General features: G+C 33.9%; 9 protein-coding genes across 10 annotated transcripts; 2 read left to right on the forward strand and 7 right to left on the reverse strand.

Moving 5' to 3' along the window:
* Positions 1–8,839: 8,839 nt before the first annotated feature.
* On the reverse strand, positions 8,840–35,930 carry Cyp304a1 (Probable cytochrome P450 304a1). Its single transcript, XM_090106036.1, has 9 exons — positions 35,778–35,930; positions 35,012–35,260; positions 30,652–30,824; positions 25,086–25,358; positions 24,399–24,516; positions 23,860–24,040; positions 14,080–14,197; positions 12,034–12,175; positions 8,840–9,116 (listed from the first exon to the last, which is right to left on the reverse strand). Exons 1-9 carry the CDS (start codon positions 35,869–35,871, stop codon positions 8,932–8,934), a joined length of 1,533 nt encoding a protein of 510 aa, XP_089962162.1. The 5' UTR covers positions 35,872–35,930; the 3' UTR covers positions 8,840–8,931.
* A 5,522-nt stretch (positions 35,931–41,452) lies between these two features.
* Positions 41,453–45,199, reverse strand: LOC149905419 (uncharacterized protein C15orf61 homolog). Of its 2 annotated transcripts, none has more exons than XM_090106538.1 (3): positions 44,969–45,199; positions 44,215–44,398; positions 41,453–42,117 (listed from the first exon to the last, which is right to left on the reverse strand). In XM_090106538.1, the coding sequence occupies exons 1-3, from the start codon at positions 45,113–45,115 to the stop codon at positions 41,990–41,992; spliced, it is 459 nt and encodes a 152-aa protein (XP_089962664.1). In that variant the 5' UTR covers positions 45,116–45,199; the 3' UTR covers positions 41,453–41,989. The 2 variants fall into 2 exon arrangements, with proteins under 2 accessions (XP_089962664.1, XP_089962665.1); XM_090106539.1 differs by having other exon boundaries at positions 44,215–44,393; positions 44,969–45,108.
* A 2,402-nt stretch (positions 45,200–47,601) lies between these two features.
* Positions 47,602–72,933, reverse strand: Rel (nuclear factor NF-kappa-B family member relish). Its single transcript, XM_090106181.1, has 22 exons — positions 72,579–72,933; positions 71,739–71,881; positions 70,719–70,864; positions 68,223–68,325; positions 64,750–64,882; positions 61,496–61,600; positions 60,874–60,985; positions 60,100–60,281; positions 58,740–58,792; positions 58,564–58,623; positions 57,824–58,052; positions 57,125–57,162; positions 56,912–56,968; positions 55,259–55,390; positions 54,422–54,531; positions 53,191–53,366; positions 51,974–52,111; positions 51,363–51,538; positions 49,909–50,019; positions 49,001–49,162; positions 48,397–48,564; positions 47,602–47,983 (listed from the first exon to the last, which is right to left on the reverse strand). The coding sequence occupies exons 1-22, from the start codon at positions 72,724–72,726 to the stop codon at positions 47,879–47,881; spliced, it is 2,787 nt and encodes a 928-aa protein (XP_089962307.1). The 5' UTR covers positions 72,727–72,933; the 3' UTR covers positions 47,602–47,878.
* Positions 72,934–74,510: 1,577 nt separating this feature from the next.
* Positions 74,511–83,288, reverse strand: LOC149905421 (bifunctional purine biosynthesis protein ATIC). The gene is made up of 11 exons (XM_090106174.1): positions 83,194–83,288; positions 81,640–81,742; positions 80,663–80,879; positions 79,993–80,268; positions 79,541–79,653; positions 78,678–78,901; positions 78,149–78,397; positions 77,652–77,873; positions 76,349–76,526; positions 75,871–76,034; positions 74,511–75,034 (listed from the first exon to the last, which is right to left on the reverse strand). Exons 2-11 carry the CDS (start codon positions 81,659–81,661, stop codon positions 74,915–74,917), a joined length of 1,785 nt encoding a protein of 594 aa, XP_089962300.1. The 5' UTR covers positions 81,662–81,742; positions 83,194–83,288; the 3' UTR covers positions 74,511–74,914.
* A 318-nt stretch (positions 83,289–83,606) lies between these two features.
* On the forward strand, positions 83,607–85,385 carry LOC149905422 (28S rRNA (uridine-N(3))-methyltransferase). Its single transcript, XM_090106496.1, has 3 exons — positions 83,607–84,273; positions 84,370–84,642; positions 84,952–85,385. Exons 1-3 carry the CDS (start codon positions 83,720–83,722, stop codon positions 85,340–85,342), a joined length of 1,218 nt encoding a protein of 405 aa, XP_089962622.1. The 5' UTR covers positions 83,607–83,719; the 3' UTR covers positions 85,343–85,385.
* On the reverse strand, positions 85,361–87,293 carry Rpe (ribulose-phosphate 3-epimerase). The gene is made up of 4 exons (XM_090106497.1): positions 86,918–87,293; positions 86,488–86,595; positions 86,089–86,310; positions 85,361–85,585 (listed from the first exon to the last, which is right to left on the reverse strand). The coding sequence occupies exons 1-4, from the start codon at positions 87,152–87,154 to the stop codon at positions 85,478–85,480; spliced, it is 675 nt and encodes a 224-aa protein (XP_089962623.1). The 5' UTR covers positions 87,155–87,293; the 3' UTR covers positions 85,361–85,477.
* Positions 87,294–89,270: 1,977 nt separating this feature from the next.
* On the reverse strand, positions 89,271–90,581 carry LOC149905424 (uncharacterized). The gene is made up of 2 exons (XM_090106243.1): positions 90,470–90,581; positions 89,271–90,367 (listed from the first exon to the last, which is right to left on the reverse strand). The coding sequence occupies exons 1-2, from the start codon at positions 90,579–90,581 to the stop codon at positions 89,271–89,273; spliced, it is 1,209 nt and encodes a 402-aa protein (XP_089962369.1).
* A 138-nt stretch (positions 90,582–90,719) lies between these two features.
* On the forward strand, positions 90,720–101,354 carry LOC149905425 (uncharacterized). Its single transcript, XM_090106507.1, has 9 exons — positions 90,720–90,821; positions 91,074–91,229; positions 92,247–92,343; positions 94,012–94,141; positions 97,297–97,381; positions 98,895–99,054; positions 99,270–99,431; positions 99,502–100,240; positions 100,319–101,354. Exons 1-9 carry the CDS (start codon positions 90,720–90,722, stop codon positions 101,352–101,354), a joined length of 2,667 nt encoding a protein of 888 aa, XP_089962633.1.
* Positions 101,355–101,492: 138 nt separating this feature from the next.
* LOC149905426 (uncharacterized) lies at positions 101,493–112,748 on the reverse strand. The gene is made up of 10 exons (XM_090106508.1): positions 112,623–112,748; positions 111,654–111,809; positions 109,312–109,402; positions 108,675–108,807; positions 108,062–108,155; positions 107,278–107,443; positions 106,697–107,194; positions 106,262–106,600; positions 105,930–106,027; positions 101,493–101,498 (listed from the first exon to the last, which is right to left on the reverse strand). The coding sequence occupies exons 1-10, from the start codon at positions 112,746–112,748 to the stop codon at positions 101,493–101,495; spliced, it is 1,707 nt and encodes a 568-aa protein (XP_089962634.1).
* Positions 112,749–116,839: the final 4,091 nt, after the last annotated feature.

Below are 116,839 nucleotides of genomic sequence, written 5' to 3' on the forward strand. Positions count from 1 at the left end.
CCATGATTTGCACCATCGTTCACGGTATCTTCGTTTATATTTCTTTTTCTTCAATAAAATAAATAATAAATCAATTAAAGCTACTGCGTCGATATCAAGCGCCGCGGCCGAGGGCATGGTTTCAAATGAGAGTTTGTGCAGGTTTACCGCTGCGTGTATGTCCTCTTCTCAACTCAACTTTACCTGACAGGCGTAACTGCACAGGCAAACCTATCAGGTACACCCTAGCGTGTATGGCCAGCTTTAGGTTTGAAGTGGAAGCGAGAGCGTGGAACGAGAGACAAAGAAGCACAATCGGACGTTGTCACGTTCAACTATCGTCAGTAAACCGACTTTACAGGCAACCATTTTTTTTTATAAATTACTAGCTTGCCACCCGCGGCTTCGCCCGCTTTGTCTAAAACCTAATAAATTATATTCCTCTTTAATCACTCTATCTATTAAAAAAAACCGCAACAAAATCCGTTGTGTAGTTTTAAAGATTTAAGCATACAAAGGGACATAGGGAAATAGGGACAGTGCAGAAAGCGACTTTGTTTTATACTATGTAGTGAAGGGCCGATTTTTCAATCCATAGTTAAAACTTATCCGCCCAATAAAGTAAGTATTACACAATAATATTAAAATGTCACCCGTAAACTGTCAAATACGGCCAAAGAATACATTTTTGAAATGGTAGTTAAGTACGTTCGCGTTACTCGACGAATAAGTTTTAACCAAACTTATAAAATAATCGAAACAAAATAACAAAATAATAAAAGCCCACACTTTATCTATCAATTTGAAGAAAGGAAGGATTAATCGATATAAATCTCCATCTTTACAAAAATTACAATTGAAATATATACTTCAAGGCCACTTTCATTGCAAACAATATCATTGCACTTAGGATAAGATAGCCGTATCGCAATAATGATAAATCTTATCAAGAGTTTGAGAATGTAATTAAAGATAAATTTCATCTCTAATTACAGTCTAATAATACGCAAATCACACATTACGCAAATCAAACAAATTATGTACCTACTAGCTAATTTTTGGGCTACATTAATAGTATTTTATTACGACTACAGCCATTAATCAGGTAAAATAATGCTGTGTTTCAGAATGTCATAATGGTACCTACAAATAGATCAAACTCCGTCGAAAAGTTTTATATTAGCGAGTTCAAATAAGCAAACTCTTCGAGCATGAATTGTACAGAAATGGGATAGATGACACGCGTTTTGATATTTGCATAGTAAAATTAATATGACATTTGTCTAGGCCTTTTTGGAAGATTTCCCCACTTAAAAGAAAAGGCCTGTAAATAATAGAGTTACTTTTCTGCGTCATATTTAATATGCCATTTGTCTTGGCCTGTAAATAATAGATTATAATAATAGATTTAACCTACCTATTTTTGTACTACACTAGTAATTACATAACTAAGTAGATATGATAATATGTAACAAGGACATACAAAATATTTAAAGGAAAACCTTCAAAGACTTGCGTAACTACATACTTACATAGGGTCGTGTCACTCGTGAGTCGTGACAACTATTCTGTTCAACCTTAAATATTATACACAACATAAAATACATAATAGGTAATGTTAGAAAATTCGGTTGTTTATTTGCGTCAAGGATTATGTTATTAAGGTAACAAGTCAAGAATTCTTACATACAAACTTTGAAAAAAAAATACAATTTTTCAATCTATTTTCATATATTTGTTTTTCGAATATTTGAGTCAGAGTAATCATTTTCGTCAAGGATTTTAAAAAATAATTAATGGTCATCAAAAAGTTCGTTACCGTCAGAACTTTCAACTGGACGAACCGATTTTGATGATTAATAATCATCGATTTTTATTTGAAAACAAGCCTTCTGTCGCCAAAATTTCGTCCTGGTTGTAATGTAAGTTCGGATTAAATAAAATTAGTTCGGTTGTTTCCTATATATACGTTTCTGCAAGGTGCCAAAGTTGTTATAACTATGTTAGTTTAATTTTACGACAGTCCTTGATTCTATAAACTTTAAAGTAATATCACACAACGTCACCATACATTAATTCAATGGAAAAAATTCAGAAACGACTCATTAATGCTAAATATAAGATGTAAATTATAAAACTTGTAAATGTTTTATTTTTTACCTTGGGTAACGAGAGGATATTAGATATAGTGTCACGTGTAAGATAATCTGCCAATAAATATAATCAACTTGATTTCCGCCCGCAGCTTCGGCCGCGTTTTCAAAGAAAAACCCGTATTGTTCCCGTTCCTGTGGGATTTCGGTGATAAAAAATTATTTTAAATGTATTATCTGCAAGTTTTTAAAGGTATTATTATTATTTATTTAAAACTTTTCAAATAAAAAAGTTACCGAAGCTCCAGGGTAAGTTCCCACACTACACTTTAGGTAATAAGTGTTATATTGTAATGTTGGCGTTTTGTAAACATAGATATTATTATCTCTAAAGCAGTGGCAAATTAAGGAACCTAAGGAATACTTAATTCGTGGCTTTAGCTCAAATTTCAAGTCCATTAAATTTTATAAACTGTTTTAACATCGCTTTTATAGAAACTGTCAAAATAGAACAATGTTTAAATAAAGAAATATATATGAAAACCTTAATGAAAACTCAGTTCCTAAATAAATAAATACTAACATATTTCTTAATGTCTATATCTTAATTGTTAAAATAGCTAAAAAGGTTGCATGATGGTTTTAACTAAGATTATTTCACTCTATTAATAATTAATAGCATGATTTAATATTTATATATGACTTCAAATTGGGATTTGTTATCTTTGCAATATATTAAAATCTACCGGATATTTACCTACCTATACAAAAAAGAACATCAAAATAGTTGGTTAATGGTTATGTCGTTTCTTTAAATGTCATATCGATATCCGAATGGCGAATATTTTAATTGGAAAATAAATGAATTTACACACTTTTTTAATGATTATAGGTATCGAGTTACTGGCCGTTTCTTCTTTATACCTAGTAGTAGTAGCAGTTTGGAAGTGGTTTAATAAAATCTATCCATTCCTTAGTACTAAATACATAAACAAAAAAATTTAAGTGTGAGTTTGCTAAGTGGGTAAGTATTTAAAGTATCAAAATATATGTATCTTTAAAATTAATGAATGAAAATATTTGAAGTTTGTAACAAACGATTTGAAAATCGAAGAAGATTCTCAATTCATACCTTTTTTTTCTATTTTCATATGTCTTTAATATAGAGGTAATATCAATTATCCAGTTAAAAATGTACAGAATGCATTTAAATATGTTTGTGTGATAGCTAAATTAAAATTCTTGTTCATGGTTATAAGAAATAATTAAATAATTCAATATGAATTATCATCATAAATAACTTTTCCTTTGGCGTTGCATTGTTATTACCTATATAAATCAATAAACATATTATGCAGCTGTAGGCATGATGTAAAAATTATGCGTAAACATATTCCTGACTTCATCATCATCAGCCCTTATATGTTTCCACTGAAATGACACATCGCTTCGAGGGTTCAGCCTTCAGGTCATAATTCAGTGCAAATTGGTCATTCATACATTCCTCCAGACGACGTTTACCTTCACGTGAAGAAATTAACGTACTTACATATAAAAAAAAATGTTGTGTGGTTTTATGAAACCACCGTAAAAGTGAAACTGTTCGAACGGTTCCGAACACTGCTTTGTGTAGCGCATGTCGCGTGACGGTCGGCTGCCGAGTAGGTATACCTACTCGGCAGCCGCGATACACGCGTGCGCTACACAGACCATAAAGTTTGAGACGATGTACCTAATAAAAGTTTCACTTTAAAAAGACGTGTGGCACTCGGGGACTGCCGCGGTAAAGCTATTGCATAGCATCAGCCATCAAGCATGCCTTCAAGCCACACTTCCGAGCCCGTCGGAGTGGGGAGGGTTTTTTCGTTACGGAATTTCTCGATTCGGTCCCCGCGCTCAATGCCCGCGATTGAAGCTATACAATCAATTAAATTTTTCCACGCTCGTTTAATTTCGAACCTTTTGAATCCCGAGGCCAACCACGAGTCACAAAAAAAGGTTACGAATTTCGACTCATCAGACAACAATGATACATGACCTATTAACCTTAATTCTTAAGATAACTTGTAAGAAAATGGCGATCATAATTATGTTTGCCATTTAAGCCATAATATATTGCAAACATGATAATTTTATGCCCTTTATCGTTATTGCTGTTATAATTTTATGAGCATACGGCATTCTTTTTATTTTAGACTGCTATTTGGTCATGGTTATTGCCTATATAATCGTCGGAAACCGCAGCCTCATTTCGACTGTTGTAATTAGAGAATTACAACTTGTAATTATAGGTAATATGTTCAGATGACACTAAGAAAAGGCATTGATAAAGTACCTATCTATACTAATATTATAAAGCTGAAGAGTTTGTTTGTTTTCTTAAACGCGCTTATATCAGGAACCACTTATCCGTTTTGACAAATTATTTCACTGTTATATAGTACATTTATCGAAGAAAGCTATAGGCTATGTATTATCACGCTAAGATCAATCGGAGATGATCAATCAAATAGTCAATGAGAATAAAGCCCCGGGGCACAGCTAGTAATAAAACCTTTTACAAATCCGGTCATAGTTATTGGAGAATTGTATGGAAAATTACTTGTAAGCTAAGATAAAGGTATATGACCCGTTAAACGTGTATTTATTTGAAGGTCCACAGCCCTGAGAGATAAAAATCTTCACTAATCTAGTTTACTAGTTATAATAGGTATAGAGTAGAATTCATTAACTCATAATGAGTAGGTGACTTGAAAAAATAAACGTTAGGTAGGTGCGTAATGATATAGCTTTGTGACCATTTATAAAAAAAAGAATTAATGAAAACGCTTTACACCTTAGAAATAGGAAAAAACGTATATGTTTTTACAAATTTTCCAAAAACTTAACATACCCAAAAAGCTGTTTCCGTCAACCATATTAGATTAAAACAAAACATAACTGAAGGTGGTGGTACGCTCGAATATTGTTTTGATAAATGCTTATAAAACACAATCAAATAACATTTTAAACACATTAGTTACATAGGTACTAGTTATCTATAACGGCCTTTAACGGTCACAATACCTTTAATAAAACCGCTATAAAATGCAATGTAACGGTAAGGTGAAAGAACAATAATTACTACAAAACGAAGGTTTTACAATAACCGTTAGAAAGATGTACCGTAAATAGAAGAGATTGCGGTTAAGATTAGGTACGCATCGAAAATTTGGTGGTACAACCATGAACCATTATGGTCATCACGAATATTTGTGACTAGATGTGCCCTGCGGTCTTACCCGCAGTGCTCCACTCCTGTTGGTCTTAGCGTGATGATATAAAGCCTATAGCCTTCCTCGATAAATGGTCTATCTTACACCGAAATAATTTTTCAAATCGAGCCAGTAGTTCCTGAGATTAGCGCGTTCAAACAAACAAAGAAACTCTTCAGCTTTATAATATTTAGTATATATATATTAAAAATATATATGTATATGTATATTTGAAATGCGACTATTACCGGCGTGCAGTTTGCTTCTTAAATCTTAGTGCTTCACTTTACTCATTAATTAAACTATGCTTTACATTTATTTTCTCCCTCCGGACCGCCTCGACCTTGGTACAGTGAGCGTAGCACCGAGGGATCCTGGGTTCGATTCAAAAAATGTCTTGGTCTGGTAGGACACAGAACTCAGAAGGCTGATCACCTACTTGTCCCAAAAGAAAATCGATCAGTGAAACAGACGTATAATGCATCTGCCCCTTACCCCACTCGGGGACATGGGACTTCACTTTTTTTTACCTCAAAGGAATACTTGTATTCTTTTATAATTGTTCGAATCGAAAAGAAACAATATGTTCATTGCAATAACAGGGAGTGATATTCGTTTCTTAAAAATAATAATAGATGTGAAAATACTCTCTATACAGGTGTCCCACTGTTGGTATACTAAGCTGAAAGGAGGTTATAGTTTTGCATACGCTAAGTACGTAAAAAATACTTATAAAATTCCAGACGCATTTTTTTTTCAATTAGATGAATAATTAAAACTCTATGTGTACACCCATAACAAGCAACCCGCCCAGATTTGCTACCAGCTCGTGACCTATCGTTTAAGATTATGTTTTCATAGACAAAATGCTCACATTAGCGAAGCGGTATATGCCGGCTGCGCGTAGTTAGAGAAGAAAACATGGATTTTCAGGAAAAATTTAGCAAAAATTTTTTGGTGTAATTTTGTTGTTTAAGTATTTTTTACGTGATCAGTATATGCAAAACTACAAGTCCCTTCGCGCTTAGTATACCAATAGTGGGACACCCTGTATAAGCGATCAAAAGTCGAAGAAATATCAACGCCAAGTAATAAGTAAATATCTCTGCATGTTTTCACTCCTTGATTATTCATGTTGTATTCTACGTAATCATTTTAGTATTTTAGACTTTAGTGTTAAGTTACATGTGTACAAACAAAAAATGGAAGATGCTTAGTCAATTAAGGTTAAAGTTTGAAACGACACACAGAAACAAGCATTATCTAAGACAGTTACATCTATTTTCCTAATTTTCTATATATGTGTCGAAAATCTATCGTGAAAAAGTATGGCAAGCTTTTAGTTGTTAACCATTTTATCATCATCATCATCCTCAGCCCATATATGTTCCCACTGCTGGGACACGGGCCTCCTATGAGGGTACAGGCCCTATTCCATCCACCACGCTGGCCAAGTGCGGGTATATTATATTTTAGTACAAATTTTGCTATCTCTCCATGATTTTACTTTGACGTCATTAATCACAATATTATCTTTTATATCGCATAATTATGTAATAGAATTTTACTTATCTTTATGATTTCTATTACCTGATAATGCGTGAAAATAATTAGCGAATGATATTAGTGGATTAACTGGATATAACGAGCAATAGGCAATTATTTTTTAAGAATCTAAAAATGTTAAAATTTTGAATTTTTAAAAAAATTAAAATTTAAAACAATTCGATCTCGAGGCGGGAATCGAACTCTCGTCTTTCGCCTTGCCGGGGTGGCCTGACATCTTGAAGCCACTCTTGATCCCGCCAGAGCAATCGAATTTACATTATTTTATTCAAACTCCTATTAAATATGTATGAATGAAAACAACTGAAGATTTAAATATCATTATTTTTTGTTAGACACTAGTTTCACGATTGTCCAAACCATTCTAATAGATAATTAGGAGGTACAGGATACCTATATTTGATAAATTCAAAATACGCTCAAACCCAAGTAACTATAAGTAGTACAAGAGACGAAATTAATAATTCAGCTCTTTTTAAATAAACAACAAAAAACTATGACTCAAAATAAGAATTTAAAAAAATTCTCTCATGACATTTAAAAAATATATATCCATTCTTTTTTGTTTATGTGTATTAGATAGACCATAGATAAATAAATAATGTAATTAAATAAAACTGCTTGGAATATAATTTATTTTTATTTAATATGTAAAATAACCTTACAATTATAATAATAAACATGCAATTTATACAAATTAAGTATGTTTAGGTGGAAGTAATTGTCATAGTTGTCATATCATGACATTATTTATCTTTACCTAATCTAGCTGTAGCCCGCGGTTTCAGTCATCATTTTATATCTATACTAATATTGTAAAGCTGAAGAGTTTGTTTGTTTGAACGCACTAATCTCGTGAACTACTGATCCGATTTGAAAAATTCTTTCGGTGTTAGATAGCCCATTTATCGAGGAAGGTAATAGCCTTATAGGCTATATTTCATCACGCTACGGGCAACAGGAGTGGAGCCACGGGGGTGAACACAGGGGGTGAAACACGGGGAAATGCTGTAATTAGCATTGAAATACAAAACAAAAGACGTGTGTCACTCGGGGACTGCCGCGGTAAAGCTATTACATGCTATGCCTTCAAACCACACCTACGCGCCCGTCGGAGTGGGAAGCGTGAGGTTTTTCGTTACTAAATTTCTGGATTCGGTCCCCGCGCTCAAGGCCCGCGATAGAAGCTATGCAATAGCTTAAAAACACAAAAAGGCATAACCTTTGATCCTTACACAATCTTTTTGATTTTCTTGTTGAATATAAAATTCTTAGCTGATTTAAAAGCACATCACGTAAGATTAAGGACTTATGAACAAGATTAACTTAAAAGTCTAAAATATAAGCATTTTGAGCATCACGTACGAAGGTATATTATACAGGGTGTCCCACCGTCGGTATACTAAGCTCAAAATAGTATATAATTTTGCATATGGTGAGTACCTAAAAAATACTTATAAAATTCCAGATGCACAATGCATTTTTTTTCAAATAGATGAATTCTTAAAACTTTATGTGTACACCCCTAACAAGCAACCCGCCCTATTTTGCCACCCGCACGTGAGCTATCGTTTAAGATTATGTTTTCATAGACAAAATGCTCAACATTACATAGCGAAGCCGTATATGCGGGCTGGCAAAACTAAAGAAGAAAACATGGTTTTGTAGGAAAAAAAAATTTTTTTGTTGCACAAACATTATCTTCCGTAAATAATTGTATTTAATTGCCAATTAGATATATAGGTACTATATACAATGTATATTATACATAGTTAAGCTCTTATATACACACTGTGATGTTAGATAACAAAAAAATACACATCTTTTATTTAAATATTATTGTAAGCTGGCAAGTTGCCTTAGCATACAATTTTGTAAGTATTTCTTGAGGTTTCCCATTTTTTTATTACAATATTTTTCTAAAAAAAAACGTTTTACAAAATATTTACATTAAATATTACAACATATTTTCTAATCAAGAATTGGATCATGTTCGTAGCCACTATTCAACAACATACATCATTTCTGGCATCCTATTATCAAATCCGTGACGTCACACGGACCCAGAACTCCGGTATCGTGGTGATGATGCCCTGGATCCTTTTGGCTGGTTTCTTCAAGGGTCTACCATCAGCTGTGGACACGTGGAACGCTTGCATGAACGAAGTGAACACCAGAAACATGCCTTGTCTAGCGTAAGTTTCACCCGCGCAGAGCCTTCTTCCTAGAATTTTAAAACGACTAATTTTTAGATTTAGAGAAAAAATGGTAAGTATTTAATTTTTAGATTTGTAGCATTCAAATTCTCGTTTTAAAAACATTGTAAAATGATTTTTTTAAATAAAAAATAAAGTTCGATTACGAGACGGAAATTAAAAAAATCTCAAGGAAAATTGTGATTTATGATCTATCCTTTACTTATTAAGAAGAACGTTGTAAGAAGTTTCTTATAATTTAAGTTTACATTTTTTCATAAGCCTGGTTTTTTCCATGACAGTTTTCTTGCGACAAAGCTGATACTAATTGAATCATGCCTATCTTTATTTTTTTGAACCAACAAGTCCGCTATTTGTTTATCAGTCATTAACACAACCATCGAGCTTCTTTTGTTCTTTCATTAGGAGTTGGAATTTAGACTCTTGAACAAAGACCAACTTATACCTACTGGGTCAAGAGTAGGTACAATTATTATGTCTCAGTACTGACTGACTCTGATGGTTGAACTGTTTTGCGTGAAATATAGTAACAAATATCCGTTTATTTATTTATTTCTTTCTAAAGATATTACAAATTGGAGACAAGGGGAAGGACTTACAACATTTTTCATGAAGACTAAATCATTGTTTGTAGTTAAGTCCTACTAATATTATAAATGCGAAAGTTTGTGAGGATGTGTATGTGTGTTTGTTACTCTTTCACGCAAATACCACTGAACCGATTACAATGAAATTTAGCACTCATATAGAGGGTAACTTGGATTAACACATAGGATTGGTTTTATCCCGGAAATCCCACGGGAACGGGAACTATGCGGGTTTTTCTTTGAAAACGCGGATGAAGCCGCGGGCGGAAATCTAGTATTTTATATAAATTGAACGAATACTATTTTACAGATTTTTAATTCAATGATGACTCACGCCAACTCCCAATAAAAAATAAACAAATAAAAGAAAAAGTTGTTAGGCTTGTCCGATATACAATGACGGACATTGACCTTTTATAAAGCGAACCCGGTCACTAAAGCATTAGCGGCCTTTACACGCAAACTCTATCGCGCGTTCTGTGGATCGTACAGGATTACGCGCGGGAAAGCCTGCACGCTCAATCGCTCGCGATTACCTTTGTATGTCTTAACTGCGACACTTGTTCTTTCGCGCGCGATTATTCGTGTTTGCTTTCCTTAGCGGAATGAGCGGCCGTGTAAAGACTAATCGCCTGTGATAGACCGCGTGAAAGAGGCGCGTGTTGGAGTGTGTGCAATGCACACGGTTTTATCGACAACCGCGCGTGATTGAAGTGAAAAATGGAGACAAGATATCGGGTGGCGCAAGTTATCATGGTTGCTGGTTTAATTGAACTCAAAAAACTTTCCATTTTTTGTACAACTAAATCACGATTAGCGTCAATAAAACATTTTTCTTTACAAAAGTCGATAAGTTTTTTATATGCTTGGTCTTTTAAATTCTTGTTTTTGTACTCCTCCGATTTTCCAAAGACATGGGAAATGTTTGGAAAAAGTAATAAGCTCCAATAATAATTCCTTGCTCCACATGCGTATGTCCGCCATCTTATTCGTGCGCGAAAGAATTTATGTATAAAGGCAACCTGTGTACAATCGTGAGTGCGCGATTGCACGCACGACTGATGAGCGCGGCATGTGGTCTTTCCTTCCGCGCCCTACACCCTTTATACGCACGCTCTTTCACGCACGATTGCTGTTTCATGCGCGATAGAGTTTGCGTGTAAAGGCCGCTATTGTTATCTCCAATAGCCTTCCTCTAAAGGTTTCGACTTTCGAGTAATATTCCTTTTTGTTAATACTATTTTTTGACTTATAAACCCTTTTCTATTGCACTGTAAGTATTAGGCACTAATCTCACAGTTTCAAAATACATATAACGAAAGTTTGTAATTATGGATGGATGATGTTTGTTACTCTTTCACGTGAAAATTTCTTTACGTAGCTATCTATCACCGAAAGAATTTATCAAATCGGACCAGTAGTTCCTGAGATTAGCGCGTTCAAACAAACAAAGATAGATCAGCTTTATAATAAGTTATTTAGTATAGATTTAATAATGATTAACTCTGCTGAAAGAACGAGGCTTATTCCTCTGCAAGGTCATTCCAAAATGTATTGTTTTTGTTTTAGTTTTTATATTCTACGTTTGTGTATGAATAAAAAAAGTATCTACTTGAAAACTATCATTGTATATTAATCTAACATAACTACAGATCGAGAATAAAATTTTCAAGGATCATTCATTTTTTCTGTAGTCGTTTGTGAAAAAAAATTATGAACAAAAACAAAAAAAATATATATTTTTTTTTATTTCATTTTATTGAATAAGCTAGAGAGGTAGACGTCATATTATTGCATTTTTGGTGAAATAATATAAATGTACCTATATTTTTTGCTCAGATTAACTATCTGAGCAAAAAATATACATTTAAAAAATACATTGGGTATCTCTCTTTTTCTTTCAATGTAATCTATCATCTAACGTGTTTCGCATGGCAATAGATTAGTTAATAGGCGTTACTAGATACACATAGCTTTCAATTTAACTTGAAGAACCTATAAACTCAGATAATGCATATGTAACAAACGAATTACTTCTGTACTATATACTTATGTACTATAATACAACTTATGTAAATAAAAATTGAAAAGTATGTTCGTCAAACACAATCATACGTCTGTATAAACAAACAATACTAATTATATAGAAAGTAAGAATTATTTATTTGTACCTTATGGTTTTGTAAGTCCGTCCGTACAGTCTTAATCGATCTATTAAAAAAACCCGCATCAAAATCCGTTGCGTAGTTTTAAAGATTTAAGCATACATAGGGACATATAGGGACATAGGGACAGAGAAAGCGACTTTGTTTTATGTAGTGATTATAATGATACATACCCGCTCCAAAAGGCAGTGCCTTATCGGAGTTTACTTGCAGTTTTCCATCAACGATATACCTCTCTGGTCTAAAGTTTTCCGGGTCGCCCCAAATTTTTTTATCCATATGTAGACTTAGAAGATTAACAGACACTGAAGTATCCTGAAACATAAACAATTATTTTTAACAAAAAAAACGAGTGTGCCGAGCCATGCGTCAGAAGTGAAACTTCTTTAGCAAGAATCAAAGATACCAAAATCGTCGCCTTACTTCACGAGACGGTATTGCCATGACGCGACCTTGAAATTTAAATTTCATTTAATTTTAATGTAAAAACTAAAAATTTGAATCCATCATAATATTTTTTAAGCGACTTCAAAAAAGGAGGAGGTTCTCAATTCGACTGTATTTTTTTTTAAAGATCATGTTATGTTATATTGCCACTGTCTAAATATTAAATTGTTCTTAGAGTTCCTAAACTTTAATGTGTCGCAAAGAGGCTTTGACACTAAAATAGTACTTGACATCAAGTAGTTTCAGTTTTTATGAGGTTTCTGTGCTAAGTGCGATCAAGAGTCTTGGATTACTGGAAATTCAGTTATATGAGTATATAGTATTAATAGTATTAATATGGTCGTCGTCGTTGGCCTATGCGTCTATTACAGACGGTTTATGGTGCTATGCCTGAGCAATGCTTTAGGTGTCCAAACAATCCAATGCGGGGTCGACATACTTTTCCGCAGGTCGGACACGGGTTTACGCAGGAGCACGGTGACGTTTCATCCTTTTGTTTGCGAGTACTCCGTCCGTAAATATGGTATAAAGTAGGTCTACAAAACCTATATATTTAACTGTTTATGACTCGATTCTTCCGCATGTCAAGTACATTCGAAATCGCAAGGTTTATTTAAAGGTTAACAAAAACAAAAAGACGTGATCGTTTTACAAAGCTTGAAGATCGCTGACAACCTTTTGGCATTTAATGGAGATGCAATCATGAGCCGTGCAGCCACTCAGGCGCATGCGAAAGATAAAACTGTCGCTAAAAAACCGGCCAAGTGCGAGTCGGACTCACGCACGAGTACCGTACTCTGGGGACCCCCTTAATATTTTTTTTTTAATTTTTAGTATTTTCAGCTTTCTAGCTATCACTGTTTATGAGATACGGCCTGGAGACAGAAAGAGATGAGAGAGTGGAGACTTAGTAATTACAAAGAATAACTGGACCAATTGGTCCAATTATTCTTTGGGTACGGAACCCTAAAAAGGAACGACATTTAATCACGTATTTAAACAAGTTAAACTTTTGTAGGAATCAACGCTTTTCGACATAATATTGTCAAGGCTAGGTTATTGACTTGTGGAATAAAACCGTAATTGTAACGGAATTGTTCAATTTATCATTTATTCATTTATTGTTCCATTGTTATAATAAAATAAATAATATTATTTATGCACGTGTATACTTAATTTATACATTCATAGTTATATCCTGAGATTTGGTATATCGTTACTTAAAAGTTAAAACATTTCTATGCGAAAAAAACATCGCCTCATTATGAACATAAAGTCAGTAAAAAAAAAATTGGTTGTCTGTAAAGTCGGTTTACTGACGATAGTTGAACGTGACAACGGCCGATTGTGCTTCTTTGTCGCTCGTTCCGCCTCGCTTGCACTTCAAGCCTTACATGGAACGCCTCAGAGCGAGGTAACGCCGCATGAGTCATATTTTTTCGTGCGTGCAACCGGCTATCTATATAAGACGTTGTCACGTCAGTAAGCATTAAAATAAAAAATACGTGTGGCAACTGGCACTCGAGGGCTGTCTCGGTAAAGCTATTGCAATATGCATAGCATCGCATCGCTGTGCCGCGCCGGTTGGAGGGGGGGTGTTAGGTTTTTTCGTTACGGAATTTTTACATTCGGTCGCCGCGCTCAAGGCCCGCGATAGAAGGTATGCAATAGCTTAAAATGCAGGACTTTGACTATGTAAGTTAAGTATACCATTCATAGAATATAAATTTGTGATTTAATACATTAAATAAAAGTAGGTGTAGGTCGTTTACCTTTGGTATATCAAAGCCCTCTAGTTTTGTATCGACCATGGCTCTGTGGGCCACTCCTAGCGGGACCAATGTTTCGAACCGCAGCATCTCACGAATACACGCCTCTGTGTATGGCATTCTAGAAACAAATTTATTGCAATACGAATAAGGTCTTAAATTGCTCTGTCGTTTATTGTTCACAAAACTTCAGTAACAAAATAAGGTTCGAGCATGGAAATTAAATATCTCACATCAGTTAAAAATGTAAACATTAAAATAATCAATGCAAGTGCATTATCAATTCTCCAACTTACTAAACGTGGTAATAAAAGTCTTTTTTAAAAACAGTTCTGAGTCAAGAACACTTGACCTTATTGGATATATGAAATGGTAAGTACACTAAAATAAGGAAGCGAAATCAGAAAGCAAATCGAAGTGCGATATCTAAGTATATACCTATCAAATATGAATTCAATGCATTTATGTAAATAAGTGTGAAAGACCTTTTGATCATTCAACTTTACTTCAATGCCGTATTATTGCTCTTTGCAAAATAACTATGAAACAATTACTTTATCAGAGTAGGACGTGGAAACTGTTGATACTATAATGATAATTATTCGAGTAAATACTAAAGTTTATTGTTATAGCTCACGGTAAACTCCTATATGTAAATTAAATTGAAACTTAAACGAACTAAACTACAAAACACCTATGGTACTGGTAGTAGGTATTTTGTAGTTAAGTTCGTATATGTTTATGTATCTATTATCCTATTATATATTTATGGAATAACCGTATGTGCAGATACAATGGACTTTAGCTGTTTTACCACAAAAAACTTTAGACAGGGTTTAACTTTCTCTTTAAGTATTTCACATAGACAACTATTAAAGCATTGACTATTGAGATACAATATGTACTAGTACATATTAACTCAATGTATTAAAGTGACAGATCCCTGGTTTAAAGTGAGACTGTGTTTAAACTAGGGAATGCAATCCCGATCCCGCGGGATCCCGATCTCGCGAGATCTCGTGTAATTTTTCGGGATCAATCCCGACGCATCATATGACGAGATCCCGTTCGAGATTGACGGGATTGGGCGGCAGTGGTCAGCGACGCAACACACAACCACTCGGGGGGCATGCTTTTCAATTTTTCCTAATTCCCTTGAAATAAGCTTATTGTTTTGATTACCTAATTTACCTACGTTAATTTCCTTACAACCTGATTATTATTTAGTTGGTAAGATTAAAGAATAAAGGTTTTTATTTTCTTTCGAGTATCATATTATTATTTTCTTCTTCTTTTTTCAAGTGGCAACTCCCGATCCCAGTGAGGACGGATTCTGCCTCATATTATTTTAGTTAACCTCACTAGGGGCCATCCATAAATTACGTCACACGTTAATAGGGGGGGAGGGTATCATCTTTATGTGACATAATTTGACAAGGGGCAGGGGGGATCAAAAGCTTTGTGACGTGACATAATAAAACGAAACGAAATTTGTACTTACGTGAACAAAAAACTTTGAACAGAAATTTTTTTATCTACCTACCTTTATTTGTATTTATTAATAATTTCGCACTCTCGCTATAAGATTATCTCTTACGCAACAACATTTAATTCCTAGAGTCATGTTGTAATGCAAGTGGGACACTAAAATTTACGATTTTTAAAATTCTCGATATTTAAGATTATTTAATAAGTAAAAAATGAAAAAAAAAGTGTGTGCGTGTAACCTTTACGCGCGATTGAAGTAAAACTTCTTTGGCGTTGACGACATATATCACTGAAATGATTAAATATTAACTTAAATAAATAAATATTATATTATAATTTAATTATATTTATTATTCATGTGCTTTACAAAGATTATTTAAATGTTATATTAATATTATTCATTCGAAACAGGTAATTGAATGTCATCATAATTTCTTACGTACGAAATTATAGGTTTGTGGTAACTATAATGTGAAACATAAATTTTACTCTCTAAATTTGCTACTTTTCTTGAAAATACAGCATCTATCGTTGTACCGAAACGCGTTGTTGAATGAAGTCGAGAAGTATTCATAGATAAATCAAATTTTTCTTCTAAAAAATCAATTAACGGCTGAGATTCCTGAGAGCGAAAATTAACATTAAAATCTCCAGTTAGAATCATCGGTAATTCATGATATTATTATTAATTACTATTTAAAAGTCGAGAACCTTCAATTGTGAAGTGAAGTAATTGCTGATGAATAAATTTTATGATATTTGTCAGGCTAGTATTTGTAGAAATATAAATAACAACGATAATCACAGGTTGGTCATTCGTATTAACACATCGAACCAAGGCGATGTCACCAATTTGTGAAACCTCATCGGAAATTTGTGATAATATCGTTTGTGAAATATTTTGAATTGGTGTTACATTGTTCAGTGTATCTGTAGATGAATGATATACAGCTACTCCACCAGCAGTTGAGTTGGGTCGTTTGTATTGGGTAACGCAATAAAAATTTTCAATAAGAATTTGTTCGTCATTTTTCATCCAAGTTTCGGAAAATAACAGCAATGTGGACCTTTTTAATACTTTATCATTCAGATCAGAAACATGAGCACGTAAACTTTGGCAGTTGAAGGAAAATAGTGTAATGTTACTCTCATTTACAAGGTTATATAATTCTTCCTGTTGTGTTATTAGGCGAGAATTTGAAAGTCTTTCAAATTCACACTGTAAATCAACTATTCCCCTGGACGCTTTCTTCCATGATAAAATTTGTTGTTATCGGTGTTTGAGACAATGAACAATCCATTTATATCAGTTACTCGTGATAATGCTACATATAACAGCTGCTGACTGTGACTTTTATTGTATTCATAAACGATTTGATCAAAAGTACCACCTTGAGACTTATGTATTGTAAGCGCACAAGCAGATACTAATGGAAAGTGATTTCTCTTTGCAAATATTGTCTTATTTCTATTCATTGGTACAGATGACGATCTTCATAAAATTGGGACTGCTGTTCTACTAATGTTTAGAGTTTGAATATGATGGGCAGCTTTTTTCCTAATTTTCTCTCCTATCTTACCAGGAAACTCAAGCCATAAGCGTATGATGTTATCACTGTCATCACGTTCAATATACACTAACTTTCCAACACAACCGTTGGCTAAGCCATCAGATACATCAATATTGGTTGTAATAATGTAAAATTTGTTAAGAACTAATATGATTTCATAAGGCGATCCTCCTGTATCAATAACTGACATTTTATGAAATTGTTGGCGTACATATGCTTCTTGTTCAACTGAATGACAACCTATATACATATCTGTTGCTATGGATACTACTTTGTCTTCAGCAATATTTAAAATAGATTGATTATAATCCGCAACATGTTTATTTTTATTTTTAATTTACTTATTTTAAAAGTAATAAATAAACAAGTATATTTAGAGATTTTCAAAAAATTTTGCAATTTAAAATAATGTTTTTAAAACTGTTGAATTTTTCATTCACTTTGCTATTCACAATTGATCCGTTTGAAAATTTGAAAATAAATAATCCTAAGAGCGAGCGCCCACGAGCAACTTAGTTGCCCGGCAACTATTTTGTCTCTGTCGCTGTCTCCTCGCAAAGTTTTGAACGATGCGCTCACGAAAGCGACAGCAACGCAACTTTTTCTTTAAAATTTTCTTCATTTATCAACATGGTTTTCGAAGAGACGGTTGTGGTCTGTGCTCTTGTCCCGCATAGTTCCCATTCCCGTGAGATTTCCGGGATAAAACTTATCCTATGTGTTAATCCAAGTTACTCTCTATATGTGTGCTAAATTTCATTGTAATCGGTTCAGTAGTTTATGCGTGAAAACTGAAAACCATACATACCTACAAACCTTTCCTCTTTATAATATTAGTATAGATATGTAATCGTAATTGTAAACATTTTAAGTTTGAAAAATCAGATGTTTTGCGCGAAGTGACAGTAGTACCCACCTCAACGCTTCGCTTATGAGGCGTGCAAAAGTAAATTAGTTTTTATATAATACTTTTTAGTGTATTTTTCAACATGAATCAAACGAGCCCAAACTCGATAAAGTTGAGTCAATATATTACTAAGTTCCTATGACCACCTTCCGACTCCATCATCAAATCAGCTCTATGTCATAATAATGTTTCATCGTTATCCAATTTACATGCGTATACAAAATTTCAGCTCAATCGGTTACCTGGAAATGAATCAAAGTTACTTGCTACATTTCAATTAAGTCATCGAGACCAGACAAAAATGCTCATAAAATAAAAACTACTGGGCTTATCCGAATAAAATTTATGGGACCAATTCCACACCATTCCGCATCAAAAAAAAAAAAGAATCACGTAAACCGGTTCAGAAACCTCGGAGTAATCGGTGTCCATACATAAAAAAATATACCGGCCGAATTGATAACCTCCTCCTTTTTTTTAAGTCGGTTAAAACTACTGTGTACGAGAATAAATACGTTGACATAAATAGGTATTATCGCTACGCCGGTTACGCGGCAACTGGCCGGCGGCCGTCGCCTGGCAACATTTTTGTCGCCGTGCGCGCACTTGCATTGAAACCAATAGATAGGGCGACAGTTGCGTCGCGGGCTTGTCTCCGAACCCGCGGACAAAAAAGTCTCCCGGGAGTTGCGTCGCTACGTACGCGCACTTTCATACTAGCCCATGGCTGGAGAGACAAAATAGTTGCGGAGACAAAATTGTTGCGGAGACAAAGTTGCTCGTGGGCGCTCGCTCTAATTGATTATGATATTTGCCACTAGCTGGCGTATAAGTCAAGAAGCGTGTAGTATATGACATATACTTACAACCAATCAGAATTATTATTTTTAAATGGCGGAAACTACACAGACTATAGTAAGCGTTACTTCCGTCAGAAAAAAAATCTGAGTTACTCCCTAGTCGCGCCTAAAGAAGTTTTACTTCAATAACTGTTTTCTTTTGATTATTTTTAGATACTTGCATAAGTTTGAAAAATGTGTGACGTCACATTAGGGGGGACGGCGTACTAAAAATGTGACAACCTGTGACAAGGGAGGGGTTGAAAAGTTCTAAAATTCGCGTGACGTAATTTATGGATGGCCTCCTATCACAAACAAGGAGTTATTAGCTTTTTCAGTCATCGGAATTCAACATTTTTTTTTAATTAGACGGGATCCCGAAAATTCCGGGATCCCGCGGGATTGATATTTCTAATCCCGCGGGATCCCGAATTTGCAATCTCGAGTCGGGATTGCATTCCCTAGACTTTAAACTTCAAAAAAGGACGAGGGTCTATAACAGTTCCCACAATTCGACTGTGATTTTTTGGGTTTGAATCAGAACTTTTGTTTTGATATTTTTTTAATTGTTAGGTGCTTCTTTCCCATTTACATTTTGTCTGGTGCTGACTTCTGATAATTCGAAAGCGATTTAAATTTTTGCCAAGAAATAATATAAACAAATCCAAAATAAATTATTTCTGGTTGATATTTTCTTTGAGATTTTAATGACTTATTTACTGACGTAATATCTATAGGTGAATAAACATTTTCCAGTATATAATGCGACCTTCTTCAGGCACTTGAAACTAAGAATGTTGTAAATAAGCACAAGGATTAAACACTTGATATGAAGTGCAAATAAAATACAGCGCAAATAAAATAGTTTATTCACGCTTTTGTTCATTTCACTAAGAGCGTATACGCACTATGCGGGTAGCCGCATTGCGGGTAGCCGTCCGGCTGACCGCAAGCACAATAATGTACGTAATATTCATTTCTATGCGCACTGCGATGCGGCTACCGCAGACCGCACAGTGCGCATAGAAATGAATATTACGTACATAATTGTGCGTGCGGTCAGCCGGACGGCTACCCGCAATGCGGCTACCCGCATAGTACGTATACGCTCTTAGGGCTGATATTTCAATGCTTGGATAAAACTTATCCGTCCAATAAAGTATTACACGATAATATTAAAATGTCACGTAAACTGTCAAATACGGGCAATTAGAATACGTTTTTAAAATGGTAGTTTTATACGTTATTCGACGAATAAGTTTTATCCATAAGCATTGAAAAATCGGCCCTTACTTGCTCCACTTGTATATGTTTGTATCACAGGTTTGTATGTAACCAGCTTCACACTTTTGTATGTTACAGATTTAATTGAAACTTTGTACTTTTTCAACTTATCAAGAATCGGTGCCATTACAATAATTCCATGTGTTCAAGTCATTTCCTATAGTAACCATCCTTTATCACGCAATGAAAATAAATGGACAATCACAAGTTTTATAAGTTTACTAGCGATCCGCCCCGGCTTCGCCCGTGGTACATATTTACGTTTTCTCTACATAAGAACCATCCTCGTACTTCAAGGAATATGATAAAAAAAGAATTATCGAAATCGGTCCACCCGTTCACGCGTGATACCGTGACCAAGGAAAACGGGTTTCATTTTTAATTTTTTATATAGGTATATAGATTAGATATTAATTGAGATCTGACTGTAATCAGAAATATCATCTTCGTTTATCAATTTAAATTTTTACCTCTGCAGACTAGCATATTAAATTTCAGTTAAAATTATCCAAAACTTTTAAACAGAACTACCTATTTTTGAGTCGACTTCGAAAACATGACGTCATATATTATTAGTGTTTTATCGCTCAAATCCTTGCCTACTCAACGCGTGGTAATAAAGTTGTAAATAATGAATTAAAATGTCATATCGATCGACCTTTATAATTGGTATAATATCGAGGTCAATTATTGTACAGCATAACACTTGATTACTTATATCGTTAAATCACTGTTTTATTGCCATAAGCCATCGATTAAAACATTGTTTAAGAATTAGACTAAAACAATAATTTTAGGTCATTTTGATAATAACTATGCTATAAGTATCTGATAATAAATAATAGTATGATTTAGTTATTATCAATTTGACCTAACGTAATTCTTAAGTCGGTCAAGTCCTCAACATCTTAAAAAACACTTGATTAATTTTTTAACGATACAATTACATATTATGTACCTATGTAGTTCATTTATTTTAGAATAGAAATCTATGTACAAACAATCAAATGCTTCGATATATTTTCATACTAGCTTTCCGCCCGCAGCTTCGCCCACGTTTTCAAAGAAAAACCCGCATAGTTCCCGTTCCCGTGGGATTTCCGTGATAAAACCTATTCTATGTGTTAATCTAAGTTACCATCTATATGTGTGCTAAATTTCATAGTAATCGGTTAAGTAGATAGTATTTGCGAAAAAGAGTAACAAACATACAAATACAATACACATCCATCCTTCATTAATAGTAGGATAGGATAGGATGGGATAGGATAGGATATGTTTATTATGAAAAAGTAACTAGGAACTCATTTGTTTATCTCTCAAAACTTTCAATATTCAATAGAACAATCTATGCACTTTGTGTTTTAATCCGTTTAAATGTAAGCCAGTATTTTAATCAGTTAAATTATTTGAAATTAAACGAAAACAGCAACTATAGTGAATAATATGCAGTAGATTTTGAAATAATAAATATTCCACTAGTGACCGAATTCAATATCACGGTGATTATTCAAAAATCACGCATGTTCCGAGTAATTAATTTAAAACATTGACGGTACTAAATCTGATTAAGATAATGTGATATTCTAGCTACCTATAAGCCTATGTAGAGATTATTCATACCGAGAGGAAGACAAGGAGAGTTGGACATTGTCTGTTTAGCCATTGCGATAGGAGGGTATGTTTTTCAGGTGTACCGTTTATGTATGTACATATTTCTTTGGAACGCTCTAGAGCCTGACTTCTAGTCGTTGTGGCGTGATGATAGGAGATAGAATTGAATTAATGGATATATATAGTTACTAAATTACCACTGTTTTTTAATAATGGTTGATAATGAGTTCAATAAAGATGGAATATTTACCATCAAACCATTTCAAGGATGGTTGTTGTTTATTTTATTTGGTAAGCAAGAACTTAAAGAAAATTTCAATAGAAAAGTTGATTTCTTTATTTTCATGACAAAATCTTTAAGATGTCAATTGCTTTCCGTTTCTTTTGCCTTATTCTGACGTTATTTCAATTTGCCGAGTCTCCCCTTAAGTTCACCTTTTAGGTAATAAATCATAGGCTTAAATGATCAATTATGATTTAATATGATAATTTAAAAACGCACATTTAAGATTACCACAATGTGCGTTGAAATGAATAACATCAATAATTTCTCATCTGTTTATCTGTTGAAAATGTCGGAAAATCGAGTTTGCGCAATGTTTGCGCATAATAAAATTTATATTATTATTTATTTATTTTAGGATTAATATAAGCTAAACGAAAACAATATTTCAAAAAACATTAAAAAATATATGATTAAATAATAATAATATTACTTTTAAATCTATGCTTAGTTATTCTTCTTCTTCTTCTTCTTCTCAGTCCCTATGTCCCTATGTCCCTATGTACGCTTAAATCTTTAATACAACGCAACGGATTTGGATGGCGTTTTATTTATTAGATAGAGTGATTCAAGAGGAAAGTTTTAGTATATAATTTATTAGGTTTTAGACAAATAGGGCGAAGCCGCGGGCGGAAAGCTAGTTATATATAACATAATAGTTAATATATGTTAATATATATAATAAGTATATAAAATAAGTTATATATAACATTCTATTATATAACTAGCCTTATCTAGGCACTACAGTACCTACTTATAAGTTACCTATAACAATATCAAAGGTAGAAACTATAAAAATTTATAATGGAAGTAAATTGGTAAGAATTCCAGATCCAATTAACTACTTAGAAATATTATATAATTATTAATTATAAAATTATCACACAAATTTCATAAAATGCAAATAAATGCGATGAATCTTATAGCCTTTACAGTTATGACGGACGAAGTCACGCGCTAAGATTCAATCTTGATACTTATATCTATAAAAAAATAATTAATTGTACCTTGTACGTATTAAATAATATCTTTAATATTAATTCCTTTGCCTATTTATTGTTTTTATTATAGAATAGCTAAAACAATTACATAGATTAAAATAATTAATGCAAGATAATTAGGTACTATCGTATTCGCGTAGTTTTCCTATAAATTTCATCATAATAATCTTTAGTCTATTATGTTTCTCTGATCGTATCGAAAAATAATCCTTCTAAACTTAAATAGATAATATAAAATATTATCATGAATGCGAATGAAAATTTGTTATGTGTTATAACGAATAGAATATTGATGTATAGTAGGTAAGTTTCTTTATTATCTGCAGGAATATAGATGTAAGTTTCTCTCATGCGAAAATCACTTAACAAATTTTTATTATATTTGACAGAGATCTTAATGTACCAAAATAAAACACAGCTATAGAAATAATTGCTGTTGAGCAAGCGTAGAGTGAACAGGTACCTTCTAGGGAAGCGCGTTCCATCTTAGACCACATCTCAGCTTAACATCAGGCGAGATTGTGGTCAAGCGCTTCCCTATTACCAATAAAAAAAAAAAAAAAATTGCTGTTGAGCACCATCCGCATGCGAAACCGCGCGGCACGGCTAGTAAATATTATTATCGTCGGAGTCGTTAGACGTCCACTGTTGGTCATACTAGGCCTCTCCGGCTTTCCCATATTATATTATTATGAAATGAACTAACATATTATTTGGGAACTCTCTAAAATGTAAGTGTGTATGTGTGTGCCATCGAGTGTATGCACAGCTGCACACATACACGCACACTACCTACTTGGCTCTATCATCCAGTGTTGGTATGCGGTCCCTCCCCACGACCCGGTCTATCTCCTCGTGTATCCCCTCCTGGATCTCCGGCTGCAGCAGCATCCGTTCCACGAGGAACGTGAGCGTCATCTCGACGGCACTCGCAGCGGGGAACATGTAGTCCGTGCAGATCAAAGCCAGCTGTTCCACTGGAATAGGGAATTGTGTGGATCTTTGTAAACAGGTTTTTTGCAGAAATGAAATCTGAATTTTTGGTAGTTTGTGCTTCATAACATGCTAGCTGTGCTTCGCGGTTTCACCCGCGTAACTCCACTCCTGTTGGTCTTAGCGTAATGATAGTCTTCCTCGACAAATGGGCTATCTAACACCAAAAGAATTTATCAAATCGGACCAGTAGTTCCTGAGATTAGCGCGTTCAAACAAACAAACATTCTCTTCAGCTATATAATACATATTACAATTTATAGTATAGATTAATTTTTAAAGAAACGTGTACCACTGAATAGATTTTTTATTATTGGCTTTTCTTCTAAGTTACATAATTACCTGAATATGTAGTCCGGTTGCTTGTCCGTTTTTCCTCCTTCATTTTCGTGAGATACGCATCAATGAAGTGTCTATCGTAAGACTCATCGTGTGTCTCCTGTACTTCTTCTATGAGAGTCTAAAAAGTTAAAAACATATCAAAATAATCATAATTTATACATCCATTTATAATAATAAAAATATTTATAATTTACCATATCACATACATTTATTTCTAACGTTTCTGGATGTTACTATGCAATCAGGTCAAATTTATACTTATCAAGTCATACTATAAAACTATAATCTAGTATATTATTAAATACTAGCTTCCGCCCGCGACTCCGTCCGCGCGGAAAAATTAAGATTTATTTATTTCTACGTATTTTTCCGGGATAAAAAGTATCCTATTTTATGCCCAGGATAATAAGGTATAATTATACCAAGTTTCATCAAAATCGAACCGTTAGGTTTTACGTGATGCCTTCACATACAGACAGACAGACAGACAAAAATTTTTTTAATCACATATTTGGGTTTGGTATCGATCCAGTAACACCCCCTGCTATTTATTTTTTCAATATTTTCAATGTACAGAATTGACCCTTCTACAGATTTATTATATGTATAGATTACTTAATATATTATCTGTGCCACAATATTGTATTGCATTAAATATATTGCAGTAGGTATATAGAAATTACCTACCTCAAAAAACTTGACCAGCGCGCCGTTCCCCTTCCTCAAGTCGCTGTATCCACTCAAACTTGGGAAGACATCCTTCAACCAGGGTGTAATGACCAGCGCGCCACCAAGGTCGTTGGAACTCCTCTGGAAGAGCAGGGCCTTGCTCGCCAACTCCCAGAGATCAGCATACTTTTCCCGGGGCAATGTGGACCGGACGAATACGTGGAGTAGCCCATTGATGAAAGGCACGGCGAAGAAATGTGGCAGGTAGATGAGGTTGCCGTTGACTATATTCTGGAATTTTAGTACAATGGTAAGGAATATGGAAAGTGGAATTCAGGTTTTTAATCATCACTACATAGTATAAAACAAATGAATGAATGAATGAATGAAATACTCTTTATTGTACATATACACAGTGATAAAGTTACATAGTTAAGATAGCTTATAGTAGAGATGTACAAAGAGCGGCTTTATCGCTCGTGAGCGATTTCTTCCAAGCAACTCGATGTAGATAAAGATACAGTGAGCAAGAATTAAAGAGTAGAGTAAGACAAGGAAAGAAGAAAGAATAAACATAGAAAAGTATTATACATAATGAAGGACACATAAGTTGATACATTAATATTACAATAAGATTAAAATTATATAGAAGGAAAAACTTAAATTTAGATTTATTTTAACGATTTGTCAGTGATCGTGCGAAGGTAGTAGTTCTTCAATTGACTTTTAAAGGAGTGAAGGGTCTGTGCTTTTCTTATCGTGACTGGTAAGGAGTTCCACAACCGGATTGCTTGAACGGAAAAGGAAGAATGAAAGAAATTGGAAGAATGGGAAGGTATATGAAGGGTAAGATTTTCAGCTGATCGTAAGTTCGTATTCCTAGTGCCGAGGAATTCAAAATTAGCTTTTAAGTAGGAAGGTGATGTGGGATTAAAGATAATGGAATAAAGAGAGGCAAGGATATGTGTATTCCGGCGGAGGCGGATGGGGAGCCACTGAAGTCTTGACCGAAATTCCGAAACATGGTCATACTTGCGCAGACCATAAATGAACCGCACAGCAAAATTTTGTAACCGCTCAAGTTTATTAAGTTGTTCTTGAGTTAGATTAGTAAGACATACGTCAGCGTAGTCAAGGATTGGCAGAAGTAAGGATTGGGCCAGCAAAATTTTGGTGGGAATGGGAAGCAAATTACGCATTCGACGCAAACTAGAGGCGGCAGCAAATACTTTGGAACTTATGTTTTTAATCTGATGAGACCATGACAAAGTTTCATCTAGTATGATACCGAGATCTTTAACAAATTTACTGTAAGGAACAGTAGTACCATCGAGTGCAATCGGTGGCAGAGTCGTCCAATTAATCCTAGAAAGGAGACTTTGACTGCCAAATATAATTGCTTGAGATTTTAAAGGATTTAAACTCAGTCCAAAAGATTTACTCCAATCGGATATGTGTGAGAGGTTACGATTTATACAGTACACAGCTTCAGGTAAATCAGTCAAAGTGGCTTGTGAATAAATTTGGAGATCATCAGCGTATAGGTGATAATGTGAGGTCAGTCTTGTGGTAACACAATTTATAAAAATCGCAAATAAGAGAGGTGATAGAACGCCCCCTTGTGGTACACCAGCACTTACGTCACACCAGGAAGAAAAAGTATTTTCAACCTTAACGCGTTGTCGACGGCCGTGCAAGTAGGAACGAAACCATTCTATTGCCACAGGGGATATATTGACGGAAAGCAGTACACTCAACAATACATCATAATCAACTGTATTGAACGCATTGCTAAAATCCAACAGTGTCAAAATTGTAAGCTCTTTGTTATCCATTCCTCTACGTATGTCATCAGTAATTTTCAGAAGGGCTGTAGTCGTACTATGACCGGGGCGGAAACCAGATTGATAGGGATCAAGGAGACAATTGGCATGAAGAAACTGGGATAGTTGTTGGTGGATAAGACGTTCAAGGAGCTTTGACAGGAAGGGTAAAATTGAGATAGGACGAAAATCGGATAGGGATGAAGGATTTCTTTTCTTAGGAATGGGAATGATACTAGCCTTTTTCCAGATATTAGGAAATACTCCAGTATCGAGGGAACAGTTTAGGATATGAGTTATGACAGGGACAATAATATCAAGGATGGGAACGATCATACTACGACTGACACCATCATCTCCAACTGCTTTAGAGGTAATCGATAAAATACTCTTCTCAACATCACTGCTAGCGATTTGCTTAAAAACGAACGGCGGGAAGCTAAAAGATGATGTGTTTGAAATAATATGAGATATTGTTGAGTGTTTATTGCCGTCTTTAAAAGTAGGTGCAGAAGAAGAGAAATGTTTATTTAAAGCGTCTATGCAAATGTTATTATTTAAAGGAGAGTCATTATTTTTACCTATGCCTAGAGTTTTGAGAAATTTCCAAATTTTTGAACTGTCCCCATTTTCAACAGATTGATGGATGTGTCGTCGCTGAGCGTCTCTACATACCACATTGCAACGATTCCTTGCTCTTTTGAAAGTTTCCCAGTCAGAATCAGACTGTGTATGCTTATATTTAGCTTTTGCTTTGTTTTTGGCATCAATCTGGATTTTTATTTCACTAGAGAGCCAAGGGGCAGGAAGGTGTCTTACTTTAATTGGTCTTACAGGAGCATGTTTATCAAATAAGTTTAAGATCTCAGCATTAAACTTTTCAATTTTTTGATCCACTGAATCAGCTGACATAAGTAGGGTCCAATCTGTATTTTTAGCGTCTTGCCGGAGACGTTCTACATCCATACCACCAAAATTTCGCTGCATGAGGATTTTGTGTTTGAATTTAGGGGGACGGGTTTTGTAAGAGAGGTAGATTAGATCATGACACGAGAAAGAATCTGCAGGGCATTGACCGTGCTTCGAGACATGATCTAGGGAAGAAACAAGGATAAGGTCTAGAAGGGAAGGGGAACAATTTGGAATTTTATGAGTAGCGGAGAGTGGAAGTATGTGTATATTGCATGCATTTACTAAGGAAATAAGTTTTTTGCTGCGGTGATCGTCTTTTAAAAGGCATGTATTAAAATCTCCCATTATAATAACATGCTTAAAGAGTGGAAGAAAGTTTTCAAGAAGAGTCTCAAAAGAAGAAAAGTAATTGACATGAAGAGAAGGACTGTATACTACTCCAAGCAGAAGCTTTGTGCAATTTAAGGATATTTCAATGAGTAAATATTCAGGTGTGTTCGGCGGGGGAGGCTGGAGAGACTGACTCAGTATCGTAAAAGGAATGTCGGAGCGCAAATAAATAGCCACTCCACCTCCTCCTCTTCCAATTCGGTCGTTCCGGATTAAGTTAAATCCAGGTAATGAGTAGGAGGCACTCGGTAAAATCGGTTTTAAAAAAAAACAAAGTCGCTTTCTCTGTCCCTATGTCCCTATGTCCCTATGTCCTTATGTCTCTATGTCCCTATGTCCCTATGTATGCTTAAATCTTTAAAACTACGCAACGGATTTTGATGCGGTTTTTTTAATAGATAGAGACTAGAGTGATTCAAGAGGAAGGTTTTAGTATATAATTTATTATGTTTTAGACAAAGCGGGCGAAGCCGCGGGCGGAAAGCTAGTTATATAATATAGTGTATGTTATATATGGTTTATATTTTTATTCTTTATTACGATTAAGATAAAACAGGAAACAAGCCTGTCCACTTCATCATTTTTGAGTTTTAGTTTTATTGGTTTAAAATGAGTAAAATTTTCATTCATGCAATCACGATATTTTTAACTCCTCAAAATACAAGTTATTTCGTACCCTGGGTAGGTTTTTAAGTATTCATATAAAATTTTATCAATTCTACTCGCTAATGTGTTATTTATAAATAAAATGCTGATTTTAAGTGGTTCACCTACTTAAAAAATGGTTACAAGCATGGACCAAAATAAACATAAGAATTTACTTAAAATAAATATCGCCCGCCCGTTGTGCGTTGTTTATAAGTTTTATAACCTCCAATTCAATATTTAGATTTTTTGTCACAGTTGGTCAAAATAGCTGTCTGACTGCTTTACATTCATAAAAAGAAGAAAAAATGTTTAGGTGTTTATATGTTATAACATAACCAATATAATGTAAATAAGAAAGGCACAGTTAATGCCTTTTAGGCTTTAATATTTATATATTATGATACAAATTAAAAACCGATAAGAACACGCTTTTTGCTCCACGACATTAGCTTTAGATCCACATATTCTTGGCCTACTGATAAATGAGGAATATTGTAAAACCGAAGGAGCAGAAGAAATCTAAGTATCTTTAGGCGGTAGGACACGGTGAGGGAAAATTCACAGATTTGAATCCTGTACAAAACTTATTTTTTCCCCATTTTGTACCAAAGCTTCGTAGAACCGTGTAATTTTAAGCCAAATGAAGTCAATTTAGTCGATAGCATTTATATGAAATTTAAATTGTTAATTATTATTAAAGATTAAAATATAACCTTCTCTAATTAACCTTTCTGATAGTAAATTACTTTTTTTGGGTCAACTTCGATGCTGATAAGAAATACAAGTAATTGTTTGATTTTGAAAATACAACTAGATATAACCAATTTGAAAACTAAGTAAATATGATAGTTACCTCGATAAAGAAGACTCATTAAAAATGATTATTGACATTTCAGTTTTAAAGTAAGATAACGATCCCTACTAGTCCCTACTAATATTATAAATACGAAAGTAACTCTGTCTGTCTGCCTGTTACGCTTTCCCGCTTAAACCTCTCAACCGATTTTGATGGAATGTGGCACGGACAATCTATAGATTAGACTCTGAGAAAGAACATAGGCTACCTTTAATTGCGAAAAAACACCATGCAGGCGAAGCCGCGGGCGGAAGCTAGTAATTAATCAAAGCAATTTCAAGCACGAGGATTTCATATATATTTTTTTTTATTAAAGATAGCCAGGCATTTGACTGCATCCTACCTGATGGTAAGTAGTGATGCAGTCTATGAATGAGCATGCCTGTCTAGAAAGAGCCTATTCACTTTTACCCTGAACAGATCCGGATTATAGGTTTCTGGAAAGACAGACGCGGGCAAGGCGTTCCAGTCCCTCGCTGTTCGGTTTATAAAAGAGTTCTGAAACCGTTTTGTGCGCAAAAAAGGTACATCAACTACGAAGGGATGGAAGCCAAGCGCGCGTCGAGATGTTCTGTGGTGGAAAGGGGAGGGTGGAATGAGATTATGCAGCTCCGTTGCACATTCCCCGAAGTGCAAGCGGTAAAAAACTGATAGGCATGCGACTTTACGTCTATGTTCAAGACTAAGCAGTCTACTCTTGGTCAGATTCTGGTCATCTATAATCCTTACAGCACGTCTCTCAATCGAATCCAATGCTCCTAGATGTGTTTTTGCAGCTCCAGCCCATAAATGGCTGCAGTACTCCACACACGAACGAATTTGTGCTTGATATATATTTAGAAGCTGTTTTGGTGTGAAGTACTGCCTGACCAAAAGGTTCTATTGAAGTGTTATTTTTAATTATTCACCAACCATATAATAACTAGGTAAGCTTTTTTACGGGGGTAATTAATACCTTCTCAGCAGGATATTTAGTGCCGTTCAAGACCATTTCAATCATGTTCTTGGTGTCGTGGACTATCGCTGCCTCCAGGGTTTCGTCGCGACGTCCGAAGCCAGAATCCCGCATGTAACGCAGGGAATACCGACGCTGTACGTGCCAGAAGTAGCCATCGGTGAAAAATATTCCTTGAAAAAGATAAAATATTATGTGAAAACAAAAAGAATAAGTTGACTAGCTGTGCCGCGCGCATTCAAAGGCGCGGACAAACTTGCAGGCAAAAGTATTTCTATGTGCAGTTAGTTAAGGTACATACATATTATTCAGGTACATAATATTATGGTTACAATTTTATCGACGCCTCGATCGTCGTAATAAATAAATAAAATCGATCTAAGCTGAGTTTAAATAAATGGATGTTAAATTAAGTATAATTGTCTTGTTTCCTGCTATGTTTATTGTTTATGTATTTCAATATCTATAATAGAAAAATAAAATTAATTAAAAATTAATACTATCAAAGAGCTGCGGTCATAATTTGCATGTCTTTAGATAGCTAATGTGGTCATATAGTTTTTATGCACACTTTATGATCATCCAATTTATCTTAATTATATTACTTTAAATACATATTATGTTTAACCAGTTTATATTAAATAAAATAAAATTTTGTAATGTTATTAAGTAAATAAATTTTAAAATTTTAAGATAACTTATTACTTACAAACAACCTCAAAAAAGCCAGATTGATTATATGACATCATTGATTAAGAAAAAAAAAAGTAAAGTCCCATATCCGCTAGTGGGGTAAGGGGCAGATGCATTATACATATCTGTTTCACTGATGATTTTCTTTAGGGACAAGTAGATGACCAGCCTTCTTGTCCTACCAGACCGAGATATTTTTTTTTCTTCGTCTCCGCCGGGAATCGAACCCAGGACCCCTCGGTGTTACGCTTACGCGTCAACCACTGTACCAAGGAGGCGGTCAATTTGATTAAGAAGAGTTGCCTTAAATCGTGCATTTTTTGTATACCTACCAAATACAGGTGAGTATATGTCATATTTTAACCCAGTTTTTGCATCCTTGAATGGTGAATTAGAAATTCATTTCAAGCCTCAATTAACGGCCAGCAAATTATATGGTAATTTTTATATATTTTAGCTAGAAACATGTAATTGCTAGAAGTGTATAATTATTATTAAAGTCGTTTAAATAATAATATTGGTTAGGTATTTGTTATAAGGTTATATAATTATTTTAATAATTTTAATAAATTGTAATTAAGGCGAAGTATATTTAAAAAATATTTGAAATTTTACTAATCGGTGTATGGTTTCACAACTTAAGATTCTAGAAGAAATAGATTAATATTTTATACTAGATATTTCCGCACGCGGCTTCACCCGCGTTTGCAAAGGAAAACCCGCATAGTTCCCGTTCCCGTGGGATTTCCGGGATAAAACCTATCCTATTTCCCGGGGTAATAAGTAGCCTATGTCCTTTCTCGGGTATCAAAATATCACTATACCAAATTTCATGCAAATTGGTTCAGTAGTTAAGGCGTGATTGAGTAACAGACAGACAGACAGAGTTACTTTCGCATTTATAATATTAGTATGGATGTATTAATAAAGAGGAAGACGCAATAAGGACAAAAATATTGGCCGTCATCTAATCATAAACAGTTCAAGCAAAACATATCATTATAACTATTATTATAAATTATTGTTTATTTATCAGAATTACAACTATATTCGTATAAACAGATAAGACAGAAATACTGTTAGAGAAAATGATTATTTCATATATTCTTAACTAGCTTTGCTCAGCGGTTTTACCCGCATTACTCCGCTCCTATTGGTCTTTGCGTGATTATAATTTATATGTATACCCTGCCTCGATAACTTTATAAACCTAATACTGAAATATTTTTCAAATCAGGCCTGTGGTTCCTGAGATTAGCGCGTTAAACAAAATTTTCAGCTTTAAAAAAATATTATAAATAAGGTGATTATTTCCTTGCAAACCTCAAATCTAGTACCTAAATAATTTACATTTGCGTATTTTTCTACATTGATAATTTATTCACGGGAATAAATTCAATAATATGTAACTCCAATGTCTTAGAGTAGGTACCTATAATAATGTTTTCTTATGAGTAACCCTAATAAATATTTTATTTGTTTGTTTTTAATAAAATGCAGATATTGTAAAAGCTAAGGAACCATAATCATACTAATATTATAAATGTGAAAGTAACTCTGTCTGTCTGTCTGTTACTCAATCACGCCTTAACACGAAGTAACTATTCTCTAATCTGTGCCTTAACCAATTTGTATGAACTTTGGTATAGAGATATTTTGATACTCGAGAAAGGGCATAGGATAAGTTTTATCCCGGAAATCCTACGGGAACGGGTTTTTCTTTGAAAACGCGGGCGAAGCCGCGGGCGGAAAGCTAGTTTTTAATACTTACTTATCAATATTGTGTTTGCACACTTGTTTATTAATGACGGCAATATAAATATTACGCAATCATAAAATGGCAATACATATTTGCTTACGGATCGCAAATGTCAGTATTTACGAGATGCAAGGATCCCAAAGCAAAAATTTATTAGCTTATTATCACCCCATTAAAATAATTTGTAATTATTTAGTGTAAAAACAAGTTCATAATATTATTATGACATTTGAAAAGTTTTAAATTTTAATTTTTAATACCTCCTGCTGCGATTATTTGTTTCCTAAAAAATGTCATCAAAAATGTTTGCAATAATGCGAAAAGGAATCATATTTCAAAATTGGTGTAATCTTACATTAAAATTCGTGTTTTTGTATTACCTATTTCAAAGTGCACGATAAACTATAAATCGGCTATTCTAAAAATACAGTTTCGTGGAGTTCTGTTATTATTTTAATAGATAAAGCAAAAAAGAAAGTAACCTTTTTAAGCAACAGACTTTAGAACAAAAGTATACAATTTTATTGGTACCTATACTAATAAATTTATTAACAAGATCATGTAGGTACATAAAAAAATAAAAATAAAAGGCTTTCAAAAGGGATAACGAACTAATGAATATAGAGTCATCGTCCGTTCTTATTTTTTATTGTTTTTGTCACTGGCCTGTTTTATTTTAACTTCAAACACATCAACATCTTTTGGATTAAACGCCTATCTATATATAGACGGATCAAGGATACTTTTCATTGGAAGAATAACATAAGGCCGCCAATTGTATACAAAATCTTTTGCACTAAGGTTTTGTGTTTTATACCTATCACTCTGTATACAAGAGCCGTAGTCTATCAAAGGCCCAGGGGCGGGTGGAGTAGCATGAGTGCGGCAGTAGCTCTAGGCGCCAGATAATAAAGGGCGCCAAAATCAACATCGCGTAATAAATATAACTCTTTATAAATATATTCCTAAATAGTGACCATGCAAATAAAACGTTAGTTGTTTTATTTAACAAGATAAATGTTGTTCATATGGATATTTGATATAGATTTTGTTAGAAGTTTGCAAAAATTAAAAATATGGTAAATAATATTTATGATACGAATACCTATATGGGCTATATGTATCAAAGGGCGTTATTTATAGAACATTCGGCTCTACCATCAAATATAATATTATATGTTCTACTCTACGATACAAGCTACCTCCTAAAAACAACGGAAGTTCTCAGTTTGTAATTTATTAAAATAATATTTATAAAAAATCGATTAGGGAAATATTAAATGAATTTGTAAAACGGTTAAAATTTCCAAATTTTAACCTTAAACCGAGAGGATCCTCATTATAAAGGTGGCGTGACAACCAGTAAGATTAAAAATGTACCTTCCTAATTAGGTATCATAACTACTAAGTGTAAGAGTCGAATTCGACTCGACTATGACTTATAAAGTAACCTAAGGTAACATGCTAAATATGTAGTTATCGAAAGCGTAATAAAAAATCGTGTGACTCATTTTTATCAGTAGGTGGATGATTAAGATCTTTTAATTTAAAATGAATCGCCAAATATGCTAAGCACTTAACTCGAAAATGACTACATCGAATCGGCTCTATTTTTTAAATATTTTTGTGAAGGGAATGCAAAACGCTAATAGATAAAAACTTAGAATGACGAGAAAAATACTCATAACAACAGTTTTTTCCACATAAATACTCAACTAACAGGTGTTAAACGATAAAACGACATATTAAACAAAACTGAAATTATCTTGAACTATAAATATAACACAAACTAGGTCAAAAACTTACAAAAGAAATATTTTTCTGTATATTGACGAGTAAAAGCGCTTCTAAGCGATGTCTAGTTGAATAAATAAATGTATGAGTTTGAGTTTGAAAAGTATTACTTACCCAACTTCTTCCAATAAGACCGAGCGCGTGCTAGGACCGTATCAAGACGACCGTCAAATTCCTCCCTCGAAAGCACCTCTTTGATAGTCGCGGGGTCGTTGACCAGGATCTGTGGTAGCTTCCCCAAGTACAAGCCCACAACCTTAGTGTTATACTCTTCAGCAAGTTTGATGGTTGCCAAGCCGAGGTTGTTGATAACTTTGGCTGCGACTATCCAGTAACCGCCATAAATTGGAAGACGTATGGGACCTGTTTTGAATTTTTTGTTTGTCAAATAAATTAACTTTAAGTAATTATAATGTATTAGGCCTCTTTATTGGGTCTGTTATTCGAAATAATTTCAATAATTATAGTCGTTTAAAATTGTACTAACGCAAAACAATAATTTGAGTTGAATTGGTAGGTATAATTTCGAAGTGACCTAAAAATATTGTTATGTACCGATTTAATTGAACTTTGCTCTGCTAGATAGATTAAAGCTAGGAATACAATTATGTACATGCTAGTTATATTTGATTGTCACGCTAATTTATGTAGATATGAAGGGCAGATACAGGGAATTTTAGTTGACGATCCAACATTACGTACTTTCGTTAATCTAATCAAAATTATCATAATATTATTTTTCTAAAAGATAGAAACCTCATACATTGTCTTAGCTATTTTCCATAAAAATAACTAAATTCCATAAAAACCAAGAATTTATTTATTTATTTTATTTAATCGAAAAAAATTCTTACTAATATTAACAAAAAAAATTACCAACCTGGCGGAAAATTGTGATCTCTCTCGTACGCTTTGCTATACCAATACTTTAACAAGAAAGCTATCATAAATAATAATATTAGCAATCCGACCATCTTCGACACAGACAACTACGTCAATTATATCTCTGACAATAACTGGCCACAAGCCTCTTGGTTTATTATTGAAATATAGTGTTATATCAATTAATAAAGTAAACATTTTATCGTTCCCATTCGCTATCTTTTTGACCGGCAATTTGTACTAAGATTTGTAATATGACATTATACTCTAATAGGATATAATCGACTACGATTAACTGTTTGATATTGTTTTAATTTTTTGTGCGTTTGATAAACAACATGTTTAATTACATGGTTGCAAGGAAATTTCCTTTGACAGCGCGGGCGAAAAGCTTTAAAAGCTTTAAGTCGTTAGTCTTTAAATTTACTGCTTTTCATGGTAAAATTATATTTTTCATGTATCTGAGAATACATGAAAATATTATGCACATTGCGATTTGAAACAAATAAAAGCCAAGTTTGAGCATCTTAATTTGTATTAAATTTATTCTGCGCAGCAAATTATAATTATTATTATTCTATGTTGAACCTTCTTTATCTAGTCTCGTGACCCATTAAAGTACATTCCATGATCCCTGATCGATTTTATATATTGAAGCAGGTATGTCTATGTCTTGTTCACAATGATAGATTTATGAATAAAAATGCTGCATCAAATGAAAGTACGTAATTAGACCTATCTTATATTTTATGTCAAAATGTATAGCCTCTTCTGCCGATAAGTCTGATTTTCCTGTATGATACTTAAGCTGGGACTTACCCTGTAAATTGAATGTATAAGTAATAAATAATAATCTATAAATCTACACATAACGCTTATTGCTATTGCAGATATTTAAAATTAATTGTGAGAGTATACAGTACCAGCCGTATTTAGCATTGAGAGTAGAGCCGAAAGTTCAAAGAGCCCTTTGACCAAGGTTTTCAATATTAGGTATTTAAAAATTAACAAATAATATTAACAATCTTTTTTAATTCATTTTTCTAAGTTGGTAATTTTAATTTCATGCCTTTTTGCTATTCAATCCAACTATTATATTGTGTTATGTGTATTGCGATTTGCGTTATGCATTTCGGCGCCATCTGGCGCCTATAGAACCGCGCTAACCTCACTATCCCAGAGGCGGCACTGTTCGTATGAAATAATCAAAACTTACTAACATAAATTGTTAACTCATTTACTATTATTAATGACTCTCTAATCGTTACAAATACAAATATAATTTATTTAATTTATTTAATTATTTATTGCACACACAAAGGAAGTAGAGACACATAAAGTACAGGTAAGAGGAAAACAAAGTGTACAAACGGTGGCCTTATCGCTAGGTAGCGATCTCTTCCAGGCCACCGTAAGTAATATGTAAGGAGAGACGTTAAAAGGAGGTGGGTGAGCAAAAAAATAAGGCGTTAGGGAGAAAGAAAGAATAATTATAAATATTCAATGTATATAATATATATCACATACAACAAATACATAGAAGTATATAATAAGAGAAAATATAATTATAACTATTAAATAAATATAACATATAGAACAAGTATATAGTAGTATATATATAACAAAGAAGAAAATAAGATAACAGTAAGGAAATAGAGGAAGAAGCTAAGCAAGAGAAAGATAGTGTGATTTAAGAAGGTGTTTAAAACTCCTTAAGGATTGCGCTTGACGTACTTCTAGTGGAAGTTCATTCCAGAGTTTGGCAGCACGAACAGCAAAGGAATGACCATAAAATTTGGTGTTCGTGACAGGGACACGCAAAAGTAAAGTTTTGGAAGGACGAGGGAAAGGAGAGGTAAAGAAATCAAATTTATCTTTGAGATAGTGAGGAGCCTAAAGCTCCTCAAAATCAAACAGGACAGAGAAAAGAAGATGAAGGATGTGGGAGTTACGGCGGAAGCGGATGGGAAGCCAGTTGAGTTTTATGCGATAGTCTGACACGTGGTCAAACTTACGCAAGCCAAATCTATATAATATCGTTAAAAATAAATAGGTAACTATACATAACTATTTCTCCGCCCGTTACTTCACTTCGCGTGTCTGCGTAGGTATAGAAATTTCCATCCCCTATTTGGATAGATCCGATTTCAAACTCCAACTCAAACATTTATTTATTCTAGAAGCCCTTTTGAATCGTCATAGTGTAGTTTTGTCCATTTACCACCATGCTTCTTTTGTAATAAAGTCATAAGTAATAAAGGGAAGCAACTTTATAAATTTTATGATCTTATATATAAAAATGAATCGCAAAATGTGTTTGTAAGCGCATAACTCGAGAACGGCTGAACCGATTTCGATAATTCTTTTTTTATTATATTCCTTGAAGTACGAGGATGGTTTTTATGTAGAGAAAACGTAAATATGTACCACGGGCGAAGCCGGGGCGGACCGCTAGTTTATTATATAAATAAGAGGTTATTTACGTAATAATTGCATCCTCATATCCACTTATTACCTAACATTCTTAATATTTCTTTAATCTGATTATCCAAATAATAAACCTAAAAGAAGGAAAAGAGTTATATTAAACTAGCTTTCCACTCGCAGCTTCGCCCGCGCAGTCAAAGAAAAACCCGCATAATTCCTGTTCCTGTGGGATTTCCGGGATAAAACCTATCCTATTTCCCGGGATAAAAAGTACATAGGCTACCTTTCTCGGATATCAAAATATCTCTATACCAAATTTCATGCAAATTGGTTCAGTAGCTAAGGCGTGATTGAGTAACAGACATGAGACAGACAGACGGAGTTACTTTCGCATTTATAATATTAGCACAGACTAATAATAATATACTACGATATTAGTATGGATTATTCATTATGTACATATAGACAATATGCTTGTCTGTAATAATACTAAAATTATTCATAGATTTATAAATATTAAATAATATGTATAATGTAGATTATAAACAATTTGTTTTTTATTTTGAATTAATTGTCTTGTAACTTTATCCACTTAATTAATAATGCCTTTTATAATTATAAAATAATAAAATACTTTAACCATTTTTGAGCCAAGAATATGTAGAAATTTAATGTATTTTTTATTTAGTTGATATATCTTTTGGATAAGAAGGAAATAGCTCCAAAAAACAGTACAAAAAACGGCTAGAGCTGGGTTTTACTCTATTCCTATTTCATACTTCTTAAAATTATATCGCTAGGTATACAAAATTGATTGTTTTTGTCTCTATGATAGTTGCCATAATTTATTATCTATGGTAGTCGACGTAGTACAATTCGGAAACGGCTTGACCAATTTTTAATAAATTATATTCGGCAGGTCTGATAATAGTTCTAAAACTAAGTTTATTTTTTACATAGGTACGGTCTACACCTAAATGATAAGCTTGTCTTGGCAGATCAACGTTTGCGGATTCAGCAAAAAAGAAAAAAAAAGAAGAAATGCTGTGGTACCACATAGTTTTAAGTTTGTGATATTTGTCTCGGCTTATATAAATATAATAACTGTTGCAATTTAGCGATCATTTCACGAAATGGTCGCATTTCATGAAATGGCCAACATAGTTTGATAAGATCGTTAAATCGTCAACGTTTCACGATTTGGTCATCCACATTTGGCCAGATCGTATAAAATATAGAGAGTCCATAGAATATTAAAAAAATTCAGAAAATTATAAGAACTTGTTTATTGTCATTTGAGTTAGTGCCGCGGCTGCGGCAGCGGCCGGCGAATGCCAGAAGCTAATGGTTTTTGCAATAGAAAACAGGTTAGGTTAGATTAGACTTTGACAAACAACGCACGAGCCGAGCGTGCATAAACCATCAAAAATCTGTGTGTGTTATGTGCACCTAATAATTATTATATCTATTCTAGTAATTTAAAGCTGAAGAGTTTGTTTAGTGTGAGTTTGTTTGTTTGTTTAAAGACAAAACAAAGTCAGGTGGACAAGCACTGGAATCTACCTCTTTTTCGAATTACATTTTTTTCATTTTACAGAATAAAGACTTTATGACGTTTATTTAATTAAAGATAATAATGTTTAGTAAACACAATTACAAGCCAATTTTTATCGTTGTTTCAAATTAAAGATATTTTATTGAGATAAAATTAAGTGTTTAATTATCACAAGTTTAAACACGTATGTGACGTGCCCCTGCATCTCAGTCTGTAGTCAAGCATGCTGCGTTTGTCCATAGGTTTGGTAACAGAGTATTTTTGCATTTTGTCCTAGAGAGTATGTTTTGGCACGATTTGCCTCTTGCGGTGTTCCCGAACCACTACGACATTGGGGCCTACAAGAAAAGAGTTTATAATTTATTTGTCCTTAAAAGTCCGGCAAAGCGACACTTTGTTACAAGTGTTTATGGGCGGTGGAGACCTGGCCCACCTGCCCCTTTGCTTGCTCTGACATAAAAAAAGTAAAACCTGTCTAAATGAAGGTGATCCATGGACCATGGTATATGTTGGTGCAAAAACATATTATATATTAGGTACTTGATAATAATCTATCGTTTGCACTAAGTTGCTTGTATGTATAGAGCCTTGGCCTAATAAGCTTTGGTAGTTTGGTACCCAAGATTGAGTCAGAAAAATTATTACTTACTAGCGGTCCGCCCCGGCTTCGCCCGTGGTACATATTATTATTTCGCAATAAAAGGTAGCCTATGTCCTTTCTCGGGTATCAAAATATCTCCATACCAAATTTCATGCAAATTGGTTCAGTAGTTTAGGCGTGATTGAGTAACAGACAGACAGACAGAGTTACTTTCGCATTTATAATATTAGTATGGATTATGATCATTATACACGTGCGCAAACAAAGAACATAAATAATACCGTATCTAGTGTTATAAATAAAAGGTTAGAAGGTCTATTTTTAAAGACTATGATGAAAACATTTAACGATATTTGGATAGATTAGCAAATTAATAATATGTAACTAACTATACAGTTGATATTTTTTTACAAATATATTGAGGGAAATTTACAATGTTTACTTAAAATTTAACTAAGTATAATAATATGGCGTATTATTATTTACTAATTAATAAATTATGGTTTGTACACGAGGGTATCGCGAGATGAAAACAGACACGCCAAATCTATTTATTGGAATAACATTTGTCATATTTTATTCTTATTAAAATTTAGGTAAGTTAGTAGTTAAGTACAGGTTTAATTTATTAAGATAACAATAAATTTTGTATTGTATGATTTGTAATTTGTATGAAATGTACTTTTCTATTTAGTAAAAGATCTTTTCGCTAGCGTTCCAAATACGAGATAGTTGGAAACCTATTCATTCTTAAATTAGGTTGTATAACTACGTAGTATATTATTATTAGTCTGTGATTAGGTATTGTTATAAAGGGTGGAATGTGGAAGGAATGTATTCAGAACGTGGAAAAAAAGAAAACGTACCTACCTGTGCATACTATTATTATTTATTACTAACTAGTAACTAGTAAAGTATATCTGTGCTATTATGTAAGCCATTTTATATTAATATACGTTACGGTAGGTACTTATAATATTATGCTTATGCGAAATTATTATTAATTTTAGTTTTATTACTTTCGAGGTACCTTATAGCGTTCATAATTTTCAGTTATGATAAGAGTAGGTAGAGTGAAATAAAACGCCAATTAATGATAAATATTTTTTATTTGACTAGAATAACTTACTCTTAAAATTAAACACTAGCTTAGGTATAGGATTCCAATATTATTGTGCATGTTCACTTTCTTCATTTTTACAGAATTTGAAAGATCTTCGTCTTAGCGAAGTCTTAGCTGCCCCCCTAGACAAGTGGCTTTCTATTAGCGTAAAGTTCAATAGAATAGATTATGAATGTATGAGATTGACGTTTGATTACGACGACGACGACGATTGATTACGTCCATCTCATACATTCATAATCTATTCTATTGAACTTTACGCTAATAGAAAGCCACTTGTCTAGGGGGGCTGTTATACACTCGATGTACAATGTACATACCTATTATTAGTATGAATGAACCAATAAAACGCTTTATTGTTATTGTACACAATAACAAATAGAAAACCCAACAAAAAAAGATGACATTCACAAATGGCGGCTTTGTTTGACTAAGCCATCTCTTCCAGACAACCTTGTTCCCAAAAACGACTGAAGTTTCATTCGTAGCGTGTTTCTTGCAATGTCAATGTAAAGATCCTTTATGTTCAGGCAGTAAGAAATATATAGTCACTGGTCCCTTACTAGTGTGTACTATCTCTTGGTGTCGTATCAATTGTGTTGCAGCAAGTCCGTATAATAAACATGGTATACCTGTAAAAATAATATCAAGTTTACTGTTTATAGCTTACAAGACTCTACAAGAAGACAGAAGTTGGTAAATTTAAGGGGCAACCATTTTTGTGGCGGGTCGCGGACGAACTCTACCAATACCCGAAGTGGCCTCGTCCTAGAAGCGGCAGGACGGAACACAGTGGGGTTTTGGTCGGTATGAATCCGACATAACCCGCGGCTCTTCACGGAAGGGCAAGATTTCCCCATTTAAAAAAAGGGGCAACAATTTTGTGATTTCGGAATTTATCTGCTTAGTTCTGTAGGTTTTAGACTATAATAAAATAATTTTAGTACCTACTGAACACATTTTTTTATTTATACCTACTTTCAAAAACGGTGATTTTTTTACTATAATAATATACAGAACAAATTCTAATGCTCGTCGCAGATGCCAGATATGGCGGAGCGCAGCGCAGTGAATTTTTCATGACAAACTATTATCGCTGTTATAAAAGGAGACAATGATAATAATATTGTGATATTATTAAAAGTCGAGTGCATATTATAAAATATAACACAATGAGACATCTTATCAATGTGCAGTGATAAACCCGCTCAGACAACATAACCTTTAAATATGTAATTGCAATTACTAATTATTTGTATCCTCCCTTTTAGGGTTCCGTGCCGAAAAAGTAAAGTGGGACGTCCTATTAATGAGACTTCAATATACATGTATATTTTTTGCAGTTGCTCTGTAGCTTATATGTACGGAATCCTTCGAGTCATGAGTCCGATTCGAACTTGACCGATTATTTAAATTCTTGTGAAGACCCGTTTCCCTGTATGACGCACTATATATTATACAAATTTTATTACAAACATTATACATCAAAATAAACATTTTGCCACTACTTATTAGTAAATTATACATTAGCAAATAGCAGTGACACTATCAATGTTGAAATAAATCAGTTGCAAGTTGCAACCTAAATCGAAATAGGAAGATGCGTCGTTTCGACGACATATTGAACATCGCAATTTATTCTGACAATCTTATCGCAGAATTTACACCTACTAATTAAGTGCATATTATAATACATAAAATAAATAATTATATCTATACTAATATTATAAAGCTGAAGAATTTGTTTGAACGCGCTAATCTCGGGAACTACTTGGTCCAATTTGAAAAAATCTTTCGGTGTTAGATAGCCCATTTATCGAGGAAGGCTATATATCATCTCGCTAAGCACAACAGGAGTGGAGCACTGCGGGTAAAACCACGGAGCACAGCTATTAATATATATTTTATAGGATAGAGATGGAGAGCCAAGTAAATGAAAGAATCCGTGTGTGGAGGAGTGAACGAAAGAATGTTTGTATAAGGTTAATAAAAATAAAAATAGAAGACTATTTTAAATGAAATTTAGTTTTTTTTTTAATACATTTCAAAATCATATAGGTGCAAAAGAAAATTACAAATTCCCTTACACATAGATAACCATTTTAAAAGTTCTTTTTGCTTCAATAGATAAGCACTACACTATATAAAACAAAGTCGCTTTTTCAGTCCCTATGTCCCTATGTATGCTTAAATCTTTATAACTAGATTATTAACTACGCAACGGATTTTGATACGGGGTTTTTTTATAGATAGAGTGATTCAAGAGGAAGGTTGTAGTATATAATTTATTAGGTTTTAGACAAAGCGGGCAAAGCCGCGGGCGGAAAGCTAGTAAGATATAAGTAGATGTATCTTCTTATGTTTTTAAACCAACTTATAGACTTGGTTTTAAATAGATAAGTTACAATTTATATAATCTATGACCTTTTTGTTAATAACAATGTTTAGCATAATAATTATGTAATTAATGTATATTTTTTTGTCATATTATCATCCGATTTGTTTACTAGTTTTCTGTCCATACTTAGGTTTGAGCTTAGGAGGCTTGGGTAAATTTTTATTTTACTACATAAGTTTACAATGCAGATAAATTATAGTTTTGTTAAAATAAGGAATAAATCTCCCAAGGAAATCTATCATTCTGTCATTTCCATTTTTCATCAAAATGTGTCAAGCAAAAGGTTGAAACAAGATAGTATAAAACACTAAACATACTTCTTAGTTCTTACCTAAATTGGCTATTTTTATGAATCTCATAAATTTATCTGAAGAATTCAAATCTTCAGCTATTCGTTTTGAACAATGGTACTTTATGTATGGAAAGCATCCCGTTCTTAATATTTGATAATTTGAGTCCCCAACTTTCCAATTGAAGTTGGACATTCCAAATTGGTCATCTTTCACACTACTGTACTGAAACATGTGTAAAACACAAACTTTATTAATATACTTGTTGCTTGCTCTTGCTTTACTTGCCTTATATTATAACATACTAGCTGTAACCTATGGTTTCATCCCCTTTACAATCCTCTTCAGTTCATATTTGCCAAAAACTAGCTATCTCACAAAAATTAAAAAAAAAACGGTGCTGTAGTAAAAATAAAAGAGTGTAACAGACAGACAGTCTTATACATTCGTAATATTAGTATAGCTATAGTAAATTTTAGTGAATACCATCCAGTTATTTAGGGTGATAGTAGAAATAAACACTTCAAATGCCAACTACCTATTCACTAACTCAGGCCCCGGAACCACAGACACAATAGAAAATCTATTGTGTCTGGGACCGATCGGGCCGCTTGAGGCTCAATGGGTTAATAACATAAGCATGTTTCAACATAATATTAAATACCAAGACCAAGACCCTTTAAGGTAATTTTTTAATTTTCAAATATTTATAAGTACCTATGTGTAAGAGTAAGAATTAAATTTAGCTAGTAATTATGAAGATGTTTCCAAGTGTAAGCTATAAGTAAACATTACCTTTACAAAATATGAGGTCCAAGGAGGTTCGTTACATTGTAATAAATATGCAGTTAGAACTTCTGAAGCGCCCGGTCTAGATAAAAAAGATCTCGTAGGTATAATAAATAACAGTTTTATTTTCTTCAACATTAAACTTGAATTCATTTTTCCTAAATATTCATTCACGTTTTAATTTTAACGTAAGTTTTTAGGAAGTTAAAAACTGAAATCGGATAGGAAATAAATACATTTTAGGTTATATAATTTATTTTGACGATATGTCAACAAATAAACAGCTATATGATTATGACACTTTCGTTCAAGAACCGTTTGACGTTCATATATTTAATTTATTAGGAATAGTTCATCACGTATTTTATTTTCATGTTCAAATTCATGCATTTTGTTTTTTTACGAAGGTTTTTCTTCAATGTGTGACAAAATATGTGCATTTCGTTCAATATTTAATTCGCTTCGTTTTCTCAGCAAGGAGTTTCTCATGTCATTCTCCATCGCCATGATATAGTACACCCACAGTATAGGTAAACCAGAATCTGATGGCAATTAGGGAAATCAAAATTTTGAGTGTGCAACCCTAGGGAAAATGGACTGAACGATTTTGATACTGCGTATTTTTTATTTTGTCCTCAATATCATTAGTCACATTAAACAAGTGGATAATACTGTATTTAATAATGAGATATCCACGTAATATTATGTAGGCACTTATTACATGTATAATATACATATTACTTTTCTAAAGGTAATACATAATATTATGTATAATTACACATACCTATATTTGAAATTTGAATATATGTATATCATTATGGCATGTGAAAATATGGATGTAATGATAATGCAGATCAAAACTTATTTACTATATTAATTAACGATTGTTTATAATTTTTTATAAAATAAAACAATAATAAAATAAAATCATGTTTATTTTCGTAAGTATTAACACATTATAAAATTGATTTGTACACCTGGGACTTGACAAATAGCCGAATTGGAAACTCCGATAATAAGTTTTGATAAAATTATATTTTAATCAACAAACAATATTATAGTTACCTATTTATAACATTTTTAATTTAAAGTATCAAAACGGGTAAGTCCAACTAAGCAATAAAATCTTTCACGCGCTTTAAAATCGAAAATTGTGATGTGTTTGACCCTTCTTCATCGAATATTTTTCTATACACATTGTAAACAACACCTCTTGCTTGTGATCGCAGCGGTTTTATCGACATTTCGAAGATTTTGAAGACAAAATCCTAAAAATTAATCATCAACACAAATAATTTGACAACCAATTTGATAGTTGTCAAATAAAGTTGCCACATGAAAATCTTTTATTTTTAAAATATAAATATGCCATCAGATTCTGGTAGACCTATACACCAAAATATCTGTGACAAATCCATACGAAATCAGTTTAAACGTTCCATGCACGTTATCACTTTATATTATTTTTTATTAATGTATGATGTTGGAATATTAGGTAGTATTCCAACATCATACTATTGTAGTAGTAAGTGGAATATTAGGTAGTAGTAGGAAGAGGATTTCTATACTTATAAATATTTTATTTTAAAAAAAACAACTTTGTTTAAAAAAGTCTTTATTATAATAAAATGCTATTGGCCATGTACTTATACATAAATATACTCGTAATATTTGTACGTAACGTTCATAAAATCCAATAGCTATTTTTATATCACAGAAACAACATTAAAAACCATAATCCAATTAAAATTTAAAAAACAATTTGTCAATCTTTTTGTCACAACTTAAATATCAACATATAGGTACCTACTAAATTATATTTACATGAATTCCACATAACGATAACAGCAATAAGATAAAATTTCAAAATTATTAGTGTTGTTTCTTATGTCTTTCATTTCTGCAAGCCATTGTGAATATTTTTATTACATATTTCATAAATTAAATTGAAACAAACGATTTTTAAAAAATCCACAAAAATTCTACCAAATTAATATGTTCAAACATGTACTACAGTTAATTAGATTAATCATTACACTTTATAAGGCACTATTTATTTGGATTACATTCCTTCATAATAACACTGTACATATAAGTAATGTACAAAGTATATATACAATAAGTATTCATTTTCAAGAACCAACTAGAAACATACACTTTCTTTTATCTTTGACTAACAATTATTCGATTTCAGAACACGCAATCGATTTTCAACATTGGAGCCAAATACCGACCTGTCATCATGTAATCTATGACAGATTCTGTCAAAGTGACGTTTCTCCCATTATTTTTGAATCAAACATAAAAATATTATATTATAACAAAAAATACAGACTAACTATTTAACTTACATTTCTATTCGACATTTCTTATACTTATTTATAAAAATAACAATGCGACGTTTCTTTGGCGCCATAACCACACATTCATTCTTATAGGTATTTATTTATTTTACCAAGCACCGTCAGTCTTTACACAAATTTTAGTTCACAGATACCAAAATTAGAACTAATACAATTTTGTCTTTTATTGTAATTTATTAAAAAACATTAAGTAAATGAAATTGATATAATATGTAAAATTGGTAATTTCATATTGCCAATTAATAAGTGTATGGATCTATAATATCTGACGAAACTGTTTAAATTTAATTTAATTCTATGTACTTTCTGGAAACAAGGATTTATAAATTAATAACATATAATAGGAAATAAAATAGAGTTATCAGAAATCAGAACAAATTTTATGGCATATGGCACAGAAAGAAAACAATATATAAAAGGAAGAGGATAGAAACAGTCCGCAGCTATGAATATGCGAAAATATTTTTTTTTGTATGAACTTTAATAAAAAAATGCAACAAAAATGCTATTGATTCGTCCATTTATAATAATTAAAAACTATAATATGTTATAGCTACAAGTCATTTATACATTTCCTTATAATATTAGCTGCTTCCCTTTCACCCATGTCGTCTAGTAGGAGAGCTAATGATTTGGACGTGACGTCATCATTCAATTCCTAGAAAAAATGATCAATAATTTTCGTTAAATAAGATGACATCAGAATAGATATGTAGATAATGTTCTTATAAATATATTTTATTCGTACGCATATCACTTCAAGATTTAAAAAATGCTTGAGTTTAATGTTTGCAAAAAAAATCGCCACCTATTACATCCCAAAAGGTAAGTAATATAAAAAAAAATATCATTTTTTATATTCTTTAAAAATCCTAAAATATAAACTTGAACTATGAATTGGTGCTAAATAATGAAATTTTGAATAATTTTTTTTCTTTCAACTATTCTGTGTGTATATACAATTATTTAGTTGGCATTTACCGCAACATTATGTTCTATGTAAATTTGTGTATGATCATTCAAAATTGACAGCTGTAATGTGCACTTTTTTCAAGAAATAAACTTATATACCTTAATATGCTTCAACAGCGTGGCAGTAGGGCTAGCAGTACTCCCGTACCAAGATACCAAAGAATCGCGTTGTAATCGCTTCGCTAGCTCACGCCACGCTCCGCTTGTATCTAGTATCGAAGAGACTTCTTGTATGTAGTGGGATAATTCCGATAGTTCTGAGCTTTCCTGAAAATTATAAAAAGCTATAATATAATACTGAACGTCCCGGTTCCGTCATTTTTTTCATATTTTTAGCAACGGAGACAAATGCAACAAACACCAAAATATATAATTTGTACTCTTGAACTTGTTCTTAATTTCAAAAAATATAGCATATTACAGGATGTTTGAAAATTAAATCTGTAATAGGGTGAATAGCGGGATTCTTGGGAACGAAGAGACAAACAGAAATTATTTTACACAAAATCCTAGTCCAATATTTATATATTTATTTTGAGCCTTATTTCCCATACTAAGAGGTTATTTTTGCAGACAAGATTTAAGTAATTTTATTATTTAAAAAAAATCATGTTGGGCGACTAATCATAGCCCATGCGACGCCACAGTTTATATAATATTAAATTACCTTAACATTATAAAAACTAATATAATTTTAACTTACTTCTTCATCAGGCGATTCAAAGTCGTCCTCTGGCTCGGATTTAATATCCAGATCATCGAAATGTATATTGGAGTACATTTTGAGCAGTTCCAATAATTCTGGCTTATCCAACGCAAGCTTCCACGGTGGACGCGTGTGCGGTTCGTGTTTTTCTGGATCCGCCTGTTTTTTTTGGATTTTTTTTTATTAATAATAATGCATATGAAATAATAGAATACAAGCGCTTTTTGACATCTGTCTAATAGTTGCCGAGAATAGCGCATTCAAACAAACAAAAACATAGACAAATAATAAACGAACTAGCAAATTCGTCTTTAAATTCTCGTTTTTATTATAACACACTTAAGTAGGTATATTATTTCCAAAGATATAAAATGTTATTAATTATTAATTGGAAATTAATTAATTAATTGGAATTAGAAAGAAAAGAAGAAAGAAAGAAACATTTATTTATCAAGGACAGCACAACACACACACACATAAAACATAAAGAACCGTAAGAGATAAATAAGAAAGCACCACGACAAGAAAATAGCAACAATAACACTAAAATTAATAACATAAAAAAAAGCACGTAGAGAAAATAAAATTGACAATCGGTATTTTTATTAAGGTGTGTCATACGATCCTGACAAAAAGGAGACAGCTCAGCATATGCTGCAACGTTCTGGAACATTGCCAGCGCTGTTTTTCAGTGCCCCCCTTTATAATCATGAAGGCTTCGAGTTGGGAATTATTAATTATTAATTGGAATTGTAATACAATGTTAAGTAAGTTTATTAACTTTTATACTAACTTTATTATTATTACAATAATTGAAATGTTATTGTTTTTTTTTTGTAGGATAAAAATAGTTATATCCGGACTAGTAGCCAAAAATAATTTTAAAATAATCAATAAATGCTCACTTTTTTCTCCAACAATAATTTGGCGATTTCCAAAGTATTCGGTCGAAGCGGCTCCTCACAAACTATTTGCAGTGCTGTGTACCCTCTGCCGTCAACTTCGTCTACTTCACTCTGAAATAAAAAATAACAAAAATATGTTACCTTATGTATTTATTTATTCATAATTATTTAAGATTATGCTTTTGTGTGTGCAATCCTTCATATTTTTCATGTTTTTTCAAACAACTGTTATTTTTGTTATGTACTTGAATACTTACTAAATCTATACTGAATATTATAAAGCTGAAGAGTTTGTTTGTTTGAACTCGCTTATCTCAGGAACTACTGGTCCGATTTTAAAAATTTTTTCGATGTTAGATAGCCCATTTATCGAAGAAGATTATATATAGGCTTTATGTCATCACGCTAAGACCAACAGGAGCGAAGCCACGCGGGTGAAACCGCGAAGTGCAGCTAGTTGTTAATAATATCAAAAAAGTCCCAAATTCCATTCACTCCACGAAATAATTATTTTATTTCCCTAAAAAAGTAAAAACTGCCCCATGTCCCACCAGTCCACCTATACCACACCGCCCAGCAACGAGCGACCTACACCCAGCCAACCGTACCGCACTAATACACTTATCTATAAAAAAAATTGGTTGTCTGTAAAGTCGGTTTACTGACGATAGTTGAACGTGACAACGTCCGATTGTGCTTCTTTGTCGCTCGTTCCGCGCTCTCGCTCGCACTTCAAGCCTTACATGGAACGCCTCAGAGCGAGGTAACGCCGCATGAGTCATGTTTTTGACGTGACAACGTCTTATAATTCGATAGCGCCGGCTACACGCATGAAAAAACATGACTCATGCGGCGTTACCTCGCTCTGAGGCTTATATAAGGCTTGAAGTGCAAGCGAGAGCGCGGAACGAGCGACAAAGAAGCACAATCGGACGTTGTCACGTTCAACTATCGTCAGTAAACTGACTTTACAGACAACCAATTTTTTTTTCGTGCGTGCAGCCGGCTCTATCGAATTATAAGACGTTGTCACGTCAAAATGCCCCCGCTGTCCCCCAAGCCCCAAGCCCCATGCCCCACGCCCCATGCCCCACCTGTCCCGCGCGCTCGAGCAGCGCCCGCAGCACGCGCACGCAGTCGTCCCGCGCGGCGAGGTGCAGCGGCGCTCGGCCCTCGCTGTCCCGCAGCCCCATGCCCCATGCCCCATGCCCCACCTGTCCCGCGCGCTCGAGCAGCGCCCGCAGCACGCGCACGCAGTCGTCCCGCGCGGCGAGGTGCAGCGGCGCTCGGCCCTCGCTGTCCCGCAGCCCCATGCCCCATGCCCCATGCCCCACCTGTCCCGCGCGCTCGAGCAGCGCCCGCAGCACGCGCACGCAGTCGTCCCGCGCGGCGAGGTGCAGCGGCGCTCGGCCCTCGCTGTCCCGCAGCCCCATGCCCCATGCCCCATGCCCCACCTGTCCCGCGCGCTCGAGCAGCGCCCGCAGCACGCGCACGCAGTCGTCCCGCGCGGCGAGGTGCAGCGGCGCTCGGCCCTCGCTGTCCCGCAGCCGCTGTGCCCCAAACCCCAGTAGCAAGCGGGCACTAGACTCGCTGCCGTATATAGCGCTCAAGTGCAGAGCCGTTTGTTTCTCTGTTAAAAACAGAAATAAAAAAAAAAATATTAAAAAAAAGCCATTTAAATATCAAAAACCCAATACAATAAAGAGAGATGCAAACACATTTGACAGTTCAACAAAATTCAACAACGTAGGTTACGTTGTAACGACGTCAAAAAAATAATATATGTATTTCATTTTGTTGGAACTGCACATTTGCTAAACTTTTTTAATTACGATTACATATTAGTAATAGTGACCGATACGAGTAATTTTAAGATTTGATTAAACTACATAATAAACCATTCTAAACATAATAAACAATTTCTGATTTTTAAGAACTGACGTCGTTCCAATGTTGTGTAATTTGAGATGTTGCCCTATTAATACTATATTATGTATTTTCTTAGTAACCCGTTCTGCTACACTTAAAAAACACACAAAATAAATAAAAAATAAAAATAACTTACTATAATTAGTAGCATCAATATCACAGGGGACATCATTTTCCTTGATAGCCTTCAACAGCGGCTCGAGGCAAGTCCCGCAAATAACCGCGTAGTGTATCACGTTGTTACCGTCTTCGTCTATCAGCATGGGGTTGCAACCTGTGAATGAATAATTTGAATAATGTGAATAATTATTTTTGTTATAAAGTTGAGATGTACATCTTATCTTAATCTTATCTTAATACTATTATAAAGGCGAAAGTTTGTAGGGATGTATGGATGTTTGTTACTCTTTCACGTAAAAACTTCTGAATCGATTACAATGAAATTTAGCACACACAGTAACTTGGAGTAACACATAGGATAGGTTTTATCCCGGAAATCCCACGGGAACAGGAACTATGCGGGTTTTCCTTTGAAAACGCGGGCGAAGCCGCGGGCGGAAATCTAGTACTTAATAAATTGCGATTCAAAAGGGTCATTTATAAAACTTGCTTATTTGAAAGGAACCCTAAGTGTCGTGAATCCGACTCGCACTAAACTGATTTTTTATTATGATAAGTTTACAAAAAATATACGATTATTTATGTCAAAAATGTTATATAACTAAATACATTATCAGCTAATGAAGAAACCGCCTCTAAGTCTTGCAATAAGTAAATTCAACATAAAAACCATTTTGTAAATACGGGCTTTCGAATTTTCACCATTTTGTAAATCTTTGATCGATTTTCATCAACATCTTATCGTTTAGCGTCTGATTAATAAACGCTACAAGACTTCACTATCACTATCACTACATAGTATAAAACAAAGCGCTTTCTCTGTCCTTATGTCCCATTCTATGCTTAAATCTTCAAAACTACGCAACGGATTTTGATGCGGTTTTTTTAAATAGATTAAGTGATTGAAGAGAAAGGTTTTAGTATACAATTTATTAGGTTTTAGACAAAGCGGGCGAAGCCGCGGGCGGTAAGCTAGTGAAAAAATAAAATTAATAAATATCACAAAAAAGTAACCTAATATTTTTGAAGTGAAAACTTCTTTAGCGGCGTTGAGCACTTTTTCTGTAATGGGTATAAAATCTTAAACTCGCGTCAGGACACGTGACCAGATCGAAAAAGCGTAAGACGGATACCATTCCAAAATATCAAACATGCTCAACGTTAATAATCAAGTTTTCACTTCTGCCGGCACTCCCGGAGTGCAACCCGTCTTTTTTTGTCTGTTTCTCTTACCTTTAGCGACCAAAAACGGTATCAAGCTGGCCTGATCGTTGATAACCGCCAAGTGGAGGATGCTCCTCATCTGATGGTTCTGCAGGTTCAGTAGACCGATCAGCCCTGAGTTGTGCACCAACTTCACTATGAACTGCAGACTCGGCTGGTTGCTGCATAGCGTCATGTGGAGGAATCTGTCAAAAATTATTCACAATGAAACTTATTTATTGCACTAAGGGCCGATTTTTCAATGCTTGGATAAAACTTATCCGTCCAATAAAGTATTACACGATAATATTAAAATGTCACGTCAATGTGTCAAATACGGGCACTTAGAATACGTTTTTAAAATGGTAGTTTTATACATTATTCGAATAAGTTTTATCGAAGCATTGAAAAATCGGCCCTAAACCACAGAGAAATAATTTTTTTTTAAATAAAGTCATAAAGAAGTTTCACTTCTTACGTGTGTACACTAGTACACGCACACATTTTTTATTATGATGAAAATGTTAAATCTGACTACAAAACTAAGTAGCCTATGTCACTACCACAATTTTGATGATTCTAACGACACCTCATAAGTCAAAATTGGCCCAGCAGTTTGGGCTGTAGGACGTATGAAATAAATATACATACATACGCTCAAAATACATAAGCCCCTTCTTTTCAGTCGGGTAATAAAATAATCTTAATAGTTTAATTTTTAATAACAACTAGATATACACGACCAAAAACATCCTGACTAAAAGTCCACCGTAGAGATCAGAGCATTGCAAGTCCAACTAAAAATCAAGGGAACAAGGTTGAATTTATGTTGTGTATATTTACGAGTTAGGAGAGAAAGAAAACATTTGAAAATAACTGCGTTTCATCAAAAGGTAGCACATTCTTGGGCTATGCGAAATCCGAAGAGAGGGGGAGGATACCATAACCCTAGAGTCCGGCCATTTAAAGCTAGTTTATATTTGTCCATACTAATATTATAAATATAAATGCGAAAGTAACTCTGCCTGTCTGTCTGTTACTCAATCACGTCTTAACTACTGAACCAATTTGCATGAAATTTGGTATAGAGATATTTTGATACCCGAGAAAGTACATAGGCTACTTTTTACCCCGGGACATAGGTTTTATCCCGGAAATCCCACGGGAACGGGAACTATGCGGGTTTTTCTTTGACTGTGCGGGCGAAGCCGTGGAAGCGGGTGGAAAGCTAGTATTTGTATAAATAAAGTAAATAACTTACGTATCACCATTAGACAGTCGCATATCAAACAGTCGATTCAACTTTTCGGTCAATTGTTTGTTATTACACAAAGCTTTATTCCTTATTAATTCACACAACTCCTTCACCAACTGAAAATGAATATTTCTTTATTAACTGACAAGAAATCCATATATTATATTTATTAATGAGTGTACCAATAAATTTAAGACAATCAGCATTTAATAAATACTTTTCAACTATTCAATCTACCTTTCTATAGTTACATATAAATGTAACATATAATATGTAAAATTACCTTAATGTGCTGCCATAAATTATGTTTAAGGGGGGGGAGAGGGTTGAATGAAAACACACATCTCACCGGGGGGGAGGGGGGTGATCAGAAAATTAAAAAAAAACACCACTTAATTTATGGACATCCCCTTATAATCCTACTACTATTATAAAGGCGAAAGTTTGTAAGTATGGATGTATGGATGTTTGTTACTCTTTCACGTAAAAACTACTGAACCGATTACAATGAAATTTAGCACACATATAGAGGGTAACTTGGATTAACACATAGGATAGGTTTTATCCCGGAAATCCCACGGGAACGGGAACTATGCGGGTTATCCTTTGAAAACGCGGGCGAAGCCGCGGGCGGAAATCTAGTATAAAATAAAAAAGACGTGTGTCACTCGGGGACTGCCACGGTAAAGCTATTGCATGCTATGCCTTCAAGCCACACCTCCGCGCCCGTCGGAGTGGGGAGCGTGAGGTTTTTCGTTACGGAATTTCTGGATTCGGTCCCAACGCTCAAGGCCCGCGAATCCTAGAAGCTATGCAATAGCTTAATAAAAAATTATACTTCACCTTTTTCACCTCCGTACCATCTTCAGCGGTATACACGGCGGAGTATTCGCTCTTTATTCTTATATTCTCGTGTGGTTTAGCCTCCGGTACCTCTTTTTTTATTTCAAATTTACACTCTATTGGTCCTTGCGGCTGTAAAGTGTACATATTTATATACATATAGGGTCAACCGGGGCAAATGCAACTAAAAAATAACAAGTTTCAAGTTTGATCGGTTGCAGTTATCTCCTTTTATATTTGGTCATTTATTTGACCCATTTATTGTTTTTTGTATTTATTCAAGATTATTTTAAACCGATCAAGCAATACAGTAGTCTTATAAATAACTGGTAGTGAGAATATTTCCTAAAATTGGTAGAAAAAGTTACATTAACCCCTAGTCGGGGGTAAATGCAACTAACTGCCATAGCTCTTCTTCTATTTCATATAAAACAACGAATATACATAGAATATATTTATGAGATTTCATAGGATTTTGAACTGTATTACCGCGTAGCAAGGACTAGTTTTCAGAAAAAAACTTATTTTTCTGATTGTGGGGCAAATGCAACTATTTGTTAGAGAATTAGTGTGGGGAATGCAAAAAACTTATTCATCGATATTTTTTTATTATTCTGCGTGTGATTTGTATCGTACTATTGTGTATTAGATACGTATATATTATTATTAGTCTGTGGTATTAGGGAACTATTGCTACAATAACGTTGCGATCGTAGATGGCGCCGCATTATTTAGAGGAAAAACTCATGTACTTTGATTTACAGAACAAATAATAATCAGAACAAATAATATTCTTTGTGTTAAATATTGTTAAAAACGTAAACCAAACAAAATACGTTTATTAGTTAATCAACCGTTTACTAAAAATTACTTGAACAATCACAGAACTATCCTACCTATCGTTTTTAGTTATATTCTTTAAATTTGAATTTTACTTATGAACCCGTCTCTGGGTATAATATCGAAGAAATAATCGATGGTTCTTCTTTAATTAATCATAAAGAAAGTATATTTTGACCACCAAGAAGGACATAATAAATTAAAAATATCGACACTGTCACATCACTAGTGTTTTTAGTTTCATACAAAAATATAAGGGGCTATTGTAACTAACCTCACAGTTGCAATAACCTCACAGTTAAATTTTCATGAGGCAAATGTAACTGCATCAATAACACAAAATAGAGTCAACTAACGCATTAAAAATATAAATGAAATATGCTTAACGGCTTGTGATAATCGTGTCCAATCAAAAACACCTGCAAAAAATCACTCCTAAACAATTTTTTTGTCTGTAAAACTCGACACCTGTTTTTACGCACACCAACTTCAAAATAGCGGTTTGACACAATGGCCTATCAATCAAATAGTTTTCATCGTAGTTGCACCATCTATTACTTGTAAGATTTATTAGTCGTTGAGTTATTGAATCATAGGTGGCGATTTATTACAACAACTCTAATAAATTAGTTATGATAACTAGTTGCCATAGCCCCATAGTTGCATTTGCCCCGGTTGACCCTATATTAATTCATATTTTTTTATTATTTTTAATTTATTCAATATTTTTAATGATAAAACATTATTTGGAGAGCAGAGTTACATGAATAATCTAATTATAAATTAAATACAGATTAATTTCAGGTTTCTTACCTCAACGACACCGGAATCCTCGACCAAGAGCGAATTCTTCAAAAATGACATTGGATGCTAAAACAAAAAGGTTTTTTTTAACTTACTGTAGATTTCATAGAAATAATTAATTGTTTAAACAGTAGAATAATTTGACACATTTCTTAATACAATTATAATATCTTGATCTTTTCATTATAAAACACAAGGAAAAATAAATATCAGGTAACTTACATCAGATTTGAGATTTTCGTTGAACGATTGGAAATATTCTGCAACAAAAAGAACGCATTTTAAGTTTAAAGTAAATAAATAAGAATTAAATTAATAATGAAAAAGGATCATCAAAATGGGTTCAATAGTTTTGAAACGATTTACGAGATTTATTCCTCACTTATAAGTAAAAGGGACTTATAAGTAAAATAATAAAATATTATTATTCTCACAAACAGCTTGAGTTAATAAATAATAATACATAATTATCATGACGATAGGCACGTTTAGATTGCATATTGGCTTGTGTATGCGCGCGTGTTTATACGGCCAACATGGCCCATGATCAATAGGCCAGTGGCAATGCGGCCCGTACCACTACGAGCCTTAGTTTCTTTACTTTCTTTAGCGAAACGATCGTTCGTGCCGTTTATCTAAGTAACATTTTGACCCGGCTGATGTTTCCGTGTCACTTTGACCCTTGCAAATTGACAGGATTTAGGTGTATGGGACACCTAAATCATGTCCCGCTCACATGTTCCATGACATTTTAACCAGACCAGTGTGTGTCGCTATGCCCCATGGCCCATGGCCCATGCTACATCTGCCAACAAACTGTTTTACAGCTTGGCAGAGTATTATGATATTATGTATATGTGTCTTTGGTTCTGAAATGAAAAATAAAATAAATAAATAAAATAAATAATGCCCCCAACTCACCGCTCAGATCCGTCTCATAGCAGAACCGTCGCCTCTCATCGCTCGGTATACTCGTATTAGGCTCCAATAATCTCTCCATTTCTGACGACGTGAACTGCAGTACTGGTGGCGCGGGCACGTGGGGTTGGCCCAACATTGGGCTGGTGTATACTTGCGTATTGGTGGATTGGCCCATGTTTAGTAGTAACGCATCCGCCATAGGATCGGAGCTTGGCGGTGTTGGTGGTGTCTGTGGATTTTAACGAACTTTTATTAGCTTCATCTGTATAATTTGTATGTAAACGGTTTTAGAATCTACTAGATTTCCGCCCGCGGCTTCGCCCGCGTTTTCAAAGGAAAACCCGCATAGTTCCTGTTCCCGTGGGATTTCCGGGATAAAACCTATCCTATGTGTTAATCCAAGTTACCCTCTATATGTGTGCTAAATTTCATTGTAATCGGTTCAGTAGTTTTTACGTGAAAGAGTAACAAACATCCATACATCCATACATCCATACTTACAAACTTTCGCCTTTATAATAGTATTAAGATTTTGATCCATTTTAAACAGACAGATTTAATTCAAACTTGAACACGTTTCAAGGATCGGTGACAATACAATAATTTCATGAACATAAGCGGGTTTTTGAGTTTTTAAAACTGTATTATTATTTAATGCATCCAATTTCATTATATATTGTACCTTGGTTTCCAAAAAATATTTTCATTCACATATAAAATATAGTGAAAATATTACTTACATAATTTGGTATACGTGGTATATCACTGACATCCATATTTTCAACTTTATTCGGGATGGGCTGTAAAAAAATACCAATAAGTTTATAAAAAAAACGTACATAATTTAGTAAAGAAATGTTACCAATAAAAAAAAATTGTCATAAAATACATCCCAAATATTATTTTTCCTACTTACATTAAAAAAGTCCAATGTAACGGGTAGATCACTGTAACTCTTCACAGATCCACCTGCAAAATAAAAACAATTAAACCATTTTTTTATTGAATAACGTCTCCTACAAACAAAATCAAGTACCTATTTATGAGTCAAGAAAAAAAACTACTAACATAATTTATGAAATTATTGCTAATGTTAAAGATAACTTAAAATCTTGATCATAGTCCGGGATACATCGCCCATTTTTGCAAGTGATTACTATCAAGCTAATTTTTCGTGAGTAGCTTTATTTTGATGAGATGCCCAATAATTTCATGTACGAAACTCTCGATTGTGGTAGCTTACAGAGGTAACAAGGATAAAAATTTTTGATTTGACGGTTCTCAAATATTTATTACGCAATTTGTAGGACAATATGTCTGTTGAATTATATAAGTATTAAATAAGTGAAAATAAAAAAATCAGCTGGTTAGTAATCATTTATGGTGACTTCGTTATCGATACACATTGGAAAGGGGGACTCTTTGATCAAACCATAGATTTTGTAGGACAAATATTTTTTCGAATAATTTAGATAATTATCTTGAGATTGAACAAAAAAAAAAAACATTCAGTTAGTAATTAATATTTGAGAACCATCAAATCAAAATATTATATCCTTGTTTCCTCTGGTAGCTACCACAATCGAGAGTTTTGTACATGAAATTATTGGGCATCTCATCAAAATAAAGCTACTCACGAAAAATTAGCTTGATAGTAATCACTTGCAAAAATGGGCGATGTATCCCGGACTATCAAGGAATATAATAAAAAAAGAATTATCGAAATCGGTCCACCCGTTCACGCGTGATGCCGTGACAACGCGAAACGGGTTTCATTTTTATATACAATAGATAAAAATTTGCTGTGTTACCACAAAAAACTTGAGACAGGGTTTAACTTCGCGCGGGTTCTCTTTAATCTGGTTTTGTCGTATTTCACATAGACAAATACTAAAGTGACAGATCCCTGGTTTAAAGTTAGACTGTGTTGAAGTTGTTTTGAGGTATGACCATTGAATTTTATGCGAATTTTTTTTTTTTCAACAATTTTGGTAACTCTTTTTCAAAGGCGCAAAATACATTTTTACTCCAAGAAATCACTTCTTTATCGGGGTTGGAAAAAAATGTAGTGTAACATTTTTTCGTTACGCGTGACATTTTTCCGTTACGCGCCATCTTTTTCCTATCCCTACCACGCGTGATTCAACGTATTTCTGTAAAGTTGCATGTATAGTAAATTATTTTTTGAAATAATAAGGTCTTAAAGAGGTTTCACTTCTTACGTGTGTACACTAGTACATGTACACATTTTTTTTTTCTATACTTTGTATAATCACCTGAATTGCTATTAATAGACGAGTAAGAATTATCAGCTTTCCGCTTCTTATTCTGTCTGTTCACAAACTCCGCTTTATATGTGTACTCCCTGGGCTCGCTGGTCTTCCCGTCGGAAGGTCGCACGAGCTCGAAGTAGACCTTCACGTTCGACGTTATCTTCTTATCTACGTATGGAGGTGTTCTGGAAACATTGTATTTATCTAAATTCTTACTCATTTAATGTTCACGCTCATTGTTTATCTGATAGATGTGATTGTTAATGCTTGGCCTGGTGACCCGTAACACAAGTATTTTATACTTATCGCGGGCACCAGTCTCTCACAAATGTTAGTGTTATGATATATAGATTAACAATGTATTTGTTGATTGTACATTTGTGATGAGAAAAAAAAATTTAATTTAATTTAAATTTAATCTAAAAAACTTGCAAATTTATGTAGCATTTGAATGCTATAAAATATAATTAAAAAAATGAATTTTACTTATATTTTTGAAGTGAGACTTCTTTAGGCGTGTTGAGAGTAAATTTTCAAGATCGCGTTATGGCAATACAGTCACGTCATAGAGTAAGGCTATGATTTTGGTATCTTTGAAACTTGCCAAAGAAGTTTCACTTCTGACACGTGAACTCGGCACACACGCTCTTTTTTAAATAGGCAGAGTGATATGAATAGGCAGATTTTTTTAGTTAATTTATTCGGTTTTAGACAAAGCGGTCGAGGCCGAAGGCGGAAAGCTAGTTATATGCTAAAAATATTATTTTGCTTAATTACCTGAAAACTATAGCATACTGATGGTGTACGTCACTTTGCACGAAGCTAGCGTTCGCCGTCCAAGTGCGTTCGCCATTTTCGCCCAATTCAAAGAATCGAACCATTATATTCTCTGAAAATATTATTGTTATTGTGTTTATGGAAATATAAGCTGCGCTAAATTAGAATTTAAGTACTAAATTAGACACGCAACAATGTCTATAAGTTTACAAACTATTTTACTCACATTCAAGACATAATAATAATATGAACTAACCATGTTATTGATTACAAAAAAAGATACTATTTTCAATTATAAATCTTCCACCTAGATTTAAGAATGTTCTCGTCAAATAGTATACAAATACTGCGAAAGGTTACAAGGTACAATGTTATTTAAAAATTTTTACTTTAAAAAATCTCTAGATAACATTTTTTTTATCCAACTAAATAAAAAGCGTTTTGGGCTGTTTTTGATAATGTTTACAGTAAGTCTCGTGATAAAAGTATTTTTGTCAAATGAAGTGCAACTTTATTTTTTATCAAATCGAAATTAAAAAGGCGTGAAAAAGTAACCTATGGTAAAATTTTCATTAGTGTTTGTTGTTATTATAATAATTGATCTTTTTATTAAAGTACTTACTCTTATTAACTTTTTCGACCAGGATAAAAACGTCCTCCCCTCCATTTGCGCTCCCGTAGCAACTACTGCTACGGCATATTTTTAAATCATTGGTGGCTGCGCTTTCTGAAAAAAAAATGCATTTATTATATACATAATATATCGTGGTTTTTACCCCCGACGAAAAAATAGGGGTCTGTGTGCATGTCTGTGGCATCGTAGCTCCTAAACGGGTGAACCGATTTTGATTATTTTTTTTTGTTAAGTAGAAAGGTGACTCAATCGAGAGTGCTATGTTTAACCTTAGCTATGTTTTATGAAAATCTGTGCAGCAGGTCATCAGCTGTTTTCCGAGATGATGACATAGTCGCGGATATTTTTAATTTTGCATTAATTTAAAAGCGCTTTAAAAGCATATACTTTGAAAGGGAAAGCTTTTAAAGTGGATAAACAAAAAGTCTCACTGATCGGCATGAAATTTTGCATAGCGATGGATTATTACAAAAATAAAATGAAAACAAAAAGATACATAATTAGTAATTACATATAACAAAATGTATTCAAAGTAAAAAAAAATGTGTGTGTGTACTAGTGTACACACGTAAGAAGTGAAACTTCTTTATGACCTTATTATTCAAAAAATAATTTACTATATGCAACTTTACAGAAATACGTCGAATCACGCGTGGTAGGGATAAGAAAAAGATGGCGCGTAACGGAAAAATGTCACGCGTAACGAAAAAAATATTACACTAAATCTTTTTCCAACCCCGATAAAGAAGTTTCACTTCAAAAATACTTTTGAAACCCAAAAGTCGCATATCATGTGCATGATAAAATTATATTAAACTAGTGGTCCGCCCCGGCTTCGCCCGTGGTACATATTTCGCAATAAAAGGTAGCCTATTAGACCGGGAGATACTGACACAAAATTTCGAGTCATTTGTAACAGGATGGCGGTTCTACAGGGTTCTTAGTACGCAATGACAAAAAGAAAAATGATGGTGTGAACGCTGGTACCGGCGGCTTAGTCGCGTGGGCGTTAGTCGAACTCGTCGGAAAATAGCGAAAGTCAAACGATTTGTAACAGTATGGCACTTATTTTTCCTGTAAGTTTGAGGATCAACGAATATAAATACAAAATTTCAAAGATCTAGGTGTTGGAAATCTTCACTTATATAAATTAATAATAAATTTATTTTTCAAGTATGACAGCACTTTTTCCCCCTACTAGAAGTATGGCAAATATAATAATGGTCACATTTTATCAAATACTCTCCAAAAAGCCAAATGCAATACTGGTACAAAAAGATAGGCGAAATAAAAAATTTTTGCAGATTTTCGGTGGTATGGCGACCATTTGGAATCGTCCGAAAAGTATGGCATGGCGATTTTCGTAAATGGCTGCACGACGATGGTTACCTGTGCAAAAGTTAGCATGACACAAATGGTTGAATAATTGTTTTTTTTAAATCAACACATTCGCGTCGGTATGGCGGGCTGTAAGTCATACCGGAAAAGTATGGCATGACACTACCGCCTACTTCTTTTTTATGGGCTATCGGTAAATTCTAAAATTTTTGTGTTACAAATCGTTTGACTTTCGCTATTTTTCCGACGAGTTCGACTAACGCCCACGCGACTAACCCACCAGTACCAGCGTTCACACCATCATTTTTCTTTTTGTCATTGCGTACTAAGACCCCTGTAGAACCGCCATCCTGTTACAAATGACTCGAAATTTTGTGTCAGTATCTCCCGGTCTATATGTCCTTTCTCGGGTATCAAAATATCTCCACACCAAATTTCATGCAAATTGGTTCAGTAGTTTAGGCGTGATTGAGTAACAGACAGACAGACAGAGTTACTTTCGCATTTATAATATTATAGTATGGATAACATTATCGACGCCGCAATTCGCAGATATTTTTATTTATAATTATTAAACACAGTGGTCATTGAGACACACAGGACTTCCTGTGTGTGTGCTGTGATAACAGTAATACAATTGACAAACTATCTTCACTGTAGCTAAGCTAATGTGCATTTAGATAAACCCTATGTAATGCAAAATAGACTTTAAAATCATAGCATTTGAATTCATTATTAAATGAGCTTAACGTAACAACTTCATAATTAGTCGTAAAAAATTGTTGTCACGATATGTTTATAAAAGGCGGTTTGTAAAACTATACCGTACACGGACTGCAGCGGTTGGTCGTTGACTGCTCGAGCAGTCCGTGTACGGCAGTGAATGGATGTCTATAGTTCACCGCGCAGTCGCGGTTTCAAGCCGTCAGTCTCAACTGCTTGAAGCGGTCCGTGTACGGCCGCCCTAAATATTGTTTAATTGTTTAAATAGAAAACATTCTTTTGTAGCCATAGTGAACCTCGAAAACTACAAGCTCACATATTATACGCACATGTATAATTATGTAATCGATATGGTAATAAAGATTTTTCTCGACTTATCTATACTAATATTATAAAGCTAAAGAGTTTGTTTGAACTTTGAACGCGCTAATATCAGGAACGACTGGTCCGATTTGAAGAATTCTTTCGGTGTTAGATAGCCAATTTATCGAGGGAGGCTATAGGTTATATCATCACGCTAAGACCAACAGGAGCTGAGCAATGCGGGTGATACCGCGGAGCACAGCTAGTGAAAGATACAAGACCTTCGCATTTGCTGTCCTTATTACAAAAAAAAATATTATTGTTCTAGAACAGTTCCATTATTTTCTTATAAGAATTATTACATGGTCGTAACGTACGGATCGATAAACTTTACTAGTACTACGAGGCAATGCTTTTACAAAATTAAGGAATGTTAATTATGGGTCATAGTGGTCGAGTATCTTTTATTCAAGAAGTTGGATATTTCGGGTATTTTTATTTTCTTTATTTATTCACTAGCTTTCCGCCTGCGGCTTCGCCCGCGTTTTCAAAAAAAAACCCGCATAGTTCCCGTTCCCGTGGGATTTCCGGGATAAAACCTAGCCTATGTCACTCAGAAATGATGTAGCTTTCCAACAGTGAAAGAATTTTTCAAATCTGCCAAGTAGTTTCGGAGCCTATTCAATTCATACAAACAAACAAACAAACAAAAAATCAAACCTTTCCTCTTTATAATATTTGTATAGATGTATAGATTATTATTTATTATCACATGTAACTACATATAATTATCACGGTTAGATGTATTCGACGCATTAAAAAACTATAAAAAAATAGACATTTCCATTAAAAACTATAAAGAATAAAACAATACTTACTAATATTATGAATAGGTTCAGAAAACACGGGGCCACATATCAATTTGCCGGTTTGTACATCATGCGCTGTAAACTTCAACCGTACTATATTCAGATTGATACTCTTCGACTCGTTCTCGCATTTTAGACGTAGCTAGAAAAAATAAATAAATACAAATATACATACGACACCTGCAGAGGAACATTGGGAGTTGGGACACGTCCGGAGCGTGTGGCGTCTGGTTATAGACTGATGTTTTAGCAGCCAATGTAGGGCTTTCAAAAACGGTTCTTTAAAATTGAATTTGCGGATAAGATAAATCTTCTCAGACTAATTTACGGATATTGTTGATTCAGTTACTTTTTTGAAGTTGATTGATAGATATTTTCAAATACATATTACCATTAAAACGAACAATAATGAACAAATATTAGAGATAACTTAAAGAAAGAATAAGCACGTTTTCACAAACTTAGAAACTGTTCAATACATACTAATAATAATCTATACTTATATTATAAAATGGTATGATTTGGTTGAAACTAGTTTAAGTACGTATACGGTATACCATAAGCACACCCCGGACACTCCATACAAAATGATCGTTTTGACAGTCACACTGTAGAGACTGCAAATGTGTGTGTTAAAGCTTTATGGTTGGCACATTTGTGACTAGCGTAAAAAAAAATTCGCGTTTTTCTGATGAAAAACATCCGTAAACAGCACAATATCTAACCATTTTCTACGAAAAACGATAATCACAAATCCAAAATAATAAAATTACTTTAAGTCAATTTGATTAATGTTGTCAATCTTCGTTGCGTATCGTCCTTGCAGAAAAATATGGCCCATTTTATGTCTGATCGCGCGGGGGTGAGGTAAGTTTAATTTTGGCGGGAGGCGGAGAGTGTCCGTTCTGTAGCGTTTAGCTACTATTATGTATTCTGTGCCATAAGACTGAAAATGGACTAATTTTCGGTCTGGTTTCAATTTCATAAGCGCAGTAAGAGATTTGTTTACAAATGAAACATTAAACAAAGTGGCTGCTACTATAGTTCCCAGTATTACATAAGTTAATTATAATAAACATACATTTACATTTAAATCGTTGTGTGCACTGCCCCCCTAGTCAAGTGGCTTTCTGTTAGCGTAGCGTTCAATAGAATAGACTACGAATGTATGAGATTGACGTAAGCTGTTGATACGTTTATCTAAAGCTTACGTCAATCTCATACATTCGTAGTCTATTCTATTGAACGCTACGCTAACAGAAAACCACTTGACTAGGGGGGCAGGCGATTATTCCGTAACTATTACAGAAATAAAAAAAACTTTAAACTGTCGTCAGTTCTTTAAATTTTACCCGTTTTATTATTGTCATTTTAATCATTAGGTAAAGTACTTTCGTTATCAGTTTAAAGTTTTTTGATATCTGTAATATGTATGTAGTTACGAAATAATCGCATGTGGCCTGTGCACACATAGCTTTGCGCCCGCGGATTCATATGAATTTCACGTTATCGTGTGACAGTCATACACTTTTACAATCTCTACTCGTTATGTTTACTTCACAAAAGGGCTTAATTATTTCAAAGTTTTAGTTTATCATTGTACCAAACTTTATCGCAATTGATACAATCATTTAGGCTTGAAAGCGTAACATACAGACAGTTTACCATCGCTTTCATTATTTTGTGACGAGATAATACCTACTTTGTAAAATATCATGCTTATTTTTTTCCATGACTTTGTCCGTAGTAGGTTACAGTTTCATATCATCTCCGATGTTTTTTTTAAAACAGAAAATAGTTATCGAATGAAATCGTAATAAATAGACATCGGATTATATGCACTAAAAACGACTACTGTTCCTAAAATATGCACAATACAAAATCAGAACACCTTTTAATTTTTATACATTTTACTCAAAAATTGTACGATTGTACATCGAAATTCTCTTAGAATTAGTTTTTGTGGCAATATTTTCCAAATTTTCGAGCGCTTTGTGACGTTTGTCACGAAGAACGCGACCTGTCCACATCAATTGATGTCATTGGACAATATTTAAAATTTGGCGCCATTTCTGGAGTAACCTGTTCAGACAGGGCACGACCTGTCCCGTTGATGTTGTCATTAATGTTCTTCAGGTCTTGAAGACTTGGGTTTTCGTGCAAAATATCGTCCAACTTTGTGCGAACCTTTTTTGCTATTGAATTAGGAAGGGAGTTGGCGAGTTCAATCATTGTTTCCAGTATTTCTATTGATTTAAATAGAGGAAGGTTTTTGACGTGACAACGTCTTATAATTCGATAGAGCCGGCTGCACGCACGAAAAAACATGACTCATGCGGCGTTACCTCGCTCTGAGGCGTTCCATGTAAGGCTTGAAGTGCAAGCGAGAGCGCGGAACGAGCGACAAAGAAGCACAATCGGACGTTGTCACGTTCAATCAACTTAACAGACAACCAATTTTTTGTTTCCAATTTTTCTATGCGTCAGCCACTGCGCTCGGGCTTACACGTCATTGTCACACATGCCTCCCGCTCCCGCTACTTAATACACGATTGGGCAAAAATGCTAAAATATGCACTAGCGCCGCAATTTGAGAGTTTGCATATTTGCACATGCAAATGCATATAATCCGATGACTAGTAATAATTTTTTTTTTATTACGAAATGGTTTATTACGATTTCATTCAAACAAAAATAAATCTTTACTCCTTATATTAGTCTAGATATGCGAATAATAGTTTTAAAAAATACTTTTACTTGAATTAGATATTTTTGGTTTTAATTTATAAAGAATAGATTGGCCGTGAAAGGATCCGAGTCCCGCTTCGTGATCAAGTTTTTTCTATTCTTTATAAATTTATGCTTTTACTTAGTACTTTAACTTTTTCGAAGTCGGATTAAAACTTTTAGGCCCTGCGCAGACGACAGACTATCCGTGACGCACTTTTTAGTCTGTGAAAATAGAACCTATGAAATTATATGCAGTAACGCACACGACGCGCAAAAAGTCCGGCACACAAAAAATCCGTGTAATTCGGGCAGATCGCACCGCGCCGCGGCGCGCCGCTCCGCACAAAAAGTGTGTGAAAAGAATTGAACGTTTGCTTCAACGCGCGCTAACGCAGACGGCGCACACTTTAGTCGGCAATCTGCATTTGCTAGGGGTGGACGTAACGCACGCGATCTATTATCATGGCTTTCCGAAAGTATAGGATGTACCCAAAATTCTCTATTTCTTTTTCTTTTTCTGTACTTCATGTACAAAATAATACTTCGCGATCTCTGCACGATTTCCATAGCGTCTACGTCCCTACAGCTCTGCCGACAAAATGATCGAAGATGTGCGTCGTGTGCGTTGAGTCTGTGAAAAATCCGCGACCGACTTTTTGCGCGCCATGCAGACTTTTTGTGCGCCGCAGACTCGATCGCACAAAAAGTGTGCCGTCTGCGCAGGGCCTTAGGGTAATATTAAATTAACATACCTTATGGTCATTGAAATCGGAATTCTTCTGCTGTGTATATTTGCTGTATAGAAGTAGGGCGATTTCTTTCTTCGCTGTATGTATAATACCCATGCCCGTGAACCTATAAGAAATAAAACATTATTAAAGACTTAGATTATGAGAAGCAAAAAAAAAGTATTTATAGGCAACTGATGTATCATGTAATTATGTATTTTTTAACATTTAATATTGTGTTTGATAAAAAGTAGCTCATTAAACAGTTATTAACAAAAAAAAAATGACATGTCTAAATTGAGTCACTATCTATGATAATAAACTAATAAGTATTTCTCTGTTGTCTATACTAATATTATAAAGAGGAAAGGTTTGTATGTATGTATGTATGTATGGTTTTCACGCATAAACTACTGGACCGATTTTGATGAAATTTGGCACAGATAATCTTTAGACCCTGAGAAAGAACATAGGCTACCTTTTATTGCGAGATATATACCACGGGCGAAGCCGGGGCGGTCCGCTAGTTATATTATATATTGATATTCTACAAGATTATAAGTATAATTAAGCACAAGCATTTAGTAAATAACTGTTCTTTTAAGAAACAGACATCTTAATGTCGTTTGTTATTAGCTGCTCCGCGCCTTTTCACCCGCGTGGCTCCGCTCCTGTTGATCTTATCGTGATGATATATAGCCAATAGCCTTCCTCGGTGAATGGGCTATCTAACACCGAAAGAATTTTTCAAATCGGACCAGTAGTTCCTGAGATTTGCGCGTTCAAACAAACAAACAAACTCTTAAGCTTTATAATATTAGTGTTAATCTATATTAACACTAATCAAAAAAATTTAATCTATATTAAAAAAAACAAAGTTCTAAATATGAAAACATGATCTATCTGCTCTTATATAAAAATTAGAATATTATATTAATTACATTGTACTGGATAAACTTAAAACCAATACCTATTTTAATTCTTAAAGTACACTAAATATAAAACAGTGTTTAAAAGTATGCTAATTGTATGACACCAAACAAGTGTCGAATGTCATAATATACTGCATACATTGCAAGATGAACATGCTTCAAAATGATACAAAGTAACCTTGAAAAAGTTCGTTACACTGACTAAATAGTCTTTCTTAGGGGTAAAATTTTTAACAGAATAATTATGTAAATTCTTGGTCTAAATAAATAAACAATAAACTTTATTTCCAAAATATAAGATGCATAGAAATTGAAAACCCTTGCTCCCACACTAGGATTTCCTGTGTCGTGGGAACAAGTATCTTCCAGTGGTACATTTTATTCCTTGCTTAGAATGTCACATTAAAAATCTTCTATACAAAACAATTTTTTTTATTACATAAATGGTAAAACTATGAAGATTAAGGTGCTTCTAGAAAAAAGTCTAATTGAATAAATGAATATTTGTTTATACACTGCAGAGAGAAGGTCATAAGCATGCAGACCAAAACCACTATGTTGACGAGGGGTTTTTAATTTTAAATCTATCAATAAGATGTTTGATAAGCAACTATGTTACAACTTACAGTTTATCCAATGTTTAATATTTAATATTATACATAGTTACATACAACTAAGAGCTTATCTTATTTCTGCCCCACTCTACATTATTGCATTCTATGTTGTGTAACATTTTTCCAAAATAAACTTTCAACCTATTAAATAGAGTTCAAATCACATTAACATCTCATAATATAGTTTGAGGATGCTTTTCCACAAATAATGTGTGAGGATGTGTAGCGAGGAATGTAATTGTAAATAACCAATCATATTGCTTCATTAAGTTTGAATTTCGATAATATTGGTTACTAGGTTTCCACCCACGGCTTCGCCCGCGCAGTCAAAGAAAAACCCGCATAGTTCCCGTTCCCGTGGGATTTCCGGGATTGCGTCATTTTCCCGGGATAAAAAGTAGCCTATGTCCTTTCTCGGGTATCAAAATATCTCCATACCAAATTTCATGAAAATTGGTTCAGTAGTTTATACGTGATTGAGTAACAGACAGACAGAGTTACTTTCGCATTTATAATATTAGTATGGATTTACAAACACATACCTCGCTACACATAACATCCCCGCACATTCTTGATGGAAAAGCACCCTCATAGGATTCAAATGCTTTATAAATACAAATTATTTAAGAATTGATTTAAATCGATCACGAGGACTTTTAATTTGGATTCGAACCCGCGTCATCTCGCCCCAGAAGGCAGAAGGCGCGGGTTCGAATCCCGCCTCGTAATCGAATTTTTTCTAATCTTTAAAATTCTATACCTATATTATGAAGCTTAAGAGATTGTTTGTTTGTTTGAACGCGCTAATCTCGGGAACTACTGGTCCGATTTGAAAGATTCTTTCGGTGTTAGATAGCTCATTTATCCAGGAAGGCTATAAGGCTATAATATCATCTCGCTAAGACCAACAGAGCACTGCGGGTAGAACCGCGGAGCACAGCTAGTTTATACATAAATATTGTTCAGTCACTTACGCCACTTTATAACTGCCCCGCTGCGGTACAACACTAGTAATGTCTCTGTCTTGGTCGTCTTCAGTCAACTTGTGCGGATGTTCGTTGGGACTGTCGTGCCGAGCTAAACTGCACCTTATCAACGCACTGCCATTGTAGTTGCATAGCTGAAAGGGAAGTTATTGTTTAAAAAAAAATTCTATTTATTTTTATCTACTACTAGCTGTGCCGCGCGGTTTCACCCGCATTACTCCGCTCCTGTTGGTCTTAGCATGACGATATATAGCCTACATTACTCGTGGATAATGTAACTTTCGAATGGTGAAAGAATTTTTAAAATCGGTCCAGTAGTTTATGAGCCTATTCATTACAATCAAACAAACAAACAAAGTTTTCCTCTTTATAATATTAGTGTAGATATAAAAATAAGTCGGGTTTTCCTTCCTGACGCTATAACTCCAGAACGCACAAACCGATTTCCACGGTTTTGCATTCGTTGGAAAGGTCTCGGGCTCCGTGAGGTTTATAGCAAAGAAAAGGTGTCTCTGGTGGCGAAACGGAGTTCGCCAGGTTTGCTAGTGATATATATATCTCTAATCTATTTGCGTAAACCCGAAAGTTAGTACGAATATGTGGATACATAAATATAGGTAAGTAAATATGCAATATCAGATGACCAGACCTGTATGAAATTCGGTACAAAGATAGATTATAGTATGGATTTGCACACTATGTATCTATGTATATCCTTAAAATAGTCAAACTCTAAATTTTATTTATTAGAAAACAGATCTCATGAAAAATTGCACCTTTGTTTGTTTAGGAGACCCAATTAGCCTGTAGTAATTAAATTGACTTCTATTCATTCTATATTAACAGTCTATCTTACTTATTCCCCTATCAACAGGCATCATACATATAATTAATCGTGAGGGATTCTAAAGCCTGCACAGTTTTGAACTAACACAGTCTTTACTTTCTCCAATGACCTATATTATTTGTATCATTTTTAACGTTTCAATTTTCAATAATGTTATGTACCTCTACAGTTGGATGTGTCCTGTTCTTGCCTGGCGTGGAATGCTTTCCGAGTAGGCAGCCATGTGTTCCCAACATTTCACTCTTATATCTGAACCGGAAATAATCTGTTGGCTGCTCTATTATTCGTAAGTATGGCTGGTTCCCTGAAACATTATCTTGGTTTTAGTACAAAATTTTTATCAATTTAAATAGGTGTTGTTGATGTACATATGTAAATTAGTACATATGTAAATTAGACGTACTTTATTTTATATTAATAAATAGTTATAATGTTTCAAAAGATTCAGTACGAGGAAAATAAATTATTTTTATTATTTTCATAGGAGGCAGAGTTGGTCAGGCATCCACCCCGGCTTGGCATGAAAGGATGCGGGTTCAAATCCCACCTCTTTTACTTCCTCTTTAACTTTAATACATGTGTCTAATTCTAACATTTTTATTCCTGTTATGTTTACTTAGATATGACACTCCCATTTTCAAGTTAAATGTGAGAGGTTACGCATATATAAAATATAAAGCAGTTGTAAAATTTATGACGTTCATGAATATAACAATCTCCTTGTATTTCATATTTTGATGAACGTTAAACTTACTATGAATGGTTAAAAACTACTGTGTTACATTGAAGGATCAGTTCTCAAGTAAGAAAAAAATAATCAAAAGGAATTAAATTGTAACAAGTGCATGTAAATCGCATGTTTAATGCAAAAATCAAAAATCAATATCTTAATCATTTTCTTGCGTTAAAAGTCTTTGTGAACTATCCTCGAAGCAGGAGTCGATCAGGAAATAATAAAATGCACAAACTTCCTCAAACTTTTTATTCAAACAAAAACTTACCCTGTACGCCATCGTCACACGTCAAATCAGTTAATCCATTTGTTAAAGGGTCAAGAGGCGAGCTATAAGAATACGGTGAATAAGGCTCTTGAGAAAACGGCGAGCCTGAGTTTGATATCTCACTAGTGTCGGGTTCACTTGACGACATTGTAACAACACTTTTTACACTAAACACACATTCGACAGTTTGCACATATAATACACTATCAAGTTACAATGTTAAATTTTAAATACTGACACAAGTAACAATAATTGAAAATTAAGAAAATATTTCTAATAAAGACTCGCAAACAAACACTTCTGACTTCCGAACCGCTGACTTTGTTTTGACAAAATAATTGACAGTGTGAACGGAGAGTGCAATCCCGCGTGTTGCCGTATTATTTTAGATTTTTCCTTTCGTCATTTATGCTTAAATTTTAAACTTACGTAGTTCCACCGAGACAATTAATTGTATGTATTAGTATTTATGTTGTCATAGGTGTGCAGAACCCTACTAAGATAGCATAACTTAATTAACTGGCCATTAAAAATATCTTTTACTTTTAAGAAAATATATTAATATATGGTTTTGTATCGTGGATTTAGATGTAACTATTTAATATCTAAAAAAGAAAACATGAATGAACACCGTACTTTTAAATGTGAAACATTTTAGTTTCCACTAATTATGAAACGCGGAAAATAATCACCAATATGTTTACTTCTTATATTGTAAGAAAAATTTTACTACTCAATTTGGGAAAAAAATTATTCGTTGATATCACTAATTCCGCGAATTGCGCGATATGCACGGGAAAGAACCTACAATCGTGAGTCACAAAAATCCCCTGTGGCTCGTTCGCATACGTGTAATCTTTATATAAAATTTAATTAGCTAAGCGCGAGTCGCTCTCACGTACAGACGTACTGCGGGTTGTGGTCATATTATTAATTAGTTTAAAACTTAGATTTAAATGAACATAATTTTAGTTATAAGTAGGTATTAAGCTGTGGTAATAAGTATGTATAATAAGTTAAAGGTTGCAGCACTTATATAAGTTATAGATAAGGTTTAAATATACTGTTATAGACTATAAAAGCTTCTATAATATAAATTATAATCTTGTAGCTGGTACCTACTATATCCATGTTGACGTTGTGGTTGAGATGTTTTACAGGTAATTACCCGACTCACCGTTTTATGCGTGATAGTTTATCGATAGGCAAATTCGATCACAATCGTATAACGATGTAATCGTAGTGTTGATGAAGTCGATGATGTTTTTACCAGAAAAAATGTAGTAGGGAGAGAATTCTATTTCTTAGCTTATTTTATCAGAGAGGATGGCTTGATTGGGATTATATTAATTACTAGCTGTACTTCGCGGTTTCACCCGCGTGGCTCCGCTCCTGTTGGTCTTAACGTTATATAATATAGCCTTCCTCGATAAATGGGCTCTCTAACACCGAAAAAATTTTCCAAATCGGACCAGTTATAGTTCCTGAGATGAGCGCGTTCAAACAAACTCTTCAGCTTTATAATATTAGTATAGATTACCTACTAGCTTTCCACCCGCGGCTTCACCCGCTGTTATAAATATAAATAGTAGGTATAGGATCCCGATATAAAACGACCTTCACCGAGAATATATCTCAATAAATATTGCAAATGGATTGCCGAACAAATTTCAGTCCAGAATAAGATTAATTACTTAATTATTGAAAAAAAAAAAGAAATATTTTTAAACATTTCACCGGTTTCATTATTAAACAATTTCTATACCAATCGAAAGTATGAAGCCCATAGAAAGCAAACTTTAGGTTGCCTATTTTTTTCCAGTCACAACTATTGGGTTGCCAGGTATAAATAGGTATTAAAGGATTGTACACAAAATACTTTTACCCAGTTATTTCACATTCAAATTTCAATTAAGGTAAGAAAAAAAACAATATTTTAATAAACATTTATTCCACTTATAACTTCTATAGAACATGAACGGAATGTCGAAGTCTTCAAAAGACAATTCATTATTTACTTGGAAGACATTTCATACAAACAAAATACCTTAACACGATTAATAATACAGGCTAAAGAACAATAAAGAACAACTTAACATTCTATATAACATGATTATTCGAGAATATAAGAGACTCATAAAAATTATATAGTTGTTATAAATTTCTAAAAAATAGTTTCTTGTTTCATAATGCAAATGCATTTTCATTTCGGGAAAAAAATTGCAATCAAGAAGATCTCAATTTCATTTAATAATTCTTATTATTACATTAACATCTATATAATATCTTGACATAACCAAAATTTACATAAATTTTTATTTTATAATGTATTCATATCAATGATGGAACAATCTTAGGTTTGTGTGTGCCAGTGTGATTTTGTGTTCGTTGCAGGCTTCAATAACTTCTTGATCGTTGTTTGAGCCAGCTGGACTGCCGATGTATTCCACACCAACCTGTATACATACCAATAATATAATTGTATCTACTATAGATTTATTCACAAGCATTTGAATGCTAAACTGGCTTGGTAAGACTGCTAAATTTTATCTTGAGATGTATGTTTATCTATGTAGTTTTTAAAGATATATAAACATAAATATTTTACTAGGACATAATATTATGTAGTTGAGAAATAACGGTAGTTCGCAAGGACGTAGTATTATTGGGAAAATTGTTGTGATCATAAGGATATAACAATAAATCGCAATATCGTTAGTAATAAATATGCTACAATACATCTTCTTATATATAAAAATGAATCGCAAAATGTGTTGGTAAGCGCATAACTCGAGAACGGCTGAACCGATTTCGATAATTCTTTTTATATTATATTCCTTGAAGTACGAGGATGGTTCTTATGTAGAGAAAACGTAAATATTATGTACCACGGGCGAAGCCGGGGCCGACCGCTAGTAATAAATAAATATTTCAGGACATTTTTCACACACGGCACGATCTGATCCTTGCACAAGCTTTTCACTTGTGTTATGGAGACCAAATAGCTGATAAACATACATATATAATTTTTAAATACATATATACAAAACTAGCTTCCGCCCACGACTTTGTACGTGCATCCCCGTTTTTCCCCGTTCCCGCAAGAATTTCGGGAAATCCTTTCTTAGCGGATGCCTACGTCCTAACATCTACCTGCATGCCAAATTTCAGCCCGATACGTCCAGTGGTTTGGGTTGTGCGTTGATAGATCACTATATCAGTCACCTTTGAGTTTTATATATTATATAGATAACAAACAATATAAAAAAAAATAAAAAATCCATTCACAAACCTGCGCAGCTCTATCAATATTGTCTCTGAACGGGAAGAAAGCGTCCGAAGCCAGCGCCACTTTATCCAATTTGGTGATCCATTCGTTTTTCTCTGCTTCTGTGAAAAGAGCCGGAGCAGCTCCCTCGAACAAACCGTTCCATTGGTCGAGCGGTAGGTCTGAACCTGTTTTAAAGAATTTGTACTAATATAATTAAAAGTTATTTTATAATTATTATTAATATTACATTTTATTATTAATTACTACATACACAAATGACTCAACACATATTAGGCCAGTTTTTTTTATTTTTAATTTAGTTTTTTTTATAAAGTTGAACGTGGAATTTTTTAATTACAATACATTTCAATTTACACATTATTTTTGATACATTAAAAAAAACGCGTCACACATCAATTATTTTCCATTCACTCCTATAAAATCCTCTAAATTTTCCATCACACATAATATTTTGAAAAAAGAACTTCAAAAAACTTACCAATAGTGCCGCTCACGTAGTTATCGATCGCGTTGGCTTGTATAGCCCGACTGATGCCCGCCTTGAAGCGCATAGCCAGCACACGTGGGTGATGCCTTAGCCACCACAGCGCCGCCTTGCCGCCCGCCAGCCGCGTGCAGTGGATGCGCGACTGCTGGCCCGCGCCGATGCCTACCACCTGCCGCGACAACGCACATTGTGCCGTAAGTGTATATACACAGAGCTCAGAATGCCTTGCCGCCCGCCAGCCGCGTGCAGTGGATGCGCGACTGCTGGCCCGCGCCGATGCCTACCACCTGCCGCGACAACGCACATTGTGCCGTAAGTGTATATACACAGAGCTCAGAATGCCTTGCCGCCCGCCAGCCGCGTGCAGTGGATGCGCGACTGCTGGCCCGCGCCGATGCCTACCACCTGCCGCGACAACGCACATTGTGCCGTAAGTGTATATACACAGAGCTCAGAATGCCTTGCCGCCCGCCAGCCGCGTGCAGTGGATGCGCGACTGCTGGCCCGCGCCGATGCCTACCACCTGCCGCGACAACGCACATTGTGCCGTAAGTGTATATACACAGAGCTCAGAATGCCTTGCCGCCCGCCAGCCGCGTGCAGTGGATGCGCGACTGCTGGCCCGCGCCGATGCCTACCACCTGCCGCGACAACGCACATTGTGCCGTAAGTGTATATACACAGAGCTCAGAATGCCTTGCCGCCCGCCAGCCGCGTGCAGTGGATGCGCGACTGCTGGCCCGCGCCGATGCCTACCACCTGCCGCGACAACGCACATTGTGCCGTAAGTGTATATACACAGAGCTCAGAATGCACATGAGATCGGACACAGCCACCGTAGTGCCGCCTGGCTGCCGCCAGCCGCGTGTATTGCATATTGTGTCGTAAGGGTACGGGCACAGAGCTCAAAATGGGATGGTCAATAATTCGGCAATTGACACTCGGAATAGACGCTACGAAAAATATATGGTGTGGAACCTATTCATCTACCACCCACATTATACAAATTTGGATCGCTAATACGGTTTGTAATAGAAAATTCATATAACCTAGGTTTATGACTTTAAACAAAATATAAGAGTAAAAATTCATATTGGGTCAGGACTACATTGATCTATTCTTAGAATATTCACAAAGCAAAAAAAAAATAATATTAATATGGAATGGATAAGAGTTACCAAACTTATCTTTGTTAGATTATAAAAAATTAAATTCAAAACAATAAATTCATCACACATTAAAATCTACACAGGATACAAAAAATAAGTAAAAAAGGTTATATTTTATTACATACCTGGCCATCCTTAGCGAAACAAACGGAATTACTCTGCGTGTACTTCAAAGCGATAGTTGCCACTATCAAGTCCCTGACAGCGTTCTCCGGAAGATTCTTATTATTTGTCACAATGTTCTTGAATAATTCCGCTGTTATTTTAGCGTCGTTTCTGCGCTGTTCTAGTGTGAGACCGAAAATAGTTTTCTGTTCCATCAATTCTGGAGTATAACTTGGGTCCATCTGAAAAAATTGTGATGGAATGCATTTGAAGTTCAATATTTTTCATGTTTTTAGCTAATTGTAACCTATATGGATGCACATAGATACACAGAGAACCTGTTTTTTAGATTTTTAGTCGTTAAAAGAATAATAACAGAAACCTTAAGTTAAATATGACAACAAAAAAATATTTTTAGCATTATTAATGTAATGTTCAAAAAATACATTTAACTATTACAATAATTAAAAAATGAGTTACAGTTACAATAAATTCACATAAATTACACAACACCCACCTGCAAAACACAATAATTGCCGCCCTTCTTTTTCTTCAGTATATCCAAGGCTTCCTGACTATACCCCGGGGCTATAATACCATCAGAGACCTCCCTGCTAATAATCTTGGCTGTAACTTCATCACAAGTATGGGATATCGCAATAAAATCTCCGAACGAACTCATTCTATCCGCACCACGTGCTCGTGCGTACGCGCACGCTAGAGGAGTCAATTTTGGCAATAAATCGCTGACCATACATACGGACGCCTGTAATTTAAAAAAAAATTATACAATATTATTAAAAGGTAGATTAAGTCTACAATCTACCTATTAATAATTTAAATGGTTAATGACTCAAAAAAAGAAATAAATATGTACCATTTTTTTTCGTCTCATGTTTTTAATATTTCTAATACTACGGTATTAAAAATATGATTGAATCAACACTGTTGAACTGATTTATTCAAAGTTTAATCATTTATTTGGCAAAAAAATTGCCACTTGTAAATGATTTTACTTATTTAATAAAAATAGTTATTTATCTCACCTCCTCCTGTGACAATGGCAACCCTACAGCCGCTCCAGCTGGCGACACGTGTTTGAAGCTCGTCGCAGCTGGCAACCCCAGAGCTGCACTGAGTTCATACACGAGTTGCCATGCGTTCAACGCATCGCACAGGTTAATGAAGCCGGGTGAACCGTTCAGGGTTGTTAATGGAAGTTTGTCCTGTGTGGTGAACACTTGAGCGGGCTTTTGGTGGGGATTCATACCTATAAAATAGATAATGTATTTGTAAGTTGTCTAAATATCAAAGGATTTATTAATAGCACCAGAACAGATTTACAACATCATTTCAAACACAATACACCAATAAAAGTTGCTTATCATTGATAAAACATTATCATAAATTCATAAGCTTTGTTCAAAAAGATAAGCCACATTTAAATTTTATTTACATTTTAGATGGGACTCTTACCATTTTAACCATCAGAGAGCTATTAAACAACAAAGTAATATTATGAAATGTGCCCAAAAAGATAAAGTTTGTATGCCATCTATGTCTATCAGATACAGGTAATAGAGCAGAACTATTATTTTCTTATTTTTTTTTTAATAAATTTATTGTATAACTAGCTGTTGCCCGCAGCTTCACTTGCGTGGAAAAGATAAATTTTCATGGTATACTTTTTCATCCCCTATTTTGCCCCTTTAGGGGATGAATTTTCTAAAATCCTATCTTAGGGGACGCCTACGTTATGATATCTACCTGCATGCCAAATTTCAGCCCGATACGTCCAGTGGTTTGGGCTGTGCGTTGATAGATCACTATATCAGTCACCTTTGAGTTTAATATATATAGATTCAGTAAACAAGCACTAAGCAGTTGATTGAAAAGAACATAATCTTACCATATCTGAGTGTTAACTGTGACTGTCCAGCGGAATACTGTTTACGGAAGTAATCCGAAATCGCTGTGTCGTATTGCGACGTGTGTGTGAACGCCTTTAGAGCTAGTCTTTGCCTAAACAAAAAGGAAAAATTCAATCAATATTTTTTAAAATATAAGTAATATGAAAATTTGTAAAATGATTATAATTTTTGTTTGCTACTGATATTTCAAGTCCCTATATTGAACAGGAATTGATGAAACTTGATGTTCTTAACCTAAAATTATTATCATCATCAGGATAATAAATTATTTATTTAACGTATTTATTATTTAATTTAATAATTAAATACGTTCACATATATAGGCAATTTAAATCAGACAAAATTTACTTCACACAAACATAATTCAATTTTAACACATAATCTATAGACAATTTACTTAACACCAACAAACATACAAATTCACACAAACCTAGTCTCCAAAGACGTTTGCCGATCGGCATTCTTCTTTAATTCTTCGATAACCACATTATAATCCGCCGGATCGCATATAACAGTTACTCTATCATGGTTCTTAGCCGCAGCTCTTAATAGCGTGACTCCTCCAATATCGATATTCTCTACCGCATCAGCAATTGTGACGTTTGGTTTGGAAACTGTCTCCACAAATGGGTATAGGTTGCAAACTACGACGCTTATCATGTCGTAGTTCTGGCGTTTCATGTCGGCTTGGTCGGAGTCTGTGAGCCTGGAACATAACATCTATAAGATATCCATTCGTGTAAAATTTTGTTATATTAATAACACACCTAATGTGTATTTACTATTTAACTATAAGAAGTATAACATTTTCTGTATAAAATTCTTCTAGGACCGCTTTTGACTCATCAATTAACAAAGTAATTATTGAAGTGAAAACTTCTTTAGCGGCGTTGAGCACTTTTTCTGTAATGGGTATAAAATCTTAAACTCGCGTCAGCACACGTGACCTGATCGAAAAGCGTAAGATGGATACCATTCCAAAATATCAAATATGCTCAACGTTAATAATCAAGTTTTCACTTCTGCCGGCACTCCCGGAGTGCAACCCGTCTTTTTTTACCAAGAGATCAGTATTTAGCTATACCCAAACTTTAACAAACCTCGATAAGATCCCCGCGTGCACAGCTGGATGCAATGACTTGACTCGTCCTCCAAGCATTTCCGGAGCCCCTGTGATGTCTGACACATCGAGCACTTTCAGACCAGCATTGCGTAGAGCTGCTGCAGTACCTCCGCTACCGACGAGGTTCAGACCGATCTCGGAAAGGTATTTTGCAAGTGGCAACAGACCAGTCTTGTCCGAGACGCTTAAAAGCGCTGTGAACAATGAAATGGAAGATAAATAGTAATATTTTTTTCGAGATGCGTTTTATTTTCGGTATTTTTTTATTATTTTTTATTCTTATCTCATTTCAAAGTTTATATTACATATTAATCAAATACTTTTGATTATATGTGAACGGAAAAAAATGCAGTAAATCAACAGCTAGTCAATTGTATACAATATACATAATTCTTTTCACATGTAATACAAACAATAAAAACTACTACTGTTTTTTGTGACTGCTCATTGTACAACTATTATTACTAAATTAATTTAGGTCATTGACTCGTTATGAAATTTGTTGTAATACTAAACATTGGAAAGTTGCTATTGGGTCTCATTATTTTACATGCCACTATGTAAGTCTTATAAAAACTTGGTTCATTATCATATAATTATATGCTATTTACAATTTATACAACTAGACTAAACAATAAGAGGATTCATTTTTTGTAAAAATAGAGTAAAATATTCAATCAATACTCAATCAATTTTGATAATTCTTTATACAGAAGAGAATGAGAACAATTTTTTTTAATAATATGAGCATTATTTTTTGTTGAATCAGGGTTGATAATTAATGATCCATTTTTTATATGTTCAACTCTACTGCATTTATGTTACATCTGACGCTATCATAAATCATAATATTATACAAGTTATGTTATTTTAAATAATAACAAATTATCAATGAAAATTATATTCCGTCATTTTAAATTACTTAAATTATTTAAAAAATGTAAGTATGCTTACCCAATTTTCCATTAGCAGCCATGTTGATAGTTCAATTGATAAATTTCAACTGATCTCTAAATATAACAGCAAGTTCAATATCACTTGACCTTTTACAGGGGTTCTGATAACAAAATAATAAATAAAAATTAGGGTTGTCAAAAAATAATTTCCACTAAAGATAAAAAATAATGTCACTATGACGAGGTAATTGAGCAGTGGTGGCTCAGTGGTTAGACCTCGGACTTCGAATCGATAAGTCCGGGGCTCGAGACCAGGCGAGCGCGCAGGAAATAAATTGAATTTTCAATTTATCTGCGCATGTTGTAACATCACCACTGCTCGAACGGTGAAGGAAAACATCGTGAGGAAACCGACATGTTGAAGAATCAAAAGTTCAACGACATGCGTCATCCGCCAACACGCACTTGGCCAGCGTGGTGGAGTATGGCCTGTACCCTCATAGGAGGCCCGTGTCCCAGCAGTGGGAACGTACATGGGCTGATGATGATGATGATGATGAGGTAATAATTAAGATAAGATGACAATAAATTTAAAGTAAGCTCTTACTTGAATGGATTATATACCTAATATATATGGTCATTTTAATATAAATCAGTTAGCAAATTAACAGCTCGGCAGATTATAATATTCACTCTATACCTCGAATTTAAGTAGTATTTTATAGGGATTGTTGGATATTTTTATTCAAAACATCTTGAGTGACAGCCCTATCTATATTTTAAATGATGAAAATACTGACGTAATTGTTGTTACTGCAATGTCACTGACACAACAACAAGATGAAGAAAATAACAATATGATTTGACCTTTGTAGTACTACTTATCAAGTACGGTTAAATAATAAATTATATTTTTACGTTTTATAGCATTTGAATGCTTTATAAATGAGATTTTTTTAAAGAATAGAAAAACTCAATCAAACGTTTTCTATTCTTAAAATCTCAATTACTTACAGTTTAATTTGCATTGAATTAAAATAATAACAAAATTGCTGCTTTAAAATAGAAAAATATATTTATTGTTTTTTGAAATAGTAGGTATGTAAGTACCTATTACTAACATAGTCTTTAATGATAGTCAAGTTATATACCCATCTAGACTTAATGGAATCTAGGAAATTCAAATTCAAATTAAAAAATTACTTAATTGCAAGGTAAAGTTTAAAAATTAATCTTTTCATTACTAGTACATATATATATTTTGTTTAGATGGTTTTAATAACATTGGTGAAATTAATAAAACTTTTAGACAGCGATGTTTGCGATCTTATTGGAAAAGCGAAACTCATAGAAAATCTACGCAAAAACAGGTTAGAAAGCACTGATAACTAATAATTATAGAATACTTGAACACTATAGGACAGATATTAATTACCTACGTACCTAGTTATCTTATCTTTTTCAGTTTTATTCAAACAAATAACAAAATAAGTACATACTTAAATTATTATAACCCGAACACTAATAATAAATATTAATACATATTTAAACTAATATTTAATAAACTTTCTGGCTGCATACAGATATTATAAGTAATAATTATGCCACTTACCTTAAATGCAAAGTAAAAGGGCGATTGATTATCGATTGAATACAAACAGTAAATAAATTCAGAATGCACGAAATAAATTAATTTTAGACACGCAAATCGCAATACAATACAAATACATTTATTTGACAGTTGACACATCCCACATGGAGGAAATTTGACAAATATGACAATTTAATTGACGTCAGACGTGACATTAGTATTTTTTTTTTGCTAGGGTAGCTAACTTTGCTATCTATTAGAAAAACTAGAAGTTAAAAATGGCTTAATAGTTCATATTAATTGTACATGGGTATTTGCGTCAATTAGATTTTATCATTTAATAAAACACCAAAATTCACTTGAAAATTAATGACATTCCCAAATCATAATTCTTATGTCATAACACATGTCGACAGTCGGATGTCAATTGTCAAAGTCAAACTTGCATGCTGATTTCTGTTGATATCCATGCGTTTTTATTTTAAATATTATTATTTTATATCGATACATTAATTAAAAATTAACAAATAAACTAGTTTTATCAATAATGTCTGAATCTATAGTGCCTACAAAGCCACCAGGTAAAAGTTGGCGCGAAATAAATCAAGAAAGAAAAGCTCTCAAGCGTCAACGGAATGAAGAGAAGATTGTGAAGAGGGAAAAAAGAGTGTTATTAGAAAAAGAATTGGAAGAAAAAGTTAAGGAAGAAACAGAGAAAGAGAAAAAGTATGCTGCGATTTCAACTGTTAGTATAGCAGTGCCGGGTTCTATATTGGAAAATGCTCAATCTGCGGAATTACGAACATATTTAGCTGGTCAAATAGCTCGGGCAGCTTGTGTGTTTTGCGTGGACGAGGTGATAGTATTCGATGATATAGGGGACCAATTGAACACGAAAAAATCCAAACTAGATGATGGAGATGGTGTTATAGTAGCTCGAAAAAGTTGTGTACAACTTGCAAGGATTTTACAATATTTAGAATGCCCACAATATTTACGAAAACATTTTTTCCCTATTCATAAAGATTTGGAGTTTGCTGGGCTTCTAAATCCTCTTGATGCACCTCATCATTTGAGAATGTCTAATGATTTTAAATTTAGGTTAGTATTTGTTGTTGCTACAATTCAAAACAATACCACCTCATACATTTTATGTAAAGATAAATTATATACCTATTAAAACATATTTTTTTCCAGAGAAGGAATAACAATGAACAAGAAAGTAAAGCCAGGTAAAGGATCACAAGTTAACATTGGTTTATTGAAAGATGTATCAACGGATAAGTTACTCAGTCCAGGAATAAGGGTTACTGTTCGAATGTTGCCAACACCTGAAGGTAGTAAGAAATTAAAAGGGAAGATTGTCAGTCTGGCAACACCAAGAGCTGAGACAGGTGTATATTGGGGCTATACAGTGAGGATAGCCAACAGTTTGAGTCAAGTTTTCACACAGTGCCCGTATAAAGATGGGTAAGTAAATCCTTTCTATTTTCTAATAGTAATTAGATATTGTCTGTCTTACCACAAAAAACTTTAGACAGGGTTTATCTTTATGCGCGGGTTCTCTTTAATCTTCTTTTGTTGTATTTCACATAGAAAAATATTAAAGTGACAAATCCCTGGTTTTGTGTTAAGACCATGTCTGTTTACTGCTAGGAAAAATGTATAGATGCATGGTAATCTTCATTAATATTGAAGTGGGTTGTTAATAAATAATGTGATGGGTATTTTCCATCAGTTCTGCAACCATGTATATTTTAAGTCCTAATTTTTTTCCAGATATGACCTAACTGTTGGTACATCAGATAAAGGGACACCAATAGATGAAATGCCTGAAAAGCAGGTGGGATACAACCATGCTTTAATAGTCTTTGGAGGTCTCCATGGAATAGAAGCAGCATTAGAAAGTGATGAACAGCTTCAAGTCAATGACGCCAGTTTACTCTTTAATCATTATGTTAACGTTCTTCCAAATCAAGGTTCCAGAACAATCCGTACTGAAGAAGCAATATTAATTGCACTCACAAGCCTCCAAACTAAATTAAACCCTAAAAACGCTCCTATGGTCTTCAAAGATACAGGAATTGCTACCAGTTCAACTTATCCTGTGCAAAAGGTTGACAATACAAGTTCAGTAGCTAATAATATAGATTTAAGTAAATTTGATTGAATAAAAAAAAAACAAAAATGAAAAAATAAAATTTTTATTAAACCATAACCTATCAAAATGGAAGACTATGCTTATAGGAATGTGTACTTTAAGTACTTAACAATAATATTCGATTTGTTATAACTTTGGTATGAGCTATTTTAGAATGGCCTTCTGCACTGTATCTCTTAATAGTTTGATAGTTGCGGCTTGATCTTTTGACCCAGTGACGGCAGTCCCTGATACAATCATATTTGCTCCAGCCTGTAAATAAAATTGGATTTTAATACTTATTCTCATAACATTATAGTTGATTATTGAAAATATTACATAAGTAATTGTATTTCTATGAAATATAACTAAGCTTGTATACATACATAGAAAGTAAAGAAATAATTCTGAATAGAAATAAATAAATAAAACTGAAAGCACTTGCTTAACAATTGTATATCGCGATCACATTAATTTGACGCTTGGTGTTTGTGTATTTATTCTCTCAGGTATGATTTGCAAAAAGAAATCGATAATTTAAACTGCTAATTTTATTTTTGGGAGTGAATTTTATAAGCCAATCTTGCAATGCATTGCAAACCTACTTTATTATCAATATGGGGACGCTCGTATACTAGAGATGCGTCAAGTTAATTTGACTGCATTATTAGTTACTTAAATGTTTAGTTTTAGTTTAACTTTATAAGAAAAAAGTTTAGATTTTCTTACTATGAAACTCCAAAGCTATTTTTTTTTAATTATAACAAAAAACTTACACTAGCACAACATCCTATAGTAGCAGGACCAACCCCTCCATCCACCTCTATATCCAAAAGAGGATATTGTTCCCTCAAGTATCGAACTTTCTCCATCTGGTCCTCCATGAACTTCTGGCCTCCGAAACCAGGTTCTACCGTCATAATAAGCACCATATCTGCTATGGATATATATTTCTCCACCTCTGAGACTGGGGTTCCTGGTTTAATAGCTACGCCAACCTGAAAAATATATGTTGCAGGTCAATTAAGTTGATTTTTCTTTGATATATTGTATTTTAATTCAGTAAAAGTAATAGCTCTTCTCTATTGTTACAATAATGCTGTTCTTATTGAACTACAATCAAACAAGTCACATAAAATAGTAGTAAATATAGTATGAATATAGAATGATCTCACCTTCATGCCATTTTCTTTGATTTTTCTGCAAATTTGTTCCACATTGTCTACCGGCTCTATATGGAATGTATATTGATTTACCCCAGCATCAGCCATTGGTGATATCCACTGTAAGTTTAAATAAATTCAATGTTTTTTTCATAAATTGCATAGATGCCTGTTTGTTGAATTGAAAAACATGGCCGCAGCTCTGTTGGGGACAATTTAATAATATTTTTTCTTGTTTTTATCTTGCTTTATGGTTTTATCTTGGTGTAATGTATTTCTTTGAATATAGAAATTTAATATTTTTATCAAAATACTTAAATTCTAGGTTATGTTACCAAATTATAAAAAAAAAGGGTATGTTAAGTATATGTGTAAAAGCTTACTGCTTTAGTAATTATTGTAGTATTTTAACGTTTATTGGTACTTTTAATTTTGTTTTTACCTGTTCAGGGTTAGCAACCATCATATGAGTTTCAAAAAATGCATCTTGGATTCTGCTTCGGAGGCATTTTACAACGGGATGGCCAAAAGTAAGGTTAGGTACAAATTGTCCATCCATTACATCTAAATGTAAATAATCAGCTCCATTGTCTAACAATTTCTGCGATTCTTCATAAAGTTTAGATAAATCCGAATTAAGTATAGATGGTCCAATTAATGCTTTTAAATGTCTACTCATTTTTGGGTCTTGTTTATAATATAATCGGAAAATTAAAGAAACACAGGGTAAAATTTATAGATTTATATTGTTACGTATATAAAAAAAAATATAAATGAACTCGCTGAAAGTTTTAGTTGTGGAAACACAAAATATCAAAACTCAAACAAATTTGACCTGAAAAGTCAAAACTCAAAACAAATTTGACCTGTAATTTGACACTAAAAGTTCGAATGAAGGACGTGAATGTATTGCCATAAAAAATAAAACCCTCGTGAATAGGTACACCGCAGACGTTACACACTATTTTCAGGTTTTTACACAGTTTTTATGTTCATTATACATGAAAAAAAGAAATAATATTTTTTTATTATTAAAATTTTAACGTGTATACTATGTATATATATTTGTTGTAATTACTTTTTTCTACATTAATTACTATTATTAAACAGTCTAATCACAATATTATGGGTGTATTCCGTTATGCACTGCGACCACTGTAAGGTGTGACGTCAATTCAGTATACTGTGAAGCCGTTCCTTTATAGCCAGTTATACTGGTTACGATTTAAAACGGAACGCAATCCAGTATACTGTCAGCCGCATTTTTTGACGCAGCATTCAAATGAGTGTATTAAAGTTTTCTAGAACATAAAAATAAACTGTTTTGGAGTACTGTCCAATTAAAAATATTTTAATTAATATTAATTGTAAATTGAATTTATAATATAATAAAAGTAAGTACTTTTTCATAAAAAAAAATAAAAAAGAACTTTCAGCTCGTATTGAACATTTTCAACACAGTCTAATAAAGTTAATTTTTGCAATTCTTCCATTGTTTTATTTATTAATCCAAACTAATTACAGAACTTTAAAATTTTCTGATTATACTGTAGCTTTGTTTATAAGACGTTAGGCACTCGAGTGGTTTTGACTGATCATATTACTTGCTCTGTGGACTGATCACGTGATCAAAGTACTGCGAGTACCTTGCGAGTACCTTACCTCGAAAACGCCAGTGCTCACAGTAGAATATGGCGGCGATTAATGACGTCATAAATTTCCCTAGGGTACTGCGGCAGTATACTGGCAGTCCATAACGGAACGAATTTTTCTACAGTGATAGCACTGTGCAGTGGTTGCAGTGCATAACGGAAGACACCCTATGTATTTACCATGTTCACAATTTATTTTCTGATTTCTTTTTATTATTCCACTGCAACAAATTAACTTTTCATTCATTATGAGCCTGTAGCGACGACAAGCCAATTTACGAGTTACCGAATTTCAAGTGTAGTACCTACTAAAGTTCACACCATCGGTTCACACGGTAACTCGTATATAAACAGTTCGTGCGCTATGGCCGCTATGCATGAACAGTTACGGGCTTGTCGGGACGCGGGTTGGTCGCATTAGGTCGAATATTAATTACATACGAATATATACATATATGTAGTTAACGAAATATAACCTTTGCGTAGTTATCCATCTTTTATTACACCCGCACATAACAAGCTCCTACAAGCCCATTCAAACGGGCCTCCTATGAGGGCTATGGCCATGATCAATAACCATGGCACAGTACCATGGCAAATGAAATACGTAAGAACTTTGATTTTGGAAATAACGGTTTCGTTAAATATTTCGTTACAATGTTTTCCTTTCTCGTTCAAATCCACTTCCAATCAGTGGTGACGACAGACGGCGATAAAAACGATGCGGTTCACAGATGCGGTTTAATAATTGAAAAATCAATTTATTTCTTGCACACTGACGTGATGTCGAAACTCGAACCTAAGACTTTTAAATTTAAAATTGAAATCCTAAACACTCATGCTTCTTCACTGCTTGTTATAATACTTACGTTTAATAAAAAAGCTGACAAACTTTAACCTGAGGGCTGAGTAGGCAGGAAAGTGTAACCTGGGTTTAACTGCACGGTTTAAGTGAAAAATCGAAATAATAATAATAAAACTAAATATACCTAGTTAATTCAAAACGTTTTGTATTGAATTAATTATGTCGTGCTTTAAAAAATATTTTCTGTATTAACTATGTATGGAACAGGATGGCAGGATCAAGAATAAAACGATTAAACCGAGAGAGTCTATTATTTATAATAATGATAATTATAGATTTTATGCAAGCCATTGTAATAAATAAACAATAGAAATTATTTGGAGTCCCTTCTTAAAGGAACATGATGAGCAATAACAGTCTTTAATAACAGCTTCATTGTTATAAACTTTCAAATCATCCACAATATTCTCCACAAATTTATCTTTATCAATAGTCTGTATATTGTGATTTTCAAATTGTCTATCCGATTCTGGCTCGGTCGGTTCGTACACAATTATAAATTTGTCATTACTTCTTGACTTATCTTTACGTCTTGTTGTTTTCTCATCATATTCTTCAAATGACTCCTCACTATCATCTTCGTAAACTTGCTCGGTTGTTGGCTTTTTATGTTTCCTATTTTTATGATGCTTTGGTCGTTTTGAATCGCTTATAACATCTGGATGGTAATATATATTACTCAAATCTGCCACGGTTCCAACAAAATACGGGGAGTAAGTAATATAAAAAGGATATGACGTCGTTGAACTTACTGGATATGTTCTAGAACATTTCGAATGCGCATTGGGATCAGAAGCATGAAATGCCTCTGTAAAATGCAGCTTACTATCTTCTTGGTTTTTAGGGAAATGGGCGTGTTGATGGCTTTTTGTTGTTTGCGAGTTAAAATTGGTACAAGTACATTGTTTCGTAAAATGATGTAAAAGTGATGACGTTTTAATTTTCTTGTGCAATTTTCCAGAGAGACTCCTTAATTCAAGTACTTTTTCTTTATCAGAATTATTGTTATTAGATTCGCTATTAGGTTTAAGTGATACCTGAATTTCTTCACTTTGTATTTGCGTATTATCAATGTTTTTCATGTGTTGTTCGAAATTATATTTCTTTTCATTATTCGATTCAAGTTTTTCAATCGGCCACATTTGTTTTAGCTCTAGAGTTGGTGTAGGTATACTACCCCTTGTCCTTATATAAACTGTTGGTGGATAGGTTGTATCTTTCTCATAGATTTGTTGTTTTATAGATAACATTTCATCAGATAACATTTTGTCGAAAATATTAGCTTTTAAATCTGGCTTTTCAGTCTCAGTACTAACTAAGACATGAAATAATGTCCGAGGAGTAGCAGTATTAGTATTGCCGAATATATTTGAAACTGAAATGTTAATAAATATTAAATCTACAATGCGTAAAAATCTAATAGATGAAATTATATTAGGTAGATAGGTAAGTAACAATTAGGTTTCATTTTAAATACCATTTGAAATGAACAAAGATCGCTCAGATGTATTGTCATCCTTAAGAATTGTATAGCTATTGATAGATAACTGAAACTGCATTAGAAATATAATTAAAAATACAATAAACATAACCAAAATCTCATATATTTACATTTTAATTACACTGTTACTTCATATGACAGAAATTTAATAAGGACCGAGGTAATAAAATCTATAAGGTCACGAGATTAATGTATTTATCGTGTAACGTTTCATTGTTTATTTATAATGTTCAAACATAAATTATTTGTTTTGTTGACATATTTAAATTATGTGTTGTGTAATAAATATTGTGAAATCTGCCCAAATCACACCCTCTGCAAATATTCTGTAAGAATTTTAATATTGCTTCAAAAATATATGAAAATGAAATTGGTTTAGCTACCACTTACTTTCCTACTATTGGAAAATGCTTTCAGAATAACTTTATGTGATCATTTCATATTTTCCCGAGTTTTTTTTCAATATTTTCAACATAATATTATAATTCTTTTGAAATTCTAAACCACTTCGGTATTAATAATTATTGCATATGAATTTACGTTTTAACCTTGTTAGGTTGAAAAGATAATTGGCCATAAGTTTTCAGGTCCAAGCAAATATTGCATGGGATATCAAAACGTGTTGCTTACGGATAACGATATAGATGAAATTTTGGATAGAATTAATGAAAGGAGAAATTTCATAGCCATGGGTCGTTCTAGATATTTCCCTCATGCAGCTAATATGAATAAAGTTGTAAGTTTATTTTTATATATTCACTAGCTTACCGCCCACGGCTTCGCCCGCTTTGTCTAAAACCTAATAAATTATATACTAAAACCTTCCTCTTGAATCACTCTATCTATTAAAAAAAAACCGCATCAAAATCCGTTGCGTAGTTTTAAAGATTTAAGCATACATAGGGACATAGGGACAGAGAAAGCGACTTTGTTTTATACTTTGAAGAGAAGAGGAAGGTTATTAAGATTTTATGCGTTGGAACCATTTTACCGCATTTCTTAAAAAAATGCTTTATGTCCGTTCAGATAAAAATTTAGTAGGTATAAGAAAATAATCATCATAAGATATTAATACCATATTATAACAATCTCCTTTTAAACGGCGCGGCGCGGCGCTTACAAGCGACCTACGTCAATCTTTTCTGGCATTTAAGTGTTTTTGGTTGGAATAAAAAATCCTATGTACACAATAGATACATCCAAGCACACAAAAAACACTTCACATCTTTAGAAATTATATTGGAGAGGTATAAATAACTATAAACCAATAATCGAAATAGAATCTAATAAAAATGTTTCCGCTCTAAATAATATTATCTAACTCCTATGAGATTTCTTCGTGTAAGTTAGAATCGATTCGCAATTTCTCGGCTAGAATTCTATAGTGTAAAAGTGGGACAATTTTAGTAATAGAATTGTAGGTAGGTACTGGCTCTACATCTATACTTATACAATATTATAAAGTTTTTTGTTTGAACGCGCTAATCTCGGGAACTACTGGTCCGATTTGAAAAATTCTTTCGGTGTAAGATAGCCCATTTATCGAGGAAGGCTATAGGCTATATTATTATATCATCTCGCTGAGACCAACAGGAGCACAGCTAATAATATGAAGTTTTATAAGAAATAAATTTGAACGTTTTTAATTAATAAAACTATCTAATGGAATCATTTCGATAATTCAGTCTCTTTAATTTGTTTTGAAAGATATAGACATTATAATAATTAAGTAACTCAAAAAAACGTATTTCAGACATGGTCAAAAGAGTTAGCAGAGTTTGCACAGCGCTGGGCTGATCAATGCGATTCAGCAATAAGGCCGGATAGAGAAGATGAGTGTCGGGATTTAGGTATAAATTATTATATTAATTATGGCTACTCTATAATTATTGTCATGACGCTAAAAGTGTTTTCATTCGTAAACTCGTTTAAGTACTCAGGATTATAAGTGATTATATTACCTACTAGATTTCCGTCCGTGGCTTCGCCAGCGTTTTCAAAGAAAAATCCGCATAGTTCTCGTTCCTCTGGGATTTTGAAACAGTAACAAATATCCATCCATTCATCCATCCTCACAAACTTTTTCATTTATAATATTAGTAGGATTCTGGATTAATCTATACTATAATATTATAAAGCTGAAGAGTTTGTTTGTTTGTTTGTTTGAACGCGCTAATCTCGGGAACTACTGGTCCGATAATCCGATTTGAAAAATTCTTTCGGTGTTAGATAGCTCATTTATCGAGGAAGGCTATATACCATCACGCTACGACCAACAGGAGTGGAGCCACGTGGGTGGAACCGCGCGGAGCAGCTAGTTGTATATAATAATAATTATAATCGGTCACTCAGGGTAATAACCAGCAAAGCGTTCAGATTATGTCTGACAAAGTATTGTTTTGTAAGGCCAATCAAAGTTGTGTTGTAGCTTAGTAGATTATCCTTTGATGTCTGTTTTATATCTCTGACCCTCGTCAAAACTCACGCACTCTATTGGTACAAACCTCGACGTCTTAGTGACCCCGAAAAAAATATGATAGGTTTACGAAAATAGGGTTAGATACCTATCAGATTGCCCGCTTAAGGGTGCACTCACACACATCAGTCACCGTCAAGTCACCGATGACTGATCGGTGACGGTTTGTGTACGTATCCACAAACACCAGTCACCGTCATGTTGTCCGTCAGTCACGTCGCCGGTTTGACTGAATCATTGAACACATACATCAGGTTAGTCAGTGATTAGACGTGTGTCACGCTAGAGAACAATCATGTCAATTGACGGTAGCACGACGCTGACTGAACTGAGACGTGACGGCACCGGGTGAGTGGGGATAAAAGTATGATACATGTATGGAAAGATTATTTGACGTGCCTGACCGGGGACGTCACTGATAGATTTCGTGCCGGCGACTGTCGTGTGGGAACAGAGTCATACTAGAACTATTGATACATATTTTTTTTTAATCCTGTCCGGTGACGTGCCGTGACGGTGACTGATGTGTGTGAGTGCACCCTTAAACGACGCATTTTGACAGGGCTTATGAAGGGAAATTTTCTTTGATAGAAGCCCTGCAAAGGCTCCCAATTTATGATTCTTCAAAGATAAAAGAATTTACATGGTAAAGGAATTTGAAGTATTCGTAATTATATACCTACTTATAAAATCTTTTGTTAGGGCATGTGATATTTATAAACAGTTTTGGGCATTGAGTCTAGATTTTTCGGGAAAATAATTAACGTATAGTTAACTACCTTATAAAAATTTCTACGAATATTTTTTTTTATGTTTTATTCATCTTTGAAGATTAATTTTTTTTTCAAAATGATTCCAGTTTAGATATTATTAAATTAGTTAGTTTTGGTCACTCAGCTCCGATCGAAGGTGGTTGCTTCTGGGGAAATCGTATGGGATCAGGAACTATACGGATTTTTGGTATCCTACGCGGGCGAAGCCGCGGCGGAAAGATAGTAAAACCAACAATAGTGTTATTAAAAAGTTTTATTGTCTCTACTAGAAACGGATAAAGTAGGACAGAACATAGCTACAATCACGGGAGCAAGCAAAGGTATAAGTTTGAAGAACTTCATCGATGTGTGGTTCATACAATCAATGGCTTATACTGGAAGCGTGACGTATTATAACATGTTAGTATTGTCACAGATAATATAATACTATTATACTAGGTAACTACTATAAATCCTACGTCTTCAGATATTTTAACACATGGCAACATTTTATTACACGCTTTATATTAGCTTCACCTGTATGTTTGTAACCGACTTCTTTGGGCGCGATTTTGCCCCACTTTAAACGGCCAGATTTCGTTCAAACTTTGTAGATTTATTGAGGACCGATGACAATACACTAATTTGATAAAATTTTCTATTTTTTAGTTCGGTTTTCTATAAAAAGCGTGTTTTTTAGTTTTTTTTTACTATCATTATCTAGTTAAACTGTTAAATGGTGTGATATCGGTAGGCGGGAAAGTCATCTTGTAATCTATAAATAGGAAGTTTTTTTTAACTATACCTAATATTATAAAAGCTATGATATTATGTTGTAGTAGTTACCAAAGCTTTTCAAACCATCCATCCGCCACGGATTAGCGTGAAAGGATGCGGGGTTCAAATCCCGCCTCGTGATCGAATTTTTTCTATTCTTTACTAGCGGTCCGCCCCGGCTTCGCCCGTGGTACATGTTTACGTTTTCTCTACATAAGAACCATCCTCGTACTTCAAGGAATATAATAAAAAAAGAATTATCGAAATCGGTTCAGCCGTTCTCGAGTTATGCGCTTACCAACACATTTTGCGATTCATTTTTATAAAAAACTAGCGGTCCGCCCCGGCTTCGCCCGTGGTACATGTTTACGTTTTCTCTACATAAGAACCATCCTCGTACTTCAAGGAATATAATAAAAAAAGAATTATCGAAATCGGTTCAGCCGTTCTCGAGTTATGCGCTTACCAACACATTTTGCGATTCATTTTTATATATAAGATTATAGCTTTTCAAACCATAAAAATATACTGAAAAGCTTTAACTAGTTACTATATATTTCATTATTTTAGCATTCATCCATAAATTGCTACATTGAAGAATGTCGCACTTTATGTTTGAATGCTTGAGAAATGAGCAACTATAGATAGTAACCAGTGAAATGGGTTGTCCCATTGTGGCGAAATTGAGCTCAATCGTTCCAGATCTCTTTGAACTTTTTGTTCAAACAAATCAACTGAACGTTTTATATGTAGGTCAGTCAAGTAGTTATAAATGGAGGTTTAAATATTGGTTATATATACTAATTTCTAGAGCAGCTACGGAGTTTCCCATTTCTTCTCCGTAGAAACTGCTTCCGATTCGGTGGTAATTGGTAAAACTATGTTATGACAATTCAAAAGTGCTTCTAGAAGTCTAATGAATAAAGGTTTGAGTTAAAGTTTGAATTGCAGATATAATAATATGTCCTATGATTATTTCGGGTAAATAAGGAAAATCAATTGTGTTTCTGAAAAGTATTTGCTACTTTATAAAAATATTTAAGATACAAGGAAATTGTATTCTTGTCACTTTGTACCTTTAACCTCGGATTTCGTAAAGCCTTTAGCCTCCTCGTGTTTTATTGTATTTTATACAGCGAAAATATTACTGTCATAATTTTATGGAAAATCACCTGTTTGAACTGTTATTAATTTTTAATTTACTAGAGTGGTAATAAAAAAATGAAATAAAAATATATAGGCAGTAGTTCCGAGCTTCCAACTTTAATTTTTAAGCTATTGCATAGCTTCTATCGCGGGCCTTGAGCGCGGGGGAAATTGCATAACGAAAAACCTCACGCTCCCCACTCCGACGGGCACGGAGGTGTAGCTTGAAGGCATGCTATGCAATAGCTTTACCGCGGCAGTCCCCGAGTACCACACGTCTTTTTTTAAATAATCATTTAATACAAGTTTAATACCTATTGTCAGCTTCATTTAACAGCGTCTCTTTTTAACAAAGTCGAATAAAAAGTTCTATGATAGTGTCGGAAGGAAGGGAAATTTTAGGTGTTAAATTATTAAACACTAGCGACCCGCCCCGGCTTCGCACGGGTGCAATGCTGATACTAAATACACTACATAAAAACTGTGAACGTTGTATATAAAAACATAGCGGCTCGCTGCCGGCCGGCCGGTACCGCCGCAAACGCTACCTACGTCCCGCACTTTTTAAATCTGTAATATCTTCGAAAATATTCACTTAAATCATACGACATCACATTAGAAACCTCAAAAATAACAGTACTTCTCCACTATTTAATGGATGTTATTATACATATAAACCTTCCTCTTGAATCACTCTATCTATTAAAAAATACCGCATCAAAATCCGTTGCGTAGTTTCAAAGATTTAAGCGTACAAAGGGACATAGGGACATAGAGACATAGGGACAGGGAAAGCGACTTTGTTTTATACTATGTAGTGATGACAGGGCGACAAAGACCCGAAAATAAAATAAAATAATGTTTATTTGTTTAAATTATGGAATTTTTCCTATTGTCCAGGGTCCGCTGTTGACTTTCATCAACATAACCAAATCCGGGAAGTGGTTTGCGTGCTAATTCCAAACCAAACAAATTGCGAATACATCAATCATCCATTTGAAACAATCATACCTATTGGTTTCGGAAAATTTTAGATTTCCCTTTGATTATGGGAATGTATGTTCGTTTTTGTTTATGATTGAAGTTAAGGGATTCAGGGATGTACATGTTTTAGTCATTATCTTTTTATAACAATTCCTATTGTTTGTATTGTGTATATGTTTGGGCTTAAAATAAATAAATTCATATTTCGGGACAATTTTCACACACGGCACGACCTGATCCCATACTACTTTCGCTTGTGTTATTATACTTATTTAGGGCACTTATAGGTATTGGTACCTATTTGATTGATATATGAATGGACTTTATTCTGCAGATAAAAACAAAAATTATAAAACCTTAGGAACTTTGTAAGCAATCCTGTAAAATGCTTAATTTTATGTCTAACTAGCGGTCCACCCCGGCTTCGCCCGTGGTACATATTTATGTTTTCTCTAGATAAGAACCATCCTGGTACTTCAAGGAATATAATAAAAAAAGAATTATCGAAATCGGTCCACCCGTTCTCGAGTTATGCGCTTACCAACACATTTTGCGATTCATTTTTATATTATAAGATAATATATATTTTCCATTGGTGAAACTATTTTATAAAGTGTAGATAATAATTTATAGGTATAAGTAGGTAGTAAGATTTGATTTATTTACAGGTCAATAAATAGTAAGAGCAATTATTTTACGCAGTTAATATGGGCTATGACGAAGCATATTGGATGTGGCAGAGCGCGTTTTTATGTTAGTACTTAACTATGTATTTATCACAAAAATTGAAATTTTATCCAAACATTATTCAGAAGGAAAGGTGCATATTACAGTATTGCAGTCAATACAGAAAAAAGGCAGAATCCTTAGATCGAGTATAGATAGAGTAAAGTAGTACATAGAGCATAGAGAATTACGTTCCACTCACGTTCCACTCCCTTATTTTTATTTCCACTGCAGTCTATGTTTCTGACACGAAAACAAAAAATTGATGGTTATTTATTATGTTGCCATATACAAGCTTCCCAACCTTTTCTTTCCTAGTTCTTTCGCTAAGTGAAATGCATTTGCTCTTTCGAAACACGCGAAATATGATAATATTATGCTCTAGGTAAAGTTATTGCAACTCTCAACCAGTTCAGTATAATTTAGCATGTTAGATGTAATAAGCCACGGGAGGTTGAAGCAAATGGAGTAATTAAGTTATGATTCGAAGCAAGTCTTGTGGGGCTTTAAATGTATTTTATGGCATTCTCTCTTGGGATTTGGGAGTTAATGGTTAATGGTTAATGTTGGCACTTTATGCGGCTTACCAATTTTTTTATTATAAAACATATTGTATACTGGCATATATACTGGCATTATAATTATTGGAAGGTTAAATATAAACCTTCCGATTATGATGATCGTGGTTTAGTAAAAGTCGAGTAATACATGTTTTATATTACCGATATTTCTGGACTGGTGGTTCGCCCTGGCTTTGACCGTGGTACATGTACCTTAAGCTCTCAGGGATCACATACAAATCCAATGGTGAAAGGTTTTGAAGTTTGTCCATACCATACATTTTTGTTTGTTTGTTTGTACATTAGCGTGTGCGAACAAACAAACACTTCAGCTTAATAATATTAACTATAGGTAGAGTAAAAGATAACATTGAGCATACTAGATTTGAGCATGTTTTGAGCACAGGTAAAACAAATTTGAACATATAAAGCAAACAATCCGAATCTCTTGTTATTTAAGTGAAGTGCTCGAACTGAAACTTCATCAGAATATACAAACCGACAGAAATGCAAGATCTGCGATGAAAATACAAATCAAAACTCTAGTTTTGATATCTATGCTAATATTATAAAGAGGAAAGGTTTGTATGTATGTATGGTTTTCACGCATAAACTACTGGACCGATTTCAAAAATTCTTTCACGATTATAAAGCTGCATCTTCACTGAGCAACATAGGCTATAAAACATGTAGGTACCACGGGCGAAGCCGGGGCGGACCGCTAGTTAAGTAATACTCTACTACAATGCCAGTTAATGTTTAAACGTAAATACTAATTATTATCAGTAGATAATAATTAGTATTTAAGTAGTAACTTAACTATCTGTACTATTCCTCGCTTTCATCGGCAAATGAAGAATGGGCAGAATCTTTCATCTAAAATGTCTTCGCTCTTCGATCATTTTAATTTCATGTTTTATTTTCGAAGCATTCTTGTGTTTAGACATATAATAATAGCGAATATATAATTTGTTTTTCAGATTAATCTTCAGCCAATAGATAGGTTGGTTTGCAATTTTTCCCCTGGAGGTAATGTGCAAAAACGACCCATTTATATAATAGGCTATCCGGGGACACAATGTGAGGAGGGAATGGCTGCTGACAAACAGTTTCCTGGTCTATGCACAGAAATTAAAAAAAGTTGGTATTGAAAACGAGACTTGAACTTATTTTAGTACTTATAACGTTAATTAACAAATAAAAAAAAAATACTTAACTAGAGCAAAGTTCCATTTCTTAATTACTCTACTCCTAAGTCCTAACGCTTTTAATTCTCTAGTTTTACAAACTTTAAAAATGCTTAAATCTAAATACAAAGGTTATTTTCTTATAGCAAATATCTTTCTAAATTTCAGCAGATTTCACCGATCCGCCTTCATCTACCAGTTTACTACGAATTATTTATTCGGTAACAAGTGAAATAGATCCAATTAAAAATAATTTTAATACAATAAAAGAAAATGATGCAAAACGGCACAGAGCACAGAAATTACGACACGTCTATAACAATTCATACGGTGAGATATATTAAAATAATTATAATAATAGAATGCAACATGAAAGTACAAATTTTAAGTTTCTTTGTAGCTTTGAAGAGAGATAATCGTAATTACCGGGGGACTCCACCAAATGCTTCAAGACATCCTGATGGATTTTTTCAACATAGAGAAAGAGGACATTCCAGAGTATACCATGGCCATGACCATACACTTCAAATAAACTATTTACACCCAGAACAAAATAATAAAAACTTTAGAAGATATGACTATACCACAACACCAACTTTCGAATTCACGGACGAATTCTACAGACGTCATAATAATGATAATATTGGAAACAGGAAGTGTACTAGAAAATCTGAAACAAGTAATTTAAATGACTGCGTTACACCCTCTTGCTTGCCTGTGGTGCCAATCAAGCAGTGCACTCGAGGTCAGAGAAATATTTGCGATCCAGTTAAACAAGGCTGTCAACTTACCACTCATTCCTGTGATAATACATCACCACAATGCCAGTGTAGTACGCTTAAGGTAACCTGTGCTACAAATCCAAATTTCTGTCCTCAAAATAATAACTGTAAATGTCCTAATGTAGACACTGCAGGGAACTTGTGTTCAGATATGAGACGCAATTTAAACGTGCAAAGAGAAGAAATGACTACGAATGGTTTCTATGATGATTATGAAGGAATGCGAAGTAAAGTAGACTTAAAAGCAGAACGTCTAAAACCACTTTCAAAGATAGATTATGACGATAGTTCTTGGAAATTAAATCTAAATAGGCAAAAGAAATCTACGCATAGAATTGGAACGCCCCATCAGTCTAGGTACGAAAAATAATACCTTTATATTTATTATAGTTTTAATGGTAATAAATAAAATATTAAAATAAAGATTTTTTGCAGAGATAGAGTAAGAAGGGAACCTGACGATCAAATGACTTTTAAACCATTCTGGCAAGTCGATGAGTATAACAAACAACCTCAGTTAAAATCATTACGATATACAACATTAGCGAATAAAAAAACGCGCAGACGAAGACCAATGACACCTAGTACACAAAAAATAAAACTAGTTACGGAGCCTATAACAATCGCAATCAAAGCCACATATAAAAATCCAACTGAAAAGTATTTATCATTCGATGAATTGCTGCGTCTAAGAAAACTCAATGCTAGTGAATATAATGCCAGGCGATCTGATGATGCTTCAACAGTAACTGAAGAATCGAGTACAACTGAATACACTGCAAATACACCATTTGTTCGGTTAAAACACTGTACTAGGAAACTAACGTGTACATGGACCGCTGCTTCTTTAGGTGAAAATGAAGGGAATGCGGATATTGGTAACAGAGGATCTCGAACACCACCTGGTTATGTTGAAGGTTGTACTAGAACATCTACTTGCACCCGAGATTATATGCATAGAAATAAAATGGATACATTACCAACGCCTAGTACTGAACCTGAGGTAGAAGAAGGTAATGATGAAGATTACTGTGAAAAACGGTCTTTAAATGTTCGAAGACGTGATTCAAATCAAGAACTTGTATCTCAGTCTACGGAATTTCCTCTTACAAAAACATTAATTGAAGCTGTTGAAAGTGACACTGAGCAACATGAATACAGTAATCTTCAAAAGGAAAAAGACGAATCAGATTTTGATTATTGTAGTTGTGATGATTACTTGAGAAATAAAAGAGAAAGTGATCTTAAGAGCTCTATGTATGGTGAAAAATCTGAAAGAATGATAAAAAGAGATACTGAAAGCTATAATACCTTATCTTATGGAGATTTATTTTATTTAGTTTTGCGCAAAATTATAGAAAGGTGGAATAGAAACAAAATTACAGTGCATGGAAAATGCCTGTGTAACGCTTGCAGTAGGACTACATACAATATCGGACTACAATTAATGATGTTATTTATTTATTTTTAAATATATGTTTTATCAAATATACTTTAAATAAAATATTTTGCACATTTTTTATGAAGTTTTAGTATTTCTGAATTTACCCTTATGGGCTGAAAATGAGACAATCAATGTTTTCTCATAACAGTAATCCTAAATTTACACTTAGGGCTGAAAGTAAAAAAAAATAACATTAGCACACGAAGGTTCATAGAATAATAATAACAAAGTTGTGATGAGCCTGGCTTCCAATATTTATAATGTAAGCACACACGGCCACTCAACCTCGTTCCACTTATGTATAATGTGACTTGCTAATTTAGGTAACATAGAGCCACCATCTGTGTGCCTAACACGGGTAGCTCAGACGAACCGATTTTCATGAAAAAGGTTGAGTTCGAGGAGTGGAATTATTTCAGGCTTTGGGAATATCTGCATATTACAAAAAAGTATCGAGCCTAGCAAAGCATTTTATAATTTTCATGCTGTATTTGGCCATAATGAATTAGGGCCCATATTGGCAATAAAATAAAATTAGTATACGCTCAATCGAGGTCCCTATTCTTGCAATGACCACGAAATTGGCTAAATGCATTTCCATCACCATCATTTCGTTCTTCGTTCAATTTCATTATTCTAAATAATCTGATAAGAAGTTTGTTTTGTTTGTTGTTTTTGATAGCTGGAACTCTACAATTTCCACATCGAATCTTTAAGTTCTTAAAAGTGAAGTCCCATGTCCCCTAGTGGGGTAAGGGGCAGATGGATACATCTTTTTCACTGATCGATTTTCTTTAGGGACAAATAGGTGATCAGCCTTCTGTGTCCTGCCAGACCGAGACATTTTTTTACTCGTCTCCACCGGGAATCGAACCCAGGATCCCTCGGTGCTACGCTCACGCGTCAACCACTGTACCAAGGAGGCGGTCAATCTTTAAGTTTTTAATCTTTAAGATCTTAAATCTTTAAGTTCTTACAAGTTGTTTATAGAAACCTGTATATCATCTTATTTTGATAAAAATTATAAATTTATTTAAATATACATAACTCAAAGGTAACTGACTGACATAGTGATAGACTATGCACAGCCCAAACCACTGAACGGATCAGGCAAAAATTTGGCATGTAGGTAGATGTTAGGATGTAGGCATCCACTAAGAAAGGATTTTGATCAATTCTACCCCAAAGGGGATAAAATAGGATGAAAGTTTGTACCATGAAAATTTATGTTTCCATGCAGGCAAAGCTGCGGACACTAGCTAGTTTTCTTTATAGATAGAGATACGAGTATAATACCAAGGTACTAGTAAATTAGGTTAAAACATAGCATAAGGTGGAATTAATTATCTAAAGTAATCATATTCACTCATCTGTTACCTCGTATGTAGATATAAGGGTTACTTAATAGCGATTGGGGAATAATTAATGAGAAACGGTTAAGTAAATTATTATGCATAATAAATATAAATCAACAAACTTAAATGAAGCCCAAAGAAAGTGTTATTAGTCTGAGGGACCATTTTTTTTCATATTGTTTGCTATCCTGAATCTATGTTCTATGAGAGTTCTTTCGAGACTTTTTTTTTATTCAATCAAAGTATGTAGCTTATTCATTCACACCAATTTTCAAGTAAAGAGAAGCCGCATTAAAATCAGTACATTCGTTTAGGAAACACGGTATCATAGTCACAATAAAAATACAAGGAAATTAAAAAACAAATCTTTGTCTTACGATACATTGCAGCGCGAAAGGCAAAGGCAATTTTTTTAAATAACTTATATTTTATTGATCAATCAGATTGGAATATTAATTATTGGAATCTGATAATTAAGAATTATTTCCAAAATAACAATTCATTATCTTTAGAAACGAGACAATTTCTGAAAATACCAATATCTGATAGCTAAGTTAATAATGTAAAATCCGGATCGAATATTTTTTCGTCCCGATATAGAATAAACTCAGGGTTGCCACCTGGCAACTTTTTTAAATGAGAATGATTTATTATATAAAAATTCGTCCGTTTTTTGGTCTCTAGAAATACATGGATGATTTTTAATGCTGCAATGAAATTTTATTGTATATTTTACATCGTTTAAAGAGTGAGAAGTGTTCATTTTGAACAATAATAAACGCTAGCATCCCTCGATGCTGCTGTCACAATAGATACTAAAATAACGGTTACCTATCTTAATCTCGAATTTTAATATTCCGAATATCATAATCCAGAAAACGTTTGGACATTTTTTCATAACCCCGAATTTTAAAATTTCGAAGTTTTGTTTGCCATATAATCGCAACTCCGAATTTCATTTGCCCATTTCTTTATTTGTACGACGTTTTACAATCCAGACGAATGAGTTCCAGACATACGAAATCTAAATGCACAAAATCCAGATGACCGTAATCCATATGCACGAAAGCCAGATTTTTAAAACACAAATTTTTGAAATACAGTTGATTGATTTTTTAAATTCAAATAAACGATATCCAGCGAAACGAAATCCTTCCAGGGGGTCGCCGCACGAACCTAACCTAACCTACTGAATAGATTTTAACACTTTAACCTTTCTGTAATGGGCAAGTAAAACAATAGCGAGTCGGTTCTGGCACTCGCCGGCCGCTGCCGCGGCACGCTCGCTTCGCTCGCTCGGCTCGTGCGTGAGGGGTCACAGTTCAAACCTAACCTAACCTACTGAGTCGAATTTGACACTTAAACTTTTCTGTAATGGGCAAGTAAAACAATAGCGAGTCGGTTCTGGCACTCGCCGGCCGCTGCCGCGGCACGCTCGCTTCGCTCGCTCGGCTCGTGCGTGAGGGGTCACAGTTCAAACCTAACCTAACCTACTGAGTCGAATTTGACACTTAAACTTTTCTGTAATGGGCAAGTAAAACAATAGCGAGTCGGTTCTGGCACTCGCCGGCCGCTGCCGCGGCACGCTCGCTTCGCTCGCTCGGCTCGTGCGTGAGGGGTCACAGTTCAAACCTAACCTAACCTACTGAGTCGAATTTGACACTTAAACTTTTCTGTAATGGGCAAGTAAAACAATAGCGAGTCGGTTCTGGCACTCGCCGGCCGCTGCCGCGGCACGCTCGCTTCGCTCGCTCGGCTCGTGCATCGGGGGTCACAGTTCAAACCTAACCTAACCTACTGAGTCGAATTTGACACTTAAACCTTTCTGTAATGGACAAGTAAAACAATAAATTTACTTACTGACATGTTTATTTTCAGTCGATAGTAAAGGTATAATCACGATTGTATGGAAATCAAATAAAAAGATTATGAAAATCTGGCAATAGTTTATCTGTTATACGATTATATGGGAACCAAATAAAAAGATTATGAAAATTTGGCAATAGTTTATTTGGAAAATGGTACGATGGGAAACAAAAAAAAGTATTCTGAGAATCTGGTATAATGAGATCTGTATTATGAAAATACGGGAAACAAAAAAATACTTTTTAAAAATCTGGTTTTGGTGCATCTGGAAATTGATTCACCTGGGAAATTAAAAAAGGAATTTTAAAAATTTGTCATTCATTACATCTGTCTTTTAAAAGTTCTAACAACCGTTTTCGGGGTTTTAATATTCGGGTAATAGAAATTCGAGTTTTTAATAGGTTACCTAAAATAACACTGCAATACATTTTTTTTATAAAATCACCGATGACATTAATAGATTATTATTGGTTAATAATAAAGAACAAATTCATAACGTATGAAAATAAATACAATAGAGCCATTTTATCCAATGAAAACAAAGGTTCTATGCTGTTTCGTGTCTCAAAGTGCATACGGTTCTATCCCGTTTTATCTCCGCTTTCTGATTTCCATGTCAACGATATAAGTTTCTATTATTATAGGAATAGCTATCGTCTTTTGTTTTCAAGAAGAAATCTTATATATTTCTAGTCTTGGTTCTTCCTAGTTCTTGTAGCTTGGATCAAGACGTTTTGAAGTATTTTTGGATGCAAACACTGTAATATCCGAATTTGGCATATGTCAAGTACCTACTGGGACATTTATGAACACTTTTCTTAAAAAAGCCTCCAAAATGTAAACGTATCATTATCATGGCCTTAATTAAAAAGAATTGGACTGTAAAAATATTTCAGGTTGTTGATCATAATTAACAACAGCATATTGCCGGGTTAATTATTTTTCACTTCTGTTAATTAAAAACTCAATTAAGTTGCGTAATTGGTATGTATATAATTTGTACGGTTTATAAAGTATATAGTTTAAACTTCAATAAAACTAATATTTTGGCTCCATAAATTGATTCGTTCAAAACAAATAAATATTATGCGGATAAATTAAAAACACGTTCCAGATTCTTAGAAAATTAAATTTACATTTCAAAGGACAATGGTGCTTATGACGTTTAATTTAAGTTCATTAATGCAATTAACAGGATCATGAACAAATGACTGTAAGTAAAGGTCGAAGTAAAATTACAACTGCAGTGAAATTTCTCATTCAACTTTAAATCTTTTAAATCCCACGCTAATATTTTTATGAGTTCGTTATAGTTTATCAACACATCGTCATTATTTTTTAAACTTTTCTTAAGATATTTTATCTTCGGATTCGCTTTTACTTCTCTTTTAGATTTTGTAGCTAATCCGGTATCATAGTCGTTAGGTTGTTTCCAGAGGTTAACTGGGTCTTCATTATTGTTATTTAAACTTGCAGATTCTGCAAAATTGAGTTAATTTTAAGTACAAACAGTTGTTACGATTTCGTAGGAAAACAAGACGTTTCTGTGTAGTAATTTCTGTGATCGTATAATTTCCAGTGACTATGACCATATTAAGAACAATTATTTTATATTATCTATCTATTTTAGTTTTAGTTTGTCAAATTAAATAAGGTAAGGTTGCTGTTGGTTTTACTGTTTTACCTTTATTACATAATTTTTTAGGTAGGTACCTTTATTATCATCAATGGTCATAAGATTATTTTGTGTCGGGCTTTCTGTGTAGAGATCAGTCTCTAGGATGTCATCGATAAAATCTTTTGTTCGTCTGTTTCTCTTTAATTCTTCAATTTCTAGTTCTATTTCCGATATTGGTATGACAGAAGAATCATAGTAAGGTTCTGTGTGTTCTTTGACATTTTCTTCGTGATCTTCTTCTTCAGGAAAGAAATAGTGACCAGTAAATTCTTGATTTTGTCGCGTTTCAGCTAATTCTGCTTGCATTTGAACTGTTCTAGCATCAATTGATGCATCTGATAGTAAAGAGACATCTTCAACTGTTGATATTTTGTCTGAAAGTAATAAAACAATTTAAAATAAAAATTTCAGTCCAATGCATTATTATTTTGTTATAAACAATACATTTTAACAGAGGGTTGTATAATTACCTCGACTTCTAAAAATTACAGCTTCAACTAGATCCACAAGCAATGTAGAATTTATACTTTCACTCACTGTTGATTTTGTAGTTGTGGGCGTAGTTTTCTGACTATAAATTTTACTAACAATTGCATCTACCTTCGCATCAGAATATTGGATATCACTTTGAGCTGTTTTAGTGGACATTAACATTTCTCTCAATAAAGTATCTGTGCTTAGTTTCTTTCTTAGTATGTCCATAAATTCATCAACAAACAATACATCTTTACATAAACGTGTAATTTCAGTACGAGGAGTTGTTGTGTTTTCATCTGTGTTGAATAAATAGGAAAATAAATCGATTGTTATATCACTGTCACCTGTTTCTGATTCAGTCACTTCATTCAGTGAACTGTTTATCACGTTTGTTGCATTTTCTAATTTGTTTAATTTTGTATTATTTAAAACAAGTCGATAATTTGTTTCTTCTGTTACTAGTTTACTTTTTATTACTTCTTTTCTCTGCTCTGTGAAATAATGATTCTCATTACTGATGCTATTATAATATGAAATAAAAAATGCTGAATTATAATTTAAATTAATACTTAACCACATAAATATTTATGAGTCGAATCACACTTAACATGCAGCCCACACGACGAGCATGGAGGTCCCTCATTGTATACATGTTTACCTTTAATATTTCCACATGGCATAAAGTTACAAACCAAACGGTAAACAGTTCTATTTTTATTTAAATTTCCCGGAAAATGTTCCTGAAATTATATCAGAATGAAAACATATCGGCGATATATTATACACTATACAGGGTGTCCCACTATTGGTATACTAAGCGCGCGAAGGGACTTGTAGTTTTGCATACACTGTTCACGTAAAAATACTTTAACATTAAAATTACACCAAAAAAATTTTTGCTAAATTTTTCCTGAAAATCCATGTTTTCTTCTCTAAATTCGCGCAGCCCGCATATACCGCTTCGCTAATTTGAGCATTTTGTCTATGAAAACATAATCTTATACGATAGTTCACGAGCTGGTAGCAAAGCAGGTCGGGTTGCATGTTATGGGTGTACGCATAGAGTTTTAAGAATTCATCTATTTGAAAAAAACTGCGTCTGGAATTTTATAAGTATTTTTTACGAACTCAGCGTATGCAAAACTAAAACCTCCTTTGAGCTTAGTATACAAACAGTGGGACACCCTGTATATTTTGTTTATAATTCGATTTTCAGGGTCAAAATTAATTGGTAAGCAGAGTACTTTTATGGATATAATATGCAATACAAATTGGATTTGCAATAATAATTATTTATAATTGAACATTTCTAAAATGTTTAAGTGAGCTAGAATTTAACTATTTGAGTATTTATTCACCTGAAACTTAACCGCACCACATCCTACGTCCGTGGTCTCGCTCCAAACCAATTGTGTGAAATAGTCATGATGCTGTGAACGTCTTGACGATGATCTGAAGAGTAATAGTAATATCATTTAATACAGGGCTTCATTAATAGTAGGTATAAAATAAAATAATGGTTGGAAACTTCAGGTACTGTTATAATTAATAATTATTGACTTGGAGTGTAAGTTATCCAACTTATAATATTTAATTTTTAGTACAGGGAAAAGTTGATATTTATTCGATCTATAAAAGTATTAATTTATATCTCGCTAGGACTCGATCGCCTTTCAGCCCCCCTAGTCAAGTGGCTTTCTGTTAGCGTAGCGTTCAATAGAATAGACTACGAATGTATGAGATTGTAGATACGTTTATCTACAGCCTACGTCAATCTCATACATTCGTAGTCTATTCTATTGAACGCTACGCTAACAGAAAGCCACTTGACTAGGGGGGCTGATAGTATAATACTGAAATTATGTTATCGTGAAAGTCGTAGTCGTCTCTATATAGATAAAGCTTTGATAATTTCTTGGTAATATGTATAATAATGCCAAGAATATTATAGATTGTTCTAGAAATACTTACGGTTGGTAATTAGATATAATTGCAGGGTTTATATGCAGCAATTCCATGTACCATAAATCTACCAGAGTAGACGGTTTGACATCTGCTGCCTCACCATAAAGCGTAGCTATATTTTGCCCCACTGGAGTATTTTCTATTCAAAATAAAACGTATATTATGTTATTGTTATTTTATACTAGAGGTCCGCCCCGGCTTCGCCCGTGGTACATATTTCGCAATAAAAGGTAGCCTATGTCCTTTCTCGGGTATCAAAATATCTCCATACCAAATTTCATGCAAATTGGTTCAGTAGTTTAGGCGTGATTGAGTAACAGACAGACAGAGTTACTTTCGCATTTATAATATTAGTATGGATAAGGTACATTAAATGTGAATGAAACAAAGAGTTTAAAGAAAAAATGTTATCTTTACAAAGCAAGATTTAAATTAATAGAGAAATCGACTACATCTACCTATTTGGCACATTTACACAATTATTAACAAATATAATATGGCCAAATTTCGTTAAAAAGCAATATCGGCGAAGTTACTAGGTATTAAATTAGTTTCTGCCCACGATCAACGCTTACATACATAATATGTAAACGCTTTCTATCCACAAAATACTTAGTTTAAAACTAATTTATTGGACCGTAACCTAAATTTCTACACGAGTCGGCTAAATCCGGACCACTTTCACATTGGTCAGCCCAACGCTGTGCTGATATTGCTAGTTCTTCATTCCATTTCTGTAAACAAATATTATTATGATTTCCAAAACATTCTCAGTTAAATGTTACGGAAATTTGCCAGATACTCGTTAAGAAAATCTATGAGAGTTATTTGAAATGCATTTCCCCAGTGGGACACCTTAATTTTCCTTCTATGATTTTACACAGTCCGTCAGAATTTTACTCAGACATTTTATATTTTAATTCCAACACACTAAAAATAACAAACGTTTGTAGTTAGGGCTTTTTTTCTTCAAACTCGAACTCAAACATTTATCTATTCAATTAGACTTCTTCGAGAAGCACTTTTGAAACGTCGTTAGGTACTGTATATTTTTAACATTTATCACCGATTCGGAAAGCATGTATCTATGGAGGAGAACCGGCATGAAACTCCATAGTTGCTCTTTTTTATCATGTCTTAACTAGTTTTTTTGTTTTACTTAATCTTTAACGCAGCTGAGATTATTTAACACATATTGCACGCCTCATAAGCGAAGCGTTGAGGTGGGTACTACTGTCACTTCGCGCAAAACATCTGATTTTTCAAACTTAAAATGTCTTTATGTATCATACATTGCACTTGTAAGATAATACATACACACACATATTAAGAAAAAACACTATTTTTAACGTTCATGATATTTTTGATGTCATTTTTGTTATTTAAACTAGTTAAAAAACAGTTTAAAAAAGTTCTGTCTTGGACGTCCGTGTGTCTGTATGTGCGGATCCTTTTTCTTGTTAACACGATAGCGACCGAAATACTTTACTAATCGAGTCTTTTTTTTTCTCTTACGCTTGAGTATGCTCAGGAATAGAACCCTTTCATTTTTCAGGGTCTGATTCGATGTGGTTTAATTGTTATTAAATAAACAAAAATAATAATTAATAAATATTTATTAAAAAAAAATTATGAGGCGTGCACTTTTGGATTTTCCAAATTATTTTATTAATACATTTTTAGTATAATTAATAAAATATTTTCCAAATTAATAACAATCAACGCAGAGTGTGTAAATGAGGAGCATTTCATGTAAAATATAACCGTCATCATCAAGATGAATACAGAGCCTTTTGGGAGAGCGGGAGTCTTTAATTATAATACCTTCATTAATAACACCGCCTCCTTGGTACAGAGGTTGACGCATGAGTGTAGAACCGAGGGGTCCTGGGTTCGATTCCCGGTGGAAAAGAAAAAAAAAATTTCTCAGTCTGGCAGGACACAGAAGGCTGATCTATTTGTCCCTAAAGAAAATCAATCAGTGAAACAGATGTATAATGCATCTGCCCCTTACCCCTCTAGGAGACATGGGATTTCGCTTTTTTATGATACAGTTTATTATTCTATGCGTTTCTGTTGATGTTCATTGTCTCTGTTTAATTATTTTGGCGGGAGCAGTTTGAGGATTTCAGAAAGTGCCTCGTTGTGGAGCGTAGGGAAAATGCATTTCACATGTTCAGACGTATGTTTGAGACGTTCTCTTAGAAAGTGCCTCGTTGTGGAGCGTAGGGAAAATGCATTTCACATGTTCAGACGTATGTTTGAGACGTTCTTTTAGAAAGTGCCTCGTTGTGGAGCGTAGGGAAAATGCATTTCACATGTTCAGACGTATGTTTGAGACGTTCTTTTAGAAAGTGCCTCGTTGTGGAGCGTAGGGAAAATGCATTTCACATGTTCAGACGTATGTTTGAGACGTTCTTTTAGAAAGTGCCTCGTTGTGGAGCGTAGGGAAAATGCATTTCACATGTTCAGACGTATGTTTGAGACGTTCTTTTACTAGTTTGTACTAAACTATTTCAATAAAGAGTCGGTAAATTTATGAGAATGTTCCAACAATTTACGTACCTAAGTTATTAAAATATTTTAAACGCTAAAATTACCAGTAATAAATTCCTATCCTTTTCATTTATACTATAATATTATAAAGCTAAAGAGTTTGTTTGTTTGAACGCGCTAATCTCAGGAACTGATTTCAAAAAAATTTGCGGTGTTAGATAGCCCATTCATCTAGGAAGGCTATATACCTACTTATCAATACGCTTAGACCAACATAGGAGGAGAGCCACGCGGGTGATTCCGCGGAGCGCAGCTAGTCAATAATACTTGTGAAATCGAATCATGTTCTAACATTGTAGCCATCTCAAATGACGTGTCCGTAGAATCTTGCTTTCTCATGATGCCATGACAATAATATCTACCCCTATGGGTATTGGGTAGAAGTAAAATATCAGTTTTCTACAGATAATAAAAATTACATAGTCTAACCAGTTTCATCATATTACTTGCTGATGGCAGCGAGCGTATATCACCAGATGCAACTTTATTCCTTCTACTGTTAATCTTGTTTACAACTTCCTCCTTATCTTTGTCACTTTTAATGATTCTTTCATAGTTCAAACAATTAGGAGCAGGACCGTCATGCTAAAAAATGATATTAATTTATAATAAATAAATAAATAAATAAATATTAAAGGACATTATTACACAAATCGACATAGTCCCACAGTAAGCTCAATTAAGGCTTGTGTTGTGGGTACTAGGCGACGATAAATACAATATTTAATAAATACATATATAGATAATAACACCCAGACCCAAGAACAAATAATTGAGTTCATCACACAAATATTTGCCCTGACCGGGGATCGAACCCGGGACCGTCGGCTCAGTAGGCAGTTACTTTACCACTGCGCCAACCGCGTCGTCAATGTAATGTAGGTTCCTTTTAATTTTCTTTTAATAGGTACCTAACGTAGTATTGTAGAGTCCGCCAAAGCTTTTGTATGTCTCAAAGCTGTCCAAAATTATTTTAAAGTGGCCTACGCAGTAACGTAAGGTATAACCCAGTATCTGAGGCTATTATAAAAAGAATTTCTTCTGACAGTTATATCACAATAATCCTACTACAGTTAGATGAGTAACACCAACTGTTAAATACATTCAAGTTTAATGCTAGGAGAAAGACACTAACTTTAAAATAAATCTAGAATGTTCATTCGTAAAACGAGTTGTTTTTAAAAGTTGTTGTTTGGAAAGACAGATTTTCTAACTTTCTAATAAAGAAAGAAAAAGTTCGTTGATTTCAACACCTCGCTAGAATAACTTAAAATTAAAATCAGTTTCTATTTGCGAGCAGCCTGTGCTTGTATTTTTATAAAATATATTAGAATTTACAGCAAATTTTGAAACTGAAGTGAATAATTTATAGACAAGTAAATATTCAAAAGAAGTTACCTTAAAAATACACAAAGTATGACTCTTATTTTCACAGAATTTCGGATCACAATAGTCCGTGGCATTTACTAAAAAAATTACCGACCAAATATACAAAGCTATGTAAAATTTTGTTAAAACCAACATTTATAATAATTAAACGTTTCAGCTACCAGTCATTATGCCATAAATATTAATATTCACGTTGGCCATGAACTATTTTTATTTTATTTGACGATTTATAATGATCGCAACAGCTGATGGAGCTTTATATTAATTATCTGTTCATAATATAATAACACTGTGATAAGCTTAATGTCTGTATAAAATTATAAATATAACAAAAATGATTTGAATATTTTTACTTGGAAAAGAGGGGCCAAATATTGTATCTTACCTATTACGTGGAATATATTACCATACTAGTGGTCCGCCCCGGCTTCGCCCGTGGTACCTACATGTTTAAACTATCCTATCTCTCAAGCTGGATCGAACTGCACATGGTGTGCGAATTTTCTTAGAATCGGTTAAGTGGTTTAGGAATCCATTGAGGACAAACATTGTGACACGAGATTTTTATATACAGATTTTAAGATGTGTAATTGTCATAAAAATTAATAAGGGTATTTTTAATAGCAAAAACTTTTCATAGAAATTCAAAAAGGTCATTCCGTTTCAAAAGTATTACCATTCTTTCCTTTTTTTCAATACTACTTATATCAACAATATATCTTATATAGGTATATAAGGTTCATATTAGGTTCATACGAAACGTGAGGGTGTTTTTCATCTGTGCGCTGGAAGAAAATTAGCACAGATAATAAATAATAAAATAAACATGTAAAATATGAAATTGAATTTCGGACTCAAGTGCATTTTAACCACTCTCTGTATAAATCAACTGAAGAGCACTCACAACGAAATAGCTTCAGGCGATAAATTGATAATTGAGTGAATAATTGGAAATATGCATGTTTTCTGACTGTTTCGACTAGATAATAAAATATATTTATTAATCGTCTTTAAAAGGGAGATTTAAACATGTAGGTACATATTATATGATATTCATATAATAGATATGTCATCTATCTTTAACAGGTTCTAGAGAAATTTACAAGCTAATAAATATTTGACGTAATTATGTTGTTTAAGTATTTTTTTACGTGATCAGTGTATGCAAAATCCTTTCGCGCTTAGCATACCGATAGTGAGACACCTTGTATAATGAAGGTAGGGCAACAACCAACTAAGCCAACCGATCAGTTAGAACATAAATATTCAATGACAATTCTCTATCCTTGAGGGAGGCCTAAGTCCAGCACTGAACCCACGGTTGAAACGATGACGACGACGACGACGACGTCTCTATTATATAAATACTAGATTTCCGCCCGCGGCTTCGCCCGCGTTTGCAAAGGAAAACCCGCATAGTTCCCGTTCCCGTGGGATTTCCGGGATAAAAACTATCCTATGTGTTAATCCAAGTTACCCTCTATATGTGTGCTAAATTTCATTGTAATCGGTTCAGTAGTTTTTACGTGAAAGAGTAACAAACATCCATACATCCATACATCCTTACAAACTTTCGCCTTTATAATATACTAGCGGCCCGCCCCGGCTTCGCCCGTGGTACATATTTCGCAATAAAAGGTAGCCTATGTTCTTTCTCAGGGTCTAAAGATTATCTGTGCCAAATTTCATCAAAATCGGTCCTGTAGTTTATGCGTGAAAACCATACATACATACATACATACATACATACAAACCTTTCCTCTTTATAATATTAGTATAGATGTATGTATGTATGTATGTATATTAGAATAGAATACCTACTTTAAATATTTCATTACTATTTTAACACACACACAAGGTACAAAATCTAAAGTATGTTGTTGACACTTCATAAATATTCAGGCAGATTGATGGTCCCAGAATAAACAACGTGCCATTTACACCTTTCGCTTACCCTTCTATGGTTTTATGTTACCTTTTCAAAGAGTTTGTAAACGATCCCGGCTATCTATCTTAAACTAAACAGTTATTTATATTACAAAGTTATATTTTGTTAAAGTTTTGCGCTGAGCAAATTGATCTAGTTAAGTAGTTACGCTTCAAATGATCAAAAAAGTTAGCCTATAAAGCGATTGAGCTAATAAAATGACAAGTCGAAGAGATTATGTAGGTATTCATTTTTATATTTTTACTGAAGCTGAAGATATTATTTTTTGTTATGGTCGTACATTAGCAAGAAAAAAAGTAAAAACTATAAAAGTAGTTCAATATAATTTACCTACATAACTAATTTGATTATATTCTAAAACTAGCTTTCCGCCCGCGGCTTCGCCCGCTTTGTCTAAAACCTAATAAATTATATAGGTACTAAAACCTTCTTCTTGAATCACTCTATCTATTACAAAAATCCGCATGAAAATCCGTTGCGTAGTTTTAAAGGGACATACATAGGGACATAGGGACAGAAAAAGCGACTTTGTTTTATACTATGCGTTTTACGTTTAATAATATTTCAGTCAGTATGACGTGAATTGTAAACAAACAAATTCCACAATCAATATTTCTTGCCGTCGAGTTTGAAATATTATAATATTTATAGGCATACGAATTACGAAACTAATACATCACGACATCTTATTTACAGGAAAAAAATAATGTACAAAACGCCGATTTGTGTAAATTATTTGATAAGTATTATTGAATTACTAGCGGTCCGCCCCGGCTTCGCCCGTGGTACATATTTACGTTTTCTCTACATAAAAACCATCCTCGTACTTCAAGGAATATAATAAAAAAAGAATTATCGAAATCGGTTCAGCCGTTCTCGAGTTATGCGCTTACCAACACATTTTGCGATTCATTTTTATATATAAGAAGAAGAAGATTACTCTACTAATTTATAGTTTCATACTACTCGTATTAAACTCCTATAACATATAGTATCACAAAAAATTGTCTAAGCTTGATTTTATATTACACTAGCTTTCTGCCCGCGGCTTCCGCTTTGTCTAAAACATAATAAATTATTTACTAAAACCTTCCTCTTGAATCACTCTATCTATAAAAAAAAAACGCATCAAAATTCGTTGCGTAGTTTTAAAGATTTAAGCATACAAAGGGACATAGGGAAATAGGGACAGAGAAAGCGACTTTGTTTTATACTGCATAGGCTATTTTTCAATTCAACCAATTATTTCATGATTTCGCCTCATTGCATGCAGTTTAGGTACCAGTGTATATTAGACTCCTACCGACTCTGCGTATCATCTAATTTTCAAAGGAACTTTTGAAATATCCTAACTAACATTATAAATGCGAAAGTGAGTAACTTCTGTCTGCATGTCTGTCTTATCTTCAAGCTTCAACCACTAAACCGATTTGGTCTTTGGATGAAATTCGGTACCTGCAAGATAGCTTGTGACCTGAGAAAAGAAATAAGATAATAAGCCCTTGACTACGCGATCAAAGCCGCAGGCATCAGCTATATATAACGTAAAAGTAGTTTTAGCACTAAATATATCTTGTTTACTGAAAGGCATACGTTTACAAGGTAAACACTAAAATTGAGCAGACACGCCTACAAAGATAAATTCCTGCCATTCTCGGAACTACAGCCGGCCATTGCTTTAATTAAATTCATGTCTACGTCAACGTTCATTCATGGTTTCTTACTAGAAGTTTATGTTGTTTTTATTTATGTTGCTACAGGAAATACCATTTTGCTACCGAAATGTATATAACAATGCAGGTATTAACAAAAAGTCTTAATTTAGTAATAGAGTGTAATAAAAAACAAACCTCTTTTATCTGACTTTTACTACTACATCTATGTTCAGAACTTCAACTACATTGTCTAAGATTTAATTAAGGGAAGAAAACTTCCGCAAGAAATGTCTGACAGTCAAGTCTAATTCCGCGATTCCACCTTGCAAACTGCTGTCGGACGACAGACATACTGTTGGACATAAATTGCACAAGTTTTCTTGCAGATGGAAATGCGGCCTAAGCAAGAAGCTTATATCTAACACACTGGAGATTGCACTATGAACATTAACATTTAACTTGTAACAAGAAAATATGACGTTGAATGACGCCTGTATGGTTTTTTATCCCTTTCACACCTAAATTGGCAAGTTGGTGTGAAAGGGATAAAAAAACATACAGGCGTCATTCAAGGTCATATTTTCTTGTTACAAGTTAATGGTCATAGTGCAATCTCCATTGTA

The sequence above is a fragment of the Colias eurytheme genome, chromosome 10 (genome assembly GCF_061535395.1).
Source record: "Colias eurytheme isolate Ceu_HAF_F1 chromosome 10, ilColEury1 Martin Lab GWU primary, whole genome shotgun sequence".
In the NCBI taxonomy this organism is placed as follows: Eukaryota; Metazoa; Arthropoda; class Insecta; order Lepidoptera; family Pieridae; genus Colias; species Colias eurytheme.

What these genes read in the sequence shown, in the direction of transcription:
- Rel (XM_090106181.1), bottom strand. Translation starts at nt 72,726, where the DNA reads ATGTCGTCAAGTGAACCCGACACTAGTGAGATATCAAACTCAGGCTCG. An exon ending in CGGGGCAGTTATAAAGTGGC is followed by an intron (nt 68,326 to 70,718) that starts GTAAGTGACTGA and finishes TATTTCTTATAG; the next exon opens with GTTCACGGGCATGGGTATTA. An exon ending in GGTCGAAAAAGTTAATAAGA is followed by an intron (nt 60,986 to 61,495) that starts GTAAGTACTTTA and finishes TAATATTTTCAG; the next exon opens with AGAATATAATGGTTCGATTC.
- LOC149905422 (XM_090106496.1), top strand. Translation starts at nt 83,720, where the DNA reads ATGTCTGAATCTATAGTGCCTACAAAGCCACCAGGTAAAAGTTGGCGC. An exon ending in TCTAATGATTTTAAATTTAG is followed by an intron (nt 84,274 to 84,369) that starts GTTAGTATTTGT and finishes ATTTTTTTCCAG; the next exon opens with AGAAGGAATAACAATGAACA. An exon ending in CAGTGCCCGTATAAAGATGG is followed by an intron (nt 84,643 to 84,951) that starts GTAAGTAAATCC and finishes ATTTTTTTCCAG; the next exon opens with ATATGACCTAACTGTTGGTA.
- LOC149905421 (XM_090106174.1), bottom strand. Translation starts at nt 81,661, where the DNA reads ATGGCTGCTAATGGAAAATTGG. An exon ending in GCAATTATTGTGTTTTGCAG is followed by an intron (nt 77,874 to 78,148) that starts GTGGGTGTTGTG and finishes CAATTTTTTCAG; the next exon opens with ATGGACCCAAGTTATACTCC. An exon ending in GTTTCGCTAAGGATGGCCAG is followed by an intron (nt 76,527 to 77,651) that starts GTATGTAATAAA and finishes TTGTCGCGGCAG; the next exon opens with GTGGTAGGCATCGGCGCGGG.
- Cyp304a1 (XM_090106036.1), bottom strand. Translation starts at nt 35,871, where the DNA reads ATGGTCGGATTGCTAATATTATTATTTATGATAGCTTTCTTGTTAAAG. An exon ending in CGCTGGTCAAGTTTTTTGAG is followed by an intron (nt 24,517 to 25,085) that starts GTAGGTAATTTC and finishes TTAACTTTTTAG; the next exon opens with ACTCTCATAGAAGAAGTACA. An exon ending in CAACCGGACTACATATTCAG is followed by an intron (nt 24,041 to 24,398) that starts GTAATTATGTAA and finishes TCCCTATTCCAG; the next exon opens with TGGAACAGCTGGCTTTGATC.
- LOC149905426 (XM_090106508.1), bottom strand. Translation starts at nt 112,748, where the DNA reads ATGTTGGTTTTAACAAAATTTTACATAGCTTTGTATATTTGGTCGGTA. An exon ending in CGACTCGTGTAGAAATTTAG is followed by an intron (nt 108,808 to 109,311) that starts GTTACGGTCCAA and finishes TATTTTGAATAG; the next exon opens with AAAATACTCCAGTGGGGCAA. An exon ending in TGTAATTTTTAGAAGTCGAG is followed by an intron (nt 106,601 to 106,696) that starts GTAATTATACAA and finishes TATTACTTTCAG; the next exon opens with ACAAAATATCAACAGTTGAA.
- LOC149905419 (XM_090106538.1), bottom strand. Translation starts at nt 45,115, where the DNA reads ATGAATTCAAGTTTAATGTTGAAGAAAATAAAACTGTTATTTATTATA. An exon ending in GGACCTCATATTTTGTAAAG is followed by an intron (nt 44,399 to 44,968) that starts GTAATGTTTACT and finishes CACATGTTTCAG; the next exon opens with TACAGTAGTGTGAAAGATGA. An exon ending in CATAAAAATAGCCAATTTAG is followed by an intron (nt 42,118 to 44,214) that starts GTAAGAACTAAG and finishes TTATTTTTACAG; the next exon opens with GTATACCATGTTTATTATAC.
- Rpe (XM_090106497.1), bottom strand. Translation starts at nt 87,154, where the DNA reads ATGAGTAGACATTTAAAAGCATTAATTGGACCATCTATACTTAATTCG. An exon ending in TGGTTGCTAACCCTGAACAG is followed by an intron (nt 86,596 to 86,917) that starts GTAAAAACAAAA and finishes TTAAACTTACAG; the next exon opens with TGGATATCACCAATGGCTGA. An exon ending in CTATAGGATGTTGTGCTAGT is followed by an intron (nt 85,586 to 86,088) that starts GTAAGTTTTTTG and finishes TTTTATTTACAG; the next exon opens with GCTGGAGCAAATATGATTGT.
- LOC149905425 (XM_090106507.1), top strand. Translation starts at nt 90,720, where the DNA reads ATGTTCAAACATAAATTATTTGTTTTGTTGACATATTTAAATTATGTG. An exon ending in AGCGTGACGTATTATAACAT is followed by an intron (nt 94,142 to 97,296) that starts GTTAGTATTGTC and finishes ATTTATTTACAG; the next exon opens with GTCAATAAATAGTAAGAGCA. An exon ending in ATGCACAGAAATTAAAAAAA is followed by an intron (nt 99,055 to 99,269) that starts GTTGGTATTGAA and finishes TCTAAATTTCAG; the next exon opens with CAGATTTCACCGATCCGCCT.
- LOC149905424 (XM_090106243.1), bottom strand. Translation starts at nt 90,581, where the DNA reads ATGTTTATTGTATTTTTAATTATATTTCTAATGCAGTTTCAGTTATCT. An exon ending in ATCTTTGTTCATTTCAAATG is followed by an intron (nt 90,368 to 90,469) that starts GTATTTAAAATG and finishes TTAACATTTCAG; the next exon opens with TTTCAAATATATTCGGCAAT.